Genomic DNA, 140,730 nt, shown 5'->3' with positions numbered 1-140,730 from the left:
GAGGGCAAGAGGAGAAGTGAGTGTAAGAGGATGAGATGGTTAGATAGTATCACTAACTCAATGAACATGAGTTTGAGCAAACTCCCAGAGATAGTGAACGACAGGGAAACCTGAAGTGGTGCAGTTCATGGGGTTGCAAAGAGTCAGACATGACTTGGTGACTGAACAACAAATAGTTACTTTATATTTTGTTGCTGGAGGAGAGGTGTGCCCAAGGTGTACAAGCACTGAGGCGAAGCATCCCAGATTCCAGGTCGTCCTCATTTTCCCTGACACACTCTAAACTGTTGTTCTTAAGGGGTCAGGGGCTGACTGTCTCCTCTTCTGAAACTTCTTCCTGCTGGACAGACCCTAGCCTTCCCCAGCTGTGTAGAATCCCTCACTGAGTGTTCTAGGACCTGTAGGGACCTGGACCACTCTGCTGGAATGGGTTGGTTTCCTTGAGTCATCATGAGGTTTAGTTCCAACTGTGGGAGCCTAGAAGACACAAACTTAACCAAACCTTTAAACAAACAGGGGCTGAAAAGCAGAAGCACAACAATAGCCTTGAAGGGTCTAGAAAGGAAAGGAACCACGTTAACAGTGGAAGGGCTCCCGTAACTGTTGACCAGACGGGGAGGCGATGTCACTCCTTTCAAGAAGCCACTCTGCTTTGGTATATATTTTTGTTAATCTCGAGGTTCAAGTTTAATATGTTTCTCTACTTTTATAATGGAAGTTCTGGACCTATTGGTCCCAGATGTCCTTCTTGGACCAAAAATTCTTAGTCACAGGTTGACCACAGTAGGGCAGACAGCAGAGCATGGGACATAACATGGTATGAACCTGTATGCCTGGAAAAAAAGGGTATAAGAAAATGAAAACCTCCTGCCAGCAAGTTTGTTAAACCTCGTAGGATCCTAGAGAACAAAGTAGAGAGTCAGTTTTTAATTTTCTCTCCCATATTAAATAACAGGACTGGTGGTTATTTGTCTGCTGAAGCCTAGCAGCTTGGTGTCAAATTTTCTCCATGTTTGTTTCCACTGATACCTGGGTCGGGAAGATCCCCTGAAGGATATGGCAACCACTCCAGGATGCTTGCCTGGGAAATCCCATGGATAGAGGAGCCCGGAGGGCTGCAATCCGTGGGGTCTTAAAGAGTCGGACACGACTCAGCAACTAAACACACACACGCACACACACACCTTTAATGGTCAACGGGGTCTGTGGCTGTTTTCTTTGCCTCCTGACCTGGCCTGTTTTTTGTTGCCCTGGGTAGTTTGTGAATTTTCCTTTTGGTGCCCACAGCAGGGAATAACTACTAGTAGTTTTGGCTTTTGAGCCCTTTCTATGAGCTGTAAAATCTCAGGTCCATATTTTACAGGGGAATTTTTTGTGTATAAAAGTCCTCTTTCTTTTCAGATAGTAGCATGGGCATGTAAGACAAGGAAGGTATATTTTGAGTCTCTGTATATATTTAGAATCTTTCCTTCCCCTACGGTTAAGGCTCAAGTTGGGGTATTAGCTCAGCCCTTTGGGATGAAGTATTACTGATAAAGGTTTTGCTTTTACGAAGTATAAGGGTTCATAACAGCATAGCCTGCCCTCCCAATTCTATTTTTAAGGCAACTACTGACATAAGTAAACCATTCCTCCTCAGGTTTTTCTATGGCCTGGTCAGGCAGATCAGACCCACAGGCGTAAATCTACCCAAGGGTTTCAAGGCAGGAATGTGTTAGTTCTGGGGCCTGAGCAGGCGTTAGTGTTGCCAGGTTGAGGGTGTAGCAAGTTTTGAAGGTTGCATCTGGGAAGTCAAGGAGTAAAGCCTGGTATTTAGTAAGGTGGCCTCCAGCTAACGAATGGTGGCCTTTAATTTCCGGAATCCCTTGTACTTGATGAGGGGTCTGGACTTCCAGTGGCTGTCCAAAGGTGGGCTTGTTTGCTTCTTCCACTAATAAAGCAGTGGCAGCTATCACCCAGATGCAGCCAGGCCACCCTCTGGCCATGGAATCCAGTTGTTTGGATAAAACAGCCAATAGGCTTAGAAATTTCTAGCTTTCGTACAATGACATCCGGAGCAGTCCCCTGTTTTTCAGCTTCATATAAGATAAGTATTTTTTTTACACTGGAGAGTGCTATGTCTTAAAAAAAAAAAATTCCCCTGGGGGCTTCCCTGGTGGTCCAGTGGTTAAGACTCTGTGCTTCTACTGCAGGGAGCAGGTTCAATCCATGGTCAGGGAACTAACATCCCATACAAAATTTTCTCCCAGATTATAAAGTAACATGCTCCTCTTTTAAGGTAAAATAATAGGGACTTCCCTGGTAGTCCAGTGGTTTACAATCCACCTGCCAATGCAGGGGACGTGGGATCGATCCCTAGTCTGGGAAGATTCATATGCCTTGGGGCAACGAAGGCGGTGTGCCACAACTACAGCGGCCTTGCGTTGCAACTACTGAAGCCAAGTTCCTGAAGGAACAGGGAGTGGGGGAGCAGGGGAGGCTAGGGCTTCCCTGGAGGCTCAGAGGCAAAGAACCTGCCTGCCCATGCAGGAGACATAATAGACATGGGTTCAATCCCTGATAGAAGCTGGTATGTGTGTGTGTGTGTGCAAGCGTTACCCTGGCCTGGGGGTGCACGTGTGTCCAAGTTTACCTGGTCCCCAGGCTTGTGTGCACAATTGCACCCTGGGGTGTGTCTGTATTTGGGGGCATCTGGGGATCAGGGTACCTGCAAAGGGGATGCCCTTGGCTGAAGGTGCAGAGGAGGCCGCAACTGCGGCCTCCAAAGCTGTGTTGTATCTTAGCGGAGAGATATCCAGCAGTTAAGCTGGTGTCACACACACGTGGGCTGGCTGTGTTGTTCGATGGTCGGTGGCCTGTGGATGGTGAAAGTCTTATGCCTGGATAGCGGTAGGGTCACCAAGGGACATACCTCTCTGAGGACATGTGTGTGGTGACACGACCCAGCCTGGGGTCTCTGCTCCAGGCTCCCAGAGATGGTGGCACCGGTAAATTTGATGTGTTCAGAGGGCACGTGGGCCACAAACACTGTGGGCGTTTCCGTGAGTCGTGAAGGCAGCAGCTGAACGCCCACGTGTGGACTGAGTCCAGGGTGGTTGCGCTGTGTGTTGAGTTGGTGGGTTATCTGGGTCCGTGGTTGTGATTTCACACGGACTGAATTTCTGTCTGTAGAAAGCAGTGGGGCTCAGTTGCCTTGTGGTTCTTGTGGGTGTGTCTGGGTGCGTGGTTGTGTGAGCTGATGACCCTGTGGATGTGGAGGCTGAACATACGTGTGCGAATATACACCTACATGAGTGTGAATGAGGCTGGCTGTGGTGTAGACGCGTGGCTCTGGAGACACAGCCGTGTCCACACCCACCATTGAGGCTGCCACCCTGCCAAGGCTCCCTCTGTCATCTGGTCCACACAGCGAGTGGGGGTGGGGTGGAGGTCAGCGGGGCCGGAATTGCAGCTGGAAGGCTTGTGGGATGTTGAAAAGGCCACTGACGGCCGGCTGGAGGCTCAGGGTGCCCGGTGGGCACGGACCCTCCAGCGAGAAGGCCTGCAGGATGGCGGTGAACAGGAGGAAGAGTTCGGTCCGAGCCAGGCCCTCCCCGAGGCAGACGCGCTTACCTGGAGGGAAGAGAGAGTTGCCGCTGGGCCAGCCAGCCGTCCTCCCCGCCAGGCCTGCAGGGGGACCGGTGAGTGGGCAGGGGCGGCCCCAGAAGATACCTAAGGAGAAGGGCAGGAGTGCCTCGTGCTTCTTGAACTTCCCGTCCGCATCCAGGAATCAGCCTGGGTTGAACTCCTCGGGCTCTTCGAAGACCGCGGGGTCATGCAGGATGGAGCCGAGAAGGGGGAAGACCTCTGTGCCCTGTGGTGGGGATGTTAGTCCCTCAGTCATGTCCGATTCTTTGCTTCCACAGACTGTAGCCAGCCAGGTTCCTCTGTCCATGGAATTCTCCAGGCAAGAATACTGGAGTGGGTTGCCGTTTCCTACTCCAAGGGAATCTTCCTGACCCACGGACCTCCTGCGCTGCAGGCAGATTCTTTACCATCTGAGCCACCAGGGGAGACCATAACAAAGCTACAAATATCCAGACTCCCCTGGTGGCCCAGAATCTGTCTTCCAACACAGGGGACACTTGTTGGGGAACAAAGATCCCGCATGCCGAGGGGCAGCTAAGCCTGTGCACCACTAGAGAAGCCTACACACTGTAACGAAGACCCAGTACAGAGCCCCGCACCCTGCCCTCCCTCCAAAATTCTGGCCCCTAAGCTCTTGGAAAACAGTGGGGACATAAAAAAATATATGAAAAACACCCCAAACTACAAATATCCCTCACCCTCCAGGTTTTCAGTTCCTGAAGGCAGAGCATCGCAGTCTGGAGTGTTGGGGAAACTGACTCACAAAACATAGGGGCATCATGTTTGCTGAGTACTTTTACTTAATACATATTAAATATTATATATATTACCTCATATATACTATATACACATATTATACTTACTCACAAAGATACACAAACTCACTAAATCTTTTTAACAAGTCTGGAGGTGTGTGTGAGTGCTCAGGCATATCTGACTCTTTGTGACCCCATGGACTATAGCCCGCCAGGCTCCTCTGTCCATGGGATTTTCCCTGCAAGAGTACTGGAGTGGGTTGCCATTTCCTTCTTCATTTAACAAGTCCAGGGAACAGTTATAAATATGATCCCCATTTTAAAGATGGGGGACTTCCTTGGCAGTCCAATGGTTAGGACTCCGTGCTTCAACTGCAGGGGACATGGGTTCGATCCTTGGTCAGGGAACTATTAACAGTTGCAAGTTGTGCAGCCAAAAAAAAAAAAAAAGATGGGAAAACAAAGGCTCAGAGATCTTAAGCAACTTGCTCGAGGCAACATCTGGACATGGCAATGGCAGAGCTTATTATTTTTAAATTTGTTATTATACCTTGAGGGTATGCTGTGATTAAGCTGGGGCTGTCCTAAGCCTCTCAGCTCAGAGTCCATCTTTCTGCCACTATGGTCTTCTGGAAGTGAAGGGTGGGTGGGTGAGCGCTGTCCATGAAGGCTGCCCCAGCTCAGGTTTGGGGAGAAGGGCAGCCCCTTCAACTGAGATCAGAGTCCCCATGTTCCCAAGACTATGGTGGAGGGTGAAGGAAGGTCAGGAATTTGAGGAGCGACCTCCTTTATTAGGGACACTGGCTAATGGGGCTCAGATTCTTATCCACTGTACCACCAGGGGAGTCCTGGGCTTTCTTCTTGGAAATGTTCTGATAGATCCTTTAGGTCCCATCAACAATCAGTAACATGGCCAACGTTTGTCTATAGTTGATCAGCTCCGTTGACTCCCCTCAGGGGTCTAGAGCTCTGATGACTGTTGCTGACAGGCAAACGCTCCAGGGTGGGGTCCATCAGTGAATGGCTGTGTGGTTGTGCAGGTTGTTCACTGCACAAGGAGTGAGCAGCAAATGCAGCCTGCTTACACTTCACCTGCCAAGTCACGCACCTTGGAGAAGAGCTGCATGCAACCGCAGGAGGGCAGGTTTTTGTTTTTTGTTTTTTTCCCAAGGTAGCAATGCTCACCAAACTTTGCACTTTGAGCTATGGCTCTGCTCAGATGAGACCCTTGCTTCCATCTAGAGGGAGAGCCTTTTTTCTGATTAACACAAAGGCACCGCATTGGCCCTGAGTTTAGATTCAAGAACCAGGAGTTATCAAGGTTTCTGGTATTACAGACAACCTCCATGGACTTCTCCATACGAGCGAGGGCTCTTATGTCCACAGTAGAGAAAGTCAACCTGAGATAGTGGGTGTGTGCAGCAAAGTAAAGGTTTCTTTGTGGGGCTTCCCTGGTGGCTCAGATGGTGAAAAAAATCTCCCTGCGATGTGGGAGACTCAGGTTCGATCCCTGGGTAGGGAAAATCCCCTGGAGAAGGGAATGGCAACCCACTCCAGTATTCTTGTCTGGGAAATCCCAGGGACAGAGGAGCCTAGTGGGCTACAGTCCATGGAGTCGCAAAGAGTGGGACATGACTGAGAGACTTAACATGCATGCATTTGTAGGACAGCAAGCAAGGAACTGGGAGACAAACCTCAGGTCCACCTGAACCTGGTCCTCGAGTTAAGGATATTTTAAAGAGGAAGATTGACAGAACAGATTGATCATCATCTTCTGATCTTTCTTCATCACAGTTCCAGGAATCAGGATGTCTTCAGTTTACAATTCTCTGGCCAAGTGGCCCATGGCATAGGGATCCCTGAGCTCATCTTGCCCTAGGGAAACAACCTGAGTTTGTAGTAATGATGTCTTTATTAGCAGTTTTCTTGCACTAATGATACGACAACAGCAATCTTAGTCATCTGATTCTGGTGAAGTAGTGTTCGGTCAGGCAGACTCTGGGAGATGGTGAGGGACAGAGAGACCTGGTGTGCTCCAGTCCACGGGGTCGCAAAGAGTCAAACACGACTTGGCAATGGAACAACAACAACAGCACAGGATTGAGGTTAGAGGGGATGAGGATGGGACTGAGGTTGGAGGAGACATGCAAGGGAAGAAAGTTTTGGAAAGAGGGATTAAATCATAAACGTGGTAAGGGAACTCAGATTTAGGGGGACTTGGTTTCCTTCCCAAAAATGGAGGCACCCCCTAGGGATGGAAGCTGGGTCTTGTGCATTGCAAGTAGATTCTTTACCAACTGAGCCAGCAGGGAAGCCTGAGTCAGTGGTTGATCGAGGCAAATTTAAGATCCATGAACAAGAAGAAATCAAGCAGCACAACCCCAGGAGGGAAATCCTCCTCTATACTCCCTTCAGGCTAGACAAGGAAAACAAGGTAGAGAATTAACTCTCAGAGGAGAGGATTAGAGGCAGCCATGTTGGTCACTGCAGATGGTGACTGCAGCCATGAAATTAAAAGACGCTTGCTCCTTGGAAGGAAAGCTACGACAAACCTAGACCGCGTATTAAAAACCAGAGACATCACTTTGCTGACAAAGATCTGAATAGTCAGAGCTATGGTTTTCCCAGTAGTTATGTATGGATGTGAGAGCTGGACCATTAAGAAGTCTGAGCACGGAAGAATTGATGCTTTCGAACTGTGGTGCTGGAGAAGACTCTTGAGGGTCCCTGGGACTGCAAGGAGATAAACTGACCTGGGATGGAACTGGTCTCCCTGCATGGGGAGCATGGAGTCTTAGCCACTGGACCACCAGGGAAGTCCCAGAGGTAAAAATTTTTAAGTAACTTAACTGCCAGACTTAGTATTAATATACCCACATCCTCATGGAGGCTTCAAAACCACCTTGTGCAATGAGTACTCTTCTCATTTCATTTTATAGATAAGGAAACAGGCAGAGAGGCCAAGACATTTGTCCAAGCTCACACAGCTTTGGAGTCAGACCAGTGATTTCAAATCGACTCCCCCACACACGCACCCCATATGATCTCTCTTTACAGCTGGAGAAACAGGTGCAATAAGGGGAAAGGGCTTGGTGAGAACCTTGGTCAAGTAGGGCTAGGTTCCTCTTTAGAAGTCAGAGAGAAGCACCTGGGCCATTCTGGGCTTGCCCTGGAGGACACACGTGCCTTGGCAGGCAGAGTACACAGAGGGAGAGGCAGCAGAATAGTTCTCGAAGAATTCCTCAGGAGGTTAAGGGCTCACGCCTGCTTTGTTTATAGCTTCGTCTTTACAGCTTTGTCAAGGAGGCCGTGAAAGAATTATGCACAGCAATGTCTGCAAACACAGGTCTCTCATTCAGACTTCCCACCTCCTCTTCCTCACTGCAGCCTTTTCTTTGGCTGCATTTTGCTGGGGAAACTTGCATGAGACCCTTCCTTCTCTGACCTTCTCGTCTTTTAAAAAAGAGTATGTATTTATTTATTTGGCTGTGCTGGGTCTTAGTTGTGGCATGCGGTATCTTTGTTGTGGTATGGTGGTGCTGGTGGTAAAGAACCCGCCTGCCAATGCAGGAGACTTAAGAGATGCAGGTTCCATCCCTGGCTTGGGAAGATCCCCTGGAGGAGAGCATGGCAGCTCATTCCAGTATTTTTGCCTGGAGAATCCATAGAGAGTGGAGCCTCGTGGGCTACAGTCCATGGGGTCGCATGGTATCGGACACAACTGAAGCGACTTAGCACACATACATGCACGTGGGATCTTCCGTTTCGGCATGTGAACCCTTAGTTGCAGCATGTGGGATCTAGTTCCTTGACCAGGGGTCGAACTCTGGCCCCTGCATTGCAAGTGTGAAGTCTTAACCACTGGACCACCAGGGAAGTCCCAGTTCCTTCATTTTCAAAAGTTACTGTAAGGGAGAAGCTCTAGGATAGACTTTGGAGGCAGAAACAGCTTGGGTTCAAGCCACATCTCTGCTGTATGGTGACCTTGGACATATACTTTAGCCTCTTTGAGCCTCAATTTTCCTCTGTGAATTGGGGGTGAAATGACACAAGGACTGGCCTGTCAAACTGTCAGGCAGTGCTGACTCACAGCAGGCTCTCTAATGAGGGCATTCTTGTCATTATGAATGTTTTGGTCATAAATGCTAACATTGGCATCATTGCAAGGAAGGCCTATTGTTTGAAGGTTTGTTTGCTATTTTTTTTTTTTGCCACGTGACATGTTGGATCTTAATTTCCTGACTGGGACTGAACCTGTGCTCCCTGATGTAGAAGCATGGAGTCTTAACCACTGGACCGCCAGGGAAGTCCTGTTTGAGAGTTTCGGAGCTGGGCAGACCTGGGCTCAAATCCATCTCTGCTGCATTCTAACCCTGAACAGAGACCGCCACCCCCGTCTGAGCTGTTTCCTCATCTAGAGGACAGGGATAGCTGACTCAGAGGGTTCAATCAGGTAATTTCATGAATGTAAATTGCTCAGTGTAAAGCTAGTTTGGACTAAGAAAAACTGTATCAGCATTAACTATTATCCTGAGATTCTAAGATCCCTCAGCACTGCATCCATCCTTCCAGGTGCATCTGTTACTGAGTCCAGGCTCACTCTTATTTGGAAAACTGGCTGAGAAGCTGGCTGACTGATGTGTCAAAATAACCATCTTACGGGGTCTGGATGCCAGGTTCTTTTATAGACCAGAAGTGAAGGGAGGTGAGGAAACAAGGTAAAAAGCCCATTAATCTTGCCAATATCTCCTAGAATGGCAAACTTCAGGCAGGGAAATGTGTCAATCTCCTCTTTCCTGAAGCCATTTACAGGCAGGCAAGGTCAGATGATCTCTCTGTGAGCTGAACAAAGGCATTCTAGCCCTACAAGTCAAGCAGAGGGGCAGGGTTCCCTGAGGCAGGCCATTATCAGTTCACTTCAGTGGCTCAGTCGTGTCCGACTCCTCGTGACACCATGAACCACAGCACGCCAGGCCTCCCTGTCCATCACCAACTCCTGGAGTCCAACCAAACCCACGTCCATTGAGTCAGTGATGCCATCCAGCCATCTCATCCTCTGTCATCCCCTTCTCCTCCTGCCCCCAATCTTTCCCAGCATCAAGGTCTTTTCCAGTGAGTCAGCTCTTCACATCAGGTGGCCAAAGTATTGGAGTTTCAGCTTCAACATCCGCCCTTCCAATGAACACCCAGGGCTGATCTCCTTTAGGATGGACTGGCTGGATCTCCTTGCAGTCCAAGGGACTCTCAAGAGTCTTCTCCAACACTACAGTTCAAAAGCATCAATTCTTCTGTGCTCAGCTTTCCCTATAGTCCAACTCTCACATCCATACATGACTGCTGGAAAAACCATAGCCTTGACTAGACGGACCTTTGTTGGCAAAGTAATGTCTCTGCTTTTTAATATGCTGTCTAGGTTGGTCATAACTTTCCTTCCAAGGAGTAAGCGTCTTTTAATTTCATGGCTGCAGTCACCATCTGCAGTTATTTTGGAGCCCAGAAAAGTAAAGTCAACCACTGTTTCCCCATCTATCTGCCATGAAGTGATGGGACTGGATGCCATGATCTTAGTTTTCTGAATGTTGAGCTTTAAGCCAACTTTTTCACTCTCCTCTTTCACTTTCATCAAGATGTGCTTTAGTTCTTCGATTTCTGCCATAAGGGTGGTGTCATCTGCATATATGAGGTTATTGATATTTCTCCCGGCAATCTTGATTCCAGCTTGTGCTTCATCCAGCCCAGCATTTCTCATGATGTACTCTGCATATACGTTAAATAAGCAGGGTGACAATATACAGCCTTGATGTACTCCTTTTCCTATTTGGAACCAGTCTGTTGTTCCATGTCCAGTTCTAACTGTTGCTTCCTGACCTGCATACAGGTTTCTCAAGAGGCAGGTCAGGTGGTCTGGTACTCCCATCTCTTTCAGAATTTTCCTCAGTTTATTGTGATCCACACAGTCAAAGGCTTTGGCATAGTCAATAAAGCAGAAATAGATGTTTTTCTGGAACTCTCTTGCTTTTTTGTTGATCCATCAGATGTTGGCAATTTGATCTCTGGTTCCTCTGCATTTTCTAAAACCAGCTTGAACATCTGGAAGTTCACGGTGCACATATTGCTGAAGCCTGGCTTGGAGAATTTTGAGCATTACTTGACTAGCATGTGAGATGAGTGCATTTGTGCGGTAGTTTGAGCATTCTTTGGCATTGCCTTTCTTTGGGACAGGAATGGAAACTGACCTTTTCCAGTCCTGTGGCCACTGCTGAGTTTTCCATATTTTCTGGCATATTGAGTGCAGCACTTTCACAGTGTCATCTTTCAGGATTTGAAATAGCTCAACTGGAATTCCATCACCCCCACTAACTTTGTTCATAGTGATGCTTCCTAAGGCCCACTTGACTTCACATTCCAGGATGTCTGCCTCTAGGGAGTGATCACACCATCATGATTTGGTTGTGAAGAACTTTTTTGTACAATTCTTCTGTGTATTCTTGCCACCTCTTCTTAATATCTTCTGCTTCTGTTAGGTCCATACAATTTCTGTCCTTTATTGAGCCCATCTTTGCATGAAATGTTCCCTTGGTATCTCTAATTTTCTTGAAAAATCTCTAGTCTTTCCCATTCTATTGTTTTCCTCTATTTCTCTGCATTGATTGCTGAGGAAGGCTTTCTTATCTCTCCTTGCTATTCTTTGGAACTCTGCATTCAAATGGGTATATCTTTCCTTTTCTCCTTTGCTTTTAGCTTCCCTTCTTTGCACAGCTATTTGTAAGGCCTCCTCAGACAGCCGTTTTGCTTTTTTGCGTTTTTTTTTCTTGGGGATGGTCTTGATTCCTGTCTCCTGTACAATGTCACGAACCTCTGTCCATAGTTCATCAGGCATTCTGTCTATCAGATCTAGTCCTTTAAATCTATTTCTCACTTCTACTGTATAGTCATAAGGGATTTGATTTAGGTCATACCTGAATAGTCTAGTGGTTTTCTCCACTTTCTTCAATTTCAGTCTGAATTTGGCAATAAGGAGTTCATGATCTGAGCCACAGTCAACTGCCGGTCTTGTTTTTGCTGACTGTATAGAGCTTCTCCACCTTTGGCTGCAAAGAATATAATCAATCTGATTTCGGTGTCAACCATCTGGTGATGTCCATGTGTAGAGTCTTCTCTTGTGTTGTTGGAAGAGGGTGTTTGCTATGACCAGCGCATTCTCTTGGCAGAACTCTATTAGCCTTTGCCCTGCTTCATTCTGTACTCCAAAGCCAAATTTGCCTGTTATTCCAGGTGTTTCTTGACTTCCTACTTTTGCATTCCAGTCCTTTATAATAAAAAGGACATCTTTTTTGGGTGTTAGTTCTAGAAGGTCTTGTAGGTCTTCACAGAACTGTTCAACTTCAGCTTCTTCAAAGTTATTGGTCTGGGGATAGACTTGAATTACCATGATATTGAATGGTTTGCCTTGGAAATGAACAGAGATCATTCTGTCGTTTTTGAGATTGCATCCAAGTACTGCATTTCAGACTCTTTTGTTGACTATGGTGGCTACTCCATTTCTTCTAAGGGATTCCTGCCCACAACAGTAGATGTAATGGTCATCTGAGTTAAATTCACCCATTCCAGTCCATCGTAGTTCACTCATTCCTAGAATGTCAATGTTCACTCTTGTCATTTCCTGTTTGAACACTTCTAATTTGCCCTGATTCATGGACTTAACATTCCAGGTTCCTATGCAATATTGCTCTTTACAGCATCGAATCTTGCTTCTATCACCAGTTCCATTCGCAACTGGGTGTTGTTTTTGCTTTGGCTCCATCCCATCATTCTTTCTGTAGTTATTTCTCCACTGATCTCCAGTAGCATACTGGGCACCTACTGACCTGGGGAGTTCATCTTTCAGTGTCCAATCTTTTTGCCTTTTTGTACTGTTCATGGGGTTCTCAAGGCAAGAATACTGAAGTGGTTTGCCATGCCCTTCTCCAGTGGACCACATTCTGTCAGACCTCTCCACCATGACCTGAAGACAGGTTGCCTGGGTTTAAATCCCAAAGTTGCTGTGGTACCAGCTGTGTGACTTTCAACAAGTAACTTTACCTCTCTGAGCCTCAATACCTTCTCCTATAATACAAGCATCATTGCTAATATTAATATCTATCTTATGATGTCACTATGGGAATCACAGTGTTATTATGTGCCCTACACATAATAAGCTCTCAAAATGTTAGCTTAATCATCTCAATATCTTAATAAAAGCTGCTTTTTATTTTATTTTATTTTGGCCATCCTGTGCATCTCATAGGATCTTTAGTTTCCTGACCAAGGATTGAACCCAGGCCCCAGCAGTGAAAGTGCCAAGTCCTAAACACTGGATCACCAGGGAATTCCCAAAAGCTGCTATTTATTCTGTGTAGTATCATATTGAATCTTCATGATACTATTGTGAGAGGTATGTTTTACATATAGATATTCATTTTATAAAGGAGAAAATTGAGGGGCAGACTGGTAAGATAACATAGGTTACAGGTGATAGAATGCTAATTCTAACTCAGGTCAGATTCTTATAGATTCAAATCTAAATCACCTCTCAAAAAAGAGGGGGGGGTGGATATTTGCCATCCAATTAAATAGTTTTTTTAAACAATAAAAAAAAGGGGGGGTGGATTTCTAAAACTTCCTGTCTTACAGGAAGACTGTGTTGTTTGTGGCTGGAGGGCTGATCTGTAATAGGAATGCATGCCAAGGACTTCCCTGACAGGTCAGTGGTTAAGACTCCACACTTCCAATGCAGGGGTCTTGGGTTTGATCCCTGGTCAGGGGTCTAAGATCCCACATGCTGTGAAGCCAAGCAACAACAACAATAAAAGGAATGCATGTGGCAAGGTTAGGGGAGAAATCTCTCACCCTGTTTGTCACCTCTCCAAATTCTCCCAATCGCCTGGGCAGATGGACCATCCCCTAAGGAGAGATGAGAAACACTGCCCAGGGCCAGATCCAACCCCTGGAAGAGGTGCCTGGAAAGGTATGCACCAGAAATGCATCAGACACTTTACATCACTGTCACTGAACCAGCCTATTACTGTCCCCCCTTTAGAAATAAATAAAACAAAATGCAGAGATAGTAAATGTCCAAGATCTTAGCCGGGAAGCAACAGAGTGGAAGTTATCTCAGAGCTGAGCGTCTCTTGCGCCTGACTCCCTATGGAGCTGTGAGACAGCGCCACCTCGTGGTATTCTGTTGGAACTGCTTCTGGAGGAAGAGAGAACAAGATAAAAAGGGGGTATTACGGGGGACGACCGGAGAGTAAGATGGTTGGATGGCATCACTGACTCAATGAACATGAGTTTGAGCAAGGTCCGGGAGATGGTGAAGCACAGGGCAGCCTGTTGTGCTGCAGTCCATGGATCGCAAAGAGTGAGACACGACTGAGCAACTGAACGATAGTTAATATGTAGCATTTAAAATGTGCTAGGCACTGATCTAAATGGTTTACTTAGATTCCATTTAAATTAACTTGTTTAATACCTCCTCCTAACAGCCCTTTAAGGCAGCTGATTAATAATAATTTCCACTCTTCTCCACTTTTATTTTACTCTTCTTTCTTTGGAAAAAAAAAATCTTATTGTGAAAGATTTCAGGCATATCCAAAACTGGATAACGGGGCTTCCTTGGTGGTTCAGTGGTGAAGAATCCGCCCTCTAATGCAGGACACACAGTTCAATCTCTGATCTGGGAAGATTCCACATGCCACTGAGCAACTAAGCCCATGCACCACAACTAGTGAGTCTGTGCTCTAGAGCCCAGGAGCCACAACCGCTGAGCCCACGAGCCACAGCTGCTGAAGCTCTTGCGCCCTAGAGCCCATGCTCTGCAACAAGAGAAGTCACTGCAATGAGAAGCCTGTACACTGCAACTAAAGAGTAGCCACCCGCCCGCCACAACTAAGGAAAAGCCCAAGAAGCAAAGGGGACCCAGCACAGCCGAAAATAAATAAATAAAAACATTTATTTAAAAAAAGAACTGGTGAGGATGTATCCATCATCCTGGTTCAACAATGATCAACTCATGGCCAATCTTGTTTCATCCATACTCTCAAAAATCCCCTCCCCCTACACCCCCCCAAATCAGAATTACTTTGAAGCAAAGTCCAGACATTGTATCAGTTCTCACTGGTAAATATTTCCAGTTATGTATTCCTAAAAGTGTCCCCATCTTGCTGTTGAGGAAACTGAGGCATGAAGAAGTCACATAATCTGATCAAGGTCACTTTGCTGATAGGGTTCGGAGGCTGGATCATTCCCAGTGATCTGGTTTCAGGGCTTTTGCCACTGGCTGTTTTGATGCCTCTGGAGCGTGCATCACTCAGACAATAGCACAGCTCAGCCTCAGCCACTTTTATTTTTCTTTTTGGCCTTGTGGCTTGTGGGATCTTATCTCCCCGACCAGGGATCAAACCCAGGTCCTTGGCAGTGAAAGCACACCTGGAAGACCAGGGATTCCCTAACCTCTTTTTCTCAAAGTTGGCAATTGATTCTCAAATTGACAAAGTTGGAACATAAAGAGTAGAGATGAAAGTATTGTATCAGTGTTAACATCACTAAACTTGATAACCAGACTGCAGCTGTATGAGAAAACATCCCTGTTCTTAGGAAATACACACTGAAATATTTAGGAGTAAAAGGCCATGTTGTGTGCAGTCATGTATCCTGAATGATTCAGGAAAATATTAGATAGATATGAGAGAAAGAGAGAAGAGAGTCCATGATATTGGAAATAAAATAAAATGTTAACCCGATGCTAATCTGGATAAAGAGCCACCAAATGGATGTTATTTGTACTATATTCATTTTTGAAACTTCTCTGTACATTTTAAACTGTATTGCCCCCAAAGTTTTAAAATTTAGAAAAAGAACGCATACTACATATCGCATATGATTCCATTTAGGTGAAGGGTTGTTTAAATCTAATAAAAGGACTTTCATCCAGAATTTATTAAGAACTCTCAAAACTCGGTAATGAGAAAACATGCAACCCAATTTACAAGTGGACAAACAATTTGAACAGGTATTTTTAGGTGAAGTTTTGATACAGGCACAAGTACTCTAGACGAAGCGAGAACAGTGGTTCCACTCAGTGGCTATCAGCTGAAGAAGCACAGGACAGAGAGGTCCAGGGTACCAAAAAAATTCTTTATCTGTTATGAACATGTCTCATAAAGCTGTCTGCTTAAAATAGCTTTGCACTTTACTGTATGTAAATTATACCTACATAAAAATGAAGGCAATAATAATAATAAAGGCAAAAGACCAAAACAGGTACATTGCCACAGTCATAAAATCAATTACTGTAAAGCAAGAAAAATGAATGAACTGCAGTTTTACATAATAAAAAGGATGAGAGAATTCCCTGATGGTCCAGTGGTTAGGACTCCTCACTCTCACTGCCCCGGGCTTGGGTTCAATCCCTGGTTGGGGAACTAAGATCCCACAAGCCCCACACATGGTCAAAAAGTTTAAATTAAGTTAAAAATGTGTTCTCTTCAGCAAAAGAGACACAGATATATAGAACAGTATTATGGATTCTATGGGAGAGGGTGAGGGCGGGATGATTTGGGAGAATGCCACTGAAGCATGTAAATTATCATATGTGACACGAATCACCAGTCCAGGTTTGATGCATGATACAGGGTGCTCGGGGATGGTGCACTGGGATGACCCAGAGGGATGGGATGGGGAGGGAGGTGGGAAGGGGGTTCTGGAAGGGGAACACATGTACACCCATGGCGGATTCATGTCCATGTATGGCAAAACCAATACAATATTGTAAAGTTAAAAAACAGATAAATAAACTAATTTAAAAAAAAAAGTGTTCTCTTTAACAACAACAACAACAGAAAAGAATCTCAAAAACATAACTTTGATAGTGGAACTATACGTAACCTTGTTCTCTATTTTCCAAGTCTCCTGTAAATTTGTTATCATATTTTTTTTTAAGTTGAAAGAAAAAAAAACATAACTTTAAGCAAAGAAAATAGACACAAAACTATACATATTAAATGTTTTATTTATGCAAAGTTCCACAAAAACAGGCAGGTAAGTAGCCCTGCTTAGGAGGTAAAGGGCTAAACACACTAAAACTCTATGAAAGTCAGGAAAATGCTTTTCTTTGGGAAGAGAGAGGCAGGAGTCATGCGGAGGGGCAGTAGAGGGGTGTCAGGGATGCAGGCTACATTCTGTCTCTTAACCTGGGTTTTCACTGCTTAACAATTCATTGGGAAGATACTCATTTGTTGTGGGTACTTTTTCATATGTATTGAAACAAAATATACATAATTTCCCATCACATCTAAATCATGAGAGACTAAGGCATAAATCTGATAAAATATGTGCAAGACTTGTACACTGAAAACCGCCTGATATTACTAGGGTAATGGAGTAAGACTGAATAAATGAGAGATACGTCATGTTCAAGAATCAGATGAGTCAAGATTGCTGAAGCATCGGAGCTCCACTGATCTGTAGAATAAAGAATTCTGAACACAATCAAAATCCCATCAAGCTTTATTTTTTGTTGAATATTTAATATTTTTGTCAAGCTGAGATGAAAACATCTTTTGGACGATTTGTTTTCCTACAGACTATCCATTCAAGCCTCTTCCCTGGTGGCTCAGTGGTAAAGAATCTGCCTGCAATGCAGGAGATGCAAGTTCAATTCCTTGGTCGGGAAGATTCCCTGGAGAAGGGAATGGCAACTCACTCCAGTATTCTTGCCTGGAGAATCTCATGGATGGAGGAGCCTGGGGAGCTACAGCCCATAGGGTCGGGACTGCAGCACACCAGGCTTCCCTGTCCTTCACTATTTCCTGAAATTTGCTCAAACTCATACCCATTGTGTTGCTGATGCCACTGAGTCACTATCTCATCCTCTGTCATCCCCTTCTCCTCCTGCCTTCAATCTTTCCCAGCATCAAGGTCTTTTCCAATGAGTCAGTTCTTTGCATCAGGTGGCCAAAGTATTGGAGTTTCAGCTTCAGCATCAGTCTTTCCAATGGATATTCAGGACTGATTTCCTTCAGGATTGACTGGTTTGATCTCCTTGTAGTCCAAGGGACTCTCAAGAGTCTTCTCCAACACCACAGTTTAAAAGCATCAATTCTTCTGTGCTCTGCTTTCTTTATAGTCCAACTCTCACATCCATACATGACTACTGGAAAAACCATAGCTTTGACTATACAGACCTTCGTCAGCAATGTAATGTCTCTGCTTTTTAATATGCTGTCTAGGTTTGTCATAGCTTTTCTTCCAAGGAGCAGGCATCTTTTAGTTTCATAGCTGTAGTCGCCGTGATTTTGAAGTCGAAGAAAATAAAGTCTGTCACTGCTTCCATTGTTTCCCAATCTATTTACCATGAAGTGATGGGACTGGATGCCATGGTCTTAGTTTTATTTCACACCACACCCAGAATTAACTTAAAACGAATCAAAGTACAAGTATGTATGAAATATGATACAGCCATATGATTTTGATGCATAAGTAGATATAGATGATATACTGAAGATAAAGCAAATAAATAAGAATCAAGATCTTCAGCTTAAGAGAAGGGGAGCCCCCAAGGTACAGTTTTATTTTTAAAAAGCAAAAGAAATGCTTGATTCTTCCCTTCATATATATATATATCAACTTTCCAAAAAAATGAATTTATTCCTCAGTATCCTTCCAAAGTGACCCATGAGGTTTTTAGTCTCATGACGATTCACTGATATGCTTCATCACAATGAAAGTTCCTGGTTATGTCAAAATCTGGGGATCAAATGCTGGCCAGTGCTTAGAAAAGTAAACAAACAAAAGACAAAGCTGTTATCAATATTAAGAAAAACACACCTGCAGGAGAAAAAACATAAGCTATAAGTCATTACATGGCCCAGCTGTGAACTCTATTACACAGTCATAATAATGTAAACACTCAATGCTGATTTAAGAAGAAACAGTGATCAACTCAACAGAGGAACTGAGGGGAGGAAGAAAGTGAGTGCAGAGGGAAGTTCTCGCCAAAGGAATCCCATGATTTGGTTCCTGAAGGAATTCTCTAAGAGACTGAGGTCTCTGGATCTGCTCTGTCCCAGAGCAGGAGGCTGAATAACAGCCCTCTCCCCAAAAGATGGGCTTCCCAGGGTAGCTCAAAAAGTAAAGAATTTGCCTGCAATGCAAGAGACCTGGGTTAGATCCCTGGCTTGGGAAAATCCCCTGGAGGAGGAAATGGCAACCCATTGCATATTCTTGCCTGGAGAATTCCACAGACAGAGAAGCCTGGTGGGCTACAGTCCATGGGGTTGCAAAGCGTTGGACATGTCTGAGCAACTTCCACTTTCCCCAAAAGATGCCCCTGCCCCCATACTCAAAATGTGCTCCCCTTAGCGGCTAAAATACTTTGCAGGTGTGATTAAATTAAGGATCTTGAGATGGGCAGATTATTCTGGATTCTTCTGGTGGCCCATTGTAATCACAGTGGTCCTCACAAGGGCTGACAGAAGGGTCAGAGTCAGAGATGGAGATTGCAACAACAGAAGCAGATATCACCTGATGCAGCCATGAGCCAAGGACTGTGGGCAGCCCCTAGGTTCTGGAAGAGGCAGGGGACAGATTCTCCCCTAGAGCTGCCAGAAAGAACCAACTTAGTGGACACTTTGATTTTAAACCCCTGAGACTCAATTCATTTTTTTTTTTTTTAAGCACTGTCATTATCTTCATCCTATTTTTCTTTAATCTATCAGATTTTTTTTCTTTTTTATTCTTTTATAGTGAGAAATGGAGTATCTCCTACCATATCAGTACTGTAGCAGCAAACAAGGATGTCACGGTCATCAGCGATTTCAGCCCTCCAATAGGAGTCAGCAAACGCTAACTGGTTTTTCCAGTGGTCATGTATGGATGTGAGAGTTGGACCATAAAGAAAGCTGAGAGCCAAAGAATTAGTGCTTTTGAACTGTGGTGTTGGAGAAGACTCTTGAGAATCCCTTGGATTGCAAGGAGATCAAACCAGTCCATCCTAAAGGAAATCAGTCCTGAATATTCATTGGAAGGACTGATGCTGAAGCTGAAACTCCAATACTTAGCTCACCTGATGCGAAGAACTGACTCATTGGAAAAGACCCTGATGCTGGGAAAGATTGAAGGCAGGAGGAGAAGGGGATGACAGAGGATGAGATGGTTGGATGGCATCGCTAAATCGATAGACATGAGTTTGAGCAAGCTCCAGGAGTTGGTGATGAACAGGGAAGCCTGGCATGCTGCAGTCCATGGGGCTGCAAAGAATCAGAAATGACTGAGCAACTGAACTGAGCAGCCATCAGACTGCAGCCACTCCCTACGGTGAGCCCCAGGAGAGCTCAAGATGTGAAACACAGGATACTGGCCCTATGATAGCTGAGGTGCATATGAAAGGAACAATTTCAGTGAGCCTGGACTCTTGCACCTTCCCATACATGGAAAAGTGCTAAATTACTTTACTTAGGATATCTGGTTTTCTTTAATTAACAATAATCTTTAATGTTCAGACTACCTGTTCTTTGTTGCAAAACTCGGATATAATCTGGGTCCTTTCCTCACCTTCTTAGAGTAGTTTTCTCAGGGTTGCTTGAGTTGCTGCCTCCTAGGAAGCCCTCCCTGATCCCCACTACTCCCAGGCTGGGGCAGGCACGTTTTGTGGGTTCCCACAGTCCCCTGTACTTTCCCCATACGGGGTCTGACCTCTGCCTGTGCCACCCCCATCCCAGCCCAGATCGAATTGGGCAGTCAGCGTGACTGATCGGACTACCCCACTAGAGGGCAAAGCTGTCTGTGTTACCACTGTGACTCCAGTATGGCTCAGCCAGGCCTGAGCACAGAGCTAGCTGGCATCCATCCTGGAGGTAAGATGGGGAAGCCGGGGTTCACTGGGGCCTCTAGCCCTAGGCACAGACAGAATGTCCTTCTACATCCTGGCCCTTTGGCTCTCCTCCAGCCAATTATTCTGGAAGCTGTGCACATATGTGTGTTTAGCCACTAAGCCACGTCCAACTCTTTGCAACCCCATAGCCTATAGCCTGCCAGGCTCCTCTGTCTGTGGGATTTCTCAGGCAAGAATACTCGAGTGGGTTGCCATTTCCTTCTCCTCTGGAAGCTGGGGCATATTGAAATAACACGTAGCCCTAAATGCAGGTGGAATTTACTTGAAATTTGGAGACAAAGTGGAATGTGACATTTCCAAAGTAACACTGTGAGCCAGTGAGCTCCTGACCCTGGGCAGGGCTTCTGTCAGCTATCTAAAGGTGAGTCTTCTTGGTAGAAAGAAAATAGTGGAACCAGTCCACACAAGTTCAGGCAACAAATCTGAGAACATGAGTAATCCTTAAGGTGTTTCCCGGGTTTGAGGGCTGCGCCTGGGGGCTGAAATGGTCAGGGCCAGAGAATGAGGAGTTGAAGGGATTCTTTCCCTGCAGTTTTGGAGACTTTTTTTTTTCTTTTTGGCCACGCTACACGGTTCACTAGACAGTCAGGGAATTCCCAGTGTTTTGAGATTTTTGAGTTTATAATCATCTGCTACTTGTGTAACTGAATTTCTGTAGAAAACGGTGGTGGAAACTGGTTTGGGCTGTTGTGAGATCCGAGGGCCACGCCTGACACGAACGCACACCCAGAACGACACAGCAGGTGAGCGGTAGCACGTATGCCGCCTGCCGGGATCCGCCATCAGTCACGCAAGGCCGCCGGTAATCCTTCCGGGAAAGGACTAACCTCACCTCCCCATTTTCCAGATGAGAAACTGAACTAGAGGGAGGTTTTTAGCTGGCCTGACCGAGGTCACACAGCTTCTCAAGGTCGGTGCTGGGATTTGAACCCAGGAACCCTCACCTGGCAGCAGGTGGATATCCCTCTCAGGTTCTCGCTCCCTCCAGTCTCGGGTTTTCTCCCTGGTCTCTGGTCAGCTCCCGTCTCCAGCTCACAACGCTCACGTCCAGTGACTGGTGGAGAGGTGAGCACCCGTCTGGTGGAAGTCCTGTGTGAGCAGCAGAAGAAGCTAGTGGGAGTGGATGGGGGGTGTGGGCATCAGCGTGGGGCTTACTCCTTCATTTCATCATAGTTCAGGGCAACTAGTCTGTACCAGGCAGGTTGCAGAGTAGGGATGGAGGAATAGGGAAGGAACAGCCCCAAACAACAGATACCTACGTGACCTTGAGCAGGTCACCCTGACTTTCTTCTGCCCCAGTTTCTTCATCCGATATCGATGATACCTCTCTTAAGGCATTAATGGGGGATAATAAGATTCATGCCTTTTCTAGGAGGAGCCCAAAGGAGATTCCTTAACCCAGGCTGGGGTCGGGGGTAAGGGGTCTGGGTTTACCATTTGCTTGCTTGTTTAGTCGCTAAGTCACATCCGACCCTTTTGTGATCCCATGGGCTGTAGCCCTCCAGGCTCCTCTGTCCATGGAATTTTCCAGGCAAGAATATTGCAGTGGGTTGCCATTTCCTTCTCCAGGGGATCTTCCCCACCCAGGGATCCAACTGCTGAGCCACCAGTGAAAGAAAGTGAAAGTGAAAGTTGCCCAGTCCTGGCCGACTTTTTGCAGCCCCATGGACTATAGAGTCCATGGAGTTCTCCAGGCCAGAATACTGGAGTGGGTAGCTGTTCTCTTCTCCAGGGGATCTTTCCAACTCAGGGATAAAACCCAGGTCTCCCATATTGCAGGCAGATTCTTTACCAGCTGAGCCACGGGGGAAGCCCCAAATCCCTGGCAGGTAGGTACAATTATGAGCCTCATTTACAGATGGGGGAAACTGTGAGGTTAAAATAACTTGCTAGAATCACACAGAGAGCTGTGGCAGTTGCCCTGGACTATGATGAAATGAAGGAGTAAGCCCCACGCTGGCAGCTCAAGACAGAGACTTGAATTCAGGTAATTCTTGTTCTCAAAAGTTTCCAAACTGGAGGTTCCAGCCCTTCAAAGCTCACACTCCAGCCTCCAGCCCATCTCCCCAGACTCTTCCTGTTCCTTTTGAATGCAAAACCACTCCACACCATCCTAACCCCCCACCCCAGCTCCCCACTCCCACCTCCCAACCCCACCCCAACTCCACCAACTGGCCAAACCACATACTTTCATCAGCCAAGCCAATTCTTCCCCTGAGAAAGAAAGAAAGATAGAGCCAAGTCCATGTCCAACTCTTGTGATCCCACGAACTGCAGCCTGCTAGGCTCCTCTATCCATGGGATTCTCCAGGCAAGAATACTGGAGTGGGTTGCCATTTGCTTCAGAGAATTCCAAAGCCAGCTGCTGAGACTGTACACTTTCATCCCAATTAATGCCTGTGTCTTCCTGGTCCGGTGTTGCTGGGTGGGGAAGATGAACCTTGCCCCTGCCCTGGACCCTGTCCAGCTCTGGGCTTGGGACACAACCAGCATCAGATAAATGATCAAAGTTGGGTAATTTAAAGACTCTCTGGGACTTCCCTGGCTTTCCAGTGGTTAAGACTCTGTGTTTCCACTGCAGTGGGGCGCGGGTTTGATCACTGGTCAGGGAAGATCCCATATGCGATGCAGCGAGACCAAAAAATAATTTTTTTTTTTAAATAAAATAAATAAAGACCCTCTGGCTTCGAGTGGAAGGTAGATCGGAGCGCGGAGACCTGGATGCCAGGAGTTTAGAGGAGATTAGGTTGGAAACAAATGAAAGATAGGAGGAGAGAGATTGAAACCACATGCTGCAGGCAGAAGGAACCAGACCCCCATGACTCAGGCACTTGAAATGATGAAATTCTAACCAAGAGAAAGATTCAGTGCTTTACGTGAGAGAAACTGTGTCAAAGTCGTTCCATGAACTGCCTGCCTGGAGTTGAAACAAAGGCACCAAAGCTGCACTGACTGGATATGAGCGATTCCAAAAATGGAAGAAAAAGAGGCCAGTTGCAGAAAGATATGTGTGTGGTATGTGCTGTCCTGTGTATCCAGTTCGTAAACCTGCAAAAGATTCCCAAATATTGTGTTGGATGCACACCTATGTAGTAAAAGAATGAAAAGTTATGTCAGAATAGTAACTGTAAGAGAGTGGTTTCCCTGGAGGAGGGAGGGAAGAGAAATATGACATCTGGAATATAAAATAAATTGCTTAAAAAAAAAACAACTCTCCCATCTCTGTATTTGAAATAATTATTTCTAAAACGGAAAAGGGGGACTTCCCTGGTGGTACAGGAGGGGATACAGGAGACCCCCACTGAGTCAGAAATTTTTTTCTTTCCCTAAATAAATAAATGGCACAAATGGTAACATTTAATAAAGCATGTAGATACACTGAATCATAGCAGTTCTTCAAGACCTGTCCTGTCTTGGGAATTCCCTGGTGGTCCAGTGGTTAGGGCTCCATACTTTCACTGCAGGAGGCCCAGATTCAATCCCTGATCGGGGACTGAAGATCCCATATGCCTGTGGCACAGCCAGAAAATAATAAAATAAATTGCTTAAAAAAAACCTCTCCCATCTCTGTATTTGAAATAATTATTTCTAAAACAGAAAAGGGGGACTTCCCTGGCAGTACATTGGATGGCAGTCCATCTGCCAGTACAGGGACATGGGTTCGATCCCTGGTGCAGGAGGATTCCACATGCTTCAAAGCAATTGAGTCTGTGCACCACGACTACTGAGCTGGTGTGTTGCAACAATTGAAGCCCATATGCCTAGAGCCAGTGCTTTTTAGCAAGACAAGCCACTGCAGTGAGAAACCCATGCACCATAACAAAGAGAAAACCCTCACACAGCAATGAAGACCCAGTGCAACTAAATAAATAAAAATTTTGAAAAAGGCTCTTAGGAGGAGGGATGGTAACCTTATGTGAAAGTTAGGGAAAAACAAAAACAAAACAGAAAAGGGGGGGCTATGGAACCAGACAATAATCAGATGCAGTTGTAGATGGAGGGAAGGGAGCAAGAGCCATCACAGGAAAGACCTACAATTTTCTTTATCTCAGTGCTTGGCTGCCTTCCTGAATGTATGAGGCAGTGCCTTACTTTTACTGCCCCCCCCCACCTCTGCCCCACTACAGGGTATGATACATAGAGGTTCTCAGGAAAAGAGAGGATGGGGTAAGGGTGTTACTGAACCCAACTTGGGTCCACTCACTCTCCATGAAACAAAACCAATCTACCAATACCAGGTTGTTTGATGAAGAAAAGTGCAGCAGGGAGCCAGTTGCAGGGATCCAATCAAGGAAAATGGGCAGCTCATGCTCAAAAGACCCAGACTCCCGGATGGCTTTCAGGGAAGGACTTTTAAAGGCAACATTTGGGGTGAGGGTTGCAGTGTATGGACTTTCTTCTGATTGGTTGATGGTCAGGTAACAGGGTGATGTTTCTGGAATCTTAATCATCAACCTTCTGGTTCCGGGCAGTCTAGCATCTACTTGCTTGTGGTCCATGTAGTCACCATCCTCCACCTATGGAGTAGGGGTCGGGGGTTCTTAGTGTCTGCAGAAAACTCAAAGGTATGCACAGATCGTTGTGTTGGAGGAGGTCAGAGATCATATGAGGAGGAACCAGGACTCTGTTTTATGGACAGAACCAACAAACCATTGTTTAAGACATCATTACTTTTCCTGCTCAACTGCTCCTCCTTTGTCTCTTCATCCCCTCACTTCCCTAATTAGTAACTGCTGAAGTCTGTTCTTTGGCACTCCAAGAAGGCCTGGGAGACTAAAGCCTTTTTCTACAAAGAAGAAATGGGGGACGTAGAAGGGTTTTTGTAAACCAGGGAGGCCCCACAGTGTCCTGCTCAGTTTCAATCCCCTCTTTCTTCAATACTCCTCAATCCTGACAGGAACAGGAGCCAGACAGCAAAGGGAATACAGTTTTGAACAGTTAATCATAAACTCAGCAGGAGAAGGTGGTTTTAGGGGGACTTGGTTTCAAGAGCATGGGATGAAGTGGTGGATGAGAGAGTAAACGAGCCGATGGATGAGGGATGGGACGGGAGACAGCAGTAGAAAGCCAAAGAACATTGCTGCCTGAGGACTGTGACATAGTCAAGTTCCTCATGTTACTCACAGCCAAGGGTGCTCTTAGAATCCAGGGAAACCCTAGGCCCAGTGTAGTAGGAAGGAAGCAAGACTCATCTTAAACTTCCCCTTTGCCTAGTTCTGGGTGCTGGGTGGGGTAGCTTTGCAGAAGGGAAGGCAAGGAAACGAAGCAGAGCTGAGAAAGAATATTTGGGGCAAGGACTAAGCCAGAGAGCAGATGAGCCATGGCTCACCCCAGAGAGCAAGTCAGGTTCCAGAACTGTGAGGCTTGGAGGATCCCAAGCAAAACAAAGCCCCAGCAACTTATAGAACACACCCACCACACGGCCTGCTGGAACCCTGGGGTTGACAACCCCCAGAGCAGTCTCTTAAAATCCATCATAGTAGACTAAATTTAAAGTCACCCAATGAGAAATTCCCTGGTGGTCCAGTGATTATGCCTTGATGCTTTCACTGCCCAGGGCTCCTGGGTTTGACCCCTGGTCAAGGAACTAAGATCCTGCAAGCCGCACAGCACTGCCAAAAAATAAAAATAAAAAAATTTAGTCACCCAGGGCCCTACTCAGTCCAGAGGGTGTCTGATGGGAAGTAGCTGATATGGGGGAGCACAGGGTCAGCTATCAGTCACTGAATAAGACATGTGAGCATCTCCTGGTCCAGGGGAAGAGAGATAGGATCTATCACAGATGACTCAGTCACTGAAGAATCTACCCTGGGAATCTCAAAATCTTTGCTCTGTAGAGTGAGATTTTGGAAAACTTGATTGCTCTTTAGATGAATTTGAGAGACTAGCAAATCTCTCATTCAAATCACCCATTCAACAAAATAATTTCTGAGTACCTACTGTGTGCCAGACACTGGAGACACATCAGTGAACCAAACAGAAGTTCCTGCCATCATGGAGAGAATATTCTGGAGGGGGAAGGCAGAATGAAAATGTGAATCAATATATAAGATACTTCAGGAGACTTCCCTGGTGGTCCAGTGGCTAAGACTTCACACTCTGGAGTTGCATTGAGATCCCACATACCTCAGAACAACTAAGCCCAAGAGCCGCAACTACTGAAGGCTGCATGTCCTAGAGCCGGTGCTCTGCAACAAGAGAAGCCTTCGCATCACAACAAAGAGTAGCACCCACTCACCGCAACTAGAGAAAGCCTGCATGCAGCAAGGGAGACCTGCCGCCTGCATGCTAAGTCACCCAGTCGTGTCCAACTCTTTGCAACCCCATGGACTGTAGCCCAGCAGGCTCCTCTGTCCATGGGATTCTCTGGGCAAGAATACTGGAGTGGGTTGCCATGCCCTTCTCCAGGGGAATCTTCTCGACCCAGGAATCAAACCCCCATCTCTTATGTCTCCTGCATTGGCAGGTTCTTTACCACTAGTGCCACCTGGGAAGCCCAAGAAAGACCTAGCACAGCCAAAAATAAAATAAATAAAATTAAAAGTAAAAAAAAAAGATGCCGCAACTGAAGAAGAATGCTGCAACTAAGACCTGGTTCAGTTCAGTTCAGCCACTCAGTCGTGTCCGACTCTTGGCGACCCCATGGACTGCAGCATGCCAGGCATCTCTGTCCATCACCAACTCCCGGAGTTTACTCAAACTCATGTCCATTGAGTTGGTGATGCCATCCAACCATCTCATCCTCTCATCAGCTTCTCCTCCTGCCTTCAATCTTTTCCAGCATGAGGATCTTTTCAAATGAGTCAGTTCCTCACATCAAGTGGCCAAAGTATTGGAGTTTCAGTTTCAGCATCAGTCCTTCCAATGAATATTCAGAACTGATTTCCTTTAGGATGGACTGGTTGGATCTCCTTGTAGTTCAAGGAACTCTCAAGAGTCTTCTCCAACACCACAGTTCAAAAGCATCAATTCTTCGATGCTCATCTTTCCTTATAGTCCAATTCTCACATCCATGCATGACTACTGGAAAAACCATAGCCTTGACTAGATGGACCTTTGTTGGCAAAGTAATATCTTTGCTTTTCAATATGCTGTCTAGGTTGGTCATAATTTTCCTTCCAAGGAGCAAGCGTCTTTTAATTTCATGGCTGCAGTCACCATCTGCAGTGATTTTGGAGCCCCCCAAAAATAAAGTATCTCACTGTTTCCACTGTTTCCCCATCTATTTGCCATGAAGTGATGGGACCGGATGCCATGATCTCAGTTTTCTGAATGTTGAGCTTTAAGCCAACTTTTTCACTCTCCTCGTTCACTTTCATCAAGAGGCTCTTTAGTTATTCTTCACTTTCTGCCATAAGGGTGGTGTCATCTGCATATCTGAGGTTATTGATATTTCTCCTGGCAATCTTGATTCCAGTTTGTGCTTCATCCAGCCCAGCATTTCACATGATGTACTCTGCATATAAGTTAAATAAGCAGGGTGACAATATACAGTCTTGATGTATTCTTTTCCCTATTTGGAACCAGTCTGTTGTTCCATGTCCAGTTCTAACTGTTGCTTCCTGACCTGCATACAGATTTCTCAAGAGGCAGGTCAGGTAGTCTGGAGACCTGGTACAGCCAAATAAATAAATACTTTATTTTAAACAAAAGATGCTTCCAGGTAGTGATAAAAGGCTATGAAGACAATTTTGTATATATTTAATAAACATTCAAAATTGCCTCTATGCCAGGCATTATTATTGTAGGTGCTTAATCGCTCAGTCATGTCTGACTCTTTGTGACCCCATGGACAGTAGCCTGCCAGGCTCCTCTGTCCATGAAGATTCTCCAGGCAGGAATACTGGAGTGGGTTGCCATGCCCTCCTCCAGGGGATCTTCCGACCTGGGGATTGAACCCAGGTCTCCCCCACTCCTAGTGGATTCTTTACTGTCTGAGCCACCAGGAAAGCCCATTGTAGAGGCTTAGAAAATATTAATTCATTTCATATTAATTAAATACCTTATTTTATAAATTACAGCAAGGTCTGGGATTGGGGACGAAGGGAATTCTGCTTGTGTCATCTATGACAGTCTCTTCCAGAGGAGACTGGCATTTAAGCTGAGAACAGATGAGCCAGTCCCAATCTCTAGGCCAAGCATTTCAGGCAAAGAGCTAGTGCAAAGACCCTGAGGCCGGCTTGCTGTTCAAAACACTGAAAGAAGGCCAGTGCTCAGGATGAGTGGACCATTCTAAGCATAGAACAGAGTCAGCCCAGATGATGTCAAACAGCAGCCAGTGGACAGATCCTCCCAAAAGGCCCCATTGGCCACCACAAGGGACTTGAATTTAATTACCATGGTGGTGGAAAGTCTTGTCTTGAAATCTTTAGAATCTTGTGAACTTATCTATAGGATTTTGCAGTCAAGTTCATCTTAAAACTTGATTAGACTCTTAGACCTTTGCATTCTTGAAATTTCTACTCTAGGCCAGAGCCCTTTCTCTCAAAACATGTCTATGACTTCCCTGGTGGTCCAATGGTTAAGAACCCACACTTCCACCATGGGTTCGATCCCTGGTTCTGGGAAAGTTCCACATGCCAAGGTTCAGCAAAAAAAAAAAAAAAAAAGGCTAAAATGTTCTCTACTGTCTTGATTCTAGCCTCTGACACCCAAAGGTGTCTCCTGAAACCAGAGAGAGAATGGGAAGAGGCTGGCCTACACTTCGTTACCATGAAGCATTTGCCCTGTTCCAGAGGGTCCTGGAAGGTCCCAAGTCCAACCTCGAACCTGCCTGTCCACTTGGCTCTTCTCCTGGGATAGTTAACAGCCATCTCAAACTTCTCAGGGCCAAAAGAGAATTCCTGATAGCTCCTCCCTCCAGTAAAACCTGCTTCTCCAGTTTTCCACCTCTATTGGTCCCCATCTTCTTCCTCACCTCTGTAAAAGGAAAGCGTCATGTTTCTACTTGCTGAGGACAAAAGCAAACCGAGATTAGGGAAAGCATTGGTTTCACTAGAAAATACATTTTTCTGGGTTATCACATTCTGGGGTTGCTCACTGTCTTTGCAATAGACTGTCCCCTCTACTGCAACAGTCTTGGAATAAAAAGTCTCTCCTTATTCTCCAGAATTGTTAGTACATGACAGAAACAACCTGAATTCCTTCCTTTGCCTTCAAACCCAATTTGTCAGCAAACCCTGCTGACTCTACCTCCAAATATTAATACATTCAAAATAAATCCATTTCTTTCTCTTCTCATTGGTACCCATTCTGCTCCCCGCCATTAGCATCACTTGCCTAGACCTTGATTGCACTGGGCTCCCAGCTTTTTCTTGCCCTGCTCCCCACCCCACCCCCCAACAGTTCCTTCTTCTAAAGGCAGACAGAAAGATCTTTTGAAACGCAAAAAGAGGGGAATTCCCTGGTGGTTACCGACTCGACTCGACTCGGCAATTTTCACTGTGAGGGTCAGATGTGATCCCTGGATGAGGAACTAAGATCCCACAAGCAGCAAGGCCAAAAAAATTAAAAAGTAAGAAAAAAGGCCTTCCCTGGTGGTCCAGTGGTTAAGAATCAGCCTTGCAATGCAAGGGACACTGATTTGATCCCTGATCTGGGAAGAGCCCACTTGCCACAGAGCAACTAAGCCCATGTGCCAAAATACAGAGCCAGCACCCTAGAGCCTATGAGCTTCAAATACCAAACACTTGTGCTGCAACTACTGAGTCCCGTGCACCCTGGAGCCCCTGCTCTGCAATCAAAGAAGCCACTGCCATAAGAAGCCCACGCACCACAGTTAGAGAGTAGCCCCGGTTCGCTGCAACTAGGGAGAGCTCGTGAACAGCAACAAAGACCTTCCACAGCCAAAAAATAAAATAAATACATACATCTTTTTTAAGAAATAAGAAAAAAATGCAAAGAGAAAACGAATGTTTAAGGGGGTGATGGGAAAAGGCCTGGTGGTTTCTGGGATGATGTAACTGTCTGTATCCCCACAGGATTTTGGGGTCACATGGAGGATGTACTCATGGGTGGAAATTTGTGCATTTCACTGTGTGTAGATTTACCTGGGAAGTGGCAAGGGATGACCTGCAAACCAATATTAACCCTAGCATGCTAGATGCATGCTAGTTATGATATGCATGCGGATGTGTCTAGGAGTGAAGGATACTGGTGTCTGCAACTGTCTTTGAAATGCACCAAAAAAAAAAAGATGAATTGATCAGACAAGATGAATAGATACATAACAAAGCAAGGATAGTTAAAATGTTATCTGTGGAAGCTAGGTGGTGAATATACTGGTGTCTACTGTATGTTTTAAAGTTTTCGTAATAAAACGCTAAATGAAAATGTAAAGCAAACAGAGTAACTTCCTGCTAGAAACCCTTCCACTGCTTCCCCTTTCATTAGAAATAAAACACAAAATCTTTTCCATGAAGTCCCTGTTGACCTCGACATCCTCATCCCTATATTCAATCTGTGATGCAACAGACATTTATTGAGCATCTACTGTATGCCAGGCACTGCCCCAGATGCTGGGGTACATCCTGGATCTGACACTGTAACTGTCTTCTGCCTGGACGAGCCCATTCCCTTGGCCGGCCTCTGAGATTCCTTAAATTGTCTTGATTTGCAAGTTTATTTACACAGGAGTAGGTGCTCTGAGAGGGCAAGGTTCTCTCTGTTACTCATAGCTGCACCGGCAAAGTCTTATTTACAATTAGACCGCAATAACAATTAGTCAGAAGAATATTAGCTTTGCATTTGTTTAATATTTGTTACCTATGTACCTGGCTCTGTTTTAAGCTATGTACACACATACCTGGTGGCTCAGATGGTAAAGAGTGTGGGAGACCCGGGTTCGTTCCCTGGGTCAGGAGGATCCCCTGGAGAAGGAAATGGCAACCCACTCCAGTATTCTTGCCTGGAAAATCCCATGGACAGAGGAGCCTTGCAGCCTACAGTCCATGGGGTCGCAAAGAGTTGGACATGACTGAGCAACTTCACTTTCACTTTTTCACACACATACCTATCTTTTTTTATTCTTTTATGTTTGGCCACACAGCTTGTGAGATCTTATTTCCCCGAACAGGGATTGAACAGGGGGCCTTGGCAGTGAGAGCCCAGAGTCCTTACCACTGGACCACCAGGGAATTCCCACACTTACCTATTTCATTCTGAAACAGATCCCCATTTTACAGATGAGTTAGCAGAGGCACAGAGAAGTTAGGCTGTGGACTCAAGTAGTCTGGCTTTAGACATCATGGTTCTAACCACTGTGCTATACTGCGAAGTGAATGAATGGTTTAGTCATTCAGACTGGCCTGAGCTCAAATTCTATTTGAGCCCCTTTGTTAGCTGTGTGGCCTAAGGCTCTCTGAACCAAGATTCTTTATTGTTTTTGTTTAGTTTGTTTTGTTAACTAATTAATTTTTATTGAAGTACGGTTGATTTACAATGTTGTGTTAATTTCAGGTGTACAGCAGTGAATCAGTTACACATGCCCATATACATACATATATATGTATATAATTAATATATGTAGATATACATGTATCTATATACACACATATATATTTATATATACATTGCATTTGTATATATAAGTATGTAATATATATATAGGTACACATGTATATATTTTTCTTTTTCAGATTCTTTTCCATTACAGTTTATTACAAGATATTGAGTACAGTTCCCGGTGATATACAGTAGGTCCCTGTTTTATATATATGTGTATATATTTATACACATATATATAAATATATACACATATATATGTGTATATGTGACTTGCTTCTTGGCAGGAAAGCTATGACAAACCTAGACAGTGTTGAAAAACAGAGACTTTACTCTGCCAACAAAGGTCCATGTAGTCAAGGCTATGAACTTCCCAGTGGTCACATATGGTTGTGAGAGCTGGACTGTAAAGAAGGCAGGACGCTGAAGAATTGATGCCTTCAAACTGTGCTGTTGGAGAAGACTCCTGCGAGTTCCTTGAACAGCAAGGAGATCGAACCAGTCAATCCTAAAGGAAACCAACCCTGAATATTCATTAGAAGGACTGATGCTGAAGCTGAAGCTCCAAAACTGTGGCCATATGATGCTGACAGCCAGCTCATTAGAAAAGACCCTGATGCTGGGAAAGATTGAAGGCAGGAGGAGAAGCAGGGGCAGGGGATGAGATGGTTAGATAGCATCAGCGACTCAATGGACATGGGTTTGAGCAAACTCCAGGAGATAGTGGAGGCCAGAGGAGCCTGGCGTGCTGCAGTCCCCGGGGTCACAAAGAGTCGGACGCGACTTATCGATTGAACAACAACAATGTATATATAAGAATATTGTGTGTGTGTGTGTGTGTGTGCGCGCGCATGTGTGCGTGCTGTGCTGTCTTAGTTGCTCAGTCGTGTCTGATTCTTTGCAACCCCATGGACTGTAGCCGGCCAGGCTCCTCTCCATGGGATTTCCCAGGCAAGAATACTGGAGTGGGTTGCCATGCCCTCCTCCAGGGGAATCTTCCCGACCCAGGGATCGAACCCAGGTCTCCAGCCTTGCAAGCGGATTCTTTACTGTCTGAGCCACCAGGGAAGCCCAAATAATATGTACACGTGTATGTATATTTTTTTCTTTTTCAGACTCCTTTCCATTACAGGTTATTAAAAGATACTGGGCATAGTTCCCTGTGTTATACAGTAGGTCCTTGTTGGTTATGTATTTTATATATTGTTAAAGGTCCCGTCCCCCCTCCTAGTTCGTGGTGAAGATGTAAGATGCTAGAGGAAACCGGCTCAGACCCACCACACACGCTCGCACACACACCCAGATAACAGTGAGGAAGGAGGCAGGAGCTGGGGAGGGCGGCGTGGGGTGGCCGCCAGACACTGGGGTGTGGCCTCCAGGATGCGGCCAAAGTCTCCGGCTTGCAGGTTCCTCCCATGGGTCCACGCCCTACCTGGGGCGCGGGGAGCGGTCTCCGCCCCCTCGAACCTGGGGGACCTGGGAGACTACCGTTGGGGAGTGTGTGTCCCCGACACCAGGCGGCGGCGGTCATCTGGGAGAAAGAAATCGGGCGGCGGGGAGAGAATCCCGCCCGCACGCCTTGGGAGAGGCTCCGGCCCCGCCTTCCTCGGCAGGATTCCAGCGGGGAGGGAGGGAGCCGCCCCGCACCCGCCCCCGACGGGCCAGGCCGCGTGGGGAGTCTGAGACCCGGAGAAGCCGCTGACCTGCCGAGATGGAGGCGGCAGGCACCTGGGCGCTGCTGCTGCTGCTGCTTCTGCTCCTGGTGGTGACGCTGGCGCTGCCTGCGACCCGGGCCCGAGGCCACCTGCCCCCGGGGCCCACGCCGCTGCCGCTGCTGGGCAACCTCCTGCAGCTCCGGCCGGGGGCGCTCTACCTTGGGCTCCTGCGGGTGAGCGGCCGCGTGGACGTCCCGGCTAGAGGAGAGTGGGTGGCAGGGGTGCCAGGGCCAAGAGACGCGAGGGGATCCCAAGACGGGAGACCACGCAGAGAGGCCCTTGGGTATCTTAAAGGATGCAGGCCGAAGGGGCTGCAGATCCCCCGGCATGGGGTGGGAGTAGTGGTCCCGGGCTGAGAGAGTTGAGGGAGTGATGGTGAGAAAGGAGGCTAGGGTGGGGATGGCGCTAGGAGAGGCAGAGAATCCTGGAGAGGGTTTGAGGGGTCGGAAGCAGGATCCAGAGTGGCAGGGGTCCCGGGTTAGAGAGACTGGGAGAATCCTAGGAAGGTTGGAGCAGGGTGCAGGGAACCGGAGCTGAGACAAGAGTCCTCAAGCAGAAGAGACCATGGTGGCTTGGCCCACTGGGAGAGGTAGCGGGGAGATACAGGTGAGTCTCCTGAGGAGGGAGCAGAGAGTAAAAGGGTGTCCCAACCCCCAGCCCCTCACGCGGGGGAGTTGGAGGCAGAGGCTGGAGGATTCCAGGAATCTGTCTGCCCAGACTGACGGGGATACGGGCTGGAGGAGGTGGGGGGAGGTGGATACTGGAACTCAACTAGGAGGGAGCCGGAAGCTCCTGGGAAGGAGAAAGGAGGGAGAGAAAGAAGGCTGAGGTGGCCCCAACCTTTTCGGGGTGGGGGGGGAGTGAGGAAAGGCCAGAGGTTCCCCATTCTGGGGTCCTCCGTACAAGGCAAGGCGGGTAGCGGTCTTGTTTGGAGAGAGAGTGCTGGTGCTTGGTGATATCTGCTCCCAGAATTTGAGGATTTAACAGTGATTCAAAGGGGTGGTTAGTTTTTTGGGGGGGCGGGGATTAAGGAAGCCCACCGTTATCATCCGTGCCCATTTTTGCTGCTATATGTCTGAGTTGTGGGGGTAATAATGGGTCTTGGGTCGTCCTGGCGTCAGAAGTTAGGGCTCTGCAGGGTAAGGGGATGGGGACCAGAGAGTGTGTTGGGTGATGGAGTTTGGGGAAGGAGAGCTTTTGGGAGCAGGGGGCTGGGAGCCTGGTACAAAACAAGAACTGAATCTCCCAAAGGGACTATTTCGATTTGAGGTGAGGCAGAAGCAGAAGGGGTTCCTCTTAGGTGGTTCATCCAGAGACAAGGGGCCGCGATGGAGACACATAGACTTTAAGAGGCAGCAGCCTGCCCACATCACTCACACTTCTCGCTCCCTGCTCCCAGCTGAGTAAGAAGTACGGACCGGTGTTCACTGTGTACCTGGGACCCTGGCGGCGCGTGGTGGTCCTGGTTGGGCACGAGGCTGTGCAGGAGGCCCTGGGAGGTCAAGCCGAGGAGTTCAGCGGGCGGGGGATGGTGGCAACGCTGGACGGGACCTTCGACAACCACGGTGAGTCATAAGGGGAGCTGGAGGCTGCTGAGTCCTTTCACTCAGAGCCTGCCACCATTTATTGGCATGTGAGCTTCTGTGCGTGGTTCAAGGTCTCTGGGCCTCTGTTTCCTCATTTGTAAAATGGGATGATAACAGTGCCTATTAACTAATGGTACTGAAGATTGCTCAAAGTCAACATTCATTAGTTATCTGGTTGTAATAGAGTTATTACTGCTCCTGGGGAAGCCGCGGGGTTGGGAGGAAAAGGGAGAGCATTTGAGACACTGGGAATTAGTGGCTGCTAAGTCGCTTCAGTCGTGTCCGACTCTGTGCAACCCCATAGACGGCAGCCCACCAGGCTCCACCGTCCCTGGGATTCTCCAGGCAAGAATACTGGAGTGGGTTGCCATTTCCTTCTCCACTGCATGAAAGAGAAAAGTGAAAGTCAAGTCGCTCAGTCGTGTCCGACTCTTAGCGACCCCATGGACTGTAGCCTACCAGGCTCCTCCATCCATGAGATTTTCCAGGCAAGAGTACTGGAGTGGGGAATTAGTGGGCAAACTCTCAAAATACAAACGATTCTCTGTGTTAAGATTGAAAGCAGGAGGCCAGTGCTGGGTGCTCCAGGGAACACGGCAGTGAATAAACAGCCTCAGCCCTGCTCCCCCAGAGCTCACAGGGCAGGAGGAGACAAACCTGTCAACAGATAGTGACGGTCCAGGAAGGTCAGGGCTGGCCTGTGGGAAGCCCTGGGACTGGTGGGATTGGAGGAGGTGCCTGGCCCAGCCTGTCCAGGAGGTCTTCCTGAAAGATGGGGAGTCTGAGCTGAGATTCATAGGATTAGGGGAACAGTGTTCCAGGCAGAGAGACCAGCACCTACAAAAGCACGGAGGTGAGATAAGCATGCATTCATCGACTGACAACTTTTCATTACACCTGGCTGGGTACTGGGAACACAGCAGTAACAAATGTAATGACGTTTTACTGTGGGAGTGATGAGCTGTGTGAGAAGACAGTGGGAGGGAGAGACCAGATTTCTAAAGCCAGGTAGCGCTAGTGGTAAAGAACCCCCCTTCCAATACAGGAGACGCCAGAGACTCCGGTTCGATTCCTGGGTGGGGACGATCCCCTGGCGGAGGAAATGGCAACCCAATATTCTTGCCTGGAAAAGTTCATGGACAGAGGAGCCTGAAGGGCTACTCCATGGGGTTGCAAAGAGTCAAACATGACTGAGCATGCATGCACAGTCCTGAAAGCAGGACAGAGGGGCCCTCTACTAGCCGCAGGAGCAGAGGGAGTTGAGGGGAGAATGGAAGGAATTAGGGAAGGCTTCCTAGAGCAGGTGACATTTAAGCTGAGACCTCAAGGCTGAGTGGAGCTAGTTCAGTGAGGAGGAAGAGGTGAGTGGTCCAGGCAGAGGGAACAGCAGGGGCGAGGCAGAGGGGACATGCTGACACCTTTGAGGAAGTGAGAAAAGGCCAGTGGGAGTGCATGAGGAACAAAGCTGGCTGGAGAAGTCTGCGGAGCCTGATCATGCAGAGCCTGAGTCAAGCCAGACTTTGGGTTTTCCTGGAAAAGAGTAGAGTCAGAGTTAGAAAAGTCCTCTGGTTCCTTTGTGGGAGTCCAGAGAGGGCCTTGAGCTGGACCAGGGCTGGGGCTGTGGAGTGGGGAGGGGAGGTGGTCGGGAGAGGAATGCAGGACTCTGGGCAGGGAATGGGATGCTCAGTGGCTGAGCCAAGGAGAGATGCTGAGGCCAGTGTGGGGCCCAGTGGAGGGATGGGTGGGCAGGGGACATCCAGAAGGAGGGGTCCAGGAGGCCACCGTGGGCTGGCATTCCACAAGTGGAAACAGCTCAGAGCAGGGAAGGGTCTGTCCAGAGCAAGTCTCGTGGATAAAGAGGAGAACAGTGCAATTCCTTCCTCCTCCTTCCCTGTTTGGGGCGTTGGGGCCTGGGACCCAATGCGTGCATGCGTGCTAAGTCACTTCAGTCATGTCCGACTCTTTGGAACCCTATAGACTGTAGCCCGCCAGGCTCCTCTGTCCTCTGTCCATGGGATTCTCCAGGAAAGAATACTGGGGTGGATTGCCATTTCCTTCTAGAGGGGATCTTCCAAACCCAGGGATCGAACCTGCCTCTCTTATTTGTCCTGGGTTGGCAGACAGGTTCTTTACCGCCAGGGCCAGCTGAGAAGACCTGCATAAATGTTAAGATGGATGGATAGAAGTGTGGGAGGGAGGGAGAAAGCGGAAGAGGAAGGAAGGATAAAAGGATGGGTGGGTGAATAGAGGAATAAAAAGAAGGATAGACAGAAGAAAGGAAGACATCTTCATTCACCTTGGTGAATTATCCAGACACAAGAAGTCTGGATAATCCCTGTTAATGATACCCCAGGAGGTCAGCCTCTGACACAAGGTTAGGCACTGATGGAGCGCCTCCTGAGCCCCCCTCCCTGGACTAGGCTCATGTGGACTCAGGACAGGGCACCTCGCTGGGAGGAAGGCAGGAGTCCTGGGGATCAGGGGGAGGGCCGATCCCTCCTTGAGCCTAGCCGTCCATGCAGGGGTGTTCTTCTCCAACGGGGAGCGATGGAGGCAGCTGAGGAAGTTCACCACACTGGCCCTGCGGGACCTGGGCATGGGGAAGCGAGAAGGCGAGGAGCTGATCCAGACGGAGGCCAGATGTCTGGTGGAGGCGCTCCGAGGGACAAAAGGTCAGCAGGGCGGCCCGACTGTGGCAGGACCTTCTTCCCTTGAGGGCCAGGATGGGGACTCTGTTTACCTCCACCTCGGTCTTCCTCCACCTTCCGTCCATCCTGCTGTCTCCCTGAGGGCCTGTGTCCCTGGTACTGTCGCATCACTCTTTCTGCCTCTTTTTTTCTGTGTGTGCTCAGTCGCTCAATCATGTCAGACTCTTTGTGACCCCACAGACTGTAGCCCGCCAGACCCCTCCATCCGTGGGATTCTCCAGGCAAGAATCCTGGAGCAGGCTGCCATGTCCTCCTGTAAGAGTTCTTCCCGGCCCAGGGATCAAACCCGCGTCTCCTTCATCTCCTGCCTGGCAGGTGGATTCTTTACCACTGGGCCACCTTTCTCTATTTTTCTGTTATTCTCTCCTATAAGTCTCTCTCTCTCTCTAACCCTCTCTCTCTCTTTTTTCCCCTGGCCAAGCCAAGCCGAGTGGCATGTGGGATCTAGTTCTCTGATCAGGGATTGAACCCTCGCCCCCTGCAGTGAGAGTGCAGAATCTTAGCCGCTGGACCCCCAGGGAAGTCCCCATGTCTAACTCTCTTTCCCGGTCTGTGTCTCTCAGTATCTCTCTTGCGCTGACTCTGTCTCTCCATCTCCCTCTATCTCAGTCTGCTGTCTCTGTCTCACTCTGTGCCCGTCTCTTTCCGGTGGTGTCGGGCCCCTATTCCATCTCTGTGGACCAGCTCTGCCCAAGTCAGTTCCGCTCTGCCTGTCTCCATCACAGCCTCCGCCCCCCGTGCTCCCCTCTCCAGGACGGCCGTTTGACCCCTCCCTGCTGCTGGCCCAGGCCACCTGCAACATCATCTGCTCCCTTGTCTTCGACCTCCGCCTCCCCTACGACAATGAGGAGTTCCAGGCCGTGGTCCAGGCGGCTGGCGGCATCGCCGTGGGGGCCAGCTCCCCGTGGGGCCAGGTAAGTGGCTGGGACCCCTCTCCGGCCACCTTCCCCAAAGGCTCCTGCCCACCTCTTCCAGGTAAGCCCAGAGCGCCCTGCCCGCCTGCCCCTCCGCCCTGGTGCAGGGCCCCCGTGGAAATGGCTGTCCTTCTCCCCGCAGACCTACGAGATGTTCTCCCGGTTCCTACAGTGCCTCCCGGGCCCCCACACGCAGCTGCTCGGCCACCTGGGCACTGTGGCCGCTTTCACCGCCCAGCAGGTGCGGCAGCACCAAGGGAGCCTAGACGCCTCAGGCCCCGCGCACGACCTCGTGGACGCCTTCCTGCTGAAGATGGCAAAGGTGGGGAAGGTTAGGGTTGGGGGGGGCCTCCTGGCCGGCCCCCACCCGCGTGGTGTAGCTGGGACACTCTGTCACCCTCCCTCTTTCTCTCTGCACGTCCCTCTGTGAATGCAGATCTGAGTCCCTTGCATCTTCTCCTCCCCCCAACCTCAGCCCCTTGCCCAGGCCTCAAGCCCCTTGACCCACTGCTGTCAACCCTCACTGTCACTTCCCCCCACCCACACAGGACAGTTCCTACCAATGACAATGGTTTACTTACAAAACCTTGCAATAGCAAATTATACTAATAAAGTCCTCTTTATTAATTATGTGAGAACAATTAGTATATGGGAAAATTCGCATTACGATGATCCCTGTGGAAAGAACTAGTTTTTAATTGTATGCACTTTGCAATTAGGGGAGATACTCAGGGCCACAGTCTTTGAATACATGCAGCCACCCTGCTCATGGAGAGAGAGGAATTTTTTTCTTAATTCCGTGGCCCTACTTTTTTTTTCTGGCCATGCCACATGGTTTGTGGGATCTTAGTTCCTGGCCAGGAATTGAACCCAGGTCCTCAGCAGTGAAAGTATGGAGCCCTAACCACTGAACTGCCAGGGAATTTCCATTCCCTTTCATTTTTTGAATTTAAAAGATTTAATTATATTTGAGATGAACAGATACTACTGTACGTAAAATAGATAAACAAGGACCTACTATATAGTACAGGGAAGTATAATGTCTTGTAATAACCTATAATGGAAGAGTTTGAAAAAGAATATATATAATATGATTCAATTAAATATGTATAACTGAATCTCTATACATTCTGTATACAATCTGTATAACTCTGCTATATACTGGGAACATCATAAATCAACTATACTTCTGTAAAAAATTAAAATGTAAAAAATTTGGAAATTCTCTGGTGGTCCAGTTGTTGAGACTCCACGCTTTTGCTGCCAAGGGCCTGGGTTTGATTCCTGGTCAGGGAACTAGGAGCCCACAAACTGTGTGGCATGGTCAAAAAAAAAAATGAAGTGTACAGTTTAGTAGTGTTAGATATTACGTCATCACCACCTATCGCCAAAACTCTTTTCAACCAGCAAAACTGAAATTCTGTACTCATTAAAAGACAGCTCCGCCCTCTTCCCTCCCCCAGCCCCCAGCCACCCCCCTTCTACCTTTTGTCTATGAATTTGACTCCTCTACGCACCTCGTGTGTGTGTTAGTAGCCAAGTTGTGTCCGGCTCTTTGTGACCCCATGGACTATAGCCTGCAGGGCTCCGCTGTCCATTCGATTCTCCAGGCAAAAATACTGGAGTGGGTAGCCATTCCCTTCTCCAGGGGATCTTCCTGACTCAGGGATGGAACCCAGGTCTCCCACATTGCAGGCGGATGCTTTACCATCTGAGCTACCAGAATTTGTCCTTTTGTGGCTTATCTCACTTAGCATCATGTCCTCAGGATTCATTATCGCTGTACCTCGTGACAAAGATTTCCCTCCTTATTAAGGCTGAATTGCATGAATATAGCACATTTGCTTTATCCATTCATCCGTCAGTGGACACTTGGATTGCTTCCACCTTTTGGCTAGTGTGAATAATGCTGCGATGAACATGAGTGTACAAATGTCCTTCGAGAGCCTGCTTTCTATTTTTTTTTTCTTACTTTCTACTCTTCTGAATAAATCCCCAGAAGTGGAATTGCTAGATCACATGGTAATTCTGTTTGTAGCTTTTAAGGTACAGCAGTCTGTACCATTTACCATAATAGCTGCATCCTGCTTTTTTTTTTTTTTGGCTGCACTGGGTCTTCATTGCTGCTCTTGAGCTTTCTCTAGCTGCAGTGAGCAGGGGCTACTTTTCTTTGTGGAACACGGGCTTCTCACTGCAGTGGCTTCTCTTGTTGTGGAGCACGGGCTTTAGGAATGTGCGCTCAGTAGTTGTGGCTCACAGGCTTAGTTGCTCTGCAGTATGTGGGATCTTCCTGGACCAGGGATCAAACCCATGTCCACTGCACTGGCAGTCGGCTTCTTAACCACTGGGCCACCAGGGAAGTCCCAGCCGCACCCTTTCATACGTCCCCTTGGTGATAGGGGTTCTGGTTTCTCCACATCCTCATCAACACTTGTCGTTTTCTGTTTGGGTTTTTTTTAATCATAGCCACTCTTTCATTTTTAAACCATTTCAAGCCAACAGAACTAATGTCAAGACTCGACTTGCCCATACATTTTGTTTAAACTCCCTGACAGAGCTTTTAACTTGCTGTACTATACCCTAAACTTGGCTGTGCTGGGTCTCTACTGCCCACAGCCTGTGTTGTCTGAGTCCCTCTGCGTGGTTTCTCCCAGGAGAAGCAAGACCCAAACACAGAATTCACCGACGAGAACCTGCTGATGACGGTCGTGTATCTGCTGTTCGCCGGGACGGTGACTGTCAGCACCACGATCCGATACACCCTGCTGCTCCTGCTGAAATACCCTCAGGTCCAAGGTAGGAGCCTTCTCCACCAGCTGGGCCCCGGGAACAGGAGGGAGGGCTGGAGAAGAAGAATGTTCTATAGAGTGGGCAGTCTGAGCCAGAGCGTGGGGATGAGAATGAGCCCGGACATCCAGGGTGTCTGAAGAGCGGGAAGTCTGGGGACTGCCGGCTGCAGCTTGAGGCACAGTGAAATGAGAAAGGAGGCAGATGTCTCCAGCCTTGCTGCCTTGGTGGTACATTGTACACCTAACCCTGAGCAATAGGGAGCCATGGAGGGCTGTTGAGCAAGGGAGGGCAAGGTTGAATTAGCATTTTAGAGAAATCTTTTGGTCTGTCATGAAGAAGTAGGTTGTAGAGTGTGAAAGAGGATGCCAGGAGGACTGGGTGGAGCCAGGGCAGGGACCTGGGTGGGAGAGAACAGGGCTGGGCCAGGCTGTGAGGAGAGAAGAGGGGGCCTGGTAGGCAGATGGTAGAGGATGACAAGGAGGGAGACGTCGAGGGACAGGCCCACGGCTCAGGCAAAGGGATGGGGGGCCCGTGAAGCCACCCTGAGATGGGGGCAGAGGGACGAGGAGCTATTTCAGGGGAGACGCTGAGGCTGTGAGTACATGTTCAGTTGCTCAGTCGTGTCCAACTCTTTGCGGACTGTAGCCCACCAGGCTCCTCTGGCCATGGAATTTCCCAGGCGAGAATACTGGATCAGGTTGCCATTTCTTCTTCCAAGGGATCTTCCCAACACAGGGGTCGAACTTTAGTCTCCTACATTGGCAGGCAGGTTCTTTACCACTTAGCCACTGGGGAAGCCCCGACGCTGAGGCTATTTGGAGGCAAGTTGAGTGTGAAGAGCCTGGGACCACCAGGGGGAGGCATCCCACCTGGATCAGAACTGGAGATAAAAAACAAACCGGGGTTATCAGAGCGCAGGCAAGACCTGAAGCTGTGTTGGTGAGGGAAGGCTGGGAATGTGCCCCAAGGCACTGCAGCATTTCAGGGGCAGGCCACTCCATCAAATGCCATCGAGCCAGTGGGATGGGATGACAGGGAAGCTGGGACCTGGTGGCCTTGGTGGAATGGAGTCAGCTGCGATTTCAGCTCACCAGGCCTCAGTGTCCTTATCTGGGAAATGGGGCTACGTAATGGCTCCCCCCCACCCCGCCACAGAATTGCTGCAGGAATTGGAAGAGAGACATGATGCCCAGCACATGGGACAGAGGACTCTCTCTCCTTGCCCACTAGCCTCACCCCTAACCATAGCTGCTCAAGAAGATGGGAGTTCCCTGGTGGCCCAGTGGTTAGGATGCCACGCTTTCACTGCCAAGGGCTTGGGTTCAGTCCCTGGTCAGGAAACTAAGATTCGGGCAGCACAGCTAAATAAGTAAATAAATGTTTTAAAAAGAAAAAGAAGAAGGTGAGTCGTCCAAGGGGAGATCACAGGACCCGGCCCAGCCTTTGACCTCCCACTCCCCTCTTCTTACGTGCAGAGCGTGTGCAGGAGGAGCTGATGCAAAATCTGGGGGCCGGCCAGGGGCCAAGCCTGGGGGACCGAGCCCGCCTCCCCTACACGGATGCAGTTCTGCACGAGGCGCAGCGGCTGCTGGCGCTGGTACCCATGGGAATACCCCGAGCCCTCACCAAGACCACCCGCTTCCGGGGGTACACCCTGCCGCAGGTACGTTTTCGGGTCAGCCAGACCCAGTGGCTGTCTCTCCCCTGGGCCTTGGGTCCGAGTCCCTTGCTGTCTTTGTCTCTGGATCTTGGTCTGTTTGTCTTTCTGTGTCTTCATCTTCCTCCTTTCTCTCCTCTCTGGCTGACATCTTCCTCTCTTCTGTCCCTGTCTCTGCACCTCTGTTTCTTTCTGTATACATTTTCTCTTGCATTTTGACGCTGTCTCTGAGCCTGTTTGCCCATGTGTCCAGTGAACCCTAATTCTTTGCTGCTGTTGCTGTTCAGTTGCTAAGTTGAGTCTGACTCTTTGCGACCCCACAAACTGCAGCCCACCAGGCTCCTCTGTCCCCTGCTATTCTGCCTCCTTCCAGTTGTGGCTGAGACAATCAGATAAGGTGACAGGCAGGGAAGCAAGTTGAGAATTGAGGGCCAACGGAGGCCTCTGCCCTCCACCTCCCATCCCCCTTCTCCCTCCAGACCTACACACACACACACACACACACACAGGCCTCTGCCCTCCACCTCCCATCCCCCTTCTCCCTCCAGACCTACACACACACACACACACACGCACACACACAGGCCTCTGCCCTCCACCTCCCATCCCCCTTCTCCCTCCACACCTACACACACACACACACACACACACACACACACGTAAACACACTCAGTTCCTGCCCCTTCATTCAAAAGCAACTCACAGCTAGCACCACCAGGGGGCGACATCTCCCTGGAAACCGCAAGTGCCTTTCTGGCAAGCTGCTCCTTGAGTTCATTGTAAAATCCAACTCAAAGTAGTTAGAATCCAGTCCTGCTGTTTTCTAGCTGAGACCTGGAGCAAATCACTTCGCCCTCTGAACCTCCATCTGCTTCTCTACTAAATCGGAAACAATAATATTATCAATTTGAAATTGTAAGAAATCTGTGAAATGAGGCTTGAGAAACACCAAATGAGGGACTTCCCCAGTGGTCCATTGGTTAAGACCCCCAAATTTCCAAAGCAGGGCGCACAGGTTCAATCCCTGGTAGGGGAAGTAAGGTCCCCCATGCCACGTGGCATGGCCAAAAAGAAAAACCCCAAAACACCAAATGAGCTGTGCAGGAAGTGGGGCTTCTACCTACCCCACAGCAGCAACTATTGCTAAAGCAATGACCATCGCAACTACGATAATGGCAACAGCAATTACAGGCATCAGTGATCAAGGACCTGCTCTGTGCCAGGTATTATTCTAAATGCTTTGCACATATTACCTTATTTAACCTTCAGAGCAACACTATAGCTTTATCATGCCCACTTTACAGATGAGGAAACAGCCTCAGAGGTTAGATTTGCCAAGCTCACCCAGCCTGCGAGCAATAGGGGTAGGAATCTCTTTTGTGAACAGCGATAGTATGACCTTCTCCTCACTGCTCACTCAACCTTCCCAGTTCAGAGCCCCATTAGCCAGAGTCCCTAATAAAGGAGGTCCCTCACCCCCTCCTCAAATTCCTGACCTTCCTTCACCTTCTGCCATAGTCTTGGGAACATGGGGACTCTGATCTCAGTTGAAGGAAGGGGCTGCCCCTCTCCCCAAACCCAAGCGGGGGAAGCCTTCATGGACAGCCAGTACCCACCCACCCTTCACCTCCAGAAGACCGTAGTGGCAGAAAGCTGGACTCTGAGCCAAGTGGCTTAGGACAGCCCCAGCTTAATCACAGCATACCCTCAAGGTATAATAACAAATGTAAAAATAATAAGCTCTGCCATTGCCATGTCCAGATGTTGCCTCGAGCAAGTTGCTTAAGATCTCTGAGCCTTTGTTTTCCCGTCTTTTTTTTTTTGGCTGCACAACTTGCAACTGTTAATAGTTCCCTGACCACGGATCGAACCCATGTCCCCTGCAGTTGAAGCACAGAGTCCTAACCATTGGACTGCCAGGGAAGTCCCCCAACTTTAGAATGGGGATCATATTAATAACTGTTCCCTGGACTTGTTAAATGAAGAAGGAAATGGCAACCTACTCCAGTACTCTTGCTGGGAAAATCCCAAGGATAGAGGAGCCTGGCGGGCTATAGTCCATGGGGTCACAAAGAGTCAGATATGCCTGAGCACTCACACACACCTGCAGACTTGTTAAAAAGATTTAGTGAGTTTGTGTATCTTTGTGAGTAAGTATAATATATGTATATAGTATATATGAGGTAATATATATATAATACTTAATACGTATTAAGTAAAAGTATTCAGCAAACATGATGCCGCTATGTTTTGTGAGTCAGGTTCCCCAACACTCCAGACTGCGATGCTCTGCCCTCAGGAACTGAAAACCTGGGGGGTGAAGGATATTTGTAATTTGCGGTGTTTTTAATATACTTTTACATCCCCACTGTTTTCCAAGAGCTTAGGGGCCAGAATTTTGGAGGGAGGGAGGGGTAGGGGGCACTGTACTGGGTCTTCGTTACGGTGTGTAGGCTTCTCTAGTGGTGCACAGGCTTAGCTGCCCCTTGGCATGCGGGATCTTCGTTCCCCAACAAGTGTCCCCTGCGTTGGAAGACAGATTCTTAGCCACTGGGCCACCAGGGGAGTCTGGATATTTGTAGCTTTGTTATGATCTCCCCTGGTGGCTCAGATGTTAAAGAATCTGCCTGCAGTGCGGGAGATCCCTGGGTCAGGAAGATTCCCTTGGAGTAGGAAATGGCAACCCACTCCAGTATTCTTGCCTGGAAAATTCCATGGACAGAGTGGCTCAGATGGTAAAGAATGTGCCTGCAGTGCGGGAGATCCCTGGGTCAGGAAGATTCCCTTGGAGTAGGAAATGGCAACCCACTCCAGTATTCTTGCCTGGAGAATTCCATGGACAGAGGAACCTGGCGGGCTACAGTCTATGGAGTCACAAAGAATCGGACATGACTGAGCGACTAACATCCCCACCACAGGGCACAGAGGTCTTCCCCCTCCTCGGCTCCATCCTGCATGACCCCGCGGTCTTTGAAGAGCCCGAAGAGTTCAACCCAGGCCGATTCCTGGATGCGGACGGGAAGTTCAAGAAGCACGAGGCACTCCTGCCCTTCTCCTTAGGTATCTTCTGGGGCCGCCCCTGCCCACTCACCGGTCCCCCTGCAGGCCTGGCGGGGAGGACGGCTGGCCCAGCGGCAACTCTCTCTTCCCTCCAGGTAAGCGCGTCTGCCTCGGGGAGGGCCTGGCTCGGACCGAACTCTTCCTCCTGTTCACCGCCATCCTGCAGGCCTTCTCGCTGGCGGGTCCGTGCCCACCGGGCACCCTGAGCCTCCAGCCGGCCGTCAGTGGCCTTTTCAACATCCCACAAGCCTTCCAGCTGCAATTCCGGCCCCACTGACCTCCACCCCACCCCCACTCGCTGTGTGGACCAGATGACAGAGGGAGCCTTGGCAGGGTGGCAGCCTCAATGGTGGGTGTGGACACGGCTGTGTCTCCAGAGCCACGCGTCTACACCACAGCCAGCCTCATTCACACTCATGTAGGTGTATATTCGCACACGTATATTCAGCCTCCACATCCACAGGGTCATCAGCTCACACAACCACGCACCCAGACACACCCACAAGAACCACAAGGCAACTGAGCCCCACTGCTTTCTACAGACAGAAATTCAGTCCGTGTGAAATCACGACCACAGACCCAAATAACCCACCAACTCAACACACAGCACAACCACCCTGGACTCAGTCCACACGTGGGCGTTCAGCTGCTGCCTTCACGACTCACAGAAACGCCCACAGTGTTTGTGGCCCATGTGCCCTCTGAACACATCAAATTTACCGGTGCCACCGTCTCTGGGAGCCTGGAGCAGAGACCCCAGGCTGGGTCGTGTCACCACACACATGTCCTCAGAGAGGTATGTCCCTTGGTGACCCTACTGCTATCCAGGCATAAGACTTTCACCATCCACAGGCCACCGACCATTGAACAACACAGCCAGCCCACGTGTGTGTGACACCAGCTTAACTGCTGGATATCTCCCTGCTAAGACATAACAGTCTCAGGGGCCGCAGTTGCGGCCTCCTCTGCACCTTCAGCCAAGGGCATCCCCTTTGCAGGTACCCTGATCCCCAGATGCCCCCAAATACAGACACACCTCAGTGTGCAATTGTGCACACAAGCCTGGGGACCAGGTAAACTTGGACACACGTGCACCCCCAGGCCAGGGTAGCATGCGCGCACACACACACACACCTGCTTATATCAGGGATCGAACCCATGTCTCTAATGTCTCCTGCATGGGCAGGCAGGTTCTTTGCCACTGAGCCTCCAGGGAAGCCCTAGCCTCCCCTGCTCCCTCACCCCCCTCAGCACACACACTGACCCACCGCCCCGACTCTGCGTCACAGTCCCAGCTAGACCCCGTGGAAGGAGCCAGATTCCAGTTCCCTGTGTCGGGGAAGAGGCCAGGTCTGACGTCCGTGCCACTTGGAAGGTCCCCATTTTGCAATAAAAGTTTGCTTCTGGCCCCTGTTCTGGCCCCGGGGCAGGGCCTAGTCTGAGTGTGACAGTGTCCATCATTGTGAGTAAGGGGTGGGGACGGGGGTCCACCCCTCCCTCGAGGCTAGGCAGGAACTGAAAAACATGGCCCCCGCCTACCCGGGCTGTTGACATCAGTAGCAGATGTGGAGGTCGGGGTGGGGAGGGGAGTGGGGAGCTGTCCTAGGCCTCACTTCCGGTGAGGCTGGTGGGGGGAGGGGCAGGACTGCAGGCCTGGGAGGGGGCTTGGGGCGGTGGGGGGACCTCAGCTTGGGACAGCCCAAAGGTGACCGCCCAGCACCCTGGGCACCCTCCCAAACTGAAAGCAGATGCTGAAGCACAAACCCTACCCTTCACTCTGGCCTCTCCTGCCACCCTTTCCCTCCCCGTCTCTTCACAAGGCAGCCAGCAGCATCTTTTTATTTGTCAACTAGTAACTATCTAGTAAGGAAGTTTTCACATATAAAGCAGTAGAGAGAATAGGATAGTGGGCCCATGACCCGGCCTCGTTCGATAAGCCATCAACTTTCTGCTAATTTTATTTCATCAGTCGTTCTCTTACGATGATTTTAAAGCCAATCTCAGAAAATAATTGAATACACATTCCTAATAGGAAAAGACATTCCCCCGGCCAACATTTTTTTTTTTCCATTTCTTATTTTCTTTTATAAAGTCAATACGGTGGACCTGACGATTTTTTTTTCTTTTAAAATATTCACTTATTTATATATTTATGGCTGTGTTGGGTCTTAATTTTGGCACGCCAGATCTTCATTGCAGCATGCAGGCTTCTCTCTAGTCCTGGCTCACAGGCTCAGTAGTTGATCCTAGTTGCCCCGTTGTGGGCTTAGTTGCCCCGTGGCATGTAGGATCTTATTTCCCTGACTAGGGATCGAACCCAAGTGCCCTGTATTGCAAGTCAGATTCTTAACCACTGGGCCACCAGGGAAGTCCCCCCTCTCCTGCAACGTTTTATTATGACAGTTTTCAAACACGCAGCAAAGCTGAAGGGATTGTTCAGGAACATCCATGGGACACCACCTACATTCTCCCACCTTGGTTGCCCTGCTTCGTCAGTACATTTCTATCCACCTGCCCATCCAACTCTTCTTTTTTTTTTTTTTTAAGGCACTTTAAAACAAATTGCAGGGATTTCCCTGGCAGTCCAGCGGTTAGGACTCCATGCTTCCACTGCTGGGGGTGAGGTGGGAGGAACAGGTTCAGTCCCTGCTCAGGATACTAAGATTCCACATGCCATTTGGCACAGCCAAAAACAAACAAAAAATTGCAGATATTGGCCTCTGAAAGCTTCAGCAATGCATAGATCGTTGGCTAAAGTTTCTTTTTTTCTTAATTTTCCATGATGTGATCACTTTATTTTTTGGCTTACGTTCTATAGAGGTAGCACAGAACAGTGATATGATAGAAAATAGAAAGATGAGACTGGGATCACATCTTAACTTTGCCACTTTCTAGTGATGATGCCTTCACTGAGGGTTGAGCATCTAAAAGGCACGCAATTTAACATGCTCCCAAAGTAGGGGCACAAGTTTGATCCCTGGCCAGAGAGCTAAGATCTCACATGGCATGGCCAAAGAAATAATTAAAAAACAATAAAAGACTTACCTAATTTAAAAGAAGGGATGTGAAAAATTCTGGAACTTAACAGGCACCAAAATATATGTTAAGTTCTTGGATTTATTATTATTGCTACTTTTTATGTCCTGGACAGAAGAGCCTAGTGGGCCACACTCCATGGAGTCACAAACAGTTGGACACGACTTATCGACTGAACACTCACTCACTTTTTATGTCAGTAGGATACGAAAAGGAACGAGTGAGGTTTGAGGTTTGCTCTTTTTATTTAAATTAAGGCAGTGGGGAAGTGCCTAGTGACTAAGGCTCCATGCTCCCAGTGCAAGGAGCATGGGTTCAGTCTCTACTCAGGGAACTAAGTTCCCACATGCCGTAAAGTACCACCTGATTAATTAATTAATTAAGGCAACAACTAGCTTTCCTTTGCACTCAAAATTCACATTCAGGGAAATTTGGAACCAGAAATACCAGCAAACTCATTTATTTAAGGAAGGATGGACCTTGTACTGCATTAATACAAAAGTTGACATATTAGAATGATTGCAGTAGCAAGCAAAGAAGAACATAAACTCAGAATGGCTTAACAATAATTATCGGACCCCAAAGTAAAAGTATTTACAATTAGTGTGGTCTTCAGTTTTTTGGGGGAAAGTAGGTAAAATATATCCATTTATCATTTTGACCACTTGTAAGTGTATTAAATAGCTTCACAATGTATAACCATCACACTATCTACACACAAGACTTTCATTATCTCCAACAAAGCCTCCTAACTTATTAAAACAACTCCCCCTTTAAAATCTATTGTTTTTTTTTTTTGGCCACGTGGCTCTCAGGATCTTAGTTCCCCAGCTGAACCCATGCCCTCAGCACTGAAAAGCTTGGAGTCCTAACAACTCGACCGCCAGGGAATTCCCTAAAATCCACTTTTTAAAAGTCACAACTGTGGGGTTTCCCTGGTGGCTCAGTGGTAAAGAATCCACCTGCCAATGCAGGAAGCACGGGTTCGATCCCTGATCCAGGAGGATCCTGCACGCCGCAGAGCAGCTGAGCCCGTGCCCCACAGCTACTGAGCCTGTGCTTTAGAGCTCGGGAGTCACAACTCCTGAAGCCTGAGTGCCCCAGAGCCTGTGCTCCACAACAAGAGAGGCCACTGCAAGGAGAAGCCCTCGGCCTGCAACTCGAGAGTATAGCCCCTGCTCACTGACACTAAAGAAAAGCCTGCACAACAACAAAGACCCAGCACAGCCAAAAATAAAATTATTTAAATAAAGTCACAACCATGATCCACATTTTCACACCTATCACAGTTAGCTCTTTTGAAGTGTTAGTGTTCATCTTTCCCCGAAGGTTCCAGAAATGTACTTTGTGGTCCTATTTACTCAAATCAGCACTCAAAGGCTCACCACGCAGTGCCTCCATTTGGATTCTGTACTCAGTTGCTCAGTCATGTCCAACTCTGCGACCCCATGGACAGTAGCCCACCAGGCTCCTCTATCCATGGGGTTTCCCAGGCAAGAACACTGGAGTGGGTTACCATTTCCTTCTCCAGGGGGTCTTCCCAACCCAGGGATTGAACCCACCTCTCCTGCATTGGCAGGCAGATTCTTTACCACTGCTCCACCAGGGAAATCTTCTAAGCTGTAATCATTCCCCAATCTTTTGAATGCCACTTCTTTTTTTTAAATTTTTATTGAAATATAGTTGATTTGCAATGTTGTATTAGTTTCAGATGTACAGCACAGTGAGTCAATTATACATCTACATAATTATATAATTCTTTTTTATATTCCCTTCTATTATAGGTTATTATAATGTATTGAGTATAGTTCCCTGTGCTATATGGTAGATGCTTGTTATCTATTTTATATATAGCTGGGTATATATTTTAATCCCAGATTGTTAATTTATCCCTCCCCCTTTTCCCCTCTGGTAATGCCACTAATTTCTTGAAGAAACTGGGTCACATCCTGCATTTGGCTGATGGCTTCTTGGGGGGTGCTACTCAAGAAGATGTCTTTCCATTGCCAGGAATTCCCTGTAAACTGGGAGTTAGATCAGATGTGGGCTTATTCTGGCAAGAGCTCCTCGCTAGGGAGTGCTGGGTCCCTTGCCAGCATCAATAATAAATTGTCCCATGTAGTGTGTCCAGGTCCTGATGCCCCTGTTAGAAAGTTTCCCATCAACCTTTCACTTACTGGTCTCAATAAAGGGATATTTATTTATTTACAGCTGTGCTGGGTCTTCATTCCTGCAAGGGCTACTTTCCAGTTGCTGTGCATGGGCCTCTCATCAAAGTGGCTTCTCTTATTGTGGTTCCTGGGCTCTAGAATACAGGCTTAATAGTTATGGTGCCCACAGGCTGAGTTGCTCTGCAGCATGTGGAATCTTCCCAGACCAGGGATCACACCTGTGTCCCCTGCATTTGTAGGCGGATTCTTTACCACTGAGCCACCAGGGAAGCCCAAGATCTTTGAAAACCAAATCAAATCAGGTCACTCCCCTAATCAAATGCTTGTACGCTGCTGGTGGGAATGTGAATTGGTGCAGCCACTATGGAAAACAGCTTGGAGGCTCCTCAAAAACTTAAAAATAAAATTATTATATAGGATCCAGCCATCCCACTTCTTGGTATATATCCAAAGGAAACAAAATCAGTGTCTCAAGAGATATCTGCACCCCTGTGTCCATGGTAGCATTATTCACCATAGCCAAGACACAGAAACAAATCTGTGTCAGCAGATGAGTGGATCAAGAGAATGTGACATAGGAACATCCCTTGTGGTCCAGTGGTAAGACTCTGCGCTTCCACTGCAGGGGGCAAGGGTTCAGTCCCTAGTCAAGGAAGTTTCACACACTGTGATGCAGCCAAAAAAAACAAAAGAAAAGGAAAGGGAAAGTGACATAGATACATAGCAGAATATTGTTCAGCCATAAGAAAGAAGGAAATCCTGCCATTTCTGACAAACGTGGATGGACCTTGTAGACATTATCTGAGTGAAATTAAGTCAGACAAACTGTAGTAGGATCGCTTATATGGGGAATCTAAAAAAAACTGAGAAATCATGAAACAGAGAGGGATATAATGTACTAGGTGCCTGGTAATCATGGTTAATAATACTGTATTATACATATGAAGGTTGCTAAGAGAATAGATTATTCAAAAATTATTTATTTATTTAAACTGGGGCATGTAGGATCTTTAGATACAGCATGTGGGATCTAGTTCCCCGACCAGGGATTGAAACCCCTACCCCCCCCCGCCCCCTCCCCCTCCCCCCACAATTGGCAGCATGGAGTCCTAGCTGCTGAACCACCAGGGAAGTCCCCAAAAGAGATTTCTTTATTATTATTTTTTTCTGTCGTGCAACTCAGCATGCGGGATCTTAGTTCCCTGACCAGGAATTGAACCTGGTCCCCCTGCAGTGGAAGCAGAGTCTTAACCACTGGACCACCAGGAAAGACCTCGAAAGTAGATCCTAAACATTCTCTTAGCAAGAAAAAAAAAACAAAACGGTCACTGTGTAGTGATGGAGGTTAAACTAGACTTACAATGGTGATCATTTCACAATATATACAAATACTGAATGTCTGTGTACATCAGAAACTAATGTAATGTTGTATGTCGATTATCTGTCAATTAATAATTAATGGGGGCTTCCCTGGTAGCTCAATCGGTAAAGAATCTGCCTGCAGTACAGAAGACCCAGGTTCGATCCCTGGATCAGGAAGATCCTCTGGAGAAGGAAATAACAACCCGCTCCAGGATTCTTGCCTGGAAAATCCTATGAACAGAGGAGCCTGGTGGGCTACAGTCCATGGGGTCACAAGAGTCGGAACAATTTAGCAACTAAACCACCAGCTATAATTAATTGATTAAATGAAAAAGTAAAAGAATGGTGGTTGCCAGGGACTGGGTGAGAAACAGGGAGATTTTGGTCAGAGGGTACAGAGTTCCATTTACAAAATGAATAAACTCAGGGATCTAATGTACAACCTGAGGAACATAGCTAATACTGTCTTGTATATTTATTGATTGATTGGCTGTGCTGGGTTTTTGTTGCTGCACAGGAGCTACTCTCTAGTTGCGGTGCTCTGGCTTCTCATTGCTGTGGCTTCTTTTGTTGCAGAGCACGGCCTCTAGAGCACATGGGCTCAGTAGCTGTGGGGCAAAGGCAACTAGCTCCGAGTGTAGTGGAATCTTCCAGGACCAGGGATCGAACCCGTGTCCCTTGCATTGCAAGGCGGATTCCTAACCACTGGACCACCAAGAAGCCCCTGTACTGTATACTTGAAATTTATGAAGAAAGTAGATCGTACATGTCCTCACCATCCACACCAAAAAAATGGTAACTATGTGAGGCGATGGATGGGTTAACTGAATTTATTATGGTAACCACTCCACAATATATACATATAGTGAATCATGTTGCACCCCTTAAATTTATACAATTTTGTCCATCGTGTGTGTTAGTCACTGAGTCGTGTCCGACTCTTTGCAACCCCATGAACTGCAACCCACCAGGCTTCTCTGTCCATGGAATTCTCCAGGCAAGAATACTGGATTGGATTGCCGTTCCCTTCGCCAGAGGATCTTCCCGACCCGGGGATTGAACCCTGGTCTCCTGCATCGCAGGCAGATTTGTTACCACCTGAGCTACAGGGAAGTCCTTTATACGTTTGTCCATTACACATTGATAAAGCTGGGTAGGGAAAATAGCCCCCTAGTGCATTCTATCATATTTAGAATAAAAGCCCAAAGTCTTCCTTGCCAGGCTGACACCCTCTCTGACCTCACCTACTCCATGACCCCCATCCATTCCGGCCATATGGGTCTCCTCCTTGAAGTTCTCCAGAAGCCTGCCTCCAGGCCTTTGCACTGGCTGTTCCCTCTGCCTAGAATGCCCTTTCTTACATGACTCACTCACTTGCTTGTTTACTTCAGACCTTGATCGTAACCTCAGAGAGGCCTTCCCTGACCATCTTCTCTAAAATGGCACTCTCCACCCCCTTGATATCCCTTCCCTTGATGTATTTTTCTTCACTGCCCATGATGCATCCTGATAAATATTTCTCTGGTAGCTCAGTAGTTGTAGCACTCAGGCTTGTCGCCCCACGGCATGTGGGAACCTTAGTTTCCCTACCAGGGATCAAACAAGTATCCCCTGCACTGAAAGACAGATTCTTAACCACTCGGGACCACAATGGAAGTCCCAAGCAAACAGTTCTCGAGAGAACGAACACAGATTCATCTTGGCCATGCACACGACAGGTCCATTAGGTGCGTATGGTCCCCCAACATTCAAACAAGTGGGCAGATCGGTCCAAATATTTGCATTCCCCCCCATAATGCTGCAGTAATTAATTGACCCCTTTATGAAAGGTTTTTTACAGGGTGGTGGGGACAGAGTGATGACCAAGATATACCCAATGCCTGCTCTCCTAGAGCCCACAGACCAGCAGGAGAAGAAAGACACAAGACACACAGTTACACCAATACATATATCATGAAAACTCATGCAGCATCGCCAGAGAAAAAGACAGGGACTTCCCTGGTGGTCCAGTGGCTAAGACTCTGCTCTCCCAATGCAGGGGGCCCAGGCTCGATCCCTGCTCAGGGAACTAGATCCCACATGCCACAGCTGAGAGTTCTCATACCACAGCTAAAGATAGCACATAAAGACCAGGTACAGCCAAATAAACAAGCAAATAAATATATTAAAAAAAAAAGATTAAATAAATAAATATATAGTTTAAAAAAAAAACAAAAGGACAGTGTTGGGAGTGAGTAACACGGAGACCTAGAGTTGACTAGGAAGTACCAGGCAGTGATGCCATGGAAAGGGGGCAACTGAGATGGGGCTGAGGGGCGTGTAGGAGATGGGGACAAAGGGCTACAGGAGGAGGCCCAGAGACCTGTGAGCAAGAGAAAGGAGCCAGGTGGTAGACCTCAGGGGGCACGAAGCAAGCAGTTTGGGGGTTTATCATGGAAGATTTGGGACATAGGAGGAAATGGGTTTGATTTGGGATTGAGAGACATTCTGCTTTTCTTTTTTTCAATATCTATTTATTTGGCTGCGCCGAGTCTTAATTGTGGCATGCAGGATCTTTAGTTGTGGCATGTGGGATCTAGTTCCCTGGGCAGGGATGGAATCCCGGCCCTCTGCAGTGGGAGCTCAGAGTCTTAGCCACTGAACCGCCAGGGAAATCCCAAAAGACATTCTTCTTGCTGCTGACTGGTTAGAGGGAGGGTGAGTGGAGGCCAGGAGACCAGGGAGGAGGCCAGAGCAGGAGTCCAGGTCGGAGAAGACAGGGCTGGACCAGGGTGAGGTCATGGAGAGGAGAGCAGGGCCAGGCAGGAGAGAGGTTTGTTAGCTGAATCTAATCCTCCATGGCAGCTGGAAACTTACTGAGGGTACGAGGTATTTGAGAAGACCCTGGGGGTCAGGCTTGGGAGGCAGGATAGATGCTTAGGTCTCCATTGAAATGGAACACAGCTCAAGGAGGATGCCAAGCCTCAGCCCCAGGTGCCAAGTTGAGGAGCCCAGGGCTCATCCTGAGGGCAGTGAGGAGCCAAGGTTAAGCAAGGAGGGATCGGGGTCAGATTTGAGTTTCAGAAACATCCCTCTGGTTACGAATGGGAGATGGGTTGGAGGGAGTAACAGTGGAGGCAAGGAGGCCCGGGAGGAGGCCGAGGCCAGGTCCTGGTGGGAAAGTACTGAGGAAAAGGGGCGGGTGGGCGAGACCCCAGAGGCTGAAAGGCGTCTGTGAGGAGCTATGGGGATAAAGCGTCTGTCTGCAATGCTGGAGACCCGGGTTCGATCCCTGGGTCGGGAAGATCCCCTGGAGAAGGAAATGGCAACCCACTCCAGTACTCTTGCCTGGAAAATCCCATGGACAGAGGAGCCTGGTAGGCTACAGTCCATGGGGTCGCAAAGAGTCAGACATGACTGAGCTACTTTACTTATGGGGATACCAGTACAGAAGCAGAAGCCAAGAGCAGAGAGTTGGGAGTTCAGCCTGTCCTGCACAAACATGCAGGCTCAGAGAGACCACAACACACACACACACACACACACACATATACACACACCACGTGCAAAACACATGGGGGAGGGAAATGGACAAGCAGGAGAAACCAGCACACCTGCACCGGATCTGCAGGATCAGGATATGCAAACCACCAGAGGGAGACAGCAATGCAAGCGCCCAGAGACAGACCCACGAGATGCAGAAAAATCAAGGACACCTAGTCAGCTGTCGTTACCATGTGCAACGGAACTATGCGTGCCCTGTCCACACATGCCTGCTAAGTGTGTTCTGTTCTTATTCCCAGCTTACAGATGGAAAAACTGAGGCTTAGGGAGGCCAGTCCCTTGTAAGGTCATGGGGTTAGTGGCAGAGACAGGATTCCCATCCAGGTCTTCAGGCTATCCCCACCCCCACCCCCACCCGCGTGAGTGCTCACCCACTGGCATCCTGTTTCTGTGCCCATGTTGGTCGTTATTTGGTATGAGGGGTGACGTTCCCCCCCCCCCGCATCAGTGCACCCCGGGGATGCCCACACAGCAGTGTCCTCCCCTTTCTGGTTTCTGAGATTTTTCCAGGAATGGAGGCGCTCCTGACCCAGCTTGTCTGAGTGTGGGCCGGCGGCGTGTCCCTGCATGTCTCCTCGTGTCCCAGCCTCTCGTGTGTGTCTGTGTGTGGAAGACATCTGAGTGTGTGTGTGTGTGTGTGTGTGTGTCCTGGTCTGAGGAGCTGTGAGTGCAAAGGGGGAGTGCCTGGCTGGGCTGGGCTGGGGGTGGAGGCAGGGGAGGGGGGCGTCGCAGAGGGGAGTGGAGTTTTGGAGGAATGTTTACCAGACGAGCACGGAGAGAGAGCCCAGAGGGACAGCGCCCAGAGCCGGGGTACAGAGCCGCTCAGCTTCCCTGGCCCGCTGGCCCCGGAGCAGGGGCACAGCCGCCAGGGGCCCCTGCCCCCTCCTCAGCCTCCCTCCAGGGCCCCTTTAAGACTGAGCTGGTCCTCTTCTCTCCGCGTTAACCCCTTGAAGTCCAGGTGGCCCCTCGGGCTGCGAGCTGGTGGGTGGAGGCAGAAGCGACGAGGAGCCAGGGGCGGAGAAAGTGTTGCCTGAAGTCTGGGAGGGAGAGACAGAGGCAGAGGAGCTGGGAAGGCGGCCCGCTGAGCCGAGCCCGCGAGGGACACCCTCCAACCACCACGCTGTGCCAGGCGGGCAGTGCCAAATCAGGGGGGGAGCCGGGAGCTGGGGGGAGGGTCGGGGACAGCCCGGCCCTGCCCCCTCCCTCGCGGGGCGCCCAGCAACTTCTGAGGAAAGTTTGGCACTGGCTGCCTGGTGCCCCGAGGATGGGCAAGGTCCTGCTGGCCTGGTGCTGGGCGTTGTGCTGCTGGGGGCGCGTGGCTCCCAAGGGTGAGTGATGATGGGGGGCCTGTGGGGAGGGACCGCTCGTGGAGGGGCTGGGGGGGAGGAGGCAGAGGAGGGGGACGGATGGCAGGTGTTTGAGGGGGGGCAGCGCTGAGTCCTGAGCCGGCTCGGGGAGTTTCCTTGGGACAACAGAGAGGGAGACAAGGGGAACGCAGAGACAAACCAAGAGAGGCCGGGAAAGAATAAAAAAGGGACCCTTGAGAGAGGAACAGAAGGACAAGAAACAGAAAGTAGGAAGAGATGGACACAGAACAATGGGACAGACAGACGGGAGACGCTGAGGGGCAGGGGCTGGACTTGAACTGGGGGCCTTGCAGAGAGGGGCTGAGCTGAGGGCTGCCCGGAAAGGAACCTTCCAGAAGGAACCCCTAAGTCAGGCAGAAGGGTGAGGAGGCTCCGGAGCCCTAGGGGAAACCTCTCCTCACTGTCACCCCCACTTCTCCTCACCCCACGGCTGTTTGTGTGCCCCACCTCCGGGGCCGGGGGCTCTGCCTTCGGCCCGCCATCTCTGTGGGTCTCCATTTCTCTGTCTTTCTCTCTCCAGGCTCTGTCTTTCTCTCTGCCTGGTCTCTAAGTGTAGCTTACCAACGTCTCTGTGTGTGTCTTTCTCTCTCTCCCTCTGTGTGTCTCTCCCCCAACTTTTTCCCCTCTAGGTGTGTCTCTCCATCTCTCATCCTCGGTCTCTCTTGAGTCTCTGTTCCTCTCTGTCTGCCTGACTTTCTCCGGTTCCGCTCTCTGTCTCTCCTTCCCCATTTCTCTCTCTCTCTCCCGCTCCCTCCCATCCCCTTTTCTTCGCCACCATCCACCAACCCAGTCTGTCAAGTCTCTAGAGACCCTAAGCAGGGGCAGGCCAGCCGGGCAGTCAGGGCGTGGGAGGCTGCCAGATGCTGGGCCTACTTCCCAACGGGATGGAGGCCGGACCCCAGTCCCCTGGGAAGGCTCCCATCCTCCCCACGAAGCCTCCACCCTCCACCCCCCAAGCTGAGGTCACTCAACAACTATGTGGGCCTAAGGGCCTGGCGGGGTCCTGGCAGCCGTAGGCAGGCCGGCAGGGGTGGAACCGAGGAGTCCAGGGAAGCAGGGGTTCCTGAGCTAACGTCCCTCCATCTCCCTGCAGGCCCACAGACTGAAGTACCCCCCTTCGTGGGGAATCCGAGGAACATCACTGGTGCCCGAGGACTAATGGGCACCCTTCGGTGTGAGCTTCAGGTTCAAGGGGAGCCCCCCGAGGTGACCTGGCTTCGGGATGGACAGGTCCTAGAGCTGGCAGACAGCACCCAGACCCAGGTGCCCCTGGGCGAAGACGGGGACGATGACTGGAAGGTGGTCAGCCAACTCAGGTGCCCAGCCTCCCCCTCTGACCAGCCGTGACCCGTGTCCCTCCTGTCCCCACACCTCCACCACGTGAGGTCAAGTGGCCAGTCACTCGCAGGAGCCCCACCTGGGCTGGATGGCAGTGTGGCCACTCGCAAGCTGCGTGGCTCTGACCATGTGACGTAACTCACCCCAGCTTTCGCTTTCCTCTTCTGTAAAATGAGTTAATAATAGTACTCACTTCCTAGCTCTTACAAGTTTCCGGGCCAGACCCCCTACCCCGCTTTCAGTTCTGAGGACCCCCCTCGCCAGGTCTAGCTTTGACCCTGAACCTCTCTGTCCGTCCTCTCGCCCTGTCAGAATCTCGTCTCTGCAGCTCTCAGATGCGGGATGGTACCAGTGCGCCGTGGTCCTGGGAGAAAAGACCTTCGTGTCCCAGCCTGGCTACGTGGGGCTGGAGGGTGAGCCCTGGGCTCCGAGGTCGTGGGAGGGCAAGAGTCCTGAGGGAGGGGTCAGAGGGTGTTGGTGGATTCAGGGTGTCCACCAGGGACGTAGGGCCTAGGAACGTCAGAGATCTTCGGAGGGTCAGGCAAGGGGTCTAGAAATTATTGGGGGCAAGCCTGGGGAGCAGATTATGTGTTTGGGGGGAAAAGCTATCTTGGGGGTTGTCAGATAAGAGATCAGAGGCAATTTACCACTCTCCCCCACCGCAGAACCCCCATTGCTGGGGATTGGGGGGGGATGGGCTCTGGGGGTCCCTGCGCCCGGCAGCTCAGGTTGAAGGGAGTTGTTGGCAACCACAGTCCTGTCCTCAGGCTCCTCCAGGAAGTAAGGCAGGCCTAGGGGAAAGTATTTTCCTCATAGATAAAGTGGAATGACGTAGCTCAGTGGTCAAAGAGTCTGCCTACAATGCAGGAGATGCGGGTTCGTTCCCTGGGTCGGGAAGATCTCCTGGAGAAGGAAATGGCATCCCGTTCCAGTATTCTTGCCTGGGAAATCTGGTGGACAGAGGAGCCTGGCAGGCTACAGCCCATGGGATTGCAAAAGAGTCAGATACAACTCAGCGACATTCTGGAAAAGAAACACGAAAGGGAGTCAGACAGTGATAAGAGGAGTCGGATATACGGGACCTTGTGTCCTGGGAGTAGAAGTATCCTGAGGGCTCAGACATAGGCGTCAAAGACCCAGCAGCCTACATCATCCTAGCCGTGAGTCAGACCCCTAGGGGGATCAGAGGGACCCCAGCCTTTACCACTGCTCCCCTAGGCCTGCCTTACTTCCTGGAGGAGCCTGAGGACAGGACTGTGGTTGCCAACACTCCCTTCAACCTGAGCTGCCGGGCGCAGGGACCCCCAGAGCCCGTGGACCTCCTCTGGCTCCAGGATGCTGTCTCGCTGGCTCCAGCCATGGACCACAACCCCCAGCACACACTCCGCGTTCCAGGTGAGTCCAGGGATATGATCAGCTCAAGACAGAGGGCCAGGCGGGATGGAAGTGGGGGGCCCTTCATGCCTCCATCTGAGGCTCTCCTCATCCTTCTGTCCTCTGTCTCTCTCCGTCTTTGAGTCTCTCTCTAGTTTTTCCTCTCTGTCTCTGAGTATCTCTGTCTCTGCATTTCTGTCCCCATCGATCTCATTTCTGTGTGCTTTCTTTTTGTCTCTCTGTTCTCCATCTCTCTCTGTGTCTGTCTCCCTGTCTCTCTGTTGTCTCTCTGCTCTTTCTCCCTCCATTCGCGCCAGCCTCTCTGAATAGCGTCCTTTGTCCTGGGTTTCCTCTGAGTTGTTCCATGGCCAAGTGTGTGTGGGCCCGATGCCCCTTTGTCAGCCTCTGACCCCAAGCAGGGCACCGGAATCAACTGTGCCCTCCTCTTCTCCTCCTCCTTATAGATGTAACCCAAGAAGGAGAGAGATGGGACAGGGCTGAGTGACAGATGACACCCTCCCCGTCTCAGGGTGACCATCTCTTTCCACACCTCACAGATGGGGCAGGACCTAGCTTGGGGGGGTCATGCAGTGGTCAGGCAGAGTTAGGGGACCCTGGGCACAGGGAGTTCCCCTCATTGAGGAAAGAGAGACAGAGGAACACAGATAGGGGAGGCTGAGTCAGTCAGAGGGAGGTGGCTGGACCTTGGAAGGCATTCGCTTTCAGCAGCCCCAACCTGCTGCCTTCATCTGCTGGCACCGGGAGGGTGCTCCGGACAGAGGGTCTTTTAGCATGGAAGGAGGTGCTCACATTCCAGCATTCCGGGGGCCCTGAGTGTGCGAGGAAGCAGCGGTGAGCATGCTGACCTCCAGAGGAGTGACTCAGGCCCAGGGCTCACTCCAGGCCTGAGTCAGCCTGGCAGGACCCCGGAGAGGGGGTTCTGGGGGATGGATCCCCGAGCCCATCCCAGGAAGAGGGAGAAAGGGGAGGGTGAAGGTGTGAGAGGATCTGTGTGCTTATCAGCATGGGAGCTGCCAGGCGGGGTCTCTGTGTGTGTCCCAGTGTGGAGGGCGTGGTGGGAGGGTCTGGGTGTGTCCCTGGCCCTCTGGATCTATGTCTCAGTGCTTCTGTCAGCATCAGCCTCTCTGGATGAGGGTGTGCCTTAGTGAGGGCCAGCTGCAGAGAATGTCTCAGGGGTGTGTGTGTGTGAGTGTGTGTGTGTGAGTGTGTGTGTGCGTGTGCTACTAGGTATGTTTTGTCAGTTTAGCCATCTGTCCCACTGTATGGGTCTCTATTTTTTTTTTTTCCCTGTGCTGGGTCTTCATTGCTTTGGCTTTCTCTAGTTGCGGCGAGCAGGGGCTACTCTTCATTACGGTGCACAGGCTTCTCATTGCGGTGGCTTCTCTTGTTGCGGAGCACGGGACTCTAGAGCTCGAGGGCTCAGTAGTTGTGGTCCACAGGCTTAGTTACCCCATGGCATGTGGGATCTTCCCGGACCAGGGATCGAACCCATGTCCCCTGTGTTGGCAGGGGGATTCCCATCCACTGCCCCACCAGGGAAGCCCGTGTTTGGGTCTCTATGGCATGTTTCTATAAGTTTCTCAGGGGCTGTCAGTGTATGCGTGTATCTGTGTGTGTGTGTGACTAAGAATCTCAGTGTTGGCCTAGTATCCATCCCCCTTTCATAGCTGTGACTCACTGTGTGAGGGTGGAATAGTGTATGTGTGTGTGAGGAGAGATGGCAGAGTGATGGACCACAGCCACAGTGTGTCTGAAGGCTGTTTTGCACACCTCATATAGAGGTGATCATGTCAGCTTACAGGTGTGTGCCTCTAGGTATGAGTGTGTCTTGGTGGGGATTTTGTTTCTTTGTGGAGTCAGGATGGGTCATTGGACAACTTGGTGTGTTTCCTCATTTCCACTGTGGCTGTCTGTGTGTGATATCTGTATGTAGGTCGCAGGGTGAGAATGTTGGTGTACAGCTTTGTCCCATGTATCCCTACAGAAGTGTGTCTGTGTCTGTATGTGATTCACAGCAGGTGATAACAAGACCCTTCAGCTTCCGTTTGTTCTGGTGTGTCAGCCTCAGCCCTGACTGCCTCTTGGTGGATGACCTTGAGGTCCTCACCAGCCCATGTATGTGTGTGTCTGTGTCACCTACATGCACTTGGCAGCATCTCCACGCTTGTGTGTCTGCAGCAGCCCTGTGTGTCCATGCAAGTGTGTGTTTCTGTACCACTCTGCATCTTGATGAATGTGTCCGAAGCGAGGTGAGTGTGTCCAGCTGTGTCTGGAAGGCTTGGCTGTGTGTGTGTCCACTCCAGCCTCAGTGTGCATTTGTCGGTTGGTGGGTGTATCTCAATCGGCAGGGAGGCTGGTGTGTTTGTCAGCTTCAGCCTAGTTGTATATTGTGTTAGTGGGTGTTTGTAGGCTGCTTTGATGGCTCAGACAGTAAATAATCTGCCTGCAATGCGGGAGACCTGGGTTCGATCCCTGGGTCGGGAAGATCCCCTGGAGGAGGGCATGGCAACCCACTCCGGTATTCTTGCCTGGAGAATCCCCATGGACAGAGGAGCCTGGCGGGCCACAGTCCACAGGGTCGCAGAGTCGGACACGACTGAGTGACTAAGCACAGCACAATGAGGGAGACCCAGGTTCAATCCCTGAGTGGGGAAGATCCTCTGGAGATGGGAATGGCAACCCACTCCTGTATTCCTGCCTGGAGAATTCCATGGACAGAGGAGCCTGGAGAGCTCCATACAGTTCATGGGGTGGCAGAGTTGGACATGACTGAGAGACTAAACACACACAGGTGTTTGCAGTCCGTGTGGGCTTGTTTGATTGTGTGTTAATGCTTGTATGTGGGCATGTGTGTGTCTGTGTGTCAATGTCAGCCCCCTGTGTCTACATACCAGTCAACGAGCATGTGTTTGTGTCACTGCTTGTTTGTGACAGTACCCTCTGCGGCAGTTGACCAGTGTTGCTGTTTTCTGTTTTAGGACCAGCCACGGCCCCTGTGTGTTAAGTGTGATTCACTGTGCGTGTATGCAGGAATTCGCGGTGGTGCCGTGTTAGGAATTTCGTCCGTTTGTGTGTCTATCCCTGGATCTGACTCAGGGCGTGCCCCCTCTCTCTCTGCTTCCATCCCTCCCGTTCCCTCGGAAAAAGCGAACTGTGCTCCGGGGTGGGGGAGGGCCGGTACATCTGGAAAGCACATCTGGCCGGAGAGCCCGCCGGGAGGGAGGGGGTCCCAGGCCCCTTCGCCCCGGCTCCCTCCCTCCCTCCCTCAAGGTGCGGGCCGCTGGGGCCGGGCTGGGGGGGATCTCGGCCGGCCGGAAGTGCGGGGGGGCCGCTGGGGTGACTCACGCGGGGGCAGGAATGCTGCGGTCAGAACGGGGACCGGGCTCCAGACGCCCTCCCGCCCGCGGGCTCCTTTACGGCGGGCAGCGCGGGCTCCGCGCGGTGACCCTGGCGGGGGCCCCCACGTGCCATGTGCCTGGAGGGGACCCAGGCTTCCCGCCGCGCCCCCCCCACCTCCCCGGGCAGCCCGCCCGGGGCCGTCCTGTCCCTCGGCGGGGCCCGCGGGGGCTGCGGGCACCTGACCTTGGCTGGGAACCGCGGCCGGGGCAGCAGAGCCCTGGAGCTTCCCTGCCCACCCCCTTCCGGCCTCGCCGCCTTTGCCTGTGTCCACTCCCTCTGCCGCCTGAGAAAAGGAAACTTTGTGTCTGCGGGTAGCTGCTGATGGTGGTGGGAACAAGCACAGCCCAGAGCGCAGGCGGGAGACACCGCGAGGCCAACAGACACGCACTCACAAACACAGATGGATACAGACCTGCAGTCACACAGATTCAAGACTTGGTCCTCCTTATATCCTGTCACCCAGACTGTGTGTGTGTGTGTGTGTGTGTGTGTGTGTGTGTGTGTGTGAATCTGTGGACATTGTAGAGCTCGGTGTGTTGTGTGTCTCTGTGTGTGTCTGCGTCTCTTGTGTTTGCCTGTGTACTTGTATGTGCCTTTGTGAGTGTGAATCTGGACTTTCTATAGCTCTGTGTGTTGTGTGTCTTTGTGTTTGTGTGTCTGTGTCTCTTGTGTTTGCTTCTTTACTTCTATATGCCTTTGTGTGTGTGTGTGTGTGTGTGTGTGTGAATCTGTGGACGTTGTATAGCTCTGTGTTGTATGTCTCTGTGTTTGTGTGTCTGTGTCTCATGCATTTGCCTTTGTAGTTGTATGTGCCTTTGTGTGTGTGCATATGTGTGTATGTGTGTGTCTGCCTGTGTTCCCACCACCACCACACTGGGGAAGGGAAGGCAATCCTGCTTTCAGACACTCAAAAACAGTTACTCAAGACTTCTCCACGAACTCACCCATGGATTTACACATGCTCACATTGCTACGTACACACCCTGAAATCTCTTAAGTACACAAATGTATCCACACCAACCCAGCCACTCATTCAACAAACATTTATGGAGCACCTACTGTGTACCAGGCCATCTTGGGCCCCGGGGAAGGGGACGGGGTGGGAATACAGCAGGGCTGAAACCCCTGACCCCCTGGGTCAACACTTAGCTAACAGGAGACACAGGACCGTGTGAAGGATACTGTGATAAGGAGAACCAAGGAGAGAAAGTAAAGCAGGGAGGAGGCTGGCTGTGGAGGTGAAAGTCGCTCAGTCGTGTCCGACTCTTTGCAACCCCATGGACTATACAGTCCATGGGATTCTCCAGGCCAGAATATCGGAGTGAGTAGCCTTTCCCTTCTCCAGGGGATCTTCCCAACCCAGGGATCAAACTCAGATCTCCCGCATAGCAGGCAGATTCTTTACCAGCTGAGCCACCAGGGAATGTCAATTTTCAACAAGGTGCTTGGGGAGGGACAGAGTGGCTGGAAGGTGGGGTTTGAGTAAGGAGTGTGAAGGAGGGCAGATGTCTGTGGGAATGCTTTTCCAAGCAGAGCGAATGGAAGTGCAAAGTTCCCGAGGTGGGAACATGCTTGGTACCTTCTAGAAACACCAGGAAGCCGGTGGGGCTAGAACAACTGAGTTTGGGGGAGAGGGGGTGGTCGCAACCGAGCTTGTAAATAAACACTCCTATGTTTACACACCCCCATGAAGGCCTGCTTCTTAAGTGTGTGTCTAATAGGTGTGTACACCTCTACTGGTGTCTGTGTGGCTCCGTGTGATTGTGTCTGTGCTTGTGTGAATATGTCTGTGTGTTTGCCTGTGTCTAGGTATGAGTATGTGTGTTTCTGTATGTAAGTGTGTACGTTTGGTGTATAACGATATATTGGTGCATATGTCTGTGGTGTCTGTGTGTGAGTGTGTGTCTATGTGTGTGTACATGTACATGTGTCTATCTGGGTGGGGGTTGGGTCTGTGTGGGGGTGGTGTTAGCTGGCCTGTCTTTGGGGGTCGCGGTCTGCATTCCGCATACATCACCTCCCTTTTTGACAATCCCTTCAAGCAGGCACCCCTGGGGGCTGGACTGATCCTGGGGATGGGGCGTGGTGGGGCAATGCTCAGCCTGGCCCCAACCCCCTCCTTCCCCTCTCTGACCGGCCCCCCCCCACATGACTCCCCAGGCCTGAACAAGACTGCTTCTTTCTCCTGTGAGGCCCACAACGCCAAGGGGATCACCACATCCCGCACGGCCACCATCACAGGTGACAGGAGAGGGAGCTGGGGAGCTGGGTGTCAAAGGGTATGGGCTTGGGGTCAGAGGTCAGAGCTAGGGTAGAGGGCCGGGCAAGGAGCTTCGGGCACAGGATCAGTCCCTCCTCTCATCTGTCCACAGTGCTCCCCCAACGGCCCCACGACCTTCACTTGGTTTCCACCCAGCCGACGGAACTGGAGGTGGCTTGGACCCCAGGCCTGAGCGGCATCTACCCCCTCACCCACTGCATTCTGCAGGTAGGTGAGACCGCAGCCTTTCCTCACCTCCATCTCAGCCCTCCTTCCACCCACAGCCGCAAGCCCTCATCCTCTCCCTGGGAAACCAGCCTTTCCCAGCCATTTGTGTATTGAGAGGCAGCAGAACCTTGACATAGGCCAGATGTCCTGGGTTTAAATCCTAGCTCCATCAAGCTGCTGGCTACATGAGCTTGGGCAGGTGACTCAACGTCCCGGGTCTCAGTTCTCTCATCTGTAAGATGGGCGTAAGGATAGTCCCTACCTGATACACTGGCTGTAGGAATTCAGTGAGTGACTGCAATTAACAAACTCAAAATAGTATCTGGAACTTGGGAAGCATGCAATAAACTATTGGCTGCTTTTGGAAATTTCCTAGTGGTCCAGTGGGTGGGACTCCATGTTTTTGCTGCCGGGGGCATGGGTTCAATCCCTGGTTGGGGAACTAAGATCCTGCAAGTTGAGCAGCGTGGCAAAAGACAACAAACAAAAAGCTATTGGCCATTTTCATTTTTTTAGTTTTGGTGATATTGATTTTAGCCAGAATAGAAACCCTGAAACAGCAGGGACCAGAGCCATCTTTCATCACCGGGTGCTCACAGCCCTTGGGCTTCTCCTGTCCCATCCCCAACCACCTTGGCTTGTCACTGTCTGGGGGTGAGTCTATCTCTCCACTGGACTGTGAGCTCTGGGAGGGGCAGGGCCAAGCTGGCTCAGCCACCACTGGGTCCCCATTATTTATTTATGTTTAAAAATTATTATTATTTTTACTTTTTGGCTGCCACGCAGCATGTGAGATCTTAGTTACCAGGAATCAAACCTTAGTTCCCCTTCCTGCAGTGGAAGCGTGGAGTCTTAACCACTGGACCACCAGGGAAATCTCTGGTTTCCCATTACTGCCCAGTGCAGGGCCAGGCATTGAGTAGGAAATGTTTACTGGAAGAATACCTGATAATTGAGGTGAGCTGGACCCAGCCTTCTGCACTGAAGTTGCTCCTGCTCTAGAATAAGAAAAACAAACCAACACACATCTCCAAATATGAGATCCAGTTCTGGCCTGAAGTTCTCTGAGATTTGAGAGTTTAAGTGAGGATGAGACAATGCCCATGATGGGAAATGACAATAATAAATAATGATCCGCTTTTTTCTTTTTTTTTTTTTAAGTCGTGCCACGTGGCTTTCAAGATCTCAGTTCCCTGACCAAGGACTGAACCCAGGCCTGGTCCATGGCAATGAAAGCCCAGAATCCTAACCATTAGGCAACCAGGAAACTCCCAATGACCAATTTTTATTGTATGTCCACTATGTGCTTAGGTTTCCCTGGTGGCTCAGTGGTAAAGAATTGGCCTGACAATGCAGGAGACACAGGTTCGATCCCTGGGCCAGGAAGATCCCTTGGAGAAGGAAATGGCAACCCACTCTGGTATTCTTGCCTGGGAAATCCCATGGACAGAGGAGCCTGGCGGGCTACAGTCCATGGGGTCACAAAGAGTCAGACGCAACTAAACAACAAAAACAATAACAATAACCACTATGTGCTGGGCCTTGTGTTACAGCTTAACACATACTTATTTGAGTGTTTTGTGAAGTAGAATCGATGGATACACTCATTTTCCAGTTGAAGAAACTGAGGCTCAGGGATTTCCTTGGTGGTCCAGTGGTTAAGACTCGCTCTTTCACCGCGTGGGGCATGGATTTGATCCCTGGTCAGGGAACTAAGATCCTGCATGCCATATGGTGCGGCCAAAAAATTCAAAAAGAAACTAAGTTTCAGGGTGGTTTAGCAACTTGCCCAAGGACAGAGCCAGGAAGTGGCAGAGGTGGGATCCAAACCCTTGTCTTGTCAAACCCAAAGGGCATTTCTGAAAGGCCATTTAGAGCCACTGCTTGATTAACCAGCAGCTACCTTTCTTATAAGATCCTGGCCCTGGGGACAACCTCACATTCACTTGATATTTTAACCCCAGAAAGTAATGACTGTTCATCTTCCCATTTTCAAGATAAGAAATTGAGACCCAGAGAGGGGAAGTGACCTGCCTTCCCCAGTGGCTAAAAAGGCTAAAACTGATTCAATCCCAGAAGCTGGGCTGATTTGGGAAGACCTCAAATGCCAGGTCAGACGCCAGATGTACCCCCAACCCACATCCATCCAGTGTCCCCCAAGAAAAGCAGAAGTGTGCCCTCTTCCCTCTCCAGGTCTCACTTCCTGCTGTGCATGAGCTCAGGGTTCAAGTTGGAGGGTCACAGCCGTGCGAGGGAAAAGAGAAGTGGGGGTGGGCAGGGGGAGGCTGACTGTCTGCGCCCATGTCCCCTTTGTCCCGGCCGAGGTTCCCCTTCTGGTCAGTCAGTGTGGGTCAGAGAGCAGGCAAGGAGACCACCTCCCCCACTCCTGCTATCTCCTCCCCAGGCCTTGCTGTGGTCTCCCCACTTAGGGACTGTATGACCTTGAGCAAGCTGCTGAATCTCTCTGGGCCTGTTTCTGCACCTGTAAAATGGGACTGGAAAAAGAAATTGACCCCCATAGGTGCTCATTCCAGACTAATGTGTTTGGCAGGGTGTTTGGAACACAGCTGGCACTCAAAATAAGTTAGCTGTTAACAGGATAGACAAGCCAGTTCATGGGCATTATGTCAGTAAGCCTCTCACCTTGACAGGCAGAGACTCTCAGAAGCCCATTTTCCAGAGACAGGAACTGAGACCCGGGGAGGTAAAAACACTCACTCTAAATCACATAGCAGGGACTTCCCTGGTGGTTCAGTGGTTAAGACTTTACGCTTCCACTGCAGGTGGCAAGGGTTCGATCCCTAGTTGGGGAAGTAAGACCCCATAAGCCACCATATGGCATGGCCAAAAAAAAAAAATCAGACAGCAAATAATATTCAAGCCAAGATTTGGACCCAGTGGAATCTGGTTGTGAGCAGTAACTCTTTCCCAGCATAGTGTGTGTCGTGGTTATATCACCTGGGTGCTTCCCAGGGTGAAGGAAGCAGCCCTGAGCTGTGGGGCTGTGACGGGTTTGTGGTTCTGTGGGGAAGGGCTGTACGGACGTCTTCCCCAGCTGTGGTCCCTCCCATCCTGATCGCGTCAGTCCTGGGGACCAGGTGGGTGGAGAAGCCTTTGCCGCTGTGCGGGATGAGCCGGATTTGACACTGGTGGCCAGAAAATCTCACACACACAAAATAACAGTGACAAACACTCAGTCTGCACAGACACTCTTTTTTTATTTGTTTTTGCTTTTTTAAATATTTATTTATTTTTGGCTGCGCTGGATCCTTGTTGCTGTGCACGGGCTTCCTCGGGGGCTACACTCGAGTTGCAGTGTGTGGGCTTCTCATTGCGGTGGCTTCTCTTGCTGTGGAGCATGGGCTGTGGAGCATGGGCTGTAGGGCACGCGAGTTTCAGTGGTTGCAACTTGGGGGCTCCACAGTGCAGGTGCAATAGTGTGGTGCACATCCCCGTGGCATGTGGGATATTCCCAGACCCAGGATCAAATCCATGTCCCCTGCATCGCAAGGTGGATCCTTAACCACTGGACCACCAGAGAAGCCCTGAACAGACACTTTTCTACATGCTTACAGGGTGTCACTTCAGTTAATCCTGTGAAGAAGGGAAACACTGTTATTATCCCATTTTTCAGATGAAGGCACTGAGGCACAGGACTAGGGAGTAGGAGAGGCTGGATTTGAATCCCAGATCCAGTATCTGTGCTCTTCAGCACTCAGATGCATTGCATCTCTGGACAGAAGAGTATTATTACCGTTACTGATGTTCTTAAAAGGACATTTTTATTGTCAGTAGGGCAAAGGTTTTGAAGATAAGATGGGTTCAGGTCCCAGCTTCATTAATGACAAGCTAGTGTCCTCGGATCAGTGATTCCATCTCTCCAAGCCTCAGTGCCTTCATCTGTATAATAGCCATAAACACAGCACATACTTACAATGCACAGCTAAAGTGAGGGTCAAATGAGTTTAGATTTGTAAAAGACTTTGCTTTAAAAAAAAATTATTTCTCTGGCTGCTTTGGGTCTTAGTTACAGCATGTGGGATCTAGTTCCCTGACCAGGGATCAAACCTGGGCCCCCTGCATTGGGAGCACAGAGTCTTAGCCACTGGAGCATCTTGGTAGTCCTTTTCTATTTTTTTAAATTAAGATATATAATGTTCATAATCTTTGGTGTGCACCTAGATTGTTTCACCAATGTAACCACCCTCTGAATCAAGATACAGACACTTCCCAGCTATTGAAGGTTCCCTCACTCCCCAGAGATGCCCACTCTTCTGACTTATTTTTTAGCTATGGGAGGCTTGCAGCATCTTGGTTCTCCAACCAGGGATTGAACCTGGGCCCTCGACAGTGAAAGCACGGAGTCCTAACCACTGGACCACCAGGGAATTCCATCTTCTGACTTCTGTTGTGGGACATTGCTTTTGCCTGTGGTTGAATGTCATTATTATTGATGCTGATCACCTGCCATGCACTGTCCAGCTGTCCTACACTTAATTTTTTTGTATGGCGATGCCCCACAGCATTCGGGATCTTAGCTCCCTGACCAGGGATCAAACCTGTGCCTTCAGTGGAAGCATAGAGTCCTAACCACTGGACTGCCAGGAAGTCCCTTACATTGAAACTTTAAGCAGCCCTGGAAGGCATTTGCTCCTCTAAGCCCCCATTTTCCAGATGAGGAAACTGAGGCTCAGAGAGAGTAAGTCTTGTTAGAAGTGGCTTTGATGGCAGAGCCATATTGTGGAGCTGGGTGGCCTCCTCGCTTTGCAAACCCAGGTGCCCGTGTTGCACGAAGATGGAGTTGTCACACACACACATACATCCTTGCAAAGTTGTGTCATCACACAGGATCACTACCACTGAGAGTTGTGTGACTGCCTCGAGTGTTGACGTGGCCACCCTGTCCTCACACCCCCTCCCTCTCCCCAGGCTGTGCTGTCAGACGACGGGGTGGGCGCCTGGCTGGGAGAGCCAGACCCCCCAGAGGAGCCCCTCACCTTACAAGCGTCTGTTCCCCCTCATCGACTGCGGCTGGGCAGCCTTCATCCTCACACCCCTTACCACCTCCGGGTGGCCTGTGTCAGTAGCCAGGGCCCCTCACCCTGGACCCATTGGCTTCCCGTGGAGACACCGGAAGGAGGTAAGAAGGGGCTGGTGGTGGGGAGACATTGTTCGCTGCCCCGCCGACCCTTGCATACATCAGCATGACCCCCAGCATTTCCTCTCACCTGTATACCCCACGTGGCTTCAATCTCCATCCTGTCCCATCCCCAACTGGCATCTCTCCCTAACCTCATCCCTGTGCTCCTGCTCATGGGAGAACTGCACCAGTTGCCCACATGCTTGTCCTTTGCACCCTGCCCCTACTCCTTGGGGAGAGGGGAGGGGGTCAGGAAGAGGTGGGGTGCCAGCTTCCCCTTTTCCCTGTCCTCCAGTGCCCCTGGGCCCTCCTGAGAATGTTAGCGCCATGAGGAATGGGAGCCAAGCCCTTGTGCGCTGGCAGGAGCCAAGGGCGCCGCTGCAGGGCACCCTGTTAGGGTACCGACTGGCCTATCGAGGTCAGGATACGCCCGAGGTGGGTGCTGCTGGCTGGGCTGGGCTGGAGTGCCTGTAGAGGAGGGAACTGGGGAGGAGAAGATGACAAGGCAGACATGGACAGTTGAGCAGGTTGCGTAGGATGCAATGCCCTGTGCTAGCAGAGCACGCTCTGGGTCGGTTAAAGGGGACCACGAGAGGGTTGCGTGTGTGCATGCTCAGTCACTCAGTCATGTCTGACTCTTTGTGACCCCATGGACGGTAGCCCGCCAGGCTCCCTGTCCATGGGATTCTCCAGACAAGAATACTGGGGTGGGCTGTCATTTCCTTCTCCAGGGGATCTTCCCAACCCAGGGATCAAACCTGCGCCTCCTGCATTGGCAGGCGATTCTTTACCAATGAGCTACCTGGGAAGCCCCCAGGAGAGAGTTGGGGGATGGCTATTTATGAATCTGTGAACTGTGGTGTTGGAGAAGACTCTTGAGAGTTCCTTGGACTGCAAGGAGATCAAACCAGTCAGTCCTAAAGGAAATCAACCCTCTGAACTCACTGGAAGGACTGATGCTGAAGCTGAAGCTCCAATACTTTGGCCACCTGAAGCAAAGAGCCGACTCAGAAAAGACCCTGATTCTGGGAAAGATGGAAGGCAGGAGGAGAAGGGGATGACAGAGGATGAGATGGTTGGATGGCATCGCCGAATCAATGGACATGAGTTTGAGCAAGCTACGGGAGATGGTGACGGACAGGGAAGCCTGGAGTGCTGCAGTCCATGGGATCACAAAGGGTTGGACACAACTGAGCAACTGAACAACAATTTATGAATCATGTACAAAACGTTTCAGTAGACGTACTTACTAGGACAGTTTTACAGCAGATGGCTGCCTAGCACGTTGAGGAAGGGGTGTCTCTTTCTAATTAACATGAAGGTACTATCTGAGCAAGCAGCACCCTGGGATGGAGAGATAGATGGAAGAAAGAGTGAGGAATTAGAAGGGGATGGGGGGGTGAGGGGGCAAAGATGAGAATTTGGTTCTTTCAACAACAGTACTGTGTTCCACGCCTCCTTGTGCTAGGACCTGAGGATGGACATGGCAGTGAATAAGATGAAGTCGTGGACCTGGTGAAGCTGATACATTAATGAGTGTAGGGATAGAGAACAGAAAGGAGAGGACAGGATAGGGGATGAGAGACGAAGGATAGGGAGAGGTAGGGGACGAGGGGCTGGAGAGGAGGAGCGGGCTTTGAGAAAGATGGGGAGTTGAGGCTGAGGGTGAGGGCTTAAACGCTGGAGCTGGAGCTCGAATCTGATGCCTTATTTGCACGCCCCAGGTGCTGATGGACGTAGGGCTAAAGCGAGAGGTGACCCTGGAGCTGCGAGGGGAGGGGTCTGTGCCCAACCTGACGGTGTGTGTGGCAGCCTACACCGCCGCTGGGGATGGACCCTGGAGCCTCCCTGTGCTCCTGGAGCCCTGGCGCCCAGGTAACTGCAAAGCCGTGCTCAGCCTCCCTCAGCCTACCCACAGGGACCACGTCTATCCCAGATGCCCATGACTTGATCCTTGTACCTTTTGGCGTTAACCCCAGTCTAGGCTCCATTCCTACCTGGAAGCTTCCTGAGAGCCTCACTCCCTCTCTCCCGTGTCTTACCAGTCTCTCTGAGCATGTCCTCCCTCTGTCCTTTCTCTTCGCAGGACAAGGACAGCCACTCCACCAGCTGGGTAAGGGCTTTCACACCCCCTCTCCTGCTCTCCCTTCCCTCGAGGCCCACTGAGGGCCCCACCACTGCACATTCTCTTTGCACATCCCTTTCGTGTTCCTCAAACTCATCGCTCTAATCCTCTGCTTCTTGGTTTTGTGTGGTCCTTGATGGAAGTGCCTGGAGTGGCCCAGAGCATTGTGGGTACTTGGTGAATGGTGGATGGATAGGTGGATGGGTGGACTGACGTGTGAATGGATGTGTAGATGGACAAATGATTGAATGCGTGGCTGAGCGGTGGACAGATGAATGAATGGGTGGGTGGTGGATGGATTAATGAATGTGTGGATGGTGAATGGATGAATGAATGGGTGGGTGAGTGGATGAATGAATAAATAGGTGGGTGGGTAGATGAATAGATAGGTAGAGGGACAGAGAGATGAGTTATCCCCCTCATATTCATCTTCCTCAAATATTTCTCCAAATATTCCTCCTACACCCATTGTACCCTCCTGGCACTATTACACCCCACCTCTTGTAACTCAACCCACTATCCTTAAATATTCCTTACGTGTTTTCTTGCATTTCTTTGCATACCCTTCCCACACTAACCCCACCCTCCTTTCACATTCATCCCATTATAACCCCTCATTCTTCTCCCGGGCTTCCCAAACCCAATGCACACTCACACTTCTCATTCACAAACTGATACTTTTTGCACACTCACCTGCATCCCACATTGCAGGCACTGAAAGACTTTCAATCCACATGATCCCACATTCTGCAACTCTCCTTGCACACTCACTTGACACTCCTTACACAGTATTCCCTCACCTCGAGCTAATCCTAACCCATGCCCACTTTCTGCACATACCACACCAAACTCTTCATACACTCAACACACACTCATCCTCCACTCCTTACACACTTACTCCCACCTTTTTGCATATCCTTTTCATTCATCTCATGCTCATCTTCCCCTCCCACGTCCTTCACACACTCATTGCACACTCTTCTCACACCAGAGTTACATCCTTACCAATCACTGCCCCTACCTTGTATCTAAAGCTCCTGAATACTCCTTGAATCCTCACATACTCCCAATTCCTCAAATACTCATCTGGCACTGTTACACACTCCTTTGCACACCATGCCCCTTTGCACATTTATTTCACTCTCATCCCTTGCTTTATGAAAGCCCTTCCAGGGTATTCCCTGGCAGTCCAGCGGTAAGGAGTCAGTCCTTTCACTGCTGAGGGCGTGGGTTCGACCCCTAGTCAGGGAACTAAAATCCCACAAGCTGCAAGGAGTGGCCAAAAAAAAAACCACACACTTTCATAGTCATCACACACTCCTCAAAAATGTCCCTTTGCCGTTGGTCCCTGGAGCCTCCAACTCCTTGCATATCCATTGCACGTGCCTTGTACACCTGTCATACACTGCACACATTCTCTCCCTGCTCAACTGTTTTCCACACCCAAGTCCCCGCTCCTTGCATAATCATCACACATATCACACACGGGTACCCCACTTGAGATTTATTTACAGCCCTCCCATGCTCCTCCAGCCCTCCTTGCATTCTCACAGCCCATCCCGCACAATCTCTCACTCCCATCCCACACTCCTTCCACACTCATTGCACGCTCCCCAAGTATCCATCCCACTTTGCACTCACCACACTCATCCTAGGAGTCTCACACCCCCCCTTTAAACAAAAATTTATTTGTTTGGCTGTGTCAGGTCTTAGCTGCATCATACAGGATCTTTCCTTGTGGCTCGTGGACTCTCTAGTTGCAACACATGGGCTCCAGAGCACCTAGGCTCAGTAGTCGTGGCACGCCGGCTTAGTTGCTCCTAGGCATATGGGATCTTAGTTTCCTATGCCCACATGTGTGCTCAATCGTGTCAGTCATGTCCAACTCTTTGCGACCCTATGGACCATAGCCCACCAGACTCCTCTGTCCATGCGATTCTTCCAGCAAGAATACTGGAGAGGGTTGCCCTGCCCTCCTCCAATGAGTCTTCCTGACCCCAGAGATCAAACCCACGTCTCCTGCACCTCCTGCATTGCAGGCGGACTCTTTTTTTACCACTGAGCCTTTTAGTTCCCTGATCAGGGATCAAACCCGAATCCCCTGCATTGCAAGGTGGATTCTTAACCACTGGACCACCAGGGACATCCCCTCACACTCCTCCTCCAACGTCCACTCCTTTCGCATCCCATTGCATGCCCCATCCAGCCCTGTCCCTCACCCAATGTACCTACACCTGCCTCCCTTCAACACCACCCCCCTGGGAACCCAAGGAACCAAGACCTCCACCATGATCTGTCCCGCGTACCCCCTGACAGTGAGTGAACCCCCAGTCCCCGCCTTCTCGTGGCCCTGGTGGTATGTACTGCTGGGAGCAGTGGTGGCCGCCACCTGTGTCCTCATCCTGGCCCTGTTCCTCTTCCACCGGCGGAAGAAGGAGACCCGCTATGGGTAAGTTGGGACCACGTGGGTCGGAAGGCTGACTTGGACTGGGCTAGAGAGGCTGGAGGTGGGGAGACCATGAGGAGGCTGGCGCAGGAGGAGAGGGTACCAAGAATCAGAATGAGGACGAGCATCTGGGGAGTGAATGGAAGGCAGAAGGCAGCAGCCCAAGAGATGCTCAGCAGACCTTGGAGGAGAGGGCTGGCAGGTCTGGGGGTTGGGATGGCGCTTGCTTCCACTGCTGGTGGAAGTGGAGGGGGTTCCATGTCACTCTGCCCTGCCCTCACCTCCTCTCTGTTCCCCTCAGAGAGGTGTTTGAACCAACCGTGGAGAGGGGCGAGCTGGTGGTCAGGTACCGTGTTCGCAAGTCCTACAGTCGGAGGACCACTGAAGCCACCTGTAAGTGAGCCCCATGCCTCCCTGCCTGGGTTTGGCGTAAGACGTATCGAGTGTTGGGCCTGCTGGGCTTCTGCAGATGTGTGAACCAACAGTTTCTGAAGGCCTTGGAATATTAGCACCACAGACCCTAAGAACAACAGGCCTGTGGGACCACACATGACTTCAGAATAATTGAATCTCAGACACAATAAATCTTAGAAAGGCCAAACTCTGAGTCATAGGCTCTTAGAACCACGTAATGATGATAAACATGATGATTATGCCAATGAAGAAAATGTTCATGATGAGATGATTACGATGCTGATGATAACAGCCAACCCTAGCACTTCCTCTGTGACTACAGCTGTTCTTTTTAAAAAATTATGCATTTATTTATTTATTGGCTATACTGGATCTTCATTGCTGCTCATGGACTTTCTCTAGTTGCAGTGAGTGTGGGCTACTCTCTAGTTTTGATCTGAGGGCTTCTCGTTTCAGTGGCTTCTCTTGTTGCAGAGCACAGGCTTTAGGGTGCACGGGCTTCAGTAGTGGTGGCACATGGCCTTAGCTGCCCTGAGGAATGTGGGATCTTCCTGAAGCAGGGATCGAACCCATGTCTCCTGCAGTGGAAGGTGGATTCTTAACCACTGGGCCACCAGGGAAGTCCCACAGGTGCTGTTCTAAGTGTTCAGCACATGTCACTTAATTTAATCCCCATGACAACCCAGTGAGGTAGGCACATTATCCTCCCCACCATCGATGAGGGGGCTATGGCACAGAGTGGCTAAGTAACTTACTGGAGGCCACACAGTTTGTAAGCTAGAGAGCTGGGGTTCACACCCAGGCAGTTTCACTCTCAAGTTCATCCTCTGAACTGCCTCTTGGAAGCAGAGGATGTGCAAAAGGGTGTGCAATTTATAATCAGCCTAAAAAATTATAATCCAGTGCTATAGACCCTTAAGGCTCCCCTGGTGGCTCAGACAGTAAAGAAGCTACCCACAATGCAGGAGACCTGGGTTCGATCCCTGGGTCAGGAAGATCCCCTGGAGAAGGAAATGGCAACCCACTCCAGTATTCTCGCCTGGAGAATCCCATGGACAGAGGAGCCTGGAGGGTTACAGGCCATAGGGTCGCAAAGAGTCAGACACAACTGAGCAACTAACACTTGATAGACTCTTAGGATCTTAAAAATCATAGAATCTCAGAACTATAATAGACTCTGTGTTAGAGGATTGTAGCATTAAGGGGGGTCCCAGCTAAGAAGGGACTTCAGGATCCACCTTGTCAAATTTCTTCTTCTCTCCAGTTGGGAAAACAGATCCAGAAAAAAAAAAAAAAGAGGACAGAGTTAGGCCTCTTCCAGAGTTAGCACCCAGGGAGAAGACTGCCGGGGGCCCCAGGGAGATACCGGAAGGGGCTGGGAAAAACATTTATTGCAAAGGAGAAGGAAGAGGAAGTGAGGAGGTCACAGCAATCTAATGGGAATAACATGCAGCAGCAGTTCTCCAAGTGTGATCTGAGTCCCTGGGGGTCCCCGAGACCTCTGCAGGGGGTCCATGAGGTCAAAACTATTTTCATAATAATACCAAGACGTCATTTGCCCTTTCACACCCTCCTTCTCTTGCAAGCACTCCGCGGAGTTTTCCAAAGGCTTCCAAATATGTGATGATGTCATCATTCTGTTGACTGATGTGCTTGTGTATTTTTGTGTTTTGAAAATTTATCTGGGGGACTTCCCTGGCGATCCAGTGGTGAAGGCTCTGAGATTCCATTGCAGGGGGCTCGGGTTCAATTCCTGGTTGGGGAGCTATTAATAAGATCCCTCGTGGCGCAGCCGAAAAAGAAAAAAGGAAATCATATCAGTTTTCATCGTGAACACAGTAAATATTGCTGTGTAGACAACCCACATAAAAGAAAGTTCTTTTCAAGTCTCAATAATTTTAAGAATGTAAAAGGGCCCTGGGGCCAGTAAGTTGGAGAACAATTGCTACACAGCAGTGAAAATGAATAAACCCAGCCACACACAACAACTGGGCTTCCCTGGTGGCTCAGTGGTAAAGAACTCGCCTGCCAGTGCAGGAGACATGAGTTCCATCCCTGGGTCAGGAAGATCTCCTGGAGAAGGAAATGGCAACCCACTCCAGTCTTCTTGCCTGAGAAATCCCATGGACAGAGGAACCTGGTGGGCTACAGTCCATGGGGTCGCAAAGGGTTGGACACCACTTAGCAACTAAACAACAACAACACACAACAGCTGCATTACGATAATTTCATAGATATCATGTTAAGTGAAAGAAGCCAGACACTAAAGAGAACATAGTATGTGATTCCATGTTTATAACATCCCCAAACAGAAAAGACTAATTTAGGGTAAGAAAAGTCAGGAAAGTGGCCACCCCTGAAAGGACAGGTCATGGTCTATTCTTGACATGGGTGTTAGTTACACTGTTGTGTTTGGTTCGTGAAAATCCATGGAGCTGCTCACTTATGATTTTTTCAGGTTATACTTTAATAAAAAGTTAAGAAATATTTTGAACAACTGGTATGGCAGGATGCCAATCAAGGTGCCACTGCTGCAAGATTACGTGCCAGGCTCTAACCCTTTAGTTACTGCTCGGGGGGAAGACTGGGGGGGTCTAGAAGAGAAGTGGGAGTTGGGAGTGCTTAGAGCAGTAGCTAATCCTGAATGAATGCAGAATTATTTCAGTATTTTAACAATGGGTATACAAAAACAAACAAAAAAGTTGTGTTTGCACTGTAGTGTACTAAGTATGCAATAGCATTATATCTTTAAAAACAATTTAGATACCTTAATTTTATCTATTTATTTGTTAAATTTGGCCACATCATGGCAAGTGGGATCTTAGTTCCCCAGCCAGAGATCAAACCCTTGCCCCTTGCAGTGGGAGTTCGGAGGCTTAGCCACTGAACCACTGGGGAAAGTCCCTACATACCTTAATCTTAAATTGCTTTATTTTTAAAAAAATGCCAACCACCATCTGAGCCTTCAGTGAATTATAGCACTAACATCAAAGACCACAGATCATCATAACAGATACAATAATAATGAAAAGCTTTGAAATATTGCAAGAACTACCAAAATATAACACAAGAGACACAAAGCAAATTGGAAAAATGGTAATGATAGATTTGCTTGGCACAAGATTGCCACAGACCTTCAATGCGTAAAAAACACAGCATCTGGGAAGTGCGGTAAAATGAGGCACGCCTGTATCCTTATTGGAGGTGCTGCCTGGATGTCAGCTCTGCTCCATGGCTCTGTCTACTCCCACCCCCCCATGCAGTGAACAGCCTGGGCATCAGCGAAGAGCTGAAGGAGAAACTGCGGGATGTGATGGTGGACAGGCACAAGGTGGCTCTGGGGAAGACCCTGGGAGAGGGTGAGTGCCCTCCATCTCACACACACACACACACACACACACACACACACGTATCTCCTTGAACCATGCCGTCCTTCACCTCCCCACCCCTCCCCAACCACAGGAAATGCAGCTCCTACAGGGTCCCCCCCTGAAGTCAACGGGGGGTGCCCCCCCCATGCATGTCACAGCCTCTCTTTGGTCCCGCACAGGAGAGTTCGGAGCTGTGATGGAAGGCCAGCTCAACCAGGATGACTCCGTCCTCAAGGTGGCTGTGAAGACAATGAAGAGTGAGTATGTCCATACATGTGCAGACACGTGGGATCCCCATCCCTTAACCTCTGGCCCCTCCCCTGTGCCCCTAAGGAGGCAGAAAGACAGGAAAGGTGACAGCAATTTAGCCCAACCCTAGAACTTCAGTGTTTCCAGACAAGAAATTAAGTCCCTGCCAGGTCCTTCAACAGAAGGAACTCAATATAGGGAGATTACTACAAAGGTGCAGGGAAAGCTGAAGGAACAGCAGGGCGCAGTTAAGACAACCCAGAGATTAGCAGCAGCGAGTGTGTCACTTCCACCCCCCAGGCCTGATGGGGTGGAGAGAGGACGTGGAGTTACCAGAGCCCACAGCCAGGGCCCCCTGATGGGATTTAGGCATCACAGAGTTAGGGGCTGTCTTGAGGGAGCTTGAAACACAAAGGAGACATAGCCACCACCAAGGCAATACTGGAAGCAGAAAGAGAGAGGGTGAAATGCCCTGATTTCTCTCCTCCTCTCGCCCACCTGCCAGTCTCCCATCAGTGCTTCCCATTGGCAGATTCCAGCAGGAAACAGCAGGAAAGGGAGCCTGGGAAATGTAGTTTTCAGGGGCCAGCCCCATGTGATACACAGCAGAGCATGAGATGGTCCAGAATGAGGCAGACCTGGCTTCATCATTTACTCGCTGTATGCTTCCCTGGTGGCTCAGATGATAAAGAATCTGCCGGGTTCAATCCCTGGGTTAGGAAGATCCCCTGGAGTAGGGAATGGCAACCCACTGCAGTATTCTTGCCTGGAGAATCCCATGGACAGAGGAGCCTGGTGGACTACAGTCCACGGGGTCGCAAAGAGTCGAACACGACTGAGCAACTAACACTTTCACTATGATCTCAGGTAAGTGACTGCCCCTCTCTGAGCCTACCATCCCTCACTCGGAAAAAAGTATCATAGTGTTCCTACCTCCTAGGGTATTATATGTCAGATCACTTAATGCCGGGCTTGGCACATACTACACACAGTTAATGTGGACTAAAACCATGTTATCTACATCAACAGAGAGGGTGAGAGCCAGCCCAGTCCAAGCTCACACAGTACAGAAAGGCCAGGGTCAAGTCTTTTCCACATAGGGATGAAGCTTAGAGGGTCATGCTGGAGGTAAGGGAGGCATGATCGTTTCAGAATCACAGGGGCTAAAAACTTGGGTTATGGAGTCATCACTCATTCATTTATTATTGACTGCCTTCTGAATCCTGGGTTATGTTCCTGATCTGGGTTTGAATCCCAGCTGTGTGACGCTGTGCGAGTCACTTTGCCTCTCTGAGCCAGTGTCCTGAGTTGTAAAACGGGGACAATCGTCTGCATCCTAGGGCTGCTGGGAGTGTGCTAGGAAGCAGCCTAGCACGGAGCCCACACATGGACCTCTGAGCCAGACTGCCTGGGTTTGAACTCTGCCTGTCCTTCTTGCAAGCTGTGGCACGTTTCTTAAACATTCTGTGCCTTGTCTCTCCATCCTTGTTGTTGCTCAGTCGCTAAGTCGTATCAGACTCTTTGTGACCCCGTGAACTGCAGCACACCAGGCTTCCCTGTCCTTCATTACCTCTCCTAGTTTGCTCAAACTTATGTCCATTGAGTCAGTGATGCCATCCAACCATCTCGTCCTTCTGTAGCCCCCTTCTCCATCTTTAAAATGGGGAAATAGAAGCTCCTCAGAGGGTTAAATGGGTTAATATATGTCAAGCGCTGAGTACAGCCCCTGGTACTTACTAGTCATGCTTGATGAAGAAGGAGAAGATGATGATAGTAATAAGGAGGAGGAGGGAAAGAGTCCTCCCTCCCCTCCCTCCACCTCCTCCACCTTCCTCTCTCCTCCCAGTTGCCATCTGCACAAGGTCGGAGCTGGAGGATTTTCTGAGTGAAGCCGTCTGCATGAAGGAATTCGACCACCCGAACGTCATGAGGCTCATCGGTGAGGGAGGGGCAGATTTAGGGGGGTGATAGGCCCCATGGAGGCCGCACCAGAGGGAAGAACCCTCCCTTAGGCACTGGGAAGATCAAACCTCCAGGCTTCCTCCCCCCCGCCCCTCCCAGAGTGAGCAGGCTCCCCCTTCCTCTCTCCCTCAGCTCGGAATGTGACCTCTGACCCTTCCCAGAAATAGCTGAGGTCCCCAGGAGGGCTGGAGAAACATCCCTGGGAACCAGTGCTGGACATGGCTTCTCTGACGGCTTGGTCCCTGCCACCACCACCCCCGCTCCCCAACAGTTTGGAGGCCAGATCTGAGAGGAAGGGAGGAGAAACAGAGGTGGGAATGGGGGTGGCGTCCCCTTCTGCCCACCTCCAGTGACAAGGCTGCCTGGGGGGGGTGGGACTCAGGCGTCTGTTTCCAGGGTTCTGAACGAGAGGGCTTCCCGGCGCCCGTGGTCATCTTACCTTTCATGAAACACGGAGACCTACACAGTTTCCTTCTCTATTCCCGACTCGGGGACCAGCCAGTGGTGAGGGCATTTTATTATCTGGACCACAAGTGTTAACTGAGCACCTACTAGGTACCTGGTAATCTTTCTTTCTTATTTGAAAAAATTGATGTCTATTCTACGTACACTAAAATATGCACATTTTTTGCGTGCCGTTCAGTGAATGTTTTCTTGTGTATAGACCCATGGAAGGGCTTCCCAGGTGGTTCAGTGGTAAAGAATCTGCCTGCCAGTGCAGGAGACGTGGGTTCCATCCCTGAGTTGGGAAGATCCCCTGGAGAAGAAAACGGCAACCCACTCCAGGATTCTTGCCTGTGAAATCTATGGGCAGAGGAGCCTGGTGGGCTACAGTCTATGGAGTCACAAAGAGTCAGACATGACTGAGCAACTATGTACACATGCACGCATTAGGTACCTAGCGCTGCTCAGACACTAGGAAGGTGATAGAGACCAAGAGCTTTGTTTCCTGGAGGAACTGTCTGCCAGAGGTAGGGGGACCAGGCAATAAACAAGTTAACAAATGAATAAGCACGATAATTTTTAAGTGCCAGGAAGGAATTAGAGCAGGATGAGTGACAGGAGGCCAGGCAGTTCGTTTCAGTGAACAGGGAAGGTCTTACGGAGGAGATCAAAGGAGGAGCTAACTGGTGGGAAGTGGGCGATCTGGGAGGAAGTGGTTCCGGCAGAAGGCACAGAATGTGCAAAGGCTCAGAGGTGGGAACAAGCATGGCTTGTTGAAAGACCAGAAAGGGGGTTCCCTGCTGGAGTGTATGTCAAGGGCAAGAACAATGGGAGATCAAGACAGGAGAGGAAGGTAGGAGGGGATGACCAAGGGCTGATTTGGAAAGGGGTGGGGTTTAAGTCTCTGAGGCATGGGAAAGCATCACAGGGCAGAGCTAGAAGGGAGGAGGGATGGATTTCTGGGACCCCGCTGACCTCTACCCCATCGTGTCCTGCCTGCCCCCCAGTTCTTGCCCACCCAGATGCTGGTGAAGTTCATGGCAGATATTGCCAGTGGCATGGAGTATCTGAGTACCAAGAGATTCATACACCGGGACCTGGCTGCTAGGAATTGCATGTGAGTGTCCAGTCTTCCAGGAATCTCCCTTCTTCAGGGACCCACCCCCAGAAGGTGCTACACACACACACACACACACACACACACACACACACATCCTTCAGGCAATCTCCCTTCTTCAGGGACCCACCCCCAGAAGGTGCTACACACACACACACACACACACACACACACACATCCTTCAGGCAATCTCCCTTCTTCAGGGACCCACCCCCAGAAGGTGCTACACACACACACACACACACACACACACACACACACACACACACATCCTTCAGGCAAGTCAGAGCTCAGGAGTGGAAGAGGGAGATGAGCCTGGAGGTTGAGGCCAGCTTTCTGGAGGATGTGGACCCTGAACTGAGATCCCGCACAAGTGCTGGAATGTGCAGAGAAAAGGAGAGGGGGCAGGCTCAGTGGGTAGCAGGATGTGAGCAAAAGGGCAGAGGAAACCCAAGAGCGTGGTGACATTTAAGCTTCATCGATGTCCCCCTCCAAGCTGAGTGTCTTGCCTGGGGCTCCACTTGGGCAGTGGCCACACTGGATAAAGAGACCACACCCCCTGCTAAGTTGTTGCTGCTCGGTCGCGTCCCACTCTTTGAAACCCCGTGGACTGCAGCACACCAGGCTTCCCTGTCCTTCACTATCTCCCAGAGTTTGTTCGAACTCGTGTCCTTTGGGTCAGTGATACCATCCAACCATCTCATCCTCTGTCGCCTCCTTCCCCTCTTGCCCTCAATGTTTCTCAGCATCAGAGTCTCTTCCAATGAGTCAGCTCTTCTCATCAGGTGACCAAAGTATTGGAGTTTCAACTTTAGCACCAGTCCTCCCAGTGAATATTCAGGGTTGATTTCCTTTCCAGGGGACAAGCAAAAAATAGCCCAGAACCTGGTCTAAGGGCTGTGTGTGTGTGAGAGACATAAGCTTAGAATATTAGTCTCATTACAATGTTGGACTCAGAAATTGGAGCTGGAGAGGACTTTCCTGGTGGCCCAGTGGCTAGGACTTCACACTCCCGATGCCGGGGGCCTGGGCTTGACCCACTAAGAGTTCACGTGCCCCAACTAAAAGATCCTACATGCCACAACTGAGACCCAGGACTGCCGAAGAATAAGTATCTTTTTAAAATTAAAAAAGAAGTTGGAGTTGGAGAATCAGAGAATCTTCAATAAGATATGCAAATGTTCACAAATGATTTTGATTACCTTCCATGGAATGCACATGTCAGTTTGAGGAGAATTGGCTTTTATACATTTTGGGGTCTTCTCATCCATGATTATGGCATAGCTTTCCAATTTATTTAGCTATTATCCAGCTTCTTTCAGCAAAACTGTATAATTTTCTTTTTTTTTCTGCCCCACTACACAGCATGCAGAATATTGGTTCCCCAACCAGGGATCACACCAGTGCCCCCTGAAGCAGAAGTACAGAGTCTTAACCACTGGACCAGGGAATACCCCACTCCCAATTTTTATTTTGAAAAAATTCCAAATCTACAGAAAAGTTGAAAACATTGTGCTGGGAACACCCATATCTCCTCCTTGTTGAGATTTTGCCGCGTTTCTCCTCTCTTCTCCGCCTCTCTCTCCCCTCAACCATTTGAAAGTAAGTTGCCAAGATGGTGACATTCCACCCCTAAATCTTCAAGAGGTGTCTCCTAGAATAAGGACTTAAGCCTACAATCACAGTTCTGTTTTCAGACCTAAGAAGATTAACAATAATTCCATAACACAGTCTCCTATCCAATCCATATTAAAATTTTATTTATATAAAGCGCAAAAACAAACATAAGTAATCCACGCTGTTAGAAGTGAAGATCTCAGTCACCCTATGAGGGGTAATTATACCCTAGGAAGGAAGGTCTGATAATCTTTCTTTCTCTTCAAAAAAAATTGATGTTTCTTCTACATACACTAAAATATACACATTTTATGCATGCAGTTCAATGAATGTTTACATATTTATGGACACATGGAAGGGCTTCCCAGGTGACCCAGTGGGAAAGAATCTACCTGCCAATGCAGGAGACTGAGGTTCGATCCCCAGGTTGGGAAGATCCCCTGGAGGAGGAAATAGCAACCCGGGATTCTTGCCCAGGAAATCCCATGGACAGAGGAGCCTGGTGGGCTACAGTCCATGGGGTTGCAAAGAGTTGAACACAACTGAGTGAGCATGCACACAGACCCATGGAAACAACCACCACTAAATCAAGATAAAGAACATTTCTTGGCCCTCCGCAGGCTCTCTCCTGCCCTTCCCAGCCACTGCCCTCAAGAGGTAACAACTATTCTGTACTTCTGTCACCTGTTCTTAAATGTCATGTGAATGGAATTGCAATTTTGACTCCTCTGTGTCTGGCATCTCTTGCTCAGCGTGAAGTTTTTGAGATCAGTCCATGTTCTTGTACGTATCTGTAGTTCTTGTCCTTTGCTGTATGGTACTCCATTGCACAGCTGCCCCATGAGGTTCTCTTTCTTAATCTGGGTTCTAGTTACATAGATGTGTTTGTGAAAATCCAGTGAAGCTCTCCACTTAAGATTTGTGCATGTTTTTGTATATATATAGTATACTTCAAAAAAAAATTTTTAAAAACAGACTCCCCTGGTGGTGAAGTAGCTAAGACTCCATTCTCCCAACGCAGGGGCACTGGGTTTGATCCCTAGTCAGGGAACTAGATCCCACATGCCACAGTGAAGATCATGAGTGCAGCAACTAAGGCCCAGTGCAGTCAAATAACTATTAAAATTTTTTTTTAAAATATCAGAGAATCCAACCCAAGGAGCCTGAGAAGGACCTTAGAATCTGGCAAAAAGCCAGAGCTGGGAAGGCCCCCTAGCAGCCCTTTTCAGACCTACCTTTCACAGAAGGTATAAGAAGTAACATAGTTCTCTCCCAGGTTTGGGGGCTGACGGATCCCCACCCCCAAGCAGGACAGCCAGGGCAGCAGACAGATGTGTCTGAGAGTGAGGGCAGGCTTCCTGCTGGAGGGGGCAGTGCCATGACCCTATTCCTCTCCCCCCATCTGGGCAGGCTGAACGAGAACATGTCGGTGTGTGTGGCTGACTTTGGGCTCTCCAAGAAGATCTACAACGGGGACTACTACCGTCAGGGACGCATCGCCAAGATGCCGGTCAAGTGGATCGCCATCGAGAGCCTGGCGGACCGCGTATATACCAGCAAGAGCGATGTGGTTCGTGCGCCCGGGCAGCAGTAGGGGGAGGCGTGGCCTGATCATCTCACACCAGACCCAGGCTCCCAGGGACACGAGGGCTTCCCTGCGCAGGGGCCTGTCCACATGGACCGTGTGTTGTAGGCATCTGTGAACGGTGGTGTGGACATGCTGGGGGTGTGTGCACAGGGCTATGTGTGCATGGTGACAGGTTGCACATGGACCGTGCAGACAGCTTAGGTTGGGAGAGGCAGTGGTAAGTGTATACACGTGTATAGCTAGGGTGTGGAGGGTGACCCTAGACCACGTGTCCATGGAGTGTGTAAGTGTGTGCATGGGTGAGCAGGTCTAGGTGTGCACACAAATTGCCTCCATAAGTGTGTACCTGTACCAGAGTGTTTCTTTGACTAGCTCTGATGCACCCACAAAGACATCTGTGTACATGTAAGTGTGGGTGTATCTTTGTATTGGGTGAGGGCGTCTTTGTGCAGGAGAAATCCTCTAATTTTCTCCCTTCTATCCCCCGACAGTGGTCCTTTGGGGTGACGATGTGGGAGATTGCCACTCGAGGCCAAACCCCATATCCAGGAGTGGAGAACAGTGAGATTTATGACTACCTGCGCCAGGGAAACCGCCTGAAGCAGCCCGTGGACTGTCTGGATGGACTGTGAGGACCCTCAGGACTCCCCTCCCTTACCTCATGGGATTCTATCCCCAAACTCTGAGCACCCCACATGGCCCTGACATATCCAAGACCTTCTAAAACCTGCACAAGGACTTCCCTGGTGGTCCAGGGGTTGGGAGTTCAAGCTTCCACTGCAGGGCGCACAGGTTCGATCCATGGTCTGGGAACTAGGATCCCATGTGCCACCTGGCACGGCCCCAAAAAAAGAAAAACCTGCACAGAATCCCTCAGACTGTTGAGGAACCTATCTGTCCCTCACCCATGCTCCTCAGAACCACTATTAGCTCGAGAGGTGTGCTAAGTTGCTTCAGTCGTGTCCAATTCTTGGCGACCCCATGGACTGTAGCCCGCCAGGCTCCTCTGTCCATGGGATTCTCCAGGCATGACTGGGTTGCCATGTCCTCCTCCAGGGGATCTTTCCAAACCACCCAGGGATCAAACCCACATCTCTTACTATAGCCTGCATTGGCAGGTGGGTTCTTGACCACTCATGCCACATGAGAAGCTCGAGAGGTATGAATTAACAAAAGGTGCTCTTTCTTCCTTTGCTCTGTGCCAAATGCAGGCTGGATCAGCCTCCCACCAGGTATCTGTGGGCTGTAGTGCCCATTCCCCAAGAATTCTAATTCCTCCCAGACTCCTGAGCACCCATGCTTCCCTCACGTGCTCTTCAACACCCAGAACCCTCTGCCAAACCCTTATAGTGAACTTCTCCAAACTCTCAGGGCTCCCCCGAGATGTTCTCAGAATCCTTTAGGGTGGTGCTTTCGCATTTTGCCATCCCATGAAATACACAGAGAAGAGAACTTGGGGGATAAAGAGAAGATGTTGCTTGGGTCAGGAGGGGACAGCCTGGGGCTTCAGACTCCCCAGGTCCTCCTTGAGTGTTCCAAGAGCTGAGAGGAGTAAGAAGAGTGAAAATTTCCATAGAATTTAGTAGAAGGCATGGTTTCAGGTGCTTTGCATGATACTAAGTCATTTGGTCCTTACTACAGCCATTTGAGGTGGGTTGCCACCATTAGTAGGGCTTCCCAGTTAGCACAGCAGTAAAGAATACACCTGCCAATGCAAGGAGACATGGGTTCCATCCTTGGGTTGGGAAGATCCCTTGGAGAAGGAAATAGCAACCCACTCCAGTATTCTTGCCTGGAAAATTCCATGGACAGAGGAGCCTGGCCAGCCACAGTGCATCACGTTGAAGGGTCAGACATGGCTGAGCAACTGAGCACATAGGCACTCAAGGCACCATTAGTATTCCCCTGTGTAAATGATGCAACAGAGAGCCACATCAAGGGAAGATCATTTGCCAAAGGCTGCATAGCTGGTGTTTTAGTTATCTATATCCCCAAAATCCAGTAGCTTAAAACAACAAGCTTTTATTACTTCACATGGTTTCTGAATGTCAGGGGTCTGGGAACAGCTTGGCAGGCTGATTCTGAATCAGGGTTTCAGTGAGGTTACAGTCAAGGTATCAGGGGGGCTACCGTCATCTGAAGGTTGGGACTGGAAGCTGGCTGACTCACACAGCTATGGCAGGAGGCCTCAGTTCCTTGCCACGTGGAACCCTCCACAGTGCTGCTTGAGTTTCCTCATGACATGCTGGCTTCCTCATGGCTGGCTTCCCCCAGATGAGCATCCCAAGAAAAAGAACAAGATGGAATCCACAATACCTTTTCAACCTAGTCTCAGAAGTCACACACACCATGGAACTTCCCTAACAGTCCACGGGCTAAGACTCTGCCCTTCCAGGAGGCATGTGTTCAATTCCTTGTCAGGGAAGTTTCCTATGCCACGTGGTATGGCCAAAAAAAAAAAAAAAAGAAGTGTCACGTACACTATCATTGGTACCAAGTCAGAATGCCGTGCTCTATCTTTTGAAGGGAGGACAGTCAAAGAATTTGAGTACACACATATATATTTATTATTTATATATTTGGCTGCACTGGGTCTCCACTGCTGTGCAAGGGCTTTCTCTAGTTGCAGAGAGCAGGGGCTGTTCTCTACTTGCAGCTGCATAGCACGGGCTCTAGGTCATTGGGCTTCCGTGGTTGTGGCATGTGGGCTTAGTTGCCCACAGTATGTGGAATCTTCCTGGGCTAGAGATAGAACTAGTGTCTCCTCCATTGGCAGGCTGATTCTTAACCACTGGGTCACCAGGGAAGTCCTGAGTTCGTATTTTAAACCAACACAGCTTGCAAAGCTTTGATGCTAGAGTCTGTCCTGAGAAGCCATATTGGGAAGGAAGCTTTGGTCTAGCAAAACCGCACTAGAACATCACCCCACACCTAGAAAGATTTCCCAAGACATCTTCCAGCTCCTGAGTGTCTGTTCCAGGACTCCCCTTAGAAACTCTTGTGAATTCCCAAATCCCCATAGGTGCCCCCCTCAAAACCACTACAGTTCCCTCCATTCCCATGAAATGCCCTCAGTCTGGGGTGTCCTAAAATGCCCCCAAGCTCCTAGGATGCTCCCTTTCTGAGCCCCTGCTCAGTGTCCCATTCCCCATTCTGCTGCCCTAGGTACGCCCTGATGTCCCGGTGCTGGGAGCTAAACCCCCGGGACCGGCCGAGTTTTGCAGAGCTGCGGGAAGACCTGGAGAATACGCTGAAGGCCCTGCCCCCTGCCCAGGAGCCGGACGAAATCCTCTACGTCAACATGGATGAGGGTGGGGGTCATTCTGAACCACTTGGAGCTGCTGGAGGAGCGGACCCCCCAACTCAGCCTGACCCTAAGGATTCCTGCAGCTGCCTCACCGCCGCCGAAGTCCATCCTGCCGGCCGCTATGTCCTCTGCCCTTCTACAGCCCCCGGCCCTACCCTGCCTGCTGAAAGGAGCTCCCCAGCACCCCCGGGGCAGGAGGATGGCGCCTGAGACCACCCTCCACCTGGGACTTCCTCTCAGGACCCAAGCTAGGCACTGCCACTGGGGGACCCACCCCCCTACTTTCCCACTCCAGACCTTACCCCCAACCATAGCCCTCTCTTCCTATCTGTTCCACTCCCATCCCAGACAGATCCTCTCCCTTTTCTACACCTTAGTGTCCCCATGTGTAAAAGAAAGGGACTGGACTGAAATCCCTGAGGGTCCTCCCAGGTCTAACATTCCAAGATTCTAGATTCAAGGTTTAAAGAGTCTAGATTCAGAGGTTCTAAGTTTCAGAGCTGAGTCTTTGGTTCTAAAGACCTGGAATTCCAGTCTCTAATTCTAAAGTGCTAAGGTTCTAGACATGGAAGTTCTAAGGCCTACATTCTAAGGCTCTGAGATGCTGTGGCTCTAGATTTTTCTGGTTCTAAGATTCTTCATAAAGCCCATGAAATTTTAGGTTATAAAGCTCTAAGATTCTATTTCTAGAATCTAAGGCTCTGGGATTTTAGATTTTATTTTTCTAGGGTTCTGAGTCCTGAGGGTGTAAGATACTAGATCCTACAATTCTAAAAAATCCTACAGTTCTAGACATGGAGGTTCTAAGGTCTTATGTTCTAAAATTTGAAGTTCTGAGCCTCTTAGAGTATAACTTTTCTGGTTTTAAGACTCCAGATCATAAGGCTTCAAGATTTGATCTTCTCAAGTTCTAAGATTCTAGTGATGGTCAGTGACAGAGTCTAAGGCTTTATGATCCTCGAAACCCTTGTTATGAGACTGTGGATCCTAAAGATCTAAAATGCTAGCATCTGCAATTCAAAAGTTCTAATAGTCTAAAGATGGAGGTTCTAAGGTCTAATGTCCTAAGATGTGATGTTCTAAGGCTTAGTCTAAGAACCTAGATTCTCTGTGTCTAAGATTCCAGATCATATGCTTCAAGATTGTAGATTATTAAACTCTAAGATTCTAATGTTGTCCTGTTCTGTGTTTCAAGGCACTCTAGATCCTATTGGTCCAAGATTCTGGATCCTCAGCATCTAGGGTATAGATACTCCACAGTCAGTGGTGACAAACTGGATGCCAAAGTTCTAATCATTTTTAATTTTGGACACGTTTAAGTTTTATGCTGCATCTTCTCTTTCTAGGATTTTTGTTAAGGGTCTAGGAATTCATGGTTCTAAGTCTTACGATTCTGGATACTATAGTTCTAAGATTCACATGTTATAAGATTCTAAAGGTCTAGAATTCCAAAGTACAATTCTGAGGTTCTAACCTTATAGTTTTATCCTGTGTGACCCTCCCCTTCTTAGCCACATCTGCTTCCTCTTCCTTTCATGTTGGGGTGTGCCCCCTCAAACCTGTGCAATGCATTAAAGACACCTCCTTTCCCCAGAGGACAATATCCCTCCTTTGGGGGCTCTATTGCCCCCCTGAGCCAGTCCTTTATGCCCCCTGAACAGAGTGTGAACTCTGGCACCTCCAGCGGGGCTCAGATCACATAAAACTGTAACCATGCTTCTGTCTCTTCTTGTCTCCACTTAGCTGTCATATGGCCCTTTTCCCAGGCAACTCAGCTTCTGTAAAAAGGAGGGTTTGGTGGGGTCTTGGAGTTCTCCCCTCACTAAAGAGGGTAGATGTGAACAGATACAAGACAAAAGGACAAGCAAACAAAGAAAAGCGGACTTGCCAGACTTGATGAAACCCCTAGTGAGAAATAAGCACATAGATACTCACAGGGTCACACAGAGATCCTCCCTATTTCCCAAAGTAACAGACTCATTAATTAATGGACAAACTCAAGTACTCTTGGTCACAAATACAGAGACACAAATTCAGACAGAGAAACACAAAATTACACGAACATGTTTGCAAACATGCACCGGCAGGCGGTCAACCAAGAATAAGAAGAAACTTGAGTATCTAGAGTAACACAGATACAGACACAAATACTCAGACATATAGAGTACCTAGGGGCTTCCCAGGTGGCACAGTGGTAAAGAACCGCCTGCCACTGCAGGAGGAGCAAGAGATGCGAGTTCGATCCCTGGGTCGGAAAGATCTCCTGGAGAAGGAAGTGCAACCCAGTCCAGTATTCTTGCCTGAAGAATTCTATGGACAGAGAAAGCGTGGGAGGCTACAGTCCACGGGGTGGCAAAGAGTCGGACATGACTGAGCACACACACACACACACACCGAGTACTTAAAGGGGACTCACAGACCCAAACGTTCAGATTCACATAGAAACACAGGCACAGAGTACCTCCGATAACCACGGGCCCAAAAGGGACTCCTGCCAAGATAAGCCCACTGTGTTTTGCACGAATCGCAGGCATAAGTTCCTGGGTGTGTCCAGTAGCTGCAGGAGGAACCCTTGGCAGCGCCCGGACGCCCCCCAGTGGTGGTTCCTGAGAATGAAAAACAGTTCAATCCGGGCCACAAACTTTTTTAGAACAAATCATTGTGGGAAGCTGGGAGGAGAGAGGAAGTCGGACGTGGGCGAGGGGCGGGGTGTCTGGACTGGAACCTACGGGCCCACGTGAGTGTCTGTCCCGCTTCTGAGTGGGTGCTGTGTGTCTAGGTTGCCGTGGTGTAAGCTTGTAGTGTAACTGTCCTATGTCTATATCGTTTGATGCTGCCTGCTTGTGCCAGCCTTAATGGGCACATCTACATCGCAGTTTGGTGTACTATCCCCTGAATGGATGCATCTGATCCTACACACGCCATTTGTTTATCCATGTTGTGTCTGCGGCCTTTGTCTAAGTAGAGGTTGTGAATGGTTTTTGTGGGCTTTAGGTATGGCTCCGTGGGCAGCGGGCATTTGCATTGCGTATCTCGATAGTGTACCTTCCAGAAGTTTTGTGTCTTTTAGAGGCGACAGGGTTAGATCTTGTGAAACTGTGGCGTTTAACAGAGCCTTAACTACGGACCTGTGTGTTTGAGTTTATCATATTGACGCCAAACAGGCGGATCTACTGAACAGTAATTTATAGAGGATTTGGGGTAGAGACCCCTGAACTTGAGGTCTTTCCGGAGGGAAAGGCTCTATGATCTTGTGCAGAGCGCCCATTCACGTAAGATACCAACCATAAAGACCGCAGCTCAGCTATCGTGGAAGGAGGCGCTCGATGAAATGTACTATCAAAGGGGAAAGGGTGCGATTCCCCGTTATAACTTTTCTCCCGCTGTTAGTCTAGCCTTTATTTTCAAACCTTCAGGACTCTGAAGTCAAAGGGTTGCTTTTCTTACAGGCAACTGAGTTTCTTCCAGATTAAGAATAATTTATCTACTTAATCTCGATTTCATATACTTCCTCTACAGCGAAATTTGTAAGGCCGTCCGTAACCAGAATGGCCAATCTGTTTAGGTTTTCCTAAAACGATGCAACTATACTAGCTTTAGTGAGATAAGTCAGGAACTGAGATTGGTGGACAGATTGTTTTGAAACCGCCCTAACGGCAACGGGCAGTTCCTTAGTGAATTCATCTCTTTCCGGTTTCTTAAAGGCAATCGTGAAGGGGGGGGGAGGGTCTGCCGACTCTCCATTTGATTGGTTCTGGTGGTTTTACCCGCTTGGACTCCTCTAGGGGCGGGAGATTTAGACCAATCAAGATATGTGTTACAGAGACACTAGTTTGATGAAAAGACCGCGCAGGGAAGGCCGTTCGGCGCTTATTCTGAGACTCCATCACTGATTGGTCCAAATCTTTACTCTCTTTCCCTCATTTGACCCTACGGGAGCGGGCGCGCGGGCACTACCCAATCACCGCGCGCTCCTCCTCCCTCCTTTTCCCGCCCTCCCGTTTCGGCCCCGGCATCGACGTAGGCCAACGCTTCCTCCCCGGCAGCTCCTAAGCCCTTTCATTGCTGTTCTTTTGAAAGACGCGCTCTGATTGGTTGAGCCCTTGGGCCCGCGCCCGTTGCCCCTATGAGGTGGCCAATTGGCAACCGTGTTGCATCGCACCGGGCCACGGAGGAGGGGGGAGGCGGCGGCGGCGGCCATTTTGAGCCGCCGCCGCCATTGGAGTGGGGGGGCCCCCCCTTTCCCCCTTCGCCTGCTGACAGGAAAGGTTTAAGGGGGACAGAGCCCTGGGAGGCCGGGCCGGGCTCGGGGGCCACCCCGGGGGCCCGGGCCATGGATGTGCGCCGTCTGAAGGTGAACGAACTTCGCGAGGAGCTGCAGCGCCGCGGCCTGGACACTCGCGGCCTCAAGGCCGAGCTTGCTGAGCGGCTGCAGGCGGCGCTGGAGGCCGAGGAGCCCGACGACGAGCGGGAGCTCGAGGCCGACGACGAACCGGGGCGACCCGGGCACAACAACGAGGAGGTCGAGACCGAGGGGGGCTCCGAGCTGGAGGGGACCGCGCAGCCACCGCCGCCCGGGCTGCAGCCGCACCCGGAGCCCGGCGGCTACTCGGGGCCGGACGGACATTGTGAGAGTGCGCGGGGCGGGGGCCGGGGAGCCCGGACTCCGGGCCGAGGAAGGGCTGTGGGACGCGGGAGTCCGGCGCCTGAGGTCGGGGAGACGGTCTGAGGATCGGGGGATACCGCTCCCCGCCGCTGAAAAGGATTGGGGGACAAGGCCCGCGGGACGACCGGAGGGTGGATCCTGGCATTCGGCGCAGGGAAGATACTGGAGTGGGGGCTCTCGGTTTCGGAGATGAGGAAGGTCCGGGGTGGGGGTGTAGAGGATTCCCGAGCCTACGGCTCAAAAACCGGAAGCCGTGCTTTTTGGAACCGAAGACAGTCGGAAGAACAAGGGGTTTTCTTTTAGGAGACTGAGATCTTAAAGATGGTGATCTTAAGATTTGGAGCTGGGTAGGCTTGGGAGCCGTGTTTTCAGGGCTGGAAGCGTTTTGAGGATGGAGGATCCTAGAGTTTGCTGCTGGATGGGGTACCGGGGAATTCTCGTGTTTGTTATTGGGATGGGTTGGTAAGATGGAGTTCCGGTGTCTGGCCAGGGAGGGTCCGACGGACTGCGTTCTAGTGGTTGACTGAGGAGCTTTTAGGGGATGCGAAAGTCTACCATGTGATTGTACCATGGGGGACCCCTATCTGTCTGAAGACTGCCTTGGTGGGGGGGGGGTCTCAGATCCAGAGCTGAAATGCCAGCCTTGAGGCATGGGCAACCTGGGCATTTGATGCTGGCCATCTGGGGCCCTTTTGGCTGACGTGTAGAGAAGGTATATGGAACATCAATGTCCAGAAGCTGGTGCTGGAGAGAAGGAGACTTCACTGGGTGAAGTACCTGGAGGTCTGGAGCTAGGAAGGCATTGGGGACAGATAATGTAGTGGCTCCTGCTGAATGGTCTTAGATTAACAGTATGGGGTGTTCGGAGAACAAGAGTAGCTGGGAGTGGGTGGGGTAGATAAGTTGGTGGAGTTTGAAGTTGAGGGATTTTCTGGGGGGTAGAGGATCCTTGCACAAGAAAAGAGTGTGTAGCTGGTGTGTCAAATATAGGGAAGGGAAGAGTGTATATGATGTGGAAGGTGAAAGAAAACTTGTTAACTTGGCAGGGGGCCTCAGGGTGAAGAGGGGAAGTGTTTCTGGGGCTGAGCATCTCCATGAGAGGGCTCCTTGATCCCCAGAAGCAGGGTTTTTTTTGTATGTGTGCCTAGGGATTGGAGGGGCCTCAAGGGGTAGTTGAGAATCTCTGCATCAGACACTCTGAAGGAGAGGGGATGGAGTAGATCTGTGACTTTCTGAAGGGAAGAGACCCTGGTATGGGAGGAAGTAAATCAAGTTAAAAACGGGTGGCTTTCTAGAAGGAGAGAACATGGTGATTGGAAAAGTTGAAGAGTAAGTAGAAAGGACTCTGGCATCCAGAGTCTGTATTATTTACCTGAAAAAGAGAGTACCCTGTGCTGTGGGACTAAAGAAATGAGGGGAGCAAGAGGATCAGGGAATAGAGTAGATTTGGGGTTGGCACAGGGTATTTACGTGTTCTTCTGGAGCAGGGCAGTCTGAGGGTAGATTTGGGGTGGAGGGCGGTTGTCTAGGACTCAGATGCTGGGAGGAGTACTTGCCATTGCAGAGACCTGTCAAGGAAGGAGGAGTGGCCCAGTGTATCTGCCTAGGGCAGGCAAGACCCTGGCAGGAATGCCGGTGGCTAGAAATGTCTCCAAAGAAAATTGATATGCTTTATGGCAGACTCTAGACTGAGATTTTTGTCTTGGGCAAGTCACTTCACCTCTGAGCTCTGGCTTCCTTGTGTGTAAGATTGGGGTGTAATAATCGTGCCCCCCTTCCTGCTTAGGGATGAATGAGATTACATGTGTAAGGGGCTTAGCACTGGGCCTGCCTATTATTAGGAGGTAAATGTTTTAGGGAACAGAGAAGAGCCCCAAAATCATAAGCTTCTCTGGGCGAGGCTTCCTCTGTGAGCGCAGGAGAGATTCTCGGAAAGAAAGATGTGAGGCTTTTGTGGCGAGAACAAGACTGTGCTTAGGGCCTGGAAGAAACGCAGTGGTATGAAAGGGCCCCCTGTGTTCTAATTAAGGAGTTATTCTGTGTCTTCCTTTCTCTCCTACCCATTACAGCAAAATCCTTTGAGCCCCTTTTATGCCCCTCTCCAACCCTTCCTTCAGCCCTGGTAAACAGACCTGTAGCGAACCACGTGATCTGTGTGACTTTCCTCCCTTTGGGCCGCACCTGGTTTGTGCCCAGATACATTTGTCCTCTGAGAAAGGATCCAATCAGTTAGCAAGCAGCAGAATAGTCTCTCCTTCCCCATGGTTCCGCCTCACTGGTCCTGGCACAGCCACTAGTAGGGCCCTGGAGGCACCTTGCAGAGGCTGCCCCTGGGGCGGAGAACCTGCTTACTACTCAACCTAGGTTTCCAAAGTTCTCTCTGGGTTTGGTTAAGGGTTCTCCTTGAAGGAGTTTCAGGTTTTAGTCCCATCTGTGAGCTTTCACATGTGCCACCCCAACCCCAGGAATGTTTTCTCCATTCTCATCACTGGGTTATCAACAGTTATGTATCCTTTGAGCCTAGGCTTATCTGTTTCTGGGTCCCTGATCTCAGCCCCTGGTACTTCTTCATGGCCCTTAACACAATACAATTTTTGTGCTTTCAGATTTGTTTAATGTGTGTCTGTCTCACTAAGCTGAAACTTGTTCTTAGTTGTATCCTAGCATGTGGTGTGTAGTATGTACTCTACTCCATGAATAGTTGATATTGTTATTTCTTTTTTTCTTTTTTGGCTGCGCCACACAGCTTGAGGAATCTTAGTTCCCCAACCAGGGATTAAACCCTGGCCCCAGCAGTGAAAACACTAAATCCTAACCACAGGAAATTCCCTGATGTTGTTCTTCTTGCCACCCTTCATTTGAGTTCCTCCTGGACCCACAAAAACACCTTCCTGAAACACTTCCTGCCTAACTCCAAATATTTTAGGGCTTATCCCTAATGAGTCTGAAGGCCACTATTTTCATGACTCCTGTTTTCTTAATAGTTCCTTTCCTTCCTCCCCCATTTCCCCTTCAAATGAGATGGTTACCTCTTATCTTTACAGCTATTGCGGGGTAGAAGAGATTCATAAAGAGAGTTGGTTATGCAGGTGGGAATAGTGAATTGGGTTGGACAGAGGACTGGTTTGTGCCCTGAACAATTTTTAAGGTTGTACTCTAAATGCAACTCCCTAAGCTTTATACCATGTCAGAGAACAGCTGGGCTGGTAATTTTTAAACTGTGTTCATGGAGTTGCCCCCCACCCCAGTGGGGACTTAGAGGGGAGGTCAAGCTGGACCCCTTCTCTGACTTTCCCATCTCCTTGCTCCAACCAGAGCAGTCCTGCCTCATTTGGTTTTATGGGTTGGGATTCTGTAGAACCTAATCACAGATAGATCTCTAACTTTTAAGGGGCAAGAAGGCCTGTCCTCAGGTAGCTGGGGCCCCTCACTGCCCAGGTGGGTTTTCATCTGAAGGTGTTTTCACATCTTTTAGCCTGTGGAAGACTGATTGTTCACAGTGGGGATGGCATCGTTTTGTATTAAAAAGCTACCTCTAGTCCCAAGAAACACCCTTCTAACTGGCCATTTTTTGTTTTAAGATGTCATGGACAATATTACCATGCAGAACCAATTCTATGAGACACAGGTCATCAAGCAAGAGAACGAGTCAGGCTACGAGAGGAGACCACTGGAAATGGACCAGCAGCAGCAGACCTATCGCCCAGGTAGGAAAGCACATGTGATACATTTCTTTTGAAGGAAATATAATCTATGTGTGGGTGGCCTTTACCTTCTGCCTACTGCCTGTCTTCCCAGAAACATTGTATCTTCCTTTTAGGCAATATGTTTGGGCTTGGTCACTCTGGCAAGATCTTTTTGAAGGGAAGAACTTAGTCTCACTCCCAAGTATTAGGATAGGGGAGTCTTCGAGGTATCTGTCATCAGATGTTAGTACTAACATCTTGGAGAGTTTAGACCTGGAGGCCAATATCTGAGTCTTACTTAGAATCTTAGAATGTTGAAGCTAAAAAGGACCTTCTAAATCTAGTCTAGTATTTGCCATGTTCTGAAGAGTATTGTTCCAGGAGATATTGGTAAGGACTTCTCAGAGAAGAGTTCCTTGGCCAAATGTATCTGAAAAATGTGCCATATACCTTGCCACCTCTGGGAGAGTCAGTGTACTCATTAAAGATGCTGAGAAGTCCTGGATTGGGAAAAACTCTGTGTCACATTGTTTAAACCCAGCATTTCCCAAATATGTAAATGTGTCTTTGTAGAACAAAGTTTTCTACAGTACAGGCTTGGAAAGCACAATTATAATGTAGATCTCTCCCCATTTTACAGATGGGGGAGATGGAGGGCTAGGGTTGAATGCCGGAAATTGAATTGGCTTCTGGGCCACTGCTGTTGGTTGATAAGCAGCACTCCTTACGTAGTATTTGGGAAGTGGGGTCCTACTGTTGAGTAACGACAGCGCCAGGACTGACTCCCAGTCTTGTGCTCCTTTCACTGTGCTGTGGTCCCAGTGCCTTTTCGTAATCAGTCTAGTTGGTTCTGTCTGATTCCATTCTGGTTCGCCCACAAAGTAAAATCCCCAGACATTTCTTGTGAGTGGCTCAGGATTTTAATGAATGTAGGTTACACCACATTCTAAACTGTAGATTTGTGTCAGACTCTGTGAGACTTGTGGGATCATTTGGCCCAAGGAGACTGTTTTTTGTGCAGACATTTATCCGGGCCTCCCATGAGCCCAGTGCTCTGATGGGAACCAAGGAAGCTCTCCGTGTGGGTGAGCACCATCTCTGCCCTAGTGAACGAGGAGCCTTCTCTGAGGGATTTTGTCTGTGTGCCAGAGCCAGGGAGTGCTCCAAGGTGGTGTTGAGTTGAATGCTAAGTGTGTAGATGTGATATGAGTGATCCACAGCATCCATAGATGAGGTGAGTCTAAATCCACAGTTTGCTCTCAGTAGGCACAGATTCTTGGAATCTGCCTGAGCTTGGGACATTGCTGTGGCCCACAGCGTGTTATCCCATCCTGACTTCCTATTTGTGGTGTGATTTAATGAGGCCATCCCACCTGTGGGCTGGCTTACACGCAGACCCTTCCTTCTGGAGCGCTTCTGGGCTTTGTAATAGTGATTAAAGCCCATGGAGTTAGGTGGGGGACCACAACACTGCTGAACTGACTTTCCCCTCCATTGCTAGACCAAAGAAGCTCTGTAAGAATTGAAGTGAAGAGATTCTTTGGGAGAAGAAATTACAGAATGCAGAATTGTGAAATGGTAGAAGTCTTTTAGGGCTCCCTCTTTGGTGCCCATGATGGTAGCTCCTCCTGAAGTAGAGGGGACCAGAAAAGTGATAACTGAAGAATTTCTGAGTGTCTTAACCATCTGGATTTGTCCTCTCTGTAGAAGTGAAGACAGAGATGAAGCAAGAAGCACCCACCAGCTTCCTCCCACCCGAAGCATCTCAACACAAACCAGACAGACAGCAATTCCAGAGTCGCAAGAGGCCTTATGAAGAAAACCGGGGACGGGGGTACTTTGAGCACCGAGAGGATAGGAGGTGGGTCTGTGAGGCAGTGGTCATCCTTTTTCCAATAGGTTTCAATGTCTGTAGCCCAGCGCCCACCGGTGTCTTTGTACTAGCCAACAGGACAGAGCTGAGGTCTTCCTACCCTCTCCCTCAACCCCCAGTTCTTCCTATACCCACTACAGATTCAACTTTGCTAAGCTTCTGATCCTTCCCTCAGTTTCTCCCTTCCCATTACTTGAAGGATGAAGTTCAAATACCTTACCGTTCACATGTGAGATGCCAGCCTGCCTTTTTAGTCCTTTGCCCCACTGCCCTGCATATGACCTGATCTGAGCATATGGTAGACTAAGGTCATCCAGACTGTTCCAGGGAGGACCCTGCGCATTAGACTCCACGCTTCTACCCCTTTCTCTTATTCCCATATGTTGGAAACCACCAGTATTTTCACATAGTCTCGTTTAGTATTTTGGTTGGAATAAATTTTGTTCATGGTTTAGGACACTTTTAAAAGAGAAGAAGACAAAAATTGGGTCATTTCAAATCCTTTCAGATGTGGAGTTTTAGGAAGCCTGGAATATGGACAGATTATAATAACAGGTTTATCCAAAACAGATTGCCCTTCCTGGCCCAGTACCCTCTGGGCTACTGTAACCTCCCATTAGTAGCAGAGTTCAGTGTGAAGGCAGTGCTCAGCATGTAGAGGGATGGATCAGAATCTGAGGGTGTGAGAGAATGGTATTTTTCAAAAAGTTCTCTAAATGATTCTCATGGCCCTCTTGAGCAGAGCACACCCTCTCCAATCCCTGACCCCACCCTGGTAGTTAATAGTCATTGCTCTTATTGCAAGGATGTAGGGTTCCAGAGTTCTTTTGCTAACCTCTGTGGGAGGAACTTGAAATCCAGGAAGCAGCTTGGAGGCCACTTGTAAATTCCAGCAGAACCTTGAGGTCCCTTCTTCCTTGTCCGTCTGTTCTCCTGTGACTGATACCTCTTTATGACGCAGGGGGCGATCTCCTCAGCCTCCAGCTGAAGAGGATGAAGATGACTTTGACGACACCCTTGTGGCCATTGACACATGTGAGTCCTTGGAGTGCCTGTTAGATACTGTCTGCAGTCAGTGTAAGGAAACTGCTTTTACCTTCGCAAAATCCCCACCTGGCACCGTCCAGAGCAGTGTTAGTTCAGATGTGAGAAATAGCAGAGCCCTGGAGTCAGGGTGCTGGTTTGGAGACAGAAGGTTTACTTCAGCTCCATCTGTGAGATTCTGGTCAAGTCATTCTACTTCTCCAAGCTTCTCTTCAGAGAGGAAGAATCCTGCTGTTACACCTCAAGGGACTTTCAGTGACATTCATCAGAAAGCAAGCTGGAAAACCCTGAACACCCTGTAAAGTTGTCATCTAATCAAGAAGGGAACTTGAGTGGTGCTGGGGAAACTTAACTCTTTGACAGCCATTTCCCCAGTTTCCATCAGCTGCTCACGTTCCTGGTGAAACCAATGCTGCCTTGTCTCCTCAGGCATTAACCTGGCCTGCCCTGCTCTCTGTCCCCCAGTTCAGTTCTGTTTCCTCTAGATAAGTGATTTCCCCCTTGACTGTGCATCTCAGTACTTGGGGGAACGAATGTAGAGGTCCTGTCCCTCCTCAGGCCTCAGATAAACTCTTAAGTGGTAGAGCCTGTGAGTCTGAATTGTTGAACCCACCCAGAAGCCCAGTCAAGTCTGGGGACTGCACTTTTCAACAGAGCAAAAAGTTAACCAGCAGTTCATTCGTGTTCTTATTTACATAGCTCATGTTTATCAACCAACGGCTACATGCTTTAAAAGAGGTAAATATGTCTCGTATACAGTCCCTTTTATCATAGTATCTTAAGGATCGAGAACTGAGCGTTAATTTTTTAAGGATTGGGTGGCAGTGGTTCATGAAGCGGCATCTGATTAAATGCCAAATGTACAGACCATGGTAGTCAGCCTGTAGAGAAAGGAGAGAGCCTACTGGACGAGACAGACAGGAAGGACTTTCCTGGAGACATGAGTGGCTCCTGGAAGAGTGGGGAGAGTCTGAGCCGCAGAGTCCTAGGCCCACGTCAGGAGCTGGGAGCCTGTGGTGCACCTGACGGTGGTCCTAGGTGGTGGATGTGGATCAGGGTCAGCTGTTTGTACAGCTCTTGGCAGCAGGAGTCTGACAGATACTCCACACTGATCGAGTTAGCATGGGAGATGGTTGAAGTTTATGGTTTGGGGAATTAATCTTTTCTAAATTCTAAAATCACTTGAGGCTCTAACCCTATGGACTGTAGCCCACCAGGCTCCTCTGTCCATGGGATTCTCCAAGCTGGAATACTGGAGTGGATTGCCATGCCCTCCTCCAGGGGATCTTCTGGACCCAGAGATCGAACCCACCTCTCATGTCTCCTGCACTGGCAGGCTGGTTCTTTACCACTAGCCCCATTAGAGGCATGTGTGTATTATTTGCGGGAGCCCCCTTGACAGCCATCCTTGGACCCCAGCCCAGTGAAGAGCCCTAGTTCCTATGTGGAGTGGCAGCTTTCATCCTGTGCAGTCCAGTTTGCAGTATTGCAGGGCCTTTGTCCTAAGAGAGAATGGTTAAGTGGTGTGGCTGGTTTCTCATGAACCTGTCCCCACACCATGTCAGCTTGTGTACTTTTGGTTAACACTCTTAGGAAACTTACCTCTGCCTGTCCCTCTGGGGACCATCAAAACATCAGCCAACTACAGGCTTTTTCCTCCACAGATAACTGCGACCTCCACTTCAAGGTGGCCCGAGACCGGAGTAGTGGCTACCCGCTCACGATTGAAGGTTTTGCATACCTGTGGTCAGGAGCCCGTGCCAGCTATGGGGTCAGAAGGGGCCGTGTGTGCTTTGAGATGAAGGTGAGTGGGAGCAACAGAGGGGATGGGGGCAGAAAGTAGGTCCATCCTTGGTCAGAGCCATGATTGCAAAAGAGATTTGATTGAACATGAATTTTGTGTTCAGGCCAAAGAAAAAGTAAAATGAACTCAGGAGAACTGTCGTTGCTAAATATTATATGGAGAAAGCAAGGCGACCATACGTTGCTTCATCAAGCAGTTTTTTCCTTGTTGGGGTTTGATGTAGGTGCTTTATAGCCAGCCATTCGAGGGTGACATGTTTGTAGAGCTGGAGAAAGGAGTTGTTTGGAAAAACAGGGAGCTGGAAAGAATCGGCCCTGGCCAGTTAAGGGGAGGCCAGGCGAGAGTGGGGCAAAGAAAGGTTCTGCTATCCAGATACCCTCGACCGTTCTCTCCGCAGTTCCACGTCAAAGTGTATTTACGAAAATAATACCTGGTCATGTTTAGTAAAAGGTCAGATAGCACAGAAGAGTAAAAACCAGAGTTATACTCAGATCCTCCCAGCCCCTAGCCTATCCTCTAGAGATACCTTATGTGTTAACAGTTTCTTGTGTATCCTTTGTATATACAAACTTACTTATGATAGCTAATTCTGTAGAATACTTTGCATGTGCTAGGTACGGTGCCAAGTTCTTTCCATGGATAGCTCCGTTAACCCTCACAGTCTCATCACAAATTATGTACTGTTGTCCCCCATTTTTCAGAGGTGGAAACTAAGACCAAGGGTTATTGTATTTGACTAAGACACTTGATTCTAAGTTGCACATTGTTTTGTGTGCATAGAGAAACCGCCAATTATACTAACATAGTGCTTTCAGACATCAGTTGTAAGATATATACTGACTCTGGAGATGTTAAAATGTGAAAAGCGTGTGTCCAAAAGTCACTTATTAGAGTAACTTTCCAAAAGCCACAAACTAATAAGATAAATATTGGTTATTAGAGAATCTAACTGCTAATTAAAAGTTAAGTCAGAAGATGCCTTTTATTTTTTCTGCTCATTTTACTTAATACTATATCTTGAACATTTTTCCGTACCAGTGTATTAGCCCTGCATCATTCTTTTTAACTGCTGCATCATTTATGGCCTGGATGTGCCTTAATGTGACTGGTACTTTACAGGTGGTCTTTTCTTCCTTCCTCTTCCCCTGTCTTCCTTCCTTCTTTTTCAACATAAAGACCACCACACTGCATATTTTTGTGTGTGTATATCTCTAGCATAGACCGGAAGTTGAATTGCTTGGTTATAGAGCATGTGCATTTGCCGTTAATAATAAGACTGCCAAGTTGCCCTCCAAAGACATTACACCGATTTATATTTCCACACCAAATGTTGTGAGAGTCCCTGTTTGCGTTGTAGCAAGTATTAAAGCTAAAAAATAACAGTTTTAGAATTCCTATCTCTGTGGCCCTGAACTCTCCTGAGCCTTTTGGAGACCCTGGTTTCGGTATAGCTGGCCCTTTAGACAGCTCAGATACATTTTCCCAAGCCACAGAAGCCATTCCTATTTTTTTAACATCTGTACACTTCCCACCTGTATTGTCTCCTAAACTGTCAGCCTCCAGAGAATCAATTCTGAGCCTTCTTTTTTTTATCTGTCCCCAGATCAATGAAGAAATCTCTGTGAAGCACCTTCCGTCTACAGAGCCTGACCCACATGTGGTCCGCATTGGTTGGTCCCTGGACTCCTGCAGCACTCAGCTAGGTAAGGGAGGTCAGCCAAGCAATCCAGAGAGTAGAGAGGGTGCCTTGATCCCTGGATTCTCAAGCTTCCTCAGCTTCTCTCTCCCGCATTGGACCCAGAACAGAAGTACCCTGGGGTTGAATAGACACAGGGATTAGGTTTGTGGTGCTGCCTAACTTCAGACTTACAAGATTCAACTGAAAGGACCACAGTCATACAACAACTTTTCGACAAAAAATTTATCTTTCATCTTTAAGAACAGGGTCCAAAGTTCTCTTCAGAAAACTGTTCCCTTTCAAGAAAAAAAAGACCAGTTGTCTCCTGTTCTCAAACCATGGTGAAAGTAATAAGGTCCTTAAGTTCCATTGAGTTCTGTCTGGAAGATTCTGTCCAGAGCCCAGAGTAAAAGAGAAAGCAGAGACCAGTGGGGCCAGGGCTGGCTGACGGAGAGAAGCAGGGAGGGCTGTCTTGAGAGGTTTTGAATTTTCTCAGATTCCCCAGGCCCTAATAACCTTCTGGCCCAGGTGACTGATTTCAGTGACTGAGATGAGACTTTTCTTTCTTGGTCATATAAACATTCTGATTGTGAAAATAACGTCTGCTTCTAGTGAAAATTCAGGCCATTACAGAGAGGGGGAAATGAAAATCCTTCTAAACCTGTGAGATGATGACTGGTGTTAACATTTTCATCTGCATTCTTCCAGACAGTTCCTTTGTCCTTTGTGTATCTCAAATGGGATACGTTATAGAACTTTTTTGTAGCCTGACTGCTTTTTCCCACTTAATATTGATGGTTATATTTTTGTAAGTAAGTATAGGTTTTTTGACCACTGCATAATTTTTCATTTTATAGTTGTGTTACCTATTTATAAATGTTTTGTAGGTCAGTTGCATTGATTAAAAATTTTTACAGTAAAACACTTGAGCTCTCCTTGTATGTAATTAGTCTGAGCCCCTTAAAAGTAGAAATGGTAGGTTAAAAGCTGTACAGTTTTCATTTTGATGTGTATTAATAATTTTATTTAAGATTCATATGTCATCTCCTTTTATCTTTGTTTCAGTTTTGAGATGTAAATGGAGAATAGTTGATACAGATAAAGATACAAAGCCCAGAACAGTTGAGCAGATGTCCAGGTTACACAGCTGATTCAGACTAGAGCTGGGCCTGGAATTCATGCTTGTTGACGCCTGCTTTACTAGCAGAGCTTAGGTTTCTGGCCTAATATCTCTGTAACTCAGATGTCAGCCAGGGCCCTTGGGGTCTCAGTCATCTTGCTTCAGAACCCATTTGTGTAGCCTGAGGAAATCGGTACCTTTCCTACGGGTTAGACCTCATGGTCTGCAGAAGCAAAACCCCTTTACTGATTTCTGACCAAAACTCTCTGACACCAAAAACAGACACCGTTAGGAGACTTAACTGAATACTGAATGTCACAGGGAAGACATGTGCCTTAGTGTACAGCCTTCCTCCATCGCAGCTTCTCTCTTCCCTCCTCCCTTTTTTCCCCACTTCTCCCTTTGTGTTCAAAGCCGTTCAGGTCAGCTCAAACTGTCAGACTTAACACCTAAAGCCATCAAACCCTCAGAAGCTCTGCATGTTGAAGAGCTTCCTTTGAATGGAAGCTTTCTTACCTCCTCCCCCAAAAGCACCTGATTAGTAAAACTGGCAAAGAAAATGTTTCTTTTATTGGTTTTAATTTAAAACTATGTAATAGCCATAAGGGCCATTGTAACCATCACAGGTTTAACCTGCCTTTGCCTGTTTCTTCCCTCAGGCGAAGAGCCTTTCTCCTATGGCTACGGAGGCACTGGGAAGAAGTCCACCAATAGCCGCTTTGAAAACTATGGAGACAAGTTTGCAGAGAATGATGTGATTGGCTGCTTTGCGGTGAGTGCTGGCAGCCCGTGGGAGTTGGCAGAACCAAATGTTGGTCCTGTGAGGTCAACCTGCAACATCTTTTTCAGAATACCTCTGTCCTTTGTCTGCCCTTTGTCCAGCTGTTCTCACCATACCTCTGTTTCTCATTGACACACTGAAATGTTTGTGGTCATTTTGTGCAAAATTCTGCCATTCTTCCCACTGTGGTCTTTTGTGCAGAGTTCTCAGATGGCATCCTGAAGATGTTTGGGGATGTCAGACATGCACAACTTCTAGATACCAGACTGACATTTCCTAAGCAAACTAAGGAATTACTTCCCTTTCCTGTGTAATAGTCTGCATGCACACATGCTCAGTTGTGTCCGAATCTTTTCAAGCCCATGGACTGTAGCCTGCCACGCTCCTCTATCGTGGAATTTTCTCCAAGAATACTGGAGTGGGTTGCCATTTCCTTCTCCAGGGGATCTTCCTGATCCAGGGATCAAACCCTTGTCTCTTGCGTCTCCTGTATTGACAGTCGGATTCTTCACCACCAGCACCACCTGGGAAGCCCATGGAATAGCCTATCTGTTCTCAAGGGCAATGGTGTTGGCTCTTGCCCCACTTTAGCATCATCTCATCCCAGAACTTCTCCCTTCCTTCACCTCGTTGGTTTAGCCAGCCTTCCAATAGCGCATTGGAGGATGGGGTGGATACAAAACAGAACACGATAGAAGAAGCCTGAACTGCTGCTGAGCTTCAGTCCCCAAGAGCAGTGACCAGCACTCACAGAGGTGCAGAGTGACTGATGGTTCTGGGGCCAGAATCCCTAGGCCCAGCCCCAGCCCCCGCTTTTCAACTCTCAGTCCTGGACAGCCTGCCCTCCCTGTGCTTCAGTTTCCTCTCGGTGAGAATTCTCACACCTACCTCAGAATTTCATGTGGTGTCATAAAGGTAAACCATTAGAAGCATTTACAACAGTGTCTGGCAGAGAATGAATGCTCAGGAAATACTCTTTAACACTGTGATCACTGGAAGTTAAATGTTTGTAAAAATATGCCATGAAGCCCCAGGGAGAGTGGGTAACCAGGTGGATGCTTCCTCTTGGCCTTGTCCCCACTCTCTTCTTCCTTCTCTCCCTCATATTTATGTACACGGTACTCTCTTCTCTTTCTGTCTTTTTTTCTCCCCTCTTTGAAAGAATTTCCAACTTAAGGAAAAGTCATAGAATTCTCATAGAACCTTGTCCAAATTCTGTTTGCTTTGCCATTTTTCTCAGATATATATGTGTGTATGTAAATGATTTTTATCTGACATGTTTGAGAGTAAGATGCCTACTTTCTGTCTTTATTCCTTAATATTTTAGCATGCATTTCTTAAGAATAAAGCTATTCTCTTAACCACAATAATCAAATTTAATGTTGATTTAATGCTATTATCTACTCCACAGTTCATGGTTAAATTTTGTCAGCTGTCCTAACAGTATCCTTTAGAGTGATTTGGTTTGTAGTTCAGGAGCCAGTCCAGGATCACAGATTGCATTTTCTTGTCATGTCTTTTTAATCTAAAACAATTTCTCAGTCTTCCTTTGTCAGTCATGACCTCATTATCTTTTTAATAAAAAGCATGTTTTCTTGAATAAAAATTAACCATGTTTATATTCTGCACACTGTTCCAAACATTGCATTTTTTTCCATTTAACAGTAAGTCTCAGCTATCTTTCCCCGTCTGCACAGAAAGTATAAATCTAGCTCAGTTTAAAGCACTGTTGCATGGTTAATAAATTTTTATGGTTTTCAAAAATATCCAGAAATACAGAAAGGTATACAGTATAAAGTCTTCTTCAGACCCTTCCCCTCCACCCATGGTTCACATATGCCCTCCCCTACACATGAACCCACTGGTACTCAGCATTTCTTTATCAAAATACAGGAAAGGTGGTTATTTTTCTTCTACGCAAAAGGTAGCATATTACACATGTTATTCTGTATCTATTTTTGTTTAACTATATATCTTAGAGTTGTTTTTTTTTTAATATCATTACCTAGAGGACTTCTTTGTTCTTTTATATAGCCTGCAGTCATTGTGTTGATCTACCACATTTATATAATCAGTCCTCTCTTAATAGATGTTTGGTTAATTTCTCATCTTTTTACTTAGTGGCTTCCTAGTAGTCTGATGTAGGTGTCAGTTTCCCCTGGTGGACCTGAAAGTTATTTCTTGGAACAGTTGATGCTGCTGCTGCTGCTGCTAAGTCGCTTCAGTCGTGTCCGACTCTGTGCGACCCCATAGACGGCAGCCCACCAGGCCCCGCCGTCTCTGGGATTCTCCAGGCAAGAATACTGGAGTGGGTTGCCATTTCCTTCTTCAGTGCATGAAAGGGAAAAGTGAAAGTGAAGTCACTCAGTCGCGTCCGACTCTTAGTGACCCCATGGATTGCAGCCTACCTGGCTCCTCCGTCCATGGGATTTTCCAGGCAAGAGTACTGGAGATGCTGCAGTGATAGCTTATTGTTTCCCACTTACCAGAGTATCTTGGAGAGCTTTTTGTGTTCTCATTCATGGATGTCCTGTGTAATTTAGTTTCCCACTTCCCCATTGGAGCACATTTAGCGGTGCTGGAGTGAACAGTTGGCACATTCTTGCGTTCTTGTGGGCATAAGTTGTAGGATATATGCTACTGAAAGCATAAATTCTGAGTCAAAGGTATAGTTTTAATTTTTGATAGCTACTGTCAGTACTGTACTCCAACTCCAGAGAGGTTGTAGCAGTTTAATGTGTCGTCAGCGTGTGACTGTGTTCCCCAGGTGCTCTCATTCGGGCGTGACATTCTGAGTGTGTGGCAGTTGGGAACTTTGGGCCTTGACTCTTGCTTCAACCAGTTCATCTTTACTTCTCTTTTTTAAGATTCTGTGTTCAGTTTCCTTTGTTTAAAGGATCAGTTCAGTTCAGTTGCTCAGTCATGTCCAACTCTTTGCGATCCCATGGATTGCAGCACGCCAGGCCTCCCTGTCCATCACCAACTCCTGGAGTTTACTCAAACTCATGTCCATTAAATCGGTGATGCCATCCAGCCATCTCATCCTCTTTCGTCCCCTTCTCCTCTCGCCTTCAATCTTTCCCAGCATCAGGGTCTTTTCAAATGAGTAAGTTCTTCGAATCAGGTGGCCAAAGTATTGGAGCTTCAGCATCAGTCCTTCGAATGAATATTCAGGACTGATCTCCTGTAGGATGGACTGGTTGAATCTCCTTGCAGTCCAAGGGACTCTCAAGAGTCTCCTCCAACACCACAGTTCAAAAGCATCAATTCTTCAGCCCTCAGCTTTCTTTATAGTCCAATTCTCACATCCATACATGACTGCTGGAAAAACCATAACCTTGACTAGACGGAACTTTGTTGGCAAAGTAATGTCTCTGCTTTTTAATATGCTGTCTAGGTTGGTCATAACTTTTCTTCCAAGGAGCAAGCATCTTTTAATCTCATGGCTGCAGTCACCATCTGCAGTGATTTTGGAGCCCAAAAAAATAGTCTGTCACTGTTTCCACTGTTTCCCCATCTATTTGCCATGAAGTGATGGCATCACTTTAAAAGATTCAGAGCGAAGGGTTAAGAAGGGGTGTGAAAAATCAGTGACCTGAAGGGAAACTAGTAGGGAGGACATTTGTGTCAGAGCTTGAGTTCTCAGCATTCACAGAACAGGACCAAACGACCTTCCAGGTGGAGAGAACAGTTTAACTCACTTCAGCAAACCATAAGGGATAAAATACTTGTAGCCTCGGACAGCACAAAGAGATGTGAGAGGCGAGGCTGTGAAAACACACACTTTGAACAGTGCCAGGCTTAAGGACTTTGGGTCCTTAGGCCCTAGAGTGGCATCCAGGAACATTTTAGCAGAAGTGACACAATTACACTTGCCTCCTTGACTGTTGGCCTTGTTGTGCTGGATTTGTCAGTTGAGGGTGCTGGTTTCCGTACAGGGAAGTAAGTTCCTGTAGTGAAGCTGGTGGACAGAAGAAAGGTTAGCCCCTACCATGTTCATTTCCACAACAGAGCAAAAGTGACCTGGGCCATTCTTGCCCGGGTGAGAAGACACTGCAGGGATTAAGGCAGGATTTAGTCCAGCAGATGTTTGCGTGTCTGCGCTGCGTGATCTCTACCTGTATGGGTGCTTACAGACACAAAGGACCACGTAGAACTATGCCCTGTGACCACTGAGGAGGGTGGTGAGGAGTCTCCTTGGGGGAAGGGGTCTTTCACAGCTGCTCAAAGGCAAGTCCCAAGGTGGTCTCTGCTTGCAGAAGGGGGAGGAATACTACTCAGCCTTTGTTCCCGTCTGTTGTACAACCCCAAATGTTGAGTCTTCCTTAATTATTAACCTTTGCCCTGCAGCTGAAGTGATCTTTGTGAAACACAGTTTTGACCAGGCAGTTCTGCTCTTAGGAACAAGTCAGGGGCTCTGCTGCCGTCAGCAGGAATCCAAACTCCTTCCCTGCCCCCACGCTTCAGTCCAGAGCAGGGTCTGGCATCTGGGAGTGAGACCACCCACTCGCTGTGCTCTCACGCTAGGAAATGCATTAACCTGTTTAGTCCTTAGCACAACTCTGCTGTATTGTGGGATCTTTTTTGATACGGAAACTGAGATTTAGTAAATGGTAGAACTAAAGCTGTCTACCTTCCAAAACAGGATCTTGACACTAAACCTCAGCTGAATTGTTGAATTAATGAATATGGTCCCTACCAGCTGTCCAGCTGTACCTGAAATTACTACCTCCCAGTTCTTTATGCTTCAGCCAGTCTGACCCTATGTCCTCTCACTGCCAGATTTGTACATAAACACTTCTCTTTACGACTCTTTTCTCTCACCCCAAACTTGGCTTGTTCCCATGTATTGTTCAGGACTTGGCATACAGGTTCCTCCTCAGAGAATCTAGATCCTGCGTGGGTGTTCTCACTGAATTAGGATAATGTCCTTGTCTGTTTCCCCACTAGGCTCTGAGCTCTTGTCAGGCTCAGATGACTAGAATATGCATCAAGAAGAGCAGGAACTCAGGGAGCACATGTTGAACATATAACTGGATGCACTTGTGGAGCCAGGCTTGGCTTAACAGGCCCTGCTGTGAATTTCTTTCCATCCATTATCTTGCGGGAGTTGAAAATGGATAGGACAGCTTCCTCTCCATCTCAGGCTAGGCACAAGACTCAAATACTTGGAACTTCCTAAAATTACACACTTCACATCCACTTCTGGGTTATGGCCAAAGAGGGCCTTGGGCTGCATACGGCCTGAGCCATTCCTTGGGGCTAGCGGACACGTCTATATGTTGAGGGGGGCTGCACTTGAATCTGGGGCGCGAGCTATTTCCACCCCCTGCATCAGCTCCCTGACTCATGGTTCCTGGTACCTTACGCAGAGCATTGGAACTTACCTTTCTTTGGCTTTTTTTCTCTAGGACTTTGAATGTGGAAATGATGTGGAACTTTCCTTCACCAAAAATGGGAAGTGGATGGGTATTGCCTTCCGAATCCAGAAGGAAGCCTTAGGGGGTCAGGCCCTCTACCCTCACGTCCTGGTGAAGAACTGTGCAGTGGAGTTCAACTTCGGGCAGCGGGCAGAGCCCTACTGTTCCGTCCTCCCAGGCTTCACCTTCATCCAGCACCTTCCCCTGAGTGAGCGCATCCGGGGCACCGTCGGACCAAAGAGCAAGGCAGAGTGTGAGGTGAGGGGCCTGGAAGCCTGCCTGGGCAGCCGCCTCTGCAGAGCGACACTGCTGCCTAGGCAGGAGACCTGCCCGCAGCTGAGTGTGGAGGAACTGTCTAGTTTCCGGGAGAGTGAGGGGTGTGGGTGTGGCTTAGGCCAAAGAAGGCAAAGCTATCGTAACTAAATACCAGAAAGATCCCAGAAGAAGTGGCCACACTGCTGCTTGAGTGAGGTCAGAATCTTGAGAAAGGGGGCCTTCCAGCAGAAGAAGGGTACGAAGGAACTTTCTGGTGAGCAGGTTCTTGGAGGAGGTTGTGTGGTTCCACACTCCTGCCCAAGCCTGTCTGAGAACAAAAATGGCACCTGGGCTTGGAGCTGATTTGGCTGCAAAAGCTGTACTCCTGGTCTTGGTTCTCAAATAATTTTTTTTTTCTGGTGTTTAAGTGATTTTGCGTTTATTCTAGAAAAATTAAGAAATATAAAGGAAAGTTTCGCGTAATTCCACCATCTACAAATGTTTCATTTTAAGAGTTTTGAAGTTTATCCTGTGCTTTTTTCTGTATTAGGTACCAGTTATACACACATTTTATTATTGAGATCTTACAGTATAAGTAAGCATTTTGATACTCTGCCCTTTCTTTCACTTAACATTTTTTGGTGAACTTTTAACCACGTGAATACCTCTTTGAAATTTGTTGTTAGTAGCCTCACAGACTATTTTCCTCTTCTTGGGCATTTCACTTGCATCCATTGTTTGCCAAATTTTAAACGTACTAATTAGAAATGGTGCTTGTCCTTGTGCATACAGTCTGTCCCCATCTGAGACTCCAGGAAGCCACTCCTTGTGCCTATTCTGTGGGCCTTTTCCTGTCAGACGCCCCTGAATCCTGCCTAAACAGAAAAGTTAATATTCATGATAACAGCAGGCCATCTGCTGAAAGTCTCACAACCCTCATCTCTTTCACTCCCAGCAGCAGTACTGTGAGGTAGACCCTGTTACTGCTTCCATTTCCCAGAGGTGGCTGTGAGGTTTAGAGTCACTGTCACAGTCTCCAGCGAGTGGTGATGCCAGGCTGCCGTGGTACACACTGTTCACAGTGCCCCTCTTGGTCCTGTTCTCGTAGATTCTAATGATGGTGGGCCTGCCCGCCGCTGGCAAAACCACGTGGGCCATCAAACACGCAGCCTCCAACCCTTCCAAGAAGTACAACATCCTGGGTACCAATGCCATCATGGATAAGATGCGGGTAAGCGCAGCCCATCTCTCTCTTTACCCACCCCCGGCTCCCTGCCTGCTGCCTAGCAAGCAGGACCACCCACCCACCCCTCACCACTCCCTGCCCACAGGTAATGGGCCTACGCCGTCAGCGAAACTACGCCGGCCGCTGGGACGTCCTAATCCAGCAGGCCACTCAGTGCCTCAACCGTCTCATCCAGATTGCTGCCCGCAAGAAGCGCAACTATATCCTAGATCAGGTATTTCCTGCTGACCATCGTCCCCTGGGAGAGGGAAGGGGCCTTTTGGGTACCTGGGAAGTCCTCTCTCGTCTTTTTCTTTTCCCCATAATGCTCTTGGACTACAGTATTGGTCAGAGGTCAGCTATACATGGTGGCACAGTCCCAGAATCTTAACACAGCTTTCTGAGTCCAGTCTGCCGGGGGGCCAGGGGGCAGCAATCCAGACCTGGCTCGAGTCCCCAGCAGCCCAAAAGAACATTGTCAGGTGAGAGCAATTGTGTGAGATGGAAAGGCTTGGATTTCTGAGCCAGACAGACCTGGACTTGAATCCCAGCTCTGCCATTTGCTAGCTGCATGCCCGTGGGCTCCAGACTTTATCCTTTGACTGTTAAGTCTCCTGATCTGGAAAACAGAGCTCAAAATGGTGCCCACACACCTAACATGGAGACTGGCATGTAGTAGCTGGAGATTGTTGTTAAGTTACAGAATGGGTCTGTCCCAGCCTCTCTCAGCATGTCTTTATGACTGTCAGGTACATGTATATGTCATGTATTTTCTACCTGCATTTCAGTGAAGAGCAGGGTTCTTCACATTGAAAGTATGAGCGACCCAAACGGTTAAAGCTCCTTGTTAGTACCATGTGTGACACATCATCCTTGACGGTTGTCCTGAAGGCTTTCTCAAGTAGCAGGTTTTGTGTAAGTGTGCAAATATATAAACTAAGTAGCACTGCTGACCTGGCAGCCTTAACTAGAGTCCCTTCCATGAGTGTGGCCCTGGGTACTTGGTTACCATGAGTTTAAAAGAGCTCCTGGTGAGGTTGGAGCTAGCTTAGTGATTGACTGATCAGAAAGGTGGTTGAAAAGAATTCCTGGTGGTCCAGTGATTAGGACTCCACACTCCCACTGCAGGAAGCCCCTGGGTTCAATTCCTGATAGACGAACTAAGATCCCACAAGCTATGTGGAGCAGTGATTGATAGATAGATCCATTGTTCATCCAACTAACTCACCACCTTTTAGAAAGGAAAGAAAGAAAGGTGGTTGGAAACTCCACGGGATCAAAGTGCTTTTGCATAGGAGAGAGCATCTTACAGAAGACAAGCCAGAGCTTCTGGGTTGGTGAATAGTGGAGATTCTGGGAGGGTGGCACGTTCCACATAGCTTGCCCTTTGCATCTGTTCCATCATGTTGTTCCTGCATTATATCCTTTTATAATATGTTGGTAATCTAGGGTTCAGAGTTGAAAAATTGATTCCTTAATATCCAGCCTTTGAAAGGAATACACAAAACTTAAGACAAAAAAAACCATCACCACTAGTTGGTGATGGTTCTTCATGACAGATAAACAGTCTTGCCAGTTAGATACTGAGAGTGGAAATCTGGTTTGCTGATGAAACAGTGATACTGGAAAACTGAAAGTTGGCCAAGACTGCAATACTGTTGACGCTCTTCTGTTGTGGTGGAGATACAAGATTTATACTGGGTTCTGCTTTTCTGGAAGGTGGACATGAAAAAGGTGTACTTTTAAATTTTTTTGTAAGGTTTTTTTTTTTTTTCTTTTTTGGCCACACTGTGCAGCATGGAGTGGAGTCTTAGTTCCCCAACCAGGGATCGAACGCCCCTACCACCACACACACACACACAGTGGAAATGTGGAGTCGTAACCACTGGACCACCAAGAAATTCCCTGGAAAGGTGTGCTTTTATCTAGTGACCGATGCTGCAACCCTGAGATTAAGCCCTAAAGACTTACACTTGTGAAGACAGACATGATCCCATAATTCTAAATTTTGATAAAACAACTAATTGGACCAATGTTTAGACTGCATTTATGGGGGAGGGGTGGTTGGGTACAGGGTGGTCCAAGAGCTACTCAGGGTTGCTGCCCTAGCCCAGCCCCACCAATAATGTGTACAGCTGGCCTTCTTCCCCTTTGAAGACTGTTAAATTAACCCTGGCCTCACCTTGCCCCATTTCTTGTCAGGGCATCTTGGAATTGTAGTCCATACCTTGAGAATTATTTTTTTGGATACCATAAGTATTCCCTGCCTCCCTTTTTCTCAGTTTGCTAGTTAGTCAGCTGTGAAACCCATCTCACATATAGGGCCTGGTGGACAATGTTTATATACCTAGGGGTAAATTGTCTTAACATTTCTGTCCAACATTGCAAAGTGGGCTTTCTCTGAAGGTCAGGCCCCCAGCCCCTTAGCCAGGCACAGAACTGCTAAGCACTGTAAAGACTCACTGTGGGCCCTCCCGGCTTGTGCCGGCTCGCTCAGGACAGGGTCCAGGTGCCCCTGTGGTCTCCAGGGCTGCTGGCCTCCTGGTGAAGGAACATGCAAGTCAGGCCAAGTGCTCCAGGCCGACAGCAAGGCAACAGAACGCAAACTCTGAAGGTGGGGCGGGCTGGGGAGGAGGGTTCTCTGGCTAACCACAGATTGGAGGATTGACTTGGGGCCCCAAACCAGAGGCTACTGAGCCCTGGAAAGAGGTCTGAAGCCAGTGGTTTGACCTGTTTTGGCTTAAACACCAAAAAGGGTGTTCCAGAAAAGCCTGTGTGGGTAGATGTGTGTGTAGAAGATTCAGAGCAGGCCTCAGGCCAGATCCTGGCATTTCCTCCCCCATCAACCTTGGCAATGAGGGGTAGGTCGATATGCAGCTGACTCCTAAGTTAGATGGGGTTCCCAGAGCTGAGTTGGGACTGCAGGCAGAGTCCCTGCAGTCCCTGGATCTCAGCCCAGCACTGTCTTTTTCCTTCTCTGGTTTTTCCTGAGTGGTCTGACCTCCCCACGTTTGGCTTTTCTGGGTTTCCTGTTGCATAGTTTGACCCCAGAAATGCCCCTATCTTGAGAGGGGAATGTGGCTGCAGAAGCCAGGGAAGGCCAGGTTTCGAAGTTGGGGGAGGTGGGTCTTTTGCCTTCGCTCCATGGTGACCTGAGTGTCCTCTTCAGATCCTGTGGGTATCAGAGCTGTGGAACAGCCGAGGAGAAAAAGCCACTTGCTTCAAGTGGCTCTTTGGGGTCCTTTGTTGCCAGTGGGAATCCTCTGGAATGGGAAACTGCCTGGCCTGTCCCTGGCCTACCAGGTGCGGAACAGGAGCTGGCCTCAGTGAGGCAGCAGACCTGCGCTCCTGGAGGCTTCTGAGAAGGCCCCTCAGGGCCGTAAGTGAGGGCCCAAGCCACTCCCAGAGTCGAAGTCTGAGGCTAGGAGTTCTCTTAGGAATCCAGCAGCCCAGAGCCAGGCCAGGCAAATGATCAGAGGCTGTGATATGACAGCATCATTAACCTTGCCTCAGCTCAAGGTGGTTGTACTCCTGCTTGGCATCCCCGTGGGCAGGTGCCATGCCTTTGCCTGAAACAGAGACCCAGGGCTACTGTGGGGACCCAGAGTAAACTGCCTCTTATGGACAGGCATTGGAGAAGAGGGTGTTTCTTCTGTCCTCCCCAACCCCAGAACCTCGGCCCATTCCATTGTTGACACTCTAGCCAGTTCTGTGTCTGCACATGTGGTTCATTCTACTGAGTTTACCTCACGCTGAGCCCAGGGTGAACTCTTCGGTCAACAGCTTTAAGCTTGCTTCTGTGGGATTCACGCATGTTTCTCCTGCTGCCAGCCTGACCTTGTTGAGTTGTAGAAGGGGGACACTTGACAGTTGATAGGAGACAGTGTCTCTTAGCGATTTCAGGCTGTGAGCAGCCAGCTGTGTTCCCTCCTCCCTGCCCCAGACTGTCACACACCAAAACTACCCAGGCAGCTGCTCTGAGAAACCCAACCCCTGTCCTTTGGCCAACATCACAGAGGAATGGGAGTGGCTAAGAGGCCAGGGAACACAGACCTCCTTAAAGTCAGCATCTTCAAGCAGAGTGGGACTGAGAGAAGCAGGAACGAGGCAGCAGGAGCCCACACAGCTGGAAAAGCTGACCTAGCTGTTGTGTTGGTCTCCTAGCAACAGCCACCAGCAGCCCCCAGTGACCACAGCAGTGCCGGGCCAGCCCAGGGGCTCTGACCTCACTGTGTTTGCTGTGGCAACAGCCACCAACAGCTAACTCCCTTCCCTCTAGGAAAGCCAAGTATTTGCATTTTTGCTGGTGTGGCTTAGATGCTCTTCTTCCTTTCCCCAAGCCAAGGAGTGAGGGGAGGGAAGTGCAGTCTTGAAAATTGTCACCACGAGGTTCTCAGCACCTCAGCTCTGAAGTGTCTGAGGAGCCATCCCTCAGTGTCTAGCCACTTCCCAGGACAGAGGCCAGCTGTTGAGGAGTGCTGTCTGCTCTTCCCCGTCCCTCCCATCAAGAAGCTGTGGGGACTGGCCCCTCTTGACAGCAATGTTTCTCTTCTCTGTCTCCTCATCAGGACATGGACAGGGCGGGTCTGCTTCATAGAAAACCTCCAAGAGGCGTTTATCCACGTTCTTGAGGTTCAGAGGAATCAGAATAGGATTGCTGGTCATTTCTTATAGGCAAGCAAACAGTGGAATCAGTTGTCCACAGAATGTCTGGGGCCACACTCACTCCTGGCACCCGCCCATCTGGGTTGTGTGCCAGGAGGAAGCTTCATTATTTAGCTGGAGGTCAGATTCTGTCTTCCTATGACCAGATGCCACTTGATTCACTTTTAGGAATGGAGCCTAGGAAAAGCAGCGAGGAGAAGGACCTGACTTTTCCTTTGTAACCAGTGTGTTTTTCACATTTGTGTGGCTCAAGGTACAGATGACTACACGTATGTACCTTCACCTCTACCCCCAGTGAAGGTTGAGACATTTTCCCTGGGGAACAAGGAAGACCCTCTAAATGCTGTGTGTGTCAGAGCCACGGGGCCAGGTTGGTTTAGAGAACAGATACGCCCACCGACCTGTTGGGAGCAACAGGTGTGCACTGCGGTCCCTGGCCTCTGGCTGACCCACAGCCCAGCTCCTGTTCCTCGTGTTTTTGGAATAGGCTCTCTCGTGTTTCATCTTCTCCTCAAACTTAACTTTCCTTGATGCTCCCTATTGGGAAGCCTCTCCCAGGACAGCGTCAGTCCTGCTGGCCCCAATTTCAGACTTGTTTCCCTGCCAGACATTTCCACATCTGCAAATTCCCACCAGAGCCAGAGGGAGGGTGATAGGATCTCTGTCTTTCAGATGCAGAAATTTGAGACTCAGACTAATTAGGTGGCTTGTCTACATGCTCACAAAGGGCACAGCTGCAATTTCAACCTCGAGCCTCTTCCCCAGAGCCTAGATTTCCACCCTGACTCGCCATTCCTGCCCTTCTGATGGGAAATCACCGTAGCTTGACCTTCGCCTGTTCCGGGTTGCTTGAACTCAACCATACACCGAGAAGAGCCAGTACAGCCCGCCCAGTGAGGGCCACATCACAGCAACCATGACCTCCGTTTGTTGAGTGTCAGCTGTGAGCCAGACCCTGGACTAAGCAAGGGCTTTACTCGCCTGAGCTCCTTCAGTCTTAGTAGTGACCATATGATTTTCCTCTTATTTTCCCCTTTCAGGGTTTGCGACTTAGTTGATAGGCAGACTGAGGCTCTGAGAGGAAGTTACTCAGGGCCCTGTGGTGTGACTTGACCAGGTCACATTAGCTCTGGGGTGTGCCAGGCCTCTGCCCTGCACCACTGGCTTCTGTCTGGGCAGCTTCCATCCTGGAGGCTACAACAGAGCCCCTACTCCAGGAATCCCTCACACATGGTCAGTCGCTTTGTGGTCTTTTTTCCGCTCAGTCTTTACCAAGTCCAGGAGAGAGGCTTTTCTCCTGCATTTCATGGATGAAGCAACAACACGGACTGGCCGTGGTGAGCGAGTAGCCACACTGGAACTTGATGCTGGACTTTTTCCACCCCGCTAGGCTGCGTCTTCAAAACATAACATGTTTGTCTGTTTGTGCATGCAGGCCTCTTGACAGGTTTGTTCCCCTCTGTGGCTTCTCCTCTGATTACCTTTCAGGGCCACTGAAAGTTGTTTAAATGCAGTATTCCTTACCACTCCAGTTCTATTGTGTGTCAGAATGTGAAAAGGACACCCGTATGTGTGTCTGGACCCCACTTCCAGAGACTGGGGTTAAGGAAGACCCCTATGGGGGGGTTCCAGCTCCTGTCTTTTTCAGTAGTGTCCCAGCGATTCAGGTACATAGGCTGAGTCCTTGGACCAATGGGGTTTGACAGATCTGGGCCCCAGTCCCAAAGGACCCAGCAAGTGGGAGGTACACAGTGAGTAGAAGCTGTGTGCTCTCAATCAGGTGTGTCCTAGAGCACCGCTCTGCCAGCACCAGCCCAGGATGCATCTAACCATCATCTAGAAGAAGCAAAGAGAAAGTTACTAGCAAAGCTGCACTTGCAAACAGCACAAGCTATTGGCTTGCCAAACACCCTAGTTTAGAAGCTTGTGGATGCAGCTAGTGTTTCAGAGCAGGACCAAGGGGATAAAAGAACCACAGTGTTGATGAAAATGATCCACACAACTGTCAAGGGGGCTGGCTAATTACAGCATCTGTTCTACAAATAATAAAGGAGAACACCAGGGAATTCCCTGGTGGTTCAGTAGTTAGGACTTGGTACTTTTGCTTCCTAGGGCTGGGGTTCAATCCCTGGTCGGCGAACTAAGATCATGCAAGCTGCACATCGTGGCCAAAAAAAGGAAGAGCACCAGCACAGAAAAATGATAAATGTCGAATGAAAAAAAGGCTTCGGAAGAGTGTGTGTTGTTTGATTTCATTGGTTTTAAGAATCACACAGATATTTCTAAAAATATATAAGAAATTCAATACAGGTCATCTCTGGGAAGTAGGAGTAGCAGCAGTAGGTGGATGAAAGGCTTCTTACTCTATACTTTACACCTTGTACTCTGAATTTTTTTTACGGTAAGCTTATGCTACTTTTAGAATAGGGGCCAAGAGAGCTGTAATGTACAATACCAAGAACAAATAGGATTAAAAGGCAGAGCCCAGACATTAGGCATCTCCTGTCCTGTGACTTGTCGGCAGCTACTTTCCCAAGTCACTTCATTTTCTGAGAGTAGATTCAAGAATCTTAGAAATAAAGGAGGAGCAGTTTCCTGAGTTTCTCTGCTTAAGAGAACTGATACCCTTTTCTCACTCCCTGGCCCACATAATACCCCGCAGAAGAAAAACCAACTTGTAATGTGCCACCTCTTGCCTCTTCTGATACCTACCCCTAGACAAATGTTTATGGGTCGGCCCAGAGACGAAAAATGAGACCATTTGAAGGCTTCCAGCGTAAAGCTATTGTAATTTGTCCCACTGACGAGGACCTGAAGGACCGAACAATAAAGCGAACTGACGAAGAAGGGAAGGATGTCCCAGATCACGCGGTCTTAGAAATGAAAGGTAGGAGATGAGCAGTTCCCGGAGGGACATCGTGGCAAGGCCCTTAAGAGGAAAAGTGCCTTATCCCGTTTTTCCCTCCCCAGCTCCTTGAGTATTCTTTTTTTGATTTTGTTCTTTGTTTTTGCTTTGTCCTTTCCCTATGTAGCACAGCTGTGACTGGAAGAGCTGCCCATATCCCTGTGGGGGCTGGCTTTTCAGATTAGATGGGGCTGGGGCGGGATGCGGGAGAGGGTGTGGGAACAGATGCTAGAGACCTGCATGGTCGTCTGCCTCTGGCACCCACTGGGTGGGCTGGCTGAGCAAGCCTCAGTGAGGCTTCTCCATAAAAAACAAGGATGGTGATTCCCCTTGACTGGCTTGTTCCCTGGGGTATCAAACATCGGTTTGGTGGAGTTTAGTCACCTCTTCAGAAAAAGGAGAAGAGGGTCGTTGTTAGCCCCTGATTGTTGTCAGGGAGGCAGAGCTTGGGACCCTCTCTCCTCTGTTGCTCATACTGCAGTCCCCTACTCCTCCTCCCTTCTGGCATACCAGTGTCCTGGGGGTGAAGGAGACCAGCCCTGGGAAGGTACTGACCGCCTTTCCTATCCCTCTGGCACCCTCCCTTCCTCCTAGCCAACTTCACGTTGCCCGATGTTGGGGACTTCCTGGACGAGGTGCTGTTCATTGAGCTGCAGCGAGAGGAAGCAGACAAGCTGGTGAGGCAGTACAACGAGGAGGGCCGCAGGGCTGGGCCGCCGCCTGAAAAGCGCTTTGACAACCGAGGCGGCGGTGGCTTCCGGGGCCGCGGGGGTGGCGGCGGTTTCCAGCGCTATGACAACCGAGGTCCCCCGGGGGGCAACCGAGGAGGCTTCCAAAATCGAGGAGGAGGCAGCGGTGGAGGAGGCAACTACCGCGGAGGTGAGGCATCTCACACTGAGCTCTCGTACTTGTGGTTCTGGGGTCAACGTTGACTGCTTCCTCAGTCAGCAGATGGCATCTCCTTGGCACCAGCTGTGGGCTGAGCCCTGGTAGAGAACTGAGATAAAGTCTGGGGCATCAGGGAAATTCCCACTATCATCTCTTCCCTCCCCACCCCCACCCCCACCAACGTTACCCCTGAAGGCCTTGCCCATTTGTGTGTCACACTGCTATTATTTTTGTGAGTCTTTCCCACCCCTCATCTGACCGTGAGCTTCTTGAGAAGAGGGGCCAGTCCTGGGTCCCACCTCAGGACCTGGCACAAGGCAAATATTAGGACTGTTTTTGCTTCTAAAACAAATGGAGAAACAGGCTTGGAGAGATTAATTGGCTCGATTCACCCAGGTGAATCCATGGTTGGTATCAAGTGATGGATCCAAAGCCCAAGTTCTTAGTAACTAAGTTATGCTATGTCTGAAGTATGGTTATGCTATGTCTGTATGGTCATGATTTTAATGAGCATGCCCTACTCGGTTTCAGTCTTGTGTCGGATGGTTTAGGGTACAGAGCCATGACCCGGACACTGTCACCCTTTAGTGACAGTCCAGAAGGATGCTGAGCTGAACGGGAAACCCCAGGGGTACAGTGAGCTCCAGTGATTCAGCCTACAAGGGAGCAGGGCTCAGGAAAGGCCCCCAGAAGTGCTAACGCCTAAGCTAAGGCTCGGAAGCCAGCAGGAGTGGGCTGGGGAGAGGGTTCCGGGCCAAAGGCTCGGGAGAAGCTGGCTCATTTGGCTAAGCACTTGGATATTGGAGACACAGTAGAAATCAAGACAACCCTAGTTCCAGGCCCACAGTCCAATGGGCAGGACAAACCTGTCAGCAGGCCTTGATGACTGGGTGCTCCCAGGGCTCTGGGGAAGGCCAGAGGGGGTGCTTGACTTATTCACTCGACCTGCTCTGTGCATGGTCACGCTGGAGCCACAGCAGTTCCCAAGACAGCCCGACTCCTGAGGGTCTCAACCAATCAGAGAACAGTGGGGCCTCTTACTTGGTTCTCCAATGCAGGTTTCAACCGCAGTGGAGGTGGTGGCTATAACCAGAACCGCTGGGGTAACAACAACCGGGACAACAACAACTCCAACAACCGAGGCAGCTACAACCGGGCTCCCCAGCAACAGCCCCCCCCACAGCAGCCACCACCACCACAGCCGCCACCACAGCAGCCTCCACCACCACCCACCTACAGCCCTGCTAGGAACCCCCCAGGGGCCAGCGGCTACAATAAGAACAGCAACATCCCCGGCTCTAGCGCCAATACCAGCACCCCTCCTGTCAGCAGCTACAGCCCTCCACAGGTGAGGGGATGAGTGTGTGTGTGTGTGTGTGTACAGGTTAGAGGAGGAGGGGCCACGGGTCCTCACTCTTACCTCTAGCCCTGCCCTTCCTCCCTTTGTTGCCAGTGCTTTCAGCTGGGACAGACCCTAGATACTCCCAGATCCTTCTAGACTCAGAGTAAATTGGGAACCTACCTGTTCTGTCACCCTCCTCGGGGCCAACTATGTTGTCCCACAAGCAAGTGCATTTCTCTTAGCTGTATTGTCGCTGGCCTCACTGAATTCCCAAGAGAGCACTGCATTGGAGTTAGCCCCTGCCCAGGCTAGAAGGGGTGACCCCTTTGTCTTCAGGATGTGGAGACAGACCCTGAGGTTGGTGAGGACTTGACCTCTGCCCTGAGAGCTTCACTGCTAAGCAGCTCCAGGCTCAGTTCAAGTTCTCAGAGAGCCAGTTCTCGGCTCTGGTGTGCACGGGCTTTGTAACCAGCGGTCCCCATTTACTGTGCACCTTCCACTCGCCAGGCCTGGAAGCAGCTGCCAGGAGATAGAGGTGCATGATCTAGTCCCAGTCTAACCAGAATATTTCCTAGAACAGGAGTTGGGCAGATACAAATTCAGACTCCAGCCTCACAACCTTCTGGTTTTGTGACCTTGGACAAACAGCTTTACCTCTCAGAACCTTGTTTTCCTGATAAAGGCCTAGAGTTGTTAGTAGAACTCACTTCCAAGGTTTGCTGTGAGGGAAAGATAACGTTATAGCTTTGCAGGTAAGGCTCTGGAAATAGGCGGACCTGGAGGCAAGTCACGCATGACTTTTTGCCCGTGTGACTTGGGCCCTGTTGATTTCACCTCCCTGGCCTCACCTTCATTCTCTATAAAACAAAGCCAATGGAACCTAACTCAGAGAGTTGATCGGGGGTCAGATGAGTTAAGGATACAGCCTGGTGGACATGGGGAGCACTTAGGAAATTGCCACTACTGTTTTCCTTAGCTGGTCTTCCTGTAACAAATACCACTGTTTATTGTGCTCAATGGAGTGTGCATATATGCATACTGAATACGCAAGGCAGTCCAAAGGGGTAGTCCTGTTGTAATTCTCATTTTACTGGGGCAGGGGGGTGGGGAAACACCTAGGTTTTCAAGAGATGCTGTGTGCCTTGCTCCCGAGGGTCTCAGGCCTGGGATTAGAGTCCAGGATAGAGCTCTGCATCCTCCCCTGTCCTCCCAGGTCACAGAGCTGACCCACCCCCTTCTTAGCCCTCAAACAACCTCCCCCGGGGACATTCCTCTGTGGGCCCACTGCTTACAAAGGCCCTTCCTCCATCCCAGCTGAACTGGCTATTTCACAGAGATCTGGTTTTTTTTTTTCCCCTCCCACTTTCCAGCCGAGTTACAGCCAGCCACCTCCCTACAACCAGGGAGGGTACAGCCAGGGCTACACAGCCCCACCACCTCCACCTCCGCCACCACCTGCCTACAACTATGGGGGCTACGGCGGCTACAATCCAGCCCCTTACACCCCACCACCGCCCCCCACGGCACAGACCTACCCTCAGCCCAGCTATAACCAGTATCAACAGGTAAGTGCCAGAAGCAGGGAAGGTAGAATGGGGCCCCACATGGATGTGTATTCCCAGACTCATGTCCCTGCCTATCCCTAAAAAGATGGGCAGTCTTTTGGTGTCCGTCTAGTATAGCCACTCCATTTGGTGACCACTGCCACACTGGCTGCTAAGTGTAGAAACTGCCACTCTAGTTCCTCTCCCCAGTGCAGCAAGCAAAGGGGGCCACAAACCCTGCTTCAGCACCATGGCCAGTGTCCATTCTGACTGGTTGATGCTAGGCCACAGTACCTATTTTTGAGTATTTTGATCATGGTATAACACACATACATCTAGCTATACCTGAAAGGGCAGTAGGTTGGCAAGCTAGGAGACCTGGGCTTCAGTCTCTAACTGCCCACCCATGCTACATCAGGTCATTCACTTGTCCTCCCAAGGTACCTTGGTTTCTCTATCAGACCTATGTGTTGACTGTTGTCACTGTACCATGGGGGGCGGCGGGGGGGTGTCGGGAAGGAGCCAGATGTGGGTCTGGATGAACACCTGACGTTCTTGGTTTCTCTCTCCCCAGTACGCCCAGCAGTGGAACCAGTACTATCAGAATCAGGGCCAGTGGCCGCCGTACTACGGGAACTATGACTACGGGAGCTACTCCGGGAACACACAGGGGGGCACAAGCACACAGTAGCCAGTGTGTCCTGGAGGCCCCTGCCGGCTTCCTCCACCAGCGCCCACCTCGACCCTCCTCGTCCACCCCACCGGGTCCTGTGGTGCTGGGGGATGGGTCCTCCCAGGGCTGCCTCCCCTCTGAGGGGCTCTTCCCCCACACAGGGCCGGGCATTTCCTCTGGATTCAAACAGGCAACAATGACCTTTTATTTTCTGTTCGTCCCCCTACCCTCCTCCTCTTCCTCCCTTCCTCCTTTTTGACTAAAGACCCCCGTCCCTCGCCTTGGTCGTACAGTGAGGCTACAGGGCTGAGGGGAGGGCCCCTTCCTGTCCTCTCCTCCCAGCCCTGCTCTAGCTCCTCAGCTTCCCAGACTCTCATGCAGTTGGTTGTAAATTCTTCCAGGAGCTGTTTTACTGTCTCTTTTCAGGATTTAAAAAAAAAAAAAATCAAAAATTTAAAAAAACACAAGTTTTAAAAAGCAAAATGCAGAGGGAGGAAGCAGTGACAGATATTTTTTTGGTAATTATGCTTTTTTTTTTTTTAATTTTTAGAATTTGTCCGTTTTTACTGTGGGTCGGCTGTTGATATTTCATCAGGATAACCATTTCTTTGCTGAGTTCAGGTGACAGAGGAAGAGCCACACCCTCAAAACACACACAAAACAAAACCACAGAATCATCTTTAACCTAACTTTTTATACAATGTCTGAGTTTCCCGTAACTTTGCACACAAGCTTCTGTGTTGAGTTGAATTGTACCTGCTTTTTGTATTTGGAGAGAGTGTGACTATTGAACTTGAAACCTTTTATTCCGGGCGTCTTGGTAGTTTCTGGTGGGATTAAGCGGGTAAGAGGGAAGAAGGGAGTTGGGGGGCTCCTACCCTTCAGAACATGAAGTTTCTCCCACTGCTCCTCTCCAGAGGTCTCCCAGTGCCAGACCTAAAGGTTTTTCCTACAGTGATCCTCTGATTATTTTTACTTCCCCTTGACCCATATGTTTTAACAGAACTTTTAACAAACTGCACTTATTAAGAAATGTGTTCGCCCTGTTTTGTTTTTGTTTTGTTTTCAATAAATGACATGGCACCTCCTAGCAGGAAGGAAGCAGGGTTTCAACCCTGAAGTGTTACTGCAGTTGGCCTTTACTTGGGGTGGGGGCCTTTACAAGGGGACATTATTTACTCATTCATTAAATACTTACTGTGGGATTTGTGTGCCTTTCCCCATTTTTGGTGCTGGGTGTGCCCCCTTAAACCTGGGGCCCTCAGTTTAAAATCCACTAGTTCACTTTTAAAGTGGTTCTCTGGTTTCTGCCCCTTTCAGTCCACCCACAGCCCCCAGTTACCTCACAGAATTTGTAAATAGAAAGGATGTAACAGGTCCCTCAGCAGAGAGCAAGGTAGGGCCACTGTTTGGGAACTAGGGCTGGACTGTTGGGGTCACCCCTGGGTGTGACTGCCCATCTACCTTAGGTCTGGTCTGGGTGCTGGACTTAAGATGGTTTCTGACTGCTCCTGGATCCAGGGTAGTGGGGTTCCAGGAACTAACATATCCAGCTAGTAAGTGTTCATTCTTGCTCTGTTCCTTATCCACCTACTCTGAACAGTGCTAAGAACACAGAATGACCACGGTGGTCTTGGACTCTGCCCTCATGGGGCTCCCAGTCCAGAGGTGACAGCATTAATTTTTAAGTGGGAATGATCTGGGATAAAAGATTGCATCCCCACAACCTGTCGTCCTTCCCTGGCAACTTGAGACATCTTTTCATTCCCTCTGGGCATGCTGTGCTCCTAGGCCCTTGTGAGGGACAAGACTGGGACTCAGGAGGGGCCAGTTCAGCCCCACCTCTTCCCTCACAGAACTATCTCAGAGCCTTCTGAAGGGAATACGGACTACAAAAAGGGGAGGAGGAAGGTTTACTACTTTTGAGGTCAAATGTGAGGCATCTGACATGAGATAGAGCCAAGGTTGATGCCTAACTGGGCTAGAAGTGACCCTAGACCCTCCCTGCTGAGAGAGGGCCTCAGGCCCTCTAGGCTGGGAAGTCCCCCCACTGCAGGTCCATGTGTTGGGCAAGAGTGCCCTCTGCTGGCCTCTCTTGGCAACGTCTAAGTATAGGCTGCTGCTGCTGCTAAGTCAGAGAAGGCAATGGCACCCCGCTCCAGTACTCTTGCCTGGGAAACCCCATGGACGGAGGAGCCTGGTAGGCTACAGCCCATGGGGTCGCGAAGAGTCGGACACGACTGAGCGACTTCACTTCCACTTTTCACTTTCGTGCACTGGAGAAGGAAATGGCAACCTGCTCCAATATTCTTGCCTGGAGAATCCCAGGGACGAAGGAGCCTGGTGGGCTGCCGTCGATGGGGTCGCACAGAGTCGGACACGACTGAAGCGACTTAGCAGCAGCTGCCCACCAGGCTCTGCCATCCCTGGGATTCTCCAGGCAAGAATACTGGAGCGGGTTGCCATTTCCTTCTCCAGTGCACAAACGGGAAAAGTGGAAGTGAAGTCGCTCAGTCGTGTCCGACTCTCAGCAACCCCATGGACTGTAGCCCACCAGGCTCCTCCGTCCATGGGATTTTCCAGGCAAGAGTACTGGAGTGGGGTGCCATTGCCTTCTCTGCTAAGTATAGTCAATCCCCATCTATTCCAAGCAGCAACTCAGCCACTTTGCTCCAGATCCCTTATCCTGGGAGTGCAAATAGGTAGTTACTCTGCTTTCAGCCATAATGTCAGGGTTACTGCATTAACCTCCTCGCGGATCTTGCTGTCTTCCAGTCCCTTACCCTAATGCCCTCACCCTCTTCTAGCTCTCCACAGGATAAAGGAGCTCAAGCTATTTAATACGGCTTACGTGGCCCACATGCCCGGACCTGGTGATCTCACTGGCTTTATCTTTTGCCGCTCCCCTTGGAAACTTCAGATCAGTAGGCTGTTCAGAGAGTCACAAATCCCTTTTAGGCTCTAAATGCCATGAACTGCCTTGGAAACACATGTGTACTTGGAACTTTGCATAGATTTGTGAGATTTTCCGATCCTTGCAGTCTGGTCAGGGCCAAGTTAGAACTTTCCTATACCTTGACCATACTGAAGTCCTTGCAGCAAACAGAACCATGGATACCCACCTTTCTTTCCACGGCTTTGCCTTGCTCACTTCCTACATGAGACCTTTCTCTAACTCCCTCTTACCCTAATTCCTGCTCATCTTTCAGGTCTCAGGGTGTCCTTTACTCCCCAAAAGGAACCTTCCCTGGGCCCTCCAGGCTGGGATGGACAGCTAGCTTAGCTGAACCTGTGGGTCCATCAGCCCTGCCCATTCGGTCACTGGTAGCACTTGAATGCCAGTCCTTACCCATCACCTAGGGCAAATCAAGACCGAGGTCTTCTTTCCACACCTGCAGATTTTTCAGGTCTTGGAAACATAAAGTGGGACGTTCAGTCTCTGATCTCACCACCAATCATGCTAACCAGGGGCTGGGTGTGATGACAGGCATGCTACAAGACTTAGCAAATATTCTTTGAGGTGGTGAAGAAGATAGGTCTAAACCAGAGCCCAAGCACTCAGAGGCCATGAAGGGTGGTGATTCATCCATTCCCAAATTAAGCATGCTGGGCTATGGGGTCAGTAGCGCACAGGCTCAACAGTGCTTCCCTCCTAATACCCCACAATTTCGTAGCGGTTCAGGTTGGCGGGGGTGGCCCGGAAGAGCCCATCTGACCCTGGCGCCCTTTTCCTGCCTGGCTGGGGTGGGCGGGGCCGGACAGCAGCACGCGTGCGCATATGAAGGGCCGCTTTTGTCCCGGAACTTTGGTTCTTCGTGCCGTGGAGCACTCGGTCCCAGGAATGTATTCAGCCGGAAGTGGCCTCTAAGGACCTGCGTCCGGAATTGGTGTTAGGAGCTTGCCACGGCGGGTAACAAGTCATAGAGAATCGGGATGGAGGCCGTAGCGACTGCGACTGCGGCGAGGGAACCTGGTGAAGGTGAGGTCCTGGCCACGCGGAGGCGGCAGGAGGGTGGGGCTGCAGTGTTACTGGGAAATGTTTCCCCTTGAAGGTGAAGGAGGACTCTATAAAAGAGGACACCTGTCCTCGGCCTTACCTGTCCGCTTCACCGCTTTGTCCAGATTAACCCTTGTCTTTGCAGGCTGACCTCTTTTATCCCATCGCCTCCCCCGAAATTAACCTCTTCCAGCTCTTTCCGTGTCCCGGACTAACCCGTTTCCTTACCAGGCCAACTCAGGCTAGCAAACCTGTCCCTGTCCCGGGCTAACTGTCCCGTTATCTCAGCCAGCCTTGCTTTCTTGTGATACCTCCTTCCCTTGACTCCTCCCCTCCCACGCAAACTCTTATTTGCTAACGCCTCCCCGCATTTCATTCTAATTCCCTTTCCCCGAAAGTCCACAGTCCCATCTGCTTCCTCAGGGTCGTTAATTCATTTCTGTGCTCTCTTCTGCGTTTTCAATCTATTTCTCCTGATGCCTCTGCCATCAGTACGTAAAATGCTTTTGTTTTGATCATCCAAATTCTATCCTGGTGCTTCAGGGTATGTGGGGTGAGGTGCGGCTAGGAGATTGGTTGAAACATCACAGGCCAAGAATTGGCCATTGTTGAAGCTGGATGATGGGTATATTGGTGGGGGGGGGCGGGGGGGAGGTCATTGTACTACTTCTGTGCATGTTTGAAATATTCCATAATAATAAAAAAGTTTTAACCTAAAAACTATCCCTTGATTCCATGCCGCCTTCCAGAAACCATTTAATCTTCTCCAAAGAGTCCTTTACATTTGCCTGCTCTTCCCACCCACTGCTGTCTGGCTTTTACCGTCAGAAACTGCACTGATTAGGGTCCCCAGTGACCTCCCTGTGTAGTTTGTTTTTTTCTTTTTGTTTTAAGAAAGACTTATGTATTTATTTATTTATTTATTTATGGCTGAGGTGGCTCTTTGTTGCTGCACGCAAGCTTTCTCTAGTTGTAGAGAGCTGGGGGCTACTCTTTGTTGCAATGCGTGGGCTTTTCACTGTGGTGGCTTCTCTTGTTGCAGAGCACAGGCTCAGTAGTCGTGACTTACGGGTTTATTTGCTCCGAGGCATGTGGGATCTTCCCGGACCAGGGATCGAACCGGTGTCCCTTGCATTGCAAGGTGGATTCTCAACCATAGCACTACCAAGGAAGCCCCACTCTGTAGTTAAACCACATGGCCTGCTTTGGGTTTTTTTCTTATTAAACTACTTGCAGAATTTGATGCCATTGACCCTTCCGTCTTTACTGAAAGTTTTTCTTTGGTTTCTGTGACACCATTCTTTCTGATTTCCTTCCTATCTCTTGGGCTCCTCCTGCTCAGCCAGCATTAGTTTCCCATGGCTGCTGTAGCAAACGACCACAAACTGGGTGGCTTAAAACAACAGAAATTTCTTCTATTACAGTTCTGGAGGCCAGGAGTCTGAAATCAGTATCATTGAGTTGACATCAAGGTGTCAGCAGGGCCAAGGAGGCTCTAAGGGAGAACCCATTTCTCACCTCTCCTAGCTTCTGGTGGCCCCTCACGTTCCTTGGTTTGTTGCACATCACTCCAATCTCTGCTGCTGTCTTCACCTTGCCTTCTCCTCTGGGTGCATCAAATCTCCCTTTGACAAGACACTTGTAATGGCATTTAGGGCCCACCAGGATAATCCAAGAGAATCCCCCTATTTCAAGGTCCATATCTTAATCACATCTGCAAAGACCTTCTGAGTTGTGTGGGGTTTTTTGTTTTTTTTGGCCATGTAAGGTTAACATTCACGGGTTCCAGGAATTAAGATGTGGCTATATTGGGGGGGCCATTTTTAGCCTCTCACAGCCTCCTTCCCATCCAGTCATGGCTTGCTCTTAGTCCCTCCCCTCTTTTCATCCCTCACATACTCTGCTGTACCCTCCCCATGACTTATTTCCTTCAGCTCCAATGCTTTCCTTGGCTCTGATGACTTCTGTAACTGTCCCCAGCGCAACACTTCTCTCCTGAGAAGTCTCCAGCCCCAGGTACCAGCAGTCTCATAAATGCCTCCCCTTGGGTGTCTCCTGGGCCTGTCATACCATCCATGTCCCAAATTGGTCTCACCATCTTCTCCCAAACTTGCTTCTCATCCATGCCTCTGTGTCAGGGACAGTTTGACCAGTTTACTGGCCAGAGGCCTGGACCTTAACTGAATGCCTTCCTCACCTCCCAGCCCTTCAATCCCATGACTTGTCCTAGTCAGCCTCTCAAGCATCTTTTTAACCTATCCTCTCTTCCACAGCCCCTTACATGGTCCAGCCCAGTCTTCTCTTGCCTCAGTGATGAAAATGCTCCCTGAAGCCCATTGCACCTATAACCACCACCCTCTTTCTCTTCCCCATCCTAGTCAAGCTACCTAAAGGAGTTGTCTATACTTCCCCTCTTCACTTATCTCCTGCTTGCTGTAGCCTTGCTCCAATTCCCACCACTTTTGAGAAACAGCTCTCACCAAGGTTTGCCCAGCCCTCAGCTTTTCTGTTACCAGTGCCTGTATTGTCTTTGACCTTGTCTGTCTTCCCCCATCAGACCAGGTGCTCCCTGGGAGCTGATGTGGATCCCTCAGTGGATCCTCAGCATTGCCCAGCTCAGGGCCCAGCATAGATTTAGAGTTGCTGAAGAGTGGTTGGATGGATGTGTATGAGTAGGAGAGAAGGATGAATGAATGAGCAAACGAGTTAGTGAATGTATTGATGATTTCATGAACAAGGGAAAAGGCAAAAATGAGTGAATCAATGAATGAAGTGGTCAAGGACTAAGGAAACACACCAGGCACACTTCTCTCCGGGGGCCTTTGCACTGGTTCTTTCCTCTGCCACTTCCCACAGAAATCTCATGGCTCAGTCCCTGACAACCTCAGGTCTCTACTGAAATGTCACTTTTTTGGCAAGACCTTCACTGACTGTCCACTTAAAACTGCAGCCTGACCCCCATACCCTCCTCCTTCCCTCTTTAATTTTCCTACACAGCTCTTGGAACCACCTAACACACTATTGTTTTCACTAATTATGTTTCCATTTGTCTTCCTTCCCCACTAAACTGTCAATCTCTTGCTTAGGGTGGTCTCTCTAGGGCCTAGAACAGTCTCCAGAATATAGCAGGTGCTCTTGCCTGGAGAATCCCATGGACGGAGGAGCCTGGTGGGCTGCAGTCCATGGGGTCGCTAAGAGTCGGACACGACTGAGCGACTTCACTTTCACTTTTCCCATTCATGCACTGGAGATGGCAATGGCAACCCACTCCAGTATTCTTGCCTGGAGAATCCCAGGGATGGCGGAGCCTGGTTGGCTGCCATCTGTGGGGTCGCACAGAGTCGGACACGACTGAAGCGACTTAGCAGCAGCAGCAGCACTAAATGTGAAATGAGTGAGTGAGCACTCAGTCCCTTTCACCCACTCCCCTACCCCCTCTCCCATCCCTGGAGTGACTGATCTCCCCTCTCCCCACAGACTGCACAGAGCCCAGTCCTGGGCACTGGGGGGAGCTGAGCTGGACGCCAGTCCTATCCAGACCCCCGGACAAGGTGGAAGCAGCAGAGGGAACGCCAAGGGCCCTAGACACTGACCCCCCTGAGATGGAGGACCCGGCGGTGAGTGCCATGCTGCACGCAGTGGCTGCCAGCCGCCTGCCCGTGTGCAGCCAGCAGCAGGGCGAGCCCGACCTGACGGAGCGGGAGAAGGTGGCCATCCTGGGCCAGCTGTACCACGAGAAGCCGCTGGTGTTCCTGGAGCGCTTCCGCACGGGCCTCCGGGAGGAGCACTTGGCCTGCTTTGGACACTTGCGCGGTGACCACCGCGCAGACTTCTACTGTGCCGAGGTGGCCCGGCAAGGCACCACCCGCCCCCGCACGCTGCGCACCCGCCTGCGGAACCGCCGCTACGCCGCCCTGCGTGAGCTCATCCAAGGTGTGGGGGCACGCTGACTAGGTGGGAGGGGAGACTGAGGCAGGGGAAGTAGAAACCAGGGTGCAAGAGCAGAAACAGACAGAGATCCTGGAGAGACAGAGACAGAAATGTGAGGTGACAGGGCGTGATAGGGAGAGACAAACAGGGATTCACAGGGAGAGAATGGCACAGGCAGTGAGAAGGGCTGGAATTTGCAGATGACAGAAGTGCCATTTCAGACCAGCGGGTCAAGGACACAGTGTCCAGCACTGTGATAACTGGTCATCCCTCAGGAAAAGTAGGTCCCTACCTCATACTGTATAAAGAGGCGTTGCCAGAAACCTTGGGGAATATGTTCAGGAAAGGCCTCTTGAAACACACACACATGTGAAAAGCATGGAGAAAAACATCAGTGGGACTTCCCTGGTGTCCCAGTGGTTAAGACTTCGCCTTCCAGTCCAGAGGGTACGGGTCATCCCCTGGTCAGGGGGCTTGGATCCCGCATGCCTCGGAAGCAATAACCCGAAATACAAAACAGAAGCAGTATTGTAACAAGATTCAATTAAGACTTTAAAAACGGTCCACCTCAAAAAATCTTTAAAAAACAAAACCGGAAAGAAAATATCAGTACCTTTTCCTCTTTTCTTTAATTTTTAAATGTTCAAAATTTGTGTGTAACATTGGTACCTTTTTGACCATAATGTAATTACAAGCAGCTTTGTGACCAAAGACACCAGAACTAAAGTTAAAAGATGAGAGGAGATGAAGGAGAGAGTTAAGATTCTAGGCCGAGAGAAGGCACAGGCTGTAGAGCACGGGAACTGGAGAGGGACACGGTGCCAGATGCGGAGCAGGGACGAAGAGCTGAGGGAGGGTGAGTGAGTGAAGGAAGTGGGGTGAGATGGTAGAAACTGAGGAAGCGGGAGGGAGAGAGATGGGGGGAGACAGGGGCAGAGGAGGGGAGGGAGAAACTTGAGACCCAGAGAGAGAGTGTGTGCCGGTGAAAGATAAGGAGAGAAACTGAATGGAAACACCGGAAACAGAGCCATGGGGGTAAGAGGGCGGACAAGACGGAGCCCAAGACAGGGCTCTCGAGGGCGGGACTGGGCAGGCCGAACCCTTACCTACGGGACAGAGCCGCCTCTGCAGGGGCAGCCAGCCAGGGGAGGCCCTGAGATTAAGGGGCAGGGAAGCCCAGCCTACCTGAGGGGTGAGGCGTGCGGTTTGGAAGACCAGCAGGGACACCCACGCCTGGGCAGGTGCCCTGCGAGACCTGATCCGGGGCACACGCACGCCTGCTCCATGCAGATGTACTCTTACGTGCCCAGCAGTGCAGGCGTGTCCAGGCAACAGCCAGAGGAGGCTCAGCAGACAGGCCTGCACGGTCTACACACTGGCTCCCGTGTGCAGCGTACCTGCCCACAATGCCCTGCTCACCAGCTCCGAGACGCAGGGGCCCAAGCAGTGTGCTGATGTGTGCATGCATACACGCACACATGTGCGCACACACGGGGTGCAAATCCTTGCCAGCAAAGCTGCACACGGGCCCTAGGCCACCAGGGCTTCAGGGGCCAGAATGTCCAGCAACCTGACTGCACCCGACAAACCTGGGACACGTGAGTCCACACGTAGATACAGGCCTGGTCACGTTCACATGCTCACACATGTTCGTGAGTCCTCATGGTCACGACTCGGACATCTGTGCATGTTTCACTGCATTCTTGAACTGGACAATCACACAGTTGTGTGTCTGCAGCTTCCGGTCACTGTGGTTCCATGCCTGGGTGGACACAGGTCTGCCCAGACGCTCACCCCCGCCCAGCCCCTCGCCTCACCCGCCGCCCCCTGACCCCGCGCCCACCCTGTCTCCTCCGTGCAGGGGGCGAGTACTTCAGCGACGAGCAGATGCGCTTCCGGGCCCCACTGCTGTACGAGCAGTACATCGGGCAGTACCTGACCCAGGAGGAGCTCAGCGCCCGCACCCCAGCCCACCGGCCACCCAACCCTGGGCCCCCCGGCACGCCCACCTGCCCGCTCTCCGACCTGCTGCTCCAGTCCTACCAGGAGCGGGAGCTGCAGCAGCGGCTGCTCCAGCAGCAGGAGGAAGAGGAGGCCTGCCTGGAGGAGGAGGAGGAGGAGGAGGAGGAGGAGGAGGAAGGTGAGAACTGGCGGCCGGGGTCCCCAGTGTCCGCACACCCAGCCCTGGCCTGTGTGCCTCGGCTCCTTGGCAGCTCCACCTGCAGGAGCAGGTGGCATATCCTCCCTTGCCTGCCCTGAGCGCCCTGGCCCTTCCGTCCTCTCCAGCATCCCTGTCCCCACTCCTCGAAGGACATCCCTCACCTCCAGGCCTTCGTTCATGCTGTTCCCTCCACCTGGAGGGGCCTTCCCTTGACCGCCCCCCTTCAGGTATCAGGTCTCCACCCTGTTCTGCGGCCTCCAGAACACTGCGTTGTCACGGGTTTGATGTATGCCCTGGGAAGGTAGGGACGGGGCTGTCGTGGTCACTTCCCTGTTCCCAGGGCCGCCCAGCATGAGAGACGCAGCTCTCTGTGCACCCCTCACACACCCCCACCCTGGGCGTCTCCCCTACAGACCAGAGACCTGGCAAAGACTCGGAGGCCTGGGTCCCTGACTCGGAGGAGAGGCTGATCCTGCGGGAAGAGTTCACCAGCCGCATGCACCAGCGCTTCCTGGACGGCAAGGATGGGGACTTTGACTACAGGTGCTCCCCGCCCTCGCCCCCGCGCCCCTCTCCCTGGTCCCCCAGCCTAAGGGTTTCAGATCAGAGGTCATTGGGTGACCCTGGAGTAGCTTTGTCCATCTTTGAGCCTCCGTCCCTTCCCCCAAAGGAGGGATTTGAGCAGGGCTGACGTTCAGCTCCACGTTGACAGACCACCCAAACATTCCCGTCTGGGTAGATGATGTGGCAGCCTGATATGAAGTGTCCCCAGGACCGCAGACCTCCTCATGCTGCAGGAAGTAATCACTGGCAGGGTAACGCCTGGCGTGGAAGGGCCTGTGGCGGGTGCCCCCACCGTGCTGGTTGTTCATATCTCCAGTACAGCCCCAGAGATAAGATTCCCGGGCCACCTGGGTGAAAAGAGATTTTGTCATCAAGGAAAAGGACACAGGCAAGTGAAGTATCAGAGTAAAAAGATGGATGGTTTTGTCAACTGCGGCAGCCTCACCTTGTGGTCCAAAACATCAGGTGTGGTAGAAGAGGGCCCACCCCCCACAACACGTGAACAAGCGGCCCCTCGGGTCTCATCAGTAGAATGGGGGTCCTCATTGACATGGCCATGCCAGCCTCTGGTCCAGCCTGGGATCCCCAGCTCCAGAGGCAATTCTGGCTGATCCACTTCGACATTTATCACTCTCAGGGTTCCACACAAAGCAGTGAGTAGAGTGCCTGGGCCCTGGGCACTCAGTAAGGGCACCACTGCCATCATAAATAGCCAAGTGCCCACAAGGAAGTCAGACCCAGCATGGGGAGTGGTGTGGACCGAAGCCTGTCCCATCTGGGGGCGGTGGGGGCGGGGAGGAGCTGCTGGCCTGCATTCACTACCAGGTTCTCAGCGCTGCCGTGTCCAGACTCAGGATCAAGCAGGGAACAAAACCAGTGGAAGGATTCTCTGTCCAAGGGCGTCCCACTCTAGTGAGGAAGACAAAAAAGGATCTAGTGGTGAGGGAGCCAGGAAGAAAAAGCAGGGGGGTGGATGATGAGGTGGCCAGGAAAGGCTCTCTGAGCGAGTGACATTTGAGCAGAGACCTGCAGCAGGGGAGGGGTAGGTGGTGGGAACACCTGGGGGAAGAGCATTCCCAGCAGGGGGCCAGCAGGTGCAGGAGCCTTGAGGGGCACAGAGGACCCGCAGGATGGGTGAGGGGTGAGGAGGGAGGCAGGCAGTCTCATCACAGGGGAGAGGCGGGACTGGACAAGGCTTCCTGCACCGGAGAGTGTGAGCAGGCCTGGGAGGGTCCTCCTCACAACAGGACGCCTGGCCGCCTGAGGACAAGGTTTCTCCCTGTGGGCACTGTGGACCTTTGGGGCCAGATAATCCTTTGTGTGGACTGTCCTGTGTGCAGCGGGCATTGAACAGCCTGCCTGGCCTGTACCTCCTGAACACCAGCAGCAGCCCCCCCAAGGTGTAACAGTCAAAATGTTCCCAGTTATCACGAATGTTCCCTGGGGTGGGGGTGAGGGGCAGAATCTTCCTGGCTGAGAAGCGCTTCCTCCGGGGAATGCGGGCCCATGTGTCACCACATCTTCCAGCTTTTCAAGAGAAACCAGAAGTTGTCTTGTAAGATCTTGCTTTGGCAAATGTTACTTTTTATGTGAAGCCCTCAGAGACCCAGCCTAACTCAACTGTAAGTTAGCTCTGACTTACAGCGGCCAGCATATGGCCTTTCATTTCGGGGGGGCCCCAGGCCCCAGCTCCTCCACCGGGTGAGAATTGGGGAGGCCGGGGTGCAGGCAGAACCCATCCCTGACAGCCCCTCCCCCTGCAGCACCGTGGATGACAACCCTGACTTCGACAACCTGGACATCGTGGCCCGGGACGAGGAGGAGAGGTACTTCGACGAGGAGGAGCCCGAGGACGCGCCCAACCCAGAGCTGGACGGGGACTGATGGCTGCGGCCGCCTGCCGCCTCCCACCTGCACGAGGCCACTGATGACAGGCCAGCTCAGGGACTTTCTCTAAGCAAAAGCAGGGCGGCTGCCTGGTACCACCAAGCCTGGTGGTGGTCTCCACGCCCTCTCCCCAGCTGTGCCTGGGCGTCACCCCTCCCCCTTATCCCCCCCCCACCTCTTTCTCTCTGCCTTTCTATCTCCTGCTGTCTCTCTCTCTCTCCTCTCTCCACCTCCTGTTTCTCCTCTCTGCCTTTCTCTTTCTTCCCCTCCCTCTGTGCCTTGGCCCCTGTCCCCACAACCGGGCCCCGGATGAACATCCTCCCCTTGACCTAGGCCAGGGGGCCCTCTGTGGCTGGAGCTGGCCAGGCTGACCCCAGAGCAGTGCTCCAGCACTCTGCCTCTCCCCACCCTGCCCTGACTCTCCTGCACTCTGCACTGGGTCTCAGGCTCGTAGGTGCACCTCCTGGCCTGTTACCTTCTGTCTCCTGTGAACTCAGCTCTCGGGACTCGTGGCCACACATTCCCATCTCTCAGCCTCTGTGCTGGTTCTGTCCCTGTCCGCCTTTATCTTTGGGTTTCAGGATCCCCACCCCCTCCCCATGCCATGAGCATCCCCCATCCTGGCTGCTGTGGGCAACAGAGCCTGACTGCTGAGTAACCCAGCCTTGCTGTGGACAGCGGGGAGACCCTGGGAGTGGCCACCTGCTCTCACCTCTCCATCAGGACTCAGGTTTGGGAAAGGTGGGCAGGAGCAACGTGGGACCACAGGCCTGCCAGGTTGGATAGGGGGGACTCTCCCCTCCCAGCGTCCCTCTCCCAGCCACAAGTTTCCCTTCCTTCACTTCCTCCACCTCCCTCTCCCTCTCCTGTTTACACTCCCCGAATACGCACAGGCTGTTATCATGGGTCCTGAGTCATCCCGCATATACACACAGCCGGCCCCAGCCTCCCTGCCCCCAGCCAGCCACAGAGCCGGCCCCACAGAGCCCCCTGCCGCCCCGGGCTAATGGGAGCCAGATGGCTGCCTGGTGACTCAGCAGCCGGCCTGTGGGAACCCAGGCGTCCCGCCTTCCCATGGCCCCGCACTCAGCTCATGCTCCCCCAGTAGACATACATAGAAGGGGCTGGCTGCTAGTGGGGGGAGGACACAGGCCATGGGTTGGAGAAGAGGGATGTGGGGACCCCTCCCTCCCGTGAGCCAGGCCATGGCCTGGCCTGAAAACCTTCTCAAAACTGCCTCCTCCAGCATGCAGCCCAGGGTGGAAGGAGACCCCAAGGACTCCTGGGGCCACAGCACTTGACCCCCAGGGCTCGGCTCTGCTCTCTGGGTCAACTGGAATTAGAGCCAGACACAGAAAGTGAAAGCTGGGGTTGGGGGGTGGTTGGTATGGCTCAGATAGATCATTGAATAAGGAAGCTTCCAGTTCCTAAACAGGTCAGTCCTGTGCCAGGCTCTGGCCAGGTGCCTGATGCTGCACTGAACCCTCCAGACAGCCCCACGGACCAGGGGCTCCGCTCCATCCCATTCCATGTGTGGGCCATGGACTGTCCAGAAAGGAGATGTCACATACTCAAGGCCAAGTCTTCAAGGCCACCTCCTGGCCTGCCTGTCCACTCCCAGGGCCATGCTGAGTGGACAGACACACCCATTTCTCGGGGGTACCAACTGAAGGAGAGTTAGCTGTTGAGGCTGCTAACAGTGGATAACGCCTTTGGGGCCCTCCTGGTAAGCTAGGCACTGTCCTTCCTCTCCACAGACGCATGGAATCGTCTAGTGTTTAATTAGTACCTGAATCACTGAACCATCACAGAGATCCCGTGCAGTACATACTATCGGCACTGACAGTGCATCTCAGGAGGCCCAAGGCTCTCCTGTCAGCCAGACCCACAGTTTGGGAAGATGAAGAGGGTGGGCTGTTTGTCTCAGGTGGTTGTGTTCATGGCCTCAAGTTGTGAGGGGTCTTTCATACCACAAGTATCAGCTCTGGATGAAATGTGCATTTTCCACTTGATCATTAAATTTGATATACTGTGCCATACATAAATTTGTTACATAATTTTTTAAGTGATGAGAGGCAGCATTTTGAGTCAGAATTAGGGTTAGTCAGATGGCGGAGCAGGAGCGTCTGTACCCGAGAGACAGAGGTGGAGCCCGGAGACACACCCCCATCAGAGCCGCTGAGACATGGAGGTGCCCAGAGAGGCGCCTACCCCTCTGCTCCCCCTCCTGGGGTTGGGGTGGGCGGAGAGGCTGAGTCAGGGAAGGGAGAGCCCCTCCAAGGGCATCCGGCCCCCACCCCCGTGTCTCCGGTCCGTCCTCCTGGTCGGGCTCTGCTGGCAGCCAACCTCCCCCCCACATCTGACACCTCTGTGCGTCTGGCCAGAGCTAAACCTGTCCCAGCTCCTCGCTGTCCCCTCCTTCCTCTGCCCCTCCCCTCGCTCTGTCTTCTCTTTGGGGGTGCTTTCTCTGCAGCTCTGTCAGCATCTCCCCGTCACTT

At 49.9% G+C, this 140,730-nt stretch overlaps 4 protein-coding genes across 12 annotated transcripts; all 4 read left to right on the top strand.

Moving 5' to 3' along the window:
* The first annotated feature begins 33,284 nt into the window (after positions 1-33,284).
* Positions 33,285-46,537, top strand: CYP2S1 (cytochrome P450 family 2 subfamily S member 1). Its single transcript, XM_081516241.1, has 9 exons — positions 33,285-33,703; positions 34,930-35,095; positions 37,639-37,788; positions 38,578-38,738; positions 38,881-39,060; positions 41,393-41,534; positions 43,004-43,191; positions 46,104-46,245; positions 46,341-46,537. Exons 1-9 carry the CDS (start codon positions 33,527-33,529, stop codon positions 46,520-46,522), a joined length of 1,488 nt encoding a protein of 495 aa, XP_081372367.1. The 5' UTR covers positions 33,285-33,526; the 3' UTR covers positions 46,523-46,537.
* A 10,606-nt stretch (positions 46,538-57,143) lies between these two features.
* On the top strand, positions 57,144-91,295 carry AXL (AXL receptor tyrosine kinase). Of its 3 annotated transcripts, XM_081516239.1 has the most exons (20): positions 57,144-57,685; positions 58,818-59,040; positions 59,375-59,475; positions 60,281-60,457; positions 66,017-66,097; positions 66,229-66,344; positions 71,274-71,484; positions 71,780-71,919; positions 73,209-73,359; positions 73,571-73,597; positions 75,926-76,058; positions 76,357-76,448; positions 79,733-79,828; positions 80,020-80,097; positions 81,936-82,028; positions 82,434-82,555; positions 83,503-83,612; positions 86,640-86,799; positions 87,309-87,445; positions 89,983-91,295. In XM_081516239.1, exons 1-20 carry the CDS (start codon positions 57,622-57,624, stop codon positions 90,332-90,334), a joined length of 2,664 nt encoding a protein of 887 aa, XP_081372365.1. In that variant the 5' UTR covers positions 57,144-57,621; the 3' UTR covers positions 90,335-91,295. The 3 variants fall into 3 exon arrangements, with proteins under 3 accessions (XP_081372365.1, XP_081372364.1, XP_081372366.1); XM_081516238.1 differs by lacking the exon at positions 73,571-73,597 and having other exon boundaries at positions 73,209-73,373; positions 75,889-76,058; XM_081516240.1 differs by lacking the exon at positions 73,571-73,597 and having other exon boundaries at positions 57,390-57,685.
* Positions 91,296-92,830: 1,535 nt separating this feature from the next.
* On the top strand, positions 92,831-126,790 carry HNRNPUL1 (heterogeneous nuclear ribonucleoprotein U like 1). Of its 7 annotated transcripts, none has more exons than XM_081516235.1 (15): positions 92,831-92,861; positions 98,372-98,497; positions 100,184-100,337; positions 101,311-101,384; positions 103,058-103,197; positions 104,801-104,900; positions 106,655-106,767; positions 112,188-112,454; positions 113,560-113,682; positions 113,783-113,911; positions 121,060-121,228; positions 121,841-122,125; positions 123,193-123,482; positions 124,847-125,041; positions 125,595-126,790. In XM_081516235.1, exons 2-15 carry the CDS (start codon positions 98,377-98,379, stop codon positions 125,709-125,711), a joined length of 2,277 nt encoding a protein of 758 aa, XP_081372361.1. In that variant the 5' UTR covers positions 92,831-92,861; positions 98,372-98,376; the 3' UTR covers positions 125,712-126,790. The 7 variants fall into 7 exon arrangements, with proteins under 7 accessions (XP_081372361.1, XP_081372362.1, XP_081372360.1 ...); XM_081516236.1 differs by lacking the exon at positions 92,831-92,861 and adding an exon at positions 94,351-94,646; XM_081516234.1 differs by lacking the exon at positions 92,831-92,861 and adding an exon at positions 94,351-94,646 and having other exon boundaries at positions 124,811-125,041.
* A 2,677-nt stretch (positions 126,791-129,467) lies between these two features.
* CCDC97 (coiled-coil domain containing 97) lies at positions 129,468-140,271 on the top strand. The gene is made up of 5 exons (XM_081516229.1): positions 129,468-129,672; positions 133,168-133,623; positions 135,482-135,760; positions 136,195-136,324; positions 138,109-140,271. The coding sequence occupies exons 1-5, from the start codon at positions 129,627-129,629 to the stop codon at positions 138,227-138,229; spliced, it is 1,032 nt and encodes a 343-aa protein (XP_081372355.1). The 5' UTR covers positions 129,468-129,626; the 3' UTR covers positions 138,230-140,271.
* The last annotated feature ends 459 nt before the right edge of the window (positions 140,272-140,730 follow it).

This window comes from Giraffa tippelskirchi, chromosome 7 (assembly GCF_054371585.1).
Source record: "Giraffa tippelskirchi isolate mGirTip1 chromosome 7, T2T-mGirTip1v1.2.pri, whole genome shotgun sequence".
Lineage (NCBI taxonomy): Eukaryota > Metazoa > Chordata > Mammalia > Artiodactyla > Giraffidae > Giraffa > Giraffa tippelskirchi.
This window is presented reverse-complemented; position numbering and strand designations above follow the sequence as displayed.

What these genes read in the sequence shown, in the direction of transcription:
- CYP2S1 (XM_081516241.1), top strand. Translation starts at nt 33,527, where the DNA reads ATGGAGGCGGCAGGCACCTGGGCGCTGCTGCTGCTGCTGCTTCTGCTC. An exon ending in CCAGCTCCCCGTGGGGCCAG is followed by an intron (nt 38,739 to 38,880) that starts GTAAGTGGCTGG and finishes TTCTCCCCGCAG; the next exon opens with ACCTACGAGATGTTCTCCCG. An exon ending in GGGGGTACACCCTGCCGCAG is followed by an intron (nt 43,192 to 46,103) that starts GTACGTTTTCGG and finishes TCCCCACCACAG; the next exon opens with GGCACAGAGGTCTTCCCCCT.
- AXL (XM_081516238.1), top strand. Translation starts at nt 57,622, where the DNA reads ATGGGCAAGGTCCTGCTGGCCTGGTGCTGGGCGTTGTGCTGCTGGGGG. An exon ending in GCACACACTCCGCGTTCCAG is followed by an intron (nt 60,458 to 66,016) that starts GTGAGTCCAGGG and finishes ATGACTCCCCAG; the next exon opens with GCCTGAACAAGACTGCTTCT. An exon ending in GTGGACTGTCTGGATGGACT is followed by an intron (nt 87,446 to 89,982) that starts GTGAGGACCCTC and finishes CTGCTGCCCTAG; the next exon opens with GTACGCCCTGATGTCCCGGT.
- HNRNPUL1 (XM_081516230.1), top strand. Translation starts at nt 94,458, where the DNA reads ATGGATGTGCGCCGTCTGAAGGTGAACGAACTTCGCGAGGAGCTGCAG. An exon ending in GAGCACCGAGAGGATAGGAG is followed by an intron (nt 100,338 to 101,310) that starts GTGGGTCTGTGA and finishes TTTATGACGCAG; the next exon opens with GGGGCGATCTCCTCAGCCTC. An exon ending in AGGAGGCAACTACCGCGGAG is followed by an intron (nt 122,126 to 123,192) that starts GTGAGGCATCTC and finishes TCTCCAATGCAG; the next exon opens with GTTTCAACCGCAGTGGAGGT.
- CCDC97 (XM_081516229.1), top strand. Translation starts at nt 129,627, where the DNA reads ATGGAGGCCGTAGCGACTGCGACTGCGGCGAGGGAACCTGGTGAAG. An exon ending in GGCGAGGGAACCTGGTGAAG is followed by an intron (nt 129,673 to 133,167) that starts GTGAGGTCCTGG and finishes CTCTCCCCACAG; the next exon opens with ACTGCACAGAGCCCAGTCCT. An exon ending in GGAGGAGGAGGAGGAGGAAG is followed by an intron (nt 135,761 to 136,194) that starts GTGAGAACTGGC and finishes TCTCCCCTACAG; the next exon opens with ACCAGAGACCTGGCAAAGAC.